Below are 144,179 nucleotides of genomic sequence, written 5' to 3' on the forward strand. Positions count from 1 at the left end.
ATACCTGAACCAGGGAAAGCAAAAACAGAGGGGGAAAAAGCCTATAGATCAATTTTCTTAATGAATGCAAACATTTTTAATAAAATACTAGCAAGGAGAGTATGGTGATATATCACAAAGATCATACACTATGAATAGGTAGGATTGATGGCAGGAATGGAAGGCTGACTCAAAATTAGGAAAACTGTCAATAACAAAAACAGTAAAAATCATATGATTATATCAAAGGATACAGAAAAAGCCTTTGACAAAATACCATACTCATTTCTATTTAAAAAAAAAATTCCTCTCCTAGAAAGGAGAGGAATCAATGGAGTTTTTCTTAAAATGATAAGTAGTGTCTATCTAAAGACAAAATGGTAGGGACTTTACAGAAGCAGAGATTAAGAAGAGGTGGCCAGAACATACAGAAGAACTATACAAGAAAGATCTTAACATTATTGCTAACCATGATGGTGTGGTTACTAACATTGAGCCATACATCCTTGAGCATGAGGTCAAGTGGGCCTTAGGTAGCATTACAAACAATAAAGATAGTTGAGGGGACAGATTTCCAACTAAACTATTTAAAATCCTAAAAGATGGTGCTATTAAAGTGTTGTACTCAATGTGCCAGTAAATTTGGAAAACTGAACAGTGGCCACTGGATTAGAAAGGGTCAGTTTATATCCCAATCTTAAAGAAATGCAATGCCAAAGAATGTTTAGACTACCAAATAATTATGTTCATTTCACTTACAGCAAGGTTGTGCTTAAGATTTTGCAAGCTAGGCTTCAGCAATATGTGAACTGAGAATTACCAAAGGTGTAGGCTGGTTTTCAAAGAGGCAGAGGAACTATAGCCCAAATTGCTAACATTCACTGGATTGTGGAGAAAGCAAGGGAGTTCCAGAAAAACATGTACTTTTGATTCTTTGACTATGTGGATAACAACAAATGGTGGCAAGTCCTCAAAAAGATGGGAGTACCAGATCATCTTACTTTTTTCCTGAGAAACCTGTATGTGGGTCAAGAAGCTACAGTAAAACCAGATATGGAACAACTGGTTGGTTTAAGATTGGGAAAGGAGTACAGTAAGGCTGTACATTGTCACTTTATTCATATTCTTGGGCTCAAAGATCACTGCAGATGGTGACTATAGCAATGAAATTAAAACACACTTCTTAAAGGCAAAGCTACAGCAAACTTGTATAGCATACTAAAAGCAAGTACATCACCTTGCCAACAAAAGTCTGTATATTCAAAGCTATAGTTTTTCTAATAGTAATGCATATTTGTGAGAGTTGAACTATGAGAAAAGCTGAGTGCTGCAGAATCAACACTTTCAAATTGTGATACTAAAGAAGACTTTTGAGAGTTTTTTGGATAGCAAAGAGATCAAATCAATCAATATTTAAAGAAATTAACTTTGATTATTCATTGGAACGACAAATACTGAAGCTTAAATTATTTGGCCATATGATGAGAAGACAGGACTCATTGAAAAAAAAAAAACAACTCTGATGCTGGGAAAGATTGAAGGCAAAAGGAGAAATGGACAGCAAAGGTGAGATGAATAGATAGTGTCATGGAAGTAAGGAATATGAGCTTGGACAGACTTCAGGAGATAGTGGAGGACAGAAGGGCTTTGCATGCTATGGTCCATGGGGTCACAAAGAGTTGGACACAACTAAACAACTAAACAACAACAATCTATCTAAAACCAGGAGCAAGCATTATCTGTAATAAATAAACTTGAAGACTTCCCAATAAGAAAAGGAATGAAGCAAGGATGTCCACTATCCCCACTATTATTCAATATTGTACTAGAAATACTAGCTATAGCCATAAGAGAAAAAAAAAGAAATCGAAGGAACAAAAATAGGCAATAAGGAAACAAAACAATCACTCCTTACTGATGATATGGTGGTATACTTAAGGAACCCTAGAGAATAAATTAAAAAACTAGTTGAAACAATCAACTTCAGCAAAGTTGCAGGATACAAAATAAACCTATATAAATGATCAGCATTTCCATATACTACCAACAAAGTTCAGCAGAAAGAGATAAGAGAAATTAAAATAACTGCAGACAATATAAAGTATTGGGAATCCACCTGCAAGACAAATCCAGCAATCGCATGAACACAACTATAAAATACTTTTCACACTAATAAAAACAAATCTAAATAATTGGGAAAATGGGTAAGCCAAGCCAATATAATAGAAATGACAATCCTACCTAAATTAATTTACTTACTCAGTACCATACCAATCAAACTACAAAAAAAAATCCTTTTATAGAGCTAGAAAAAAAATTAGTTAAAATTCATCTGGAAGAAGAAAAATTCAAGAATATCAAAGGAATCAATAAAAAATGTGTTAAGGATGGAGGACTAGCAGTTCTAGATTTCAAACTATATTACAAAGTAGTAATCATCAAAATAATCTGGTTCTGACTAAGAAATAGAATAGTGGATCAGTGGAATAGTAAATGACCATAGTAATCTAGTATTTGATAAATCCAAAGATCCAAGTTTTGGGGGTAAGAATTTGACAAAAATTGCTGGGAAAACTGGAAAGCAGTTTGGCAGTAACCAGGCATAGACCAACATCTTACATTAATACTAAGATAAGATCAAAATGAATAAATGATTTAGACATAAAGGGTGATATCACAAGTAAATTAGGGGAACATGGAAAAATGTACCTGTCAGATCTATAGCTAAGGGAAGAGTTTGTGACCAAAAAAAGATGGAAAGGATTATGGGAAGCAAAGTAGATAATTTTGGTTATGAAAAATTAAAAAGAGTTTGCACAAGCAAAACTAATGTAGCCAAAATGAGAAGGAAAACAGCAAATGGAAGGGGGGATTTACAGTAATTTTCTCTGATAAAGGCCTCATTTCTCAGATAAATAGGGAACTAAGCCAAATTTATCAAAAAGAAGAGTCATTCTCCAATAAATAAATGGTCAAATGTTGAGTTCTTACCCCAAAAGATTTGATCCAGATGAATTTTTAAAAGATTGTTCACAGAGAAGAAAGCAGGCATATGAATTGATCATCCATTTCTACCCCAGACTGCACTCAATAATTCTCTATCATGTCTCAGATATCCCTTCATTCAGGAAGAACTTTCTGGATCTGGAATTCACACTTCAGAAGTACATTGGACTCCTATAGTACTTTCTTTTAAATAGATGACTCATCTCATAATCTTCACTTAAGGAGGGAGCCCCAGATCATTCATCTTTTTTCTACCAGGCTGCAATCTGAGACTTCTCCATCATACTTCCTCCATGCCTTCCTCCTTTTCCAGGAAAGTCTTTCTTTTTGCTTGCATTGCTATTTTCAATGTTTAGCACAATGCCTAAAATAGGAGTGGGGAACCACACATGTGGTCTTCTAGGTCCTTAATTGCAGCCTTTTGACTGAATCCAAATTTTACAGAACAAATCCTTTTATTTTTATTAATAAATTTTGTTCATTTTTTATATTTATATTTTATTTTTAAAATGAACAAACTTTGGGAAGGAGGATCTAGTTCCATGGAGTTGAAAAACAGGCAGAGTACCAGATGTCAAGTGGAGTTTAAATCCTGAAACTTCATTGAAGTTGTTAATTGTTTCAATTATTTTGTAGTTCGGGATTTTTTAAGTAAATATTTATATCATTTGAAAAAAAAATGAAATGAACAAACTTAAAATACCAAAGAATAAAATACGTTTCAACAAAATAATCCTGGCAATTATGAATAATAATGTTTATGGGGGTCAAGTACACCAGTCTGTTAGCAGATTTTACCAGCGGTGCACTGTGTTCATTTGAAATGGAATTTGTGAATAGTTGCACAGCTTGACAGTTTTTTTTTTTAAATTCTATCTGCTTAACATCATGTCAAAGAAGACCAAGAGAACACTGAAGGAAGAAAAGAGATTTTTTTAATGAGGATTGGGAATTGCAATATTATCTTGTTTCTGCTAAAGATAAGATGGTTTGCTTGCTTTATGATACTGCAATATCAACATTAAAAAAATTCAATGCTCATCAGCATTATAACACTCATGAGGGCCACAAATATTTTAAATTAGAGGGAGAGGCGCAAAAGTTTATATTGCAGAAATTAAAAGATGAAAAGCAAAAACAAAGACAATTCTTTGAAGCAGCAATAAGACCTGGAAATAATGTAACTTACAAAATTGCTTATATATTTAGTGAAAAAGAAAGGTGTGGGGGGAGAGCTGTTCAGTGATGCAGAAATTGTAGAACAATGCATTGTCAAAGTTGTAGGATGCTTAGATACTGATAATGTTTCAAAGTACAAACAATTGCCTCTTTCAAGGAAAACCATAACTGATTGGCAGCATGAATTATTAGCCTTCAACTTAACAGAACAACTTCATGCAATACTTCAAAAAGAAAATATATATTATTCAATTGCTTTGGATGAATCAACTGATATTGCTGACTCGACACAGTTTTTATACTTCATTTGGGTCATGACAGATTTTCTTTGCTATGAAGAGTTACTCACTTTGGTCACCCTTATGAACAGAACATGAGGAATATATATCTTCAACAACTTTCAGGATAAATGTTGTGAAGTTGGACTGAATTTGATAAATTTAGTGAGTGTATGTACAGACAATGCACTGCCCATGACAGGAAAACACGAAAGTTTTATTGCATGGATAAAAAAAAGTATTAACAGATCCAGATTCTCTCGTTTCTTTTCATTGTATCTTGCATTAGCAAAATCTCTGTGCTAAAGCTACTATTTTAAGTGACACTTTACAACAAGTTATAAGTATTGTTAACTATATTCATGCAAATGCAACATGGCATCGTCAGTTTTGTAACATGCTAAAGTTGAATGATGATGTATTCAGTGTGAATTTGATGTATCATTCTAAAGAGTATTGGCTATCACAGGGACAGGTGTTAGTCAAAATTTTATCTCTGCGAGAATAAATGGTTACATTTTATGAAGAACAGAATCAGCAATGTGAATTATTGAAAGAAGATTTCTATAGAAATGCTGCATTTCTGTGTGATACCATGTCAAATCAAAACAACTTGAATATTTCTTTGCAACATAAAACCCAGTCTATTTATGATATTTGGCAAAAAAAATCCAAGCATTTCAAAAAAGCTATCTTTTTTCAAAATACTTTTTCAAAAGGAGATGAACATTTTCCCCAGTTAGCAAAGGTCATTGATGAGCAGGATAATATATGTGAATTATTTGAAGAATATACAGCTGTTATAGACCTATTAATTGGAGAATACAATGAAAGTTTCACTTATTTTGAGAATCATGACATCACACTCAAATTAGCATTTCAGCCTCACCTAGTTGATATCACCAAGGCACGTAAAGAACTACAGATGGAATTGATTGAGTTCTCAGTAGATGACATTTTAAAGTCATTGTTTGATGCTAAGAAAGATCCAGTTGAAATATAGAAAAATGCAGAATACCTATGCCTTCGGCAACATGCCCAAAAAATACTTTCTTGCTTTTTAACCACCTATTGCTGTGAATCTACTTTCTTCTACCTAATCCATGGTCACAAATGACTGATACCCATTTAAAGGATCAACTGAAACTGAAGATCTTCAAATACTCAAATGCTTTCCAACAAAAAGCAGACACAACAAAGTCATTAAAAGGACAGTTAACTTTAAAATTATCAAAAAGTTTCATTTATTGAAATTATGAAGTACAGAGTAGTTAGATTTTTACAAAACAATGTACATTTTTAAGCATATATAATTGAAGTTTCTTGAAAATCATATATAATTGAAGTTTCATGAAAAGGTTCCCCAGTAGGCATTTAATAAATGTTTGTTGACTGATTGACTATTAATATTCCCTCAACTGCTTTTGTTTTGGTAGTAATGACTTAGAATCATTGATTTTGAATTGGATTGGATCTCAGCAAGTCCAATCCCTTCATTTTATGGACTAAGGCCCAGAGAGGTGAAGTGATTTTCCCCCAGTCACACATCTAATAAGTGTCTGAGGTGGGATTTGAACCCAGGTCTTCATAACTCCCAAGTTCAGCACCATATCTGACAAACTAGTGGTGTCAAATTCAAATAGAAACTATATGACTTTAAAAAACCCCACCAATTACCAAAATCTATGTTTTATTACATTTTTATTTACTTGTTTAATATTTCCCAATTACATTGTAATCTACCCCAGTAGTGTTGCCACCAGCTCCCCACTATGTGTTTGATAACTCTGCCCTCAGCCAAATTTCTAATTGTTCACTGTTCTCTCCTCTTCCACATATCAAAGTTCTCTTCTCATACTGTGGAGGCGACCTTGGGTTTTGTAACATTACGTTTGCACAGTACAAGCCCTGGCAGGATCTAACATGCAGAAAAGGCTTTGGGTATAGAATACAAGCCAGAATGTTTCCTAACCAAGGACCAGCTTAGTTAAGTCTGAAGAGGGTTATCACAAGGAGACTGGTCACTAGGTAATGAATTCTTTCACCAGGACAACCCAGTGATATTAGCTATATGCAATATATATGTGTGTGTGTGTGTGTGTGTGTGTGTGTGTGTATGCATATAGACATACATATATGCAATTCATATATATATAATTGAACCTTATTAGTCATTAATTAACTAATAAATTATTCAGTCATGTTCATGGAGTATTAACATGCTTAGTTCACACATATTTATTAAATATTTGTTGCATTTTATAACAGAGAGAAGTTTTGCTATCTGGGAGAGTAGGTGCAATATAACGTATCCCACAATTATCCCTTGTATAGAGACCATCATCAAGCTACTCATCAAAATACACTTTTCAGGTGACATAATCTTACTTATTCATGTCCTCCCTTCCCCCTCATATGCCCATTTCTGGCAACTTTAAGGGGGAAAATAGCATAATAAAATATAAGTCAGTTTGAACATTTATGGGAAAAAAGCAAAGAATTTTGGGAGAGAGCCTCCTACCTTTTAAAACCCTGCCCTCCTCTCAAATGCATCTTGTTGGGAAAAAAATAGATAAGGTCACCATATTTCAAATCAATAGATGTGGGAGAGGGGGAAGGTGACAAGGTTAAAGAGAGTATCAGAGAAATTGGGGCAAAAGATGAAGGAGTACAATCACCACTTCTTTATTATGTGCCTGCAATAATTGTTGCAGCAGATACAAGAGGTCTCTATTCTTTTTTTTATTAGTTTATTTTGATTTATCAACAATCACTTCCATAAGCTTTTGAATTTAAAATTTTTCTCCCCCTCCCTGATATAGGCTGTACATATACATTCCTATTTAACATATTTTCACATTAGTGATGTTCTAAGGAAGAATTAGAACCAATAGGAGGAACCACCAGAAAGAAGAAACAAAACAAAACAGAAGGAAAAAAATAGTATGCTTCGATCTGCATTCAAACTCCATAGTTCTCTCTTTGGATGTGTATAGTATTTTCCATCATGATACCTTTGGAGATGTCTTAGATCCTTGCATTGCTGAGAAGGGCTAAGTCTATCAATGTTAGTCATTGAACAACATGGTTGTTACTGTATACAACGTTCTTCTGGTTCTGCTCACTTCACTCAGCATCAGTCCATACAAGTCTTTCCGGGTTTTCCTGAAGTCTGTCTGCACATCATTTCTTATAGCACAATAGTATTCTATTACATTCATATATCATAAATTGTTCAGCCATTCCCCAATTGATGGGCATTCCCTCAATTTCCAATTCTTTGCCACCACAAAAAGAGCTGCTATAAATATTTTTGTACACGTGGGTCCTTTTCCCATTTGTATGATCCCTTTGGGATACAGCCCTAGAAGTGCTATTGCTGGGTCAAAGGTTATGCACATTTTTATAGGCCTTTGCCCATTGTTCCAAATTGCTCTCCAAAATGGTTGGATCATTTCACAACTCCACCAACAATGCATTAGTGTTCCAATTTTCCCACATCTTCTCCAACATTTATCATTTTCCTATTTTGTCATGTTGGCCAATTATTTGACAAAAACTGCTGAGAAAACTGTAAAAGAGTATGGCAGAAACTAGGCGTAGACCAAGTCAAAATGAGTTCGTGATTTAGATATAAAGGCTGATACTATAAGCAAACTGGGAGAGCAAGGAATAGTTTACCTATCAGATTTATGGAGAACAGAAGAATTCATGACCAAACAGGAGACAGAGAACATTACAAAATGCAAAATAGATAATTTTGATTACATTAAATTGAAAAGTTTTTGCACAAACAAAGCCAATGCAACCAAGATTAGAAGGAAAGTAGAAAATTGGGAAAGAATTTTTACAACCAGTGTCTCTGATAAGGGCCTTATTTCTAAAATATATAGAGAATTAAGTCAAATTTATAAGATTACAAGTCATTTCCCGATTGATAAATGGTCAAAGGATATGAACAGGCAGTTCTCAGATGAAGAAATTAAAGCCATCTACAGTCATATAAAAAAATGCTCTAAATCACTATTGATTAGAGAAATGCAAATTAAAACAACTCTGAGGTACCAATCATCAAGAAGTCTCTATTCTTAAGATGCTCACTGGAGAGACATGATATGTACATCAAATAGCTAGAGAAGGATATAAGGCCAGAATATATCATAAGGTGCCATGTTGCATAGCGTTGACAATAAATGTTATTGGAATCCAGAGAAGAAGGTATTGTGGGTTGGACTTACTCATGAAAAAACTTTATGGAGAATTAGATCTTGAGTTAGGCCCTGAAAGAATAGGAACTTGCACAAAGCAGAGAGGAAGAACAGAAATGATAAGAGTAGACATTTTATATAGTACTTTGAGATTTATAAAGAACATTGAATGCATCATGTCATTTGACTTCACAACTAGATAGAGGCAGCTTAGTATAGGGGATGTAGTGCTGGACTCCAAGTCATGAAAACTTGGGTTCAAATCCTGCCACTTATTACCTGTGTTACCCTAGGCAAGTCACTTAACCTCTCTGGGTCTCAGCTTCCTCATCTGCAAAATAAGGCATTGGCCTTCCCTCACAGTTCTAATCCATTATCTTACACAGGTAAGTATGTGTTAGGTGCAATATTCAAAACCAGGTCTTTGTGATTCTAGATCCAGTACTGTATCAACTATATCAGATGTTCCCAAATTTATTTGGCCTACTGCCCCCTTTTCAAAAAAATATATTACTTAGCAACCCCCTGGAAATCTACTTTCTTTAACCCTTTAATGTTTTTTTAAATTTGTGTAATTTCAAAAAATATACAATTTTTTAAAAAAAAGACATCTTAAATTTAATAATTTATTATAAATTTGTGGGGTTTTTTCCTGCATTGAAATTTTGATGATGTAATATTGCATCATGTAACCATATAGTATTGTATTATAAACAAGTCATTACATGCACATATTCCTGCCAATGAATGCTGGGCTTCTTGACAATGTGCTACATGTTCATCTGTCAACACTTGCTTGTTAAGACCTCTCAGTGGACTTGACCACTGATAGGTTATAACTTTCATTTTGTGTGTTTATTTGGAAAATAATGTAATCACTGAGACTTTAACTCTGTTACACAACAGATGAAACAGGTACCAATGGTTCTGCAAAATTCTCTTCTCTTCTTTCTTTATGCTTCCACCACCCTCTTATTTTTATTCAATGCCCCCCAATTGCTCCCAAGGCTACTACAACCCCCTAGATCATTCTAGCATTCCCTCCCCCCCCCCAGGGAGTGGTATCACCCACTTTGGGAACCTATGAACTATACCATGCTGCCTCTCTCTAGATAGGGGCAACTGAATGAGCACGAGTGTGGAGGATGGGAAAAACTGTGCCCTGAGCAGGTAAGCAAGGAGACTAGAGTAGGGTATCCTGGCCAATACAGGGCCTGATCTTGAAGAGGTCAGATAACACCATACTGTGAGGGTCTCTAGGCTTTACCTGATAGGTAGGCAATAGATAAAACATTCCATGACATCACATAAGGGAATAGAATGATAGAATTTATGCTTTGGGGAAATTACATCTGGCATTGGTGTACAGAATAGCTTAAAGGTAGGCAGTAACCTTTGCCCTAGTTCAAGACAGCTTTCTGGGTCTATGAATCTGCTTTCTTAAAACAGGAGATGAAGAACCAATATGTCTGGGCCATGGCTGGTCATAGCAGCTTTCAGGTCCCTCCTTTGTGAGGCTATTTCTACATCCAGGGTCACCTGAAGGAGACATTCAACTTTATGATATTAGAATACTACTGAATCAAAGCATTTTTGGTTCTTTCCAGTCTGTCCTGAGCTATATAGTCCCCCGCTGTTCTGAGAGGGAGTAAAACTTCTTGTCCTGAAATGAATGGTGTCCTGTGAGGAGCCAGAAGTTCTGACTGAGGACTAAAAAAAAAAATAATGGAATAGCCTGGATTCTGATGAAGCTCACAGAAAAATGAAACTCAAGATTGTTTCAGAAAATACTGGACATCCAGTCACTTTAATTATTGATTATTAGCTCTTTGAAGTTTATCCTGACCTGCCACCCCCCTACCCCATGCCACCCCCTCCCCATTTGTTAATATTCTCTTTCTCCTCTAATTGTTTCTAAATTTATCTGTATACATATGCATCCTGAGTCCCTTTGATGGAATGTAGGTTCCTTAAGGACAGAGGCTTAAAAAAATGTTTAATTGAATTGAATTCCATGGACTAAGACCTTACTAAGCACAATCACATAAAAATTAAAGGATTTAATCACAATTCATAAATAAAATTTATAATAGTAGTACAAAGTAGAAACATTGTATAGTAAGTAGAATGAGCACTGAATTGCGAGTCAGAAAACCTGAGTTAATACTCTCTGCTCTACTACAAACCATGTCCTCAGACAAATGGCTCTAACAGAGGTGGGAACCTGAGGCCTCTAGGTCGTTCTTCTTCCTCCTCCTCCGCCCCAGCCCTCTCTAGGCTTCAGTTTGGTCAATTGTAAAATGAAGAGAGGGTTCAATTCTCTCTAAGGTTTCATCCAGCTCTAGAATTCTATAGTCCTTTGAATTGGTATGTAGGGAGTGAATGATGAAGTATCCATAGCTATAAAATTGTCTAAAAGTTATTCATTCATCATTCCATCCGTTTTGCAATCAACTGATGAGGGTAAAGGGAAGTTTTACTTAATGTTAACGTTATCAGACAACTTGTCCATTAAGATGAGTGACTAATCATTAATCCTTATAAAGACTCCTTCTTTATGTAATTTCTTACATGTGGCAGCCAGATGGTGCAGCAGATAGAGCACTGGGCCTGGAATCAGGAAGACTTGAGTTCAATTTTGGCCTCAGACACTTATTGCTGGGCAACTCTGGGGAAGACACTTAATCACTGTCTTTCTCAATCTCCTCAACGGTAAAATGTGAATAATAGCACTTCTCAACAAGGGTTGTTGTGAGGAGATCAAATGTGATAATGTTCATAAAGTTCCTAGTACATAACAGATTTTCAATAAATGCATGTTCCTTCCCATGTGCCAAATTTCATTGATTTTTTTTTAATGACAGAGAGACAAGAAAAATCAAAAACCTGTATTGGCTTCCATTTTCTTTCAAGATGATAGAATAAACCCCAAATAAATCTTACTTGGTACATGTTTTGATATATGCCTTTTTGTGGTACTTTAGATTGAGGTAACATCAGTCTTCTTTTGAAGTTATCTTAGAATCAAAAAAAAAAATACAAAATCCCAAGCGGTCCATTTGAAACAGAGATGTTGATTGCTTTGGTCAACATACACTCTCTTAAGTAAATTCCCCCTGGACAAATACCTGGATAAACAGCTTGTCTTTCTCTTTGTACCCATAAAATCAATAAGCCCAAATTACAAAGGACACTAAAGGAAGTGTTCTCCAGGGATTTCAATAGTCTATTCAATCCAACCAAAATAGAGCTTATTGGATTTTTAATATCATGATAATTGTTTCCCAATGAAGCACCATAGATGCAGAGCAGGGAAAGATTTTAGAGGGCTCACCTTTCAGGAGACTCTACAGCTCTTCCTTAAAGGTTCTTGTCAAAAATGACCAAATTCTGCTCAAGGTTTTGGTCATTTTTTTTGCTGTCAAGTCATGCAAGCAACATGACAACTTTATCATTTTCTCAGAGACTAACCCTGGCAATAGTTGTATTTTACCAACAGTCATAATTTTCTCATTTTCAGTATTCACATAAAAAAATATTTTTACATGGGACAATGGGATGAAGACTTAATTCGTAGTCATAGGGACCTGAGTTTGAATCCTATTTCTACCACTTATTACTTTTGTTATTTCTGTGATCTTGGACAAATGATTTGACCTATATGGGCTTCAGTTTCCTCATTTATAAAATCAGGGCATTGAACTAGATGACTTTTAATGACCCTACCACCTCTAAGTCTAGTTTCAGAGGCGTACTGAGAACTCATTATCATCTACAGATGTTATTGTTATTTTTATTTTTATTATATTTATATATTTATTTTTTAAAAGGCAAATGTCTTTCACATTAATAAGAAAGGCAAAGGGTTGCAACATTAGTGGAAATTACAGCAGCAAATCTCTTTATATATACCTCTTTACAGGAGTAAAGTCTTATTGCATTCATTCAATAAACATTTTAAGCACCTATAATGTCCCATGCACTGTACTAAGTGCCAGGGATACAAAAAGAGGCAAAAGATAGTCCTTGTCCTCGAGCAGTTTACAGTATAATGGAGAAGACAAAATGCAAACAAATTTACACAAAGCAAGCTATATGCAGGATAAATAGGAAATAATTAAAAAAGGATTAAATAATTAAAACTGGAAAAGCACTGGGTTAGGGAAGGCTTCCAGTAGAAGGTGAGATTTTACTTGGGACTTAAAGGAAGCCAGGGTGAAGAGGAGGGGGGTTTTGGGGTGCTCCTAAGTACATAGAGGCACCCCAAGATAGCGAGAGGTTTTGGGGTGCTGAACCCCAAATCATGGCATGGATCTGCCTGAATGAGTTCAACCCAGATCTTCTTCCAGCCAGAGAAAAACTTTATTAAAAATAAAGCATATAAGCCAGATTCTCAAGGAACCCAAACATCAGTGATCTAAATGGGGGTTAAGGTGGTCAGGTGACGCTTGTAAGGAAGAGCTGCGTGAGGCAGTCTCAGCGTCTTGGGCGTGAGGAAAGCTCAGCTTCTATATGGGGGCTGGGGGCTAAGGTGGTCAGGCCAGGTGACACCCATAAACACGGGCAGGTGGGAGTCTAAGCCTCTAGGGGCATGAGAAATTCCTAGCCTCTGAGTGGGGGCTGGGGTGGATAGGCCATGTGATGCTAGTTCAAGAGAAGGCGTGAAGGCCTCAGCCTCTAGTCTTGAGAACAGCTCACCATCAGAATTCAGAATGGGGCAAAGATAAGTCTTAAGTATAGAAAGACTGGGGTAGGGGTCTAGGAGTGGTCAAGCAGTTTGGAGTGACTGGAGGAGGGGTCTAAGGAGATCTGGATGGGAGTGGCTAGTAAGCTGGGGTGAACAGAACTCCTGGATCCTGGACCTAGTGGTGCCTTGCTAGGATTAAGGGTGGGAAATGGCCAGGAAGGCAAAACAATGGAAGGGAGATTGGGTGTAACCACATTGAGAGGCCAGCTAAAAGGGGGAGGTGATAAAGAAAAGGGTCCAGGTAAGAATTTCCATTTGGAATGTCTCAGAGATTTGAACAGACAATGAGAATAGATAATGAAGGGAACTGGAAGTGGGGAAGTCTGCTTTTCAAAGGGAAATAAGGCAGCTTAGGTTTAAGCCAGGTTCTTTTTGGAGCCAGGAAGGAAAGTACATTTGAATAAGATTAAAAGGTGAGGCCGAGGCTTTGGAAAAGGGCATAACAATAAAACTATTAGTGGCAAAGGTCTCAGATTCTGAAACCCTCTTCAAGGGGACAGCTAGGTGGTGTAAAGGAAGACTTCTCTTCATGGGTTCAAATCTGACCTCAGACACCATTAGCTATGTGACCCTGGGCAAGTCACTTAACCTTATTTGTCTCAGTTCCTCATCTGTAAAAGAGCTGGAGAAGGAAATCACAAACCACTCCATTATCTTTGCCAAGAAAACCCCAAATGTTAGACATAACTGGAATGACTTAACAACAAAAAGCAACCCAGGGAGATCAGAAGTTGGAGTAGATGAGGAAGAGCATCTCATGTATGTGGGACAGCCAGAGAAAATGCCCAGACATGAGGAAGCTGAGAGATGCCAGGAGGTCAGTTATCACTGGATCCAAGAGTATGTGTTGGGGAGTAAGGTATAAGAAGATTGTAAAGGTGGGAAGGAACTAGGTTATGAAGAGCTTTTTTCATAGCCAGAATTCATTATAACATGTATCTAACCAGAAACACTGTTTTAAAAAATCTAAGGATGATATAACTTATGATTATTTATTTGTTAATATTCATTCATTTGTATAATTTCCCTTGTGTCTCATGGAGAAAAAAAATCAAGAACTATCAGGGTGACCCAGAAAGCCCTAGAATGTAGAGTAGGAACCACTGAGAAAGGATGTTCCACCTATAGAGGAATAGAAGGATATCAGGATTGAGGGAAGGCAGAGGTGATATTACTTGAATATAACATGTTCAGTAACTAAGACCCTTTCCATTACCATTCCTCCTCCTCCTTCATTTCCAATTAAATTATGAAAGAAATAAACTCTTTCTCTCTTTTCTAAGTATGGTGGATCCTTCTCTTAAAGTGGTGACAGAACTATAACTAGTGAAGAAGCCTTTGGAAGAGAAGACCCTGGACTTGTTACTCTTCAATTTAGTTCAATAAGTACTTAAACACTTGCTCTATACTGGGCACTGTCCAAGGTGCTAGGAATATAAGTACAAAGAATGAAATGGTTCCTGCTTTCAAAAAGCTTATATTCTACAGAAGGAAACAACATGAATGTACATAAGTGTTTGTGAGATAATAATAACACTTACCTCTCAAGCCTATTGTGAGGATAACAAGACATAGTAATTTATAAAGTGCTTAGGAAACCTTTAAATGCTATGTTGTTCTTATTTGTCCTTCATTTTTAAGACATTGCAGGGGGATGTCTTGACTTGTGTGTAAACTGGATTTAAGTGAGGCAGAGTTGCACAAAGTTATCAGCTTTGCTCTCTCTTTCAGAGTCATCGTAGTCCAGTGGCAAGACAAAAGTCAAGATGACTGGTGATGGCCCAGGATATAATGGATGACATTGGTGTCTTCAATGCCTAACCAAGCTCCAAACATTTCATAGTGTCTGCTACAGCCACCTCCCTGGTTGTTGGAATAAATTGCCCATTCTACTAGAAGAAATCTTCACATGCTTGGGGTAGACATCCTTCTAACTCACTGACAGAGTTGAAGCCTGTTGGGTTACCCTCAACTTGGTTTAGCCCATCTGCTGAAATGGTTTTAGAGGAGTGTGGCCATTGCGCATGCTACAGTTTCTTGGAGCCACAGATCAGAGTAGTTCTTGTTGTTCATCCTTTGTTCTCAAAGGGGTAAGAGTTGGGTAGTAGGTGGACACCAAAGGAAATTCCTAAATGAAGAAACTCACTCAACCAATGCAGGCTGACACATTCTTTGCAATTTATAGTCTTGGAGGACTGTCTAGAGTGCTAAGAGATTAAGTGACTTGTATGGGGTCACATAGCCAATTTGTCAGAGGTGAGACTCAAACCCAGATCTTCCTTTTTCCAAGGCCATCTCTCTATCTACTAGGCCAGGCCTTCTTTGATCATGACATAAGGCTTACAATATTAATGCTGTTGCCCTATACCCCTCATTAATAGAGCATATGATTTTTTTTTCCCCAATGATGATTATGGATTTGGATTGAACCATCCATACTCTGTTTGACTAACATTGTGCATTTGTGCAACACATCAGGATGGGGTTAGGGGTATTGTCTATAGCCATGGAACAGAATCAAGTTAAATGGCACACAGAATCAAATCTAGGGATTTGTCCTTATTAGCACAAGGTTATAACTGGCTAAGTTAAATAGTTTTTGCTAAAAACTTAGCATTCACAGTGATACAGCTATTACTTAGGTCTAGTCTTCTAGGTCCTCTTATGCTCTCCAATCACCTTCTTTTCCCCTCCAAAGACCAGGAAGAGCTAAAAAAAATGCCATTCTGATATAGAATCAAAGCATCTTCCCCCCCCGAAAATGGGCATAACTTAATGGAGGGTGGGAGCACATGGCATCAGGACCTACAGCACAGCAATCTACCTCCCCTACCAGTGTACCTACTCTGACATGAATCCTCCCATACTCACTACAACTGTCAACCCCAGTCTTACTTCTGTAGTCCCAATACATCAATGCTTCATGGTGAATACTCTCTCTCTCTCTCTCTCTCTCATATATGAATTTATTCCTACTGAATGATTTTTTTTCATTCTGTACCCCATCATAAGAAAATTACTAGACCACAAATAGAGTTTTTCTACTTGACATACCAACAGACCCAAGACCTAGCTTCTATCACCATACCTTTCATGAACATGAGCAGCTAGAGGGCAACTCAATGTCTTAAGTCCAATCAATCAACAATCATTTATTAAGCACCTACTATATGCCAAGAATTGTTCTAAAGCAATGGGGATACAGAAACAAAAATGAAAGTCTCTGCTTTCAAAAAGCCTACATTCTTTCAAAGAAAACTACATACACACGTATGTATGTATATACATACAAATATAGACATATATACATACATGTACACAAATATATATGTTTATATACAAACCTATGTGCATATATATACATATATACACCAATTATGCACAAAGTAAAGGCAAAGTAATTATGGGGGAGGGGTGGGGAGTCACTAGCAACTGGGAAGATTACAAAAGACCTTATGTAGGAGGTAATACTTGGGCTTAGCTTTGAATTGAAAGGATTTTAAGAGGTAGAGGTGAGAAGGGAATGCATTGCAGATATGGTGGGAAACCCATACAAAAGCATAGAGATAAGAGATGGAAAGTCATTTGTGAGGGTCAGTAAGAAGGTCAGTTTGGATGGACCATAAAGTGTGTGAAGGGAGTAATGTATAATAAGTCTAGAAAGTAGATGAGAGCCAGGTTGGGCTTTTAAATGTTGAACAAAAGAGTTTATATTTGATCCTAGAGGCAGCAACCAAGAACCATTAAAGCTTATTGAATAGGGGAATAACATAGTCAGGTCTGTGTTTTAGGAATATCACTTTGCCAGCTGTGTGATTAGATTGAAAAAGGGAGCGGCTTAAGGTATGGAAACCAATTAGGAGACTAGCCAAGTCTAGCCAAGAAGAATGAGGCCCTGAACTCTGCAGGTGTCTAAATGGAGAGAAAAGGACGAATACAAGAGATTCTGTGTAGGTAGAGGTGACAAAGCTTGGCAGGTGAGAGACTATGTGGGATGAGAGAAACTATAGAGTCAAAAATGACTCTGAGTGTAATTGGCAGCAATGAGTGGTGATATGTTCTCAATGTCTCCTGAATAGAAATTCCTTTGATGGCACTCCCAGGCTCTATTAGCTACAAACAGGTGTGCCAATAAATCTTTTAAAGTCTATGGTGTATTGTCATGAAATCTACCCATAACCTAAAAGAAATCAGCAAGGAACTAAAGAAAAGTAGAGGACAGACCATATAACATTAAAATCAGATAGTTGGCAAGCCAAAATGTCTTCTTTGTTTCTGGGTAACTTTTTTTTAAAAAAAAATAGTTTTCCTAATTACACAACAAGACAATTTTTAGTATTCATTTTTACAAGTTTTTGAGTTTCAAAATTTTCTGCCTCCCTCCCCTCCCCTCTTCCAAACATGGTAGGCAATTTGATATAGGTTATACATGTGCTATCGTGTAAAATAAATTTCCATATTAGTCACAGTTGTGAAGGAAGAAACAGATCAAAAGGAAAAAAACACAAAAAATAAAGTGGCAAAAATGATCTGCATTCAGAGTCCATCAGTTTTTATCTGGATATGGATAGCATTTTCCTTCCTGAGTCCTTTGTACTTGTCTTGGATCATTGTGTTGCTGAGAAGTGCTGAATCATTCATAACTGATCATCACACAATGTTGCTGATGCTGTGTACAATGTTTTCTTGGTTCTGCTCATTTCATTTTGCATCAGTTCCTACAAGTCTTTCCAAGTTTTTCTGAAATCTTCTTGTTTATTCTTTCTTATTGCGCAATAGTGTAAGGGACAAGGTATCATGCTCCCACAATTTAAGATAACTTTTGACATCTTACAACATCAGCAAAGAAGTTACATTGTTTTAACAAGCTTGCAAAATCTTGCAACAACAGGAAAACAGAGGAAAAGAGCAGTCAATGAGAAAGACCCTAGTCTCTGAAAATAGACTCCAAAGTTCCTGCTTTTCAGTACAGAGGGCAGAACCAGTTTCAACCGACCCTAAGTAGGACAAAGGGCACAGGCTTCTTGAACTGCACTTCCTTAACTAGCTAATATAATATTATGAATCATGGGTTGTATGACAAGGCATGTCAAGGGGACATGGGATGAGTGGACATGTAAGATTGTAACTCGGAAAGGAATGGACCAATCTGGGCCTAGAAGGAAGGAGCTGCAGAGTTCTAACAGTATAAAGCTGCTTCTCACTTCTGTGTCTGGCGCACCATCTTCCAAGGGTTGTGCCCAGTTCTGAATAATAATAAATGATTCTTCACTCACTCTGAACTTAGTTTTGTTTTTGACTAGAAGGTTGAGGGTCTCTAAGGCCTCATTTCTAACAATAGTATCCCATTATATTCATATACCACAGCTTGTGCAACCATTCTCCAATTTTTGGGCATTCCTTCAATTTCCAATATTTTTCCACCACGAAAAGGGCTGCTACAAATATTTTTGCATATGTAGGTCCTTTTCCTTTTTTATGATTACTTTTAGATATAGACCAAGTAGTGGTATTGCTGGATCAAAAGGTATTCACAGGGGCAGCTAGGTGGCATAGTGGATAGAGTACCAGCCCTGAAGTCAGGAGGACCTGAGTTCAAATGTGGCCTCAGACCAAACACTTGACACTTATTAGCTGTGTGACCCTGGGCAAATCACTTAACCCCAATTGCCTAAAAAAAGAAAAAAAAGGTATGCATACTTTGGTTGCCCTTTGGGCATAGTTCCAAATTGCTCTACAGAATGACTGGATTAGTTCACAACTCCACCAATAGTTCATTAGTGTCCCAATTTTCTCACATCCTCTCCAACATTTATCATTTTCCTTTTTTTTTTTGTCATATTAGCCAATCTGATAGGTGTGAGGTGGTACCTCAGAGTTGTTTTAATTTGCATTTTCTCTAATCAAAAGTGATTTAGAGCACTTCTTCAGATATCTATAGATACTTTTGACTTCTTCATCTGAAAACTGCTTGTTCATATCCTTTGACCATTTATCAACTGGGGAATGGTTATATTCTTATAAATTTGGCTTAGTTCTCTATGTAGTTGAGAAATGAGGTCTTTATCAGAGACATATGCTATAAAAATTGTTTCCCAGCTTTCTGCCTTCCTTCTAATCTTGGTTGCATTAGTTTTGTTTGTACAAAAGCTTTTTAATATAATCAAAATTATCTATTTTACATTTTGTAATGCTTTTTATCACTTGTTTGGTAATGAATCCTTCTCTTCCCCATAGATCTGACAGGTAGACTGTCCCTTGCTCTTCTAATTTACTTACGGTGTCACACTTTATATTTAAATCATGCACCCATTTTGACCTTATCTTGGTACACAATGTGAGATGTTGGTCTATACCTACTTTGCCTCCTATTGTTTTGTTTTGTTTTTTCAGTTTTCCCAGCAGTTTTTGTCAAATAGTGAGTTCTTGTCCGAAAGGCTGGGGTCTTTGGGTTTATCAAACACTAGGTTACTATAGTCATTGACTATTGTGTCTTGTGTGCCTCATCTATTCCACTGATCCACCACTCTATTTCTCAGCCAGTACCAGATAGTTTTGATGATTACTGCTTTATAATATAGTTTGAGATCTGGTATAGCTAGTCTACCTTCCTTTGTATTTTTTTTTTCATTAATTCCCTTGATATTCTTGACCTTTTGTTCTTCTGGATAAAGTTTGTTGTAATTTTTTCTAGATCTGTCAAATAATTTTTTGGTAGTTTGATTGGTACGGTACTTATGAATAAATAAATTAGTTTAGGCAGAATTCTCATTTTTATTATATTGACTCAGCATGAGCAATTGATATTTTTCCAATTGTTTAGATATGACTTTGTGTGAAAAGTGTTTTGTAATTGTGTTCATATAGTTACTGGGTTTGTCTTGGCAGGTAGACTCCCAAGTATTTTATATAGTTCACAGTTACTTCAGCTGAAGAATAACAGAATCTGTTCTAGCCCCTTACCTTTACTCTGTGTGTCTCTCTGCTTCAAGTATATTTCTTGTAAACAACATATTATAGGATTCTTGTTTTTGATCCACTCTGTTATCCACTTCTGTTTTATGGGAGAGTTTATTCCATTCACATTCACAGTTATGATTACTGTGTATTCCCTCTATTTTATTTTTCCTCTCTCTCCTTTCACTCTTTCCCTCCTTACTAGTGTTTTGCTTCTGTCTACTGCCTCCCCCAATTTGCCCTCCCTTCTGTCAGTCCCCCCTTTACTTAATCTTCTCCCCTTCTACTTCCATTTTGGGTAAGATAGATTTCTATATTCAACTGATTGTGTATATTATTCCCTTTTCAAACCAATACTGATGAGAGTTTCGAGCGATGCCCACTGTCCACCCTTCCATCTTCCCCTTCACTGTAATAGGTCTTTCATGCATCCTCATGTGAAATAATTTATCCCATTTTACCTCTCCCTGCCTTCTGCACTCAGTGTATTGCTGTTTCTCACCTTTAATTTTTTTATGTTGTTCCCTCAAATTCACCTTATACTCATACCCTCTGTCTGGGTATATCCCTTCTAGCTGTACTACTAGTAATACAATTTTTAAGAATTACATCTTTCTATGTCAAGATATAAACAGTTTAACTCTATCGAATCCCTTGTGTTTTATTTTCCCTTTTTACTTGTTTATGCTTCTCTTGGATCTTGATATTAAAGATACATTTGTGGCTTAATACTGGTCTTCTTATGAAAACTTGAAATCCTTCTATTTCATTGAATGACCACCTTTTCCCTTCATGTATTATGCCTAATTGTGCCATAATTCTTGGTTGTAGTTGTAGCTCCTTGGCCTTGTTTTTGCTTGACAATACTAATTTATTATAAAGAAGGTTGTACTGGAGAGGGGTAAATCATTGGGGAAGTAACAAATAGATAAATAATAATAGAACATCTACAAAATTGAAAAGGCAGAAAAGAAAACAATGGGAAGTACTTGAAAGTTTTTGAATTGACAACAGACAGGATGAAGGGGTGCGTGGGGTGTTAAGGGAAGACTGCTACCTCTGGTGAGAGGGCTGCCAAGCTCTTTCTCAAGGCTGCTTTTACCTTTGATGTCCACTGGCTACTCAAGTCTCACCTGTGGCACCAAGAAGCTACAGCATATGCAGCAAGCACACCTTGGTAAAAACCATTTCAGCAGATGGGCTAAACCAGATTGAGGGTAACCAACTAGCCTTAAGTTCATCAGTGAGTTAGGGGGCATGTCTACCCCAAGCATGTGAAGACTTCCCTGACAGATAGGCAAATATGAACAACTTGTTTCAATGGACCATGAAGGCAGTGGAAACAGGTACTGTGGAATGCTTACAGCTTGGTCACACATCGAAGATGCCAACGTCAATAACTGTATCCTGAGCTACTGCCAGTCATCTTGACTTTTATCTTGACACTGGACTCTGATGATTCTGGAAGAGAGAGTGAGGCTGACAGCTTCGAGCAATTTTGGCTCACCTAAATCCAATTTATGCATGAGTCAAAAGACATCACCCATACCATTTTACCATTTTTACCTACCTTGAAGTCCATGACAATGGGCAAATGACAAAGCAGCAGGTACAGATACACTGGGAACTGTAGTCATAACCATACACACAGGCAGCCCAGGCCATAGGGTGATCTTCTTACTGGATTGAAGCAGCAGTGGGATTTGACAGACCCCTGGGTGTTTGAGCAGCCTTTTTTAAGGACCACACAGTTCACCTTCTACCATGAGGAAAGGGCTAGAAAAAGTGCCCTGAAAATTGTTTGCTTCACCTAACCTAATCTTAGCCTGCTTACTGCTTCAGGCAGGGATCCTTTTTTTTTTTTTTGCAGCCAAAAACAAGGCTTATTAAAGATTCGTCATATTAGCTAGACTCTTAAGGAATCTGAGCACCTATGGGCTATTGGCTAGATTCTAAGAATCAGAGCATCTTAATGGAGACAAGATGGACCTTATATACAGAAAGACTGTGGGAGGGATCTAGGAGAGGCCAAGTAGTCCATGAGGCAATAGAGTTACCAAGGGTGGTAAGTGGCCTGGGGCCATAGAGAGGCAAGACAACGGATGGGAGATTGGGTGTAACCACAATGAAATGCCAGTTGATGGGGTTATAGCCTCATGGGGAAGCCAGAGATTTGGCCATGTAGGAAAGTCCAGGGGCCCAGATCTCAACCCCATCATTCCCACCTCAAACAAATGGGACCCAAATTCTTTTGAAGTAAGGGGCGAAGGTCTTAGCTTCTGAAACTGCTTCCTGCTGGCAAGGGGCATAGAGCTGTCCCTGCCTCAAAGGGGTCCCTATTTGGAAGTGTATCTGTGAATTCCCTCAGTGCTAGGGAACTGGGGAAAACTGCAGTTGCTTTTTGGTTCCCTAAGGCTTACTTACTACCTTCCCTCTATGCCCCTGAATTCTGCTTCATGGAGGTTACTGGGAAAAGTTAGAACACCTGAAAATATCTTGGCACATTCTGGAGGTTTTGTGATTGATCATTAAGGAGTTTTGAAACACCTGTACAACCTGGTCACTCCTTTACCTTGAGTCAAGAGGGTATCTGTTAACCTCTCTCATAGGAGAAGAGAGTTTCACCCTTTACCCCTCACTTTTGATTTCACCCTCCCCCACCTGGGAAAGGAAGGAGTGGGGAGGGGCAGCAACTGCAGCATGGGCCCCCCTGGCAATGGCTTTGGGCTCTGGGGCAACCTTTACCTGGAAGCATCACCCAAGTTCAGTACATCCTGCTCAAGGTAAAGAAGCTGGCCTCTGAACTTGGATAAGCATGCTCTTTTAAATTTGTAGTTTTAACTGTTAATGATGAGATGTCGATTCTCTGTGTAAAGTAATTTGCAAGTGCATTTAACAAAACTGAAGTCACCTGGTTGGTAATGGGTTTGTTTCAAGTTTCAAATTGGTGAACTTTCTGCATCAGTTATGTCAAGCAACTTTTCATAATTTGGTTACTGCTGAAATAATTTAGCTTATTGTTGGTTATTGTTTTAATGTGTAAACTAGCCAAAAACCTTGTTTGGGTTTTATATAAAAATCTCTAATGATTGACTTTTTACACCAGGACAAATTTAAGTTTGAGATGTAAATCCTGGAAAAAGTTTTTCCTAAACTGTGATTAGTAAAAATTGCTGTTTGAGGTAAAAGCTCATGGGATTTTATTTTAAGTTGTCTGATGGGTCATAATCCATCCATAAGCAATAATCCACCATCTTGAGAGAAATGCCACAAGCTACTCAGAGAATGTGATACTGGTGGGAAGTCAGCATTGGGAAAAGCTGAGAGGACAAGTTGCTTGACATAACTGGTTGCCCCAGAGCCCAAAGCCATTGCCAGGGGGGCCCATGCTGCAGTTGCTGCCCCTCCCCACTCCTTCCTTTCCCAGGTGGGGGAGGGTGAAATCAAAAGTGAGGGGTAAAGGGTGAAACTCTCTTCTCCTATGAGAGAGGTTAACAGATACCCTCTTGACTCAAGGTAAAGGAGTGACCAGGTTGTACAGGTGTTTCAAAACTCCTTAATGATCAATCACAAAACCTCCAGAATGTGCCAAGATATTTTCAGGTGTTCTAACTTTTCCCAGTAACCTCCATGAAGCAGAATTCAGGGGCATAGAGGGAAGGTAGTAAGTAAGCCTTAGGGAACCAAAAAGCAACTGCAGTTTTCCCCAATTCCCTAGCACTGAGGGAATTCACAGATACACTTCCAAATAGGGTGTCGATCCTCATCCTCTATGCTGCAGAAGATGTACATAGGTCCATGGCCTTGAACTGAGCCAGTGGACTGATAGCCTGAGAGCCTCAGGCCGAGTGCAAGACAGCCTCGTAACTGTCTGCCTGAAAAGCACCTCCAAGCCTTGGTGCTTAGAGAGTGACCCCAACTGCAGAGCAAGAAAGGGAGGGAGAGGAGGCTTACATACCTTCCAGTCTTGGCTGGAGAAGAACTTGGGGTTAGGCAGTTTCCCCGTACGGGTCACCAAAATGATGCAGTTTCGGGGTTCAGGGGTGCTGGGACCCCAAAATCACAACACGCGGGTCCTACCCAAAAGAATTCGACTCAAGCCTTCTTTCAGCCAAAGACAAGGTTTATTAGAACATTGTCATATTGGGCAGACTCTTAAGGTGTCTGAACATGGGTAAGCAGTGGCTAGATTATAAGAATCTGACCAGTGGCTAGATTTCAGGAATCTGAGCAATGGCTAGATTATAAGAATCTAAGCCTTGGCTAGATTTTAAGAATCTAAGCAATGGCTAGATTTTAAGAATTACAGCCAGCAGGCAGGGATCCTACCCTGTCATCAAAGCACAAAAAAAAAAATGGACAAAACTTTTGTGAAGTTTATTCCACTCACCATTGGTACATGGAATGTCCCCACAATTACAGACAACAAGAAATTCAATAGATCTGAAAGACAAACAGCTCTTGTTGCTTGAGAACTCAGAAGGTATGCACCCTAAAGTGGCTCCTAAACAGTGCTTTGAAAGAATCTAGGGATTCTGGAAGACAGAACGGAGACATTCATCCATCTGTTCATCCATCCATCCATCTATCCATTCATCAGCAAGCTTTTATTAGTTATCTATTATTTTCAAGAATAGAAAGACAAAAGTGAGATAGTCCCTGCCTTCATGGAGCTTACATTCTATCCATCTCCTCTTTTCCATTCCCATAGTCACTACTGCAGTTCAAGCCATTGTGCCAGGAATTCAACCATAGTGTGGTACTTGGGCGTTTCCTGCTTACCAGGTATTTATACTTTCATATGCCTTATTACTATTTCTGTGGCTCCACTGGGGTGAAATTTCTACGTATGGCCCTACCTCATTACCTTTGCTTGTACTGTTCCAATAGCATATTAGTTGATCTCCCCATTTTTAATATCTTCTCCTATTCAGTCCATTCTACACACTACTACCAAAACAATCTCCCTAAATCACAAGCCGGATCATGCCTTTCCCCTGTTTCAAAACTGGGATGTTGTCTCATGAATCACAGGATAAAGCACAAACTTCTCACACAAGGATATACAAGGTTTTCCATGAGTTAATGCCAAGCTGCCTTTCTAGTTTTATTTCCCTCTGTGCAATGAAAAGATAACAATAATAGCTAACTTTTATACTGTACTTACTAGGTCTGCATTCAGAGAACCAGAGATCATATCCTGGCTCTGCCACTCACTGCCTTTAGGACCTTTCACCTCCTAGGGTCTCAGCTTCCTCATCTATAAAAGAAGGTGGTTGGCCTAAATGAGCTTCCTTCCATCTCTAAATCCACAATTCTCTGACCCTTTGATCTAGCTAAACTGGAATATTTGCTGTTTCCCAAACAAACCTAGTTATTAGTACACTTAATAATAATAATAATAATAACATGAATAATAATGAAAATTGCTGATATAGATAGCACCTACAATCAGCCAGACACTGTACAAAGCACTTTAATATTATCTCATTTGATCCTCATAACAATCCTGAGAGCAGGTACTATTTTTTTTCCCATTTTACACATAAAGAAACTGAGACAACCTGAGGTTAAGTGACTTGCCAGGCATAACATGGCTAGTAAGTGTCTGAACCTGGATTTGAATTCAAGTCTTTTGCCTCAACCTACTGCTCTATCCAATATCTAGCTGCCTCCAGTCATCTTATATTAATCTTGTATACATTATGTATATACTTTTATATATGCATGTTGTCTTTCTCAGACACTTTCTAGCTATGTGACCCTAGTCAAGTCTTTGGGAATCTGTTTGCCTCAGTTTCTTCAACTGTAAAATGGGGATAATAATAGCACCTACCTCATAGGGTTGTGGTAAGAATCAAATGAGATTTTTGTAAAGCACTTAGTACGGTGCCTGGCACGTGGAGATGTGGTTTAGATGCGGTCTAGAGGTTAGGGGTTCTGGAATCCCAAAATCACAACACCCGGGTCCTGCCCAAAAGAATTCGACCCAAGCCTTCTTGCAGCCAAAAACAAGGTTTATTGAAGATTTACCATATTAGCTAGACTCTTAAGGAATCTGAGCTTCTGTGGGCTCTTGGTTGATTCTAAGAACCAGAGCACCTTAATGGAGACAAGATGGACCTTATATACAGAAAGACTATGGGAGGGATCTAGGAGTGGCCAAGTAGTCTATGAGGTAATAGAATTCCAGGGACCTAGACCACATGGCCAAGGGAGAATGGAGAAATGACCTGGGGCCATAGGGAGGTCCACAATGAAAGGCCAGTTAATGGGATTATAGCCCCAAGGGAATGTCAGAGATTTGGCCACTGGGAAAGTCCAGGGTTTTTCCTTTCTGGGGCGGAGATCCCAACCCCATCAATGGTAGGTAAGGCATTTGTTCCCTTTCATCCTTTTCCCCTTCCTCTTCTACCCCTACTCCATTGAAGTAAGTTCTTTGAGAAAAGGGACTGTTTCATTTCTGTCTTTGTATCCCCAGGACTTTTCAGTGGATCCAATAGTAAGCATAGTAAGCATTAGATATGGGCAGCTAGGTGGTACAGTGGATAGAGTGCCAGGAAGACTCACCTTCCTGAGTTCAAATCTGACCTCAGACACTTACTAGGGGTGTGAACCTGGGCAAGTCACTTAATCCCGTTTGCCTCAGTTTCCTCATCTATAAAATGAGCTGGAGAAAGAAATGGCAAACCACTCAAGTATCTTTTCCAAGAAAACCCCAAAATTGGGTCAAGAAGGGTTGGAAACAACTGAAAAACAACTAAACAATACCTATTGTTTCATTGATTGATGTTTGACTACACTCTTTTTGTAAGGGAACAGCTTTACTATTCTTTTCAATTCCAAATTTTCTTTCTCCCTTTACCCCACCCCCACTTATGGAGGCCGCAAAACAAATTTCTACATTAGCCACGTTGTCGAAGGGAGCCAGAGAAAGCAATAAAAATAAAGTGAAAAAAGAAGTTTATAATTTCACTCTCAAGATGAATGGCATTTTTTCATCTTGAATCCTTTGGAATTGTCATGGTTCATTGTATTGATCAGAGTAGCTAAGTCTTTCATAGTTGATTATCTTTACAATGTTGTTAGTGTATACAATATTCTCCTGGTTCTGCTTACATCACTTTGTATCAGCTCATATGTCTTCCCAGGTTTTTTATGAAATCACCTTCTCCATTTCTTAAAGCACAGTAGTATTCCCTCACAATCATGACTTGTTCAGTCATTGTCCAATTAATGGGCATCCCTTCAGTTTCCCATTCTTTGCCACCACAAAAAAAGAGCTGCTATAGATATTTTTGTATATATGGGTCCTTTTCCTTTTCATTTGACCTCTTTGGGATACAGACCTAGTAGTGGTATTGCTGGGTCAAAGCACATGCAGAGTCTGGGGTTGGTTTGTTTGTTTGTTTGTTTTAGCCCTTTAGGCAAGGAACTCTTTACTTGAAATCTTGCTCATCCTTCAAGGTTAGACTCAATACCCACATCTTCCATGAAACTTGCCATGATTGCCATTAGCTAGAAGTAACCTTTCCCTCTATTTACTCCTATTGTCTCTTCATATTTCTCCTATTTCTGCATCTTATTATAGACATTTTCATATATATCAAACTTCCTTCATTCTTCTGTGGCCTTCCTTAGAAACTCTGTCAAATGTTATTGTTCGGTCTTTTTTTCAGTCATATCTGACTCTTCATGACCCCATTTGGCGTTTTCTTAGCAAAGATATTGGAGTGGTTTGCCATTTCTTTTTCTGGCTCATTTTACAGATGAAGAATTATGGCAAACAGGTTTAAGTGACTTGCCCAGGGTCACATAGCTAGGAAGTATCTGAGGCCAGATTTGAACTCAGGAAAATAAGTCTTCCTGACTTCAGGCCCAGCACTCAATCCACTGTGCAACCTAGCCACCCACTCTGTCAACTAACTATGCCTTTGTAATTCACCTTCTTCTTCTTCATCTAGTGCAGTGAATTTATATGTAAGTTTCCTATGTGTGTCAAATGAATGAATACATGTATAAATACAGAAATATAAGGTTAAGAGTTGAAAGATATCTAACTACTAACCTTTCAGTGATGAGTTAGCAAAGTAAAAAGGATTGTTAGGGGCAGCTAGGTGGTTTAGTGGGTAGAGCTCTGGCCTTGGAGTCAGGAGTACCTGAGTTCAAAAATGGCCTCAGACACTTTACACTATCTGTATGACCCTAGGCAAGTCACTTAACCTCAACCGCCTCACCAAAAAGCAAAAGAAAACAAACCAAAAAAAAAAAAAAAAAGATTACTATGGGCCAGTGGGGAAAGGCATCATGTATATGTAAACATCACCACCATTCCTTTCCTATCATGAGCTTGTGCTTTTTTTGTGATTGGTTTCAAAGTTTAGGTGATTTTGTTTAGGTGGATAGGATGATGAAAACAAGAAAGGAGGGAAAAAATAAGTATTTTTATAGCATCAGCTATGTGCCAAGCACTGTGCTAAGTGCTTTCGTTTTTTTTTTTTTTACAAATATTAGCTTACAAACAATAAGGTGAGGTAGGTGTTATTATTATACTCATTTTACAGTTGAAGAAACAGGCAAACAGAGGTTAAGTGACTTGCCCAGATTAATTCAGCTAATAAGCGTCTGAGGCCATATTTGAACTCAGGTCTTCCTGATTCCACGTCTAGTATCAAATGCCCTAGGCCATACTGGCTCACTAAATTATGATATACAGAACAGACTGTAGGAAGTATTTGTTGCACTAGATCATTATTCAGAAGACTTCCTTGGAAGCAGAGGAACAGTCCATTGTTTCTATGGACTATTCATGAATTTTCTCTCCTCCATTACTAGCATTTTTCTTCCTACTTGCCTACTTCCTTGGAAGGAAATGACTGATGACCTCCTGCAGAGTTAGGACAGGGCATGGAAGGGGGCCAGCAACTGCTGAGAGGGTTGAGAAGCCAATTTTAATACTAGGTCCCATGGTTTTAGAAAGCTTTTGATACAGCTCAGGTAGGAGTGGATTCTATTTCTTTAACTCCATATAAGTTTGGAAACAAAGTCTTTGGTACTTGACATGACAAGGAGTGAGTTCTAAATAATGGTCTGCCAGTTAATTTCGCTGTGTCCAACAAAGATAATTGGACTTCATTCTTAACAAACGGCTAACTTTTCTGAATTGTTAACAAGTAGACCACATTCATCCTTTGTTTCCTTCCCTGTATTTTTTTCACTTAAACATAATTCTTCAGGCTCAGTAAGCAGCTATCACTATAGAAATCTAGACTGTAACAATCTAGTCCCTTCTTATTGGGCCCAAATGCTGTTTTGTAAATGGAAAGGATGTCAGAAAAACTTATGTTTTTAACTGGAATATTCTTTCAAGAGAAAATTTAATGGATCTGACAATACCAAGAGATCTCAAGATATTGCCTACCTAACTTATCTCAGATATTTCTCTGGTATATCAGTTCCTGTGGGCTCACTACCTAAACTTGGGCAAGGTAAATCCTTCGAGATTTTGTGTTTGTTGTTTTTTTAATTTTATTTTTTTCCTCTCTGAGTTTCTCCATCTGTAAACTGGATTAGATGATCCTGGCCAATCTCAGTCAAGTTCATGAAAGTGATTGAATTAATGTTCGAAGAAGAGAAAAAAAAAAAAAAGAACCAAAAACTTATAGATGTTCAGATCCACATGTTTTTTCCAACGTATGTTGTCTAGGTTCAACCAAAAAGGAATGTTTTAGACATGTATACTTTGGATTTCATGATTCCAAGCCTCACCCCAGCCACTTACATCAGAACAGAAAAAATTGGAAAGGCAGTCATTGTGTAACATGTAAATCTCCTCTGGACTCAAGCCCGTAGGCGGTGGTTTGGCAAGACATCCAGCATAACATCTCTTCTCTCATCTCCTGGAAAAAAAAAAAAAAGACAGCAAAAAATTACCTTGAAAATAAAGGTAATGATTAATCCATCAGGCTCAAAAGGAATTAGTTTTGAGAACTGAGGTTCCAATTTGCGAATATAAACAAACAGCTGAAAATAGGGGATGAAAGCCTCACCAGATGAAGTATTAGGTCACACCGAGTTGCTGGGTCCATGTTTGTACAGTAGGAGAATTCTGTCGGCTGTCTCTGTGAATCTGTAAGCAGATGTCAAAATCTCCAGGTTCCATGTGTCAGTGAAGTCATAAAAGTCCAACTGCTACAAGGATCATCCATTCTAACCTTAACTGAGGAGTATTAACTGAACTGAAGAGTGTCACCGGAACTCTGACTGACAAGCATTACCTACTCTTTCCAGGATTTGTGTCTGCAAGATTTAGGATATGGACAGGATAAAGGCCAAAAAAACCTTCAAAGAGAAAATCATCCTGAAGAACTCGTTGGCCAAAGAAGCGATTGGAGAATTCCTGGGGACATTCACGTTGGTTGTAAGTGTAATCTGATTTGTCTTTATTTTCTAATTCAAGAATGCTTCTGATCTGTATGTTTCTTTTTTTCCTCCCCTCTGGCTAGAACATAGCTATAACGCAAGGGTCTCTTTCATATTGCTATAAGAAAACACCGTATTACAGCTATCCAATTATTATTTATTAACCTATGTTTTCAGTGCAAAGTACTATATTTTCTCAACACAGCCTGACAGGAAAGTTTTAGTGCCTTGTTAATAATGATAATAACAATAATCATTTCTACATCACTTCAATGTTTGCCCGGGGCTTTAAACATATTATTTCATTTGATCTCCACATGAATGATTTAACTAGGATGATCTAGACTGGTTTCTGTAGTAAAAAGCAGCCACTTGAAATAGTTCTGGATAATCAATAAACAGGTAATATCTTCCAATATCTGCAATATTCTATCATAGTTAAGCAAAGCCTTGGCAACAATTGTATTTGACAGATCAATGGCTAGATAATGAAGGCACAATGCAGTAAGTAGAAATAGAACAGGATACTAGATATTGTGTTCAGGTAACTATTTTCCTTTCAATCGCCAAAGTCTTTTTTTTCCTTCTTCTTTTTTTTGGACTTGGGCTCTCTTACCTAAGAATTATTACTTCAATGGTTCCCTGCATCCCATACCTGAGATTAATTTCTAAGAATCTTCAGTTTATTAATCTGAATAATTTCTTAACCTTAAGGGGCCTGAGTGAATATTGGAGGAATGTTCTGAAAATCCACCACCTTCTGAAAAAAATCACCTTAATGTAGGGTTTTTAACAGCAAGTACAAACAACCCCTAGTTCTTATTCAAAAGGAATTTATTTAACTTCTTTCAGGCTTTGAAAGAGCCTTCTGTGAGACCTGTATATTATCCTTTGATATCAACTCCATTTTATTTTATTTAAATTCCATTGAGTGCCTACTGTGTGTAGCATGCTGGAAACTTTTTTTTTAGTTAGTATGTCAGATAAACCAATCATGAATATATTGAAGTTAGGAAAAATAAATTGAACAAAGTAATAAGATCACAGATTTAGAGCTGGAATGAATCTTTAGAGATTATCTTGTCCAACCCCCTAGTTATAGAAAGTGAGTCTAGAGATGGGAAGTGATTTTTCTCAGGTGGGGAGACCTTTGGAGCTCCTTCTGGTTTCCAAAATAATCAGTTTTACTCTTTTTGCTAAAATGGCCCAAGGATGGAGCTTTGGTGCTCATTTCCTAGGTTATATCCAGAATGTCCTCCCCTGTAGCTACGAAAATCCATTCTCTCTAAATTTGAGGGGGGTGGGAAGAGAGGTCACTGGTAAGAGTCAGGGTAACCAATTATGCACATTCTTGGTAACACATTTATTTCCTGAAGTATGATACATTGTAAGGTGGGAATGGTTGTGCTGTTTTATTTTCTAAGTCTTTGGGCAACCAGAGCACAAAACTGCATTTTTAGAAGCTAGTTCAAAAATTGAAGGGCAGAAAATTGAAACAAAGTGGTTTAAGAGTATGGGGTGATCTGCAGAAAAGGAAAAAAAAGAAAGGGAAGTGAATAGGGAGAGCCAGAAGACAAGATGCCTCCATTTCTCAATGGAAATGTATTTCATAATCTTGACCCCTTTAGGGTTCACGAGTTGAAAGCTACTATAAATATGGATTTGCTCATCAAAGCTATTCAGTACACTGTTCTGCTCCTAACCACATGTAACAGGTGCTCAATACATGGCTGGCCTTTTGCTTATTTACTTGACAGTATGTGGTAACAAAATTTCAGGGTTAAAGGGAAGGTGGCAGAGAGAAGCAAAGTGGTTTATTTGGCCTCAGAGCTAGGAAGACTTGGATTCAGATCCTGCTTCCTTGACCCAATTGGCTTTCTGACCCTAGACAAGTCATTTAATTTCTCAGTGGTCCCTAGGCAATAGCCTAAGACTTTTAAGTTATAAAGATGTGGACCTGCATTGATTGAGCAAGTTCCCATCTAGAGGTTCTCCCATCCAAGAAATCACAGGTCTAATTCCTATACTTATTGTTAGAATTAAAAACCCCCTAGATGCCTTGATTTCTCCATATACTGTTCATTAGTTTCCCAAACAAGGCTCTGAGGATCTCTTAAAAGAAAGGCAGAGGTTTGGGAGTAAATTTAGAAATTTCTCCACTGACACCATCTTCTATGTTAAGAGATGCAAATCATGTCAATTTTTCACGGATGAGAACAAAAATTCTTGCATACAGTGATTTTTTTTTTAAAAGCTATTTGAACTCTAAACGGATAGGCATAGGGATTGGACCTATGATTTCACTGATATAGGAAATTCCTAGCTGAGTTGATTCCCTCTTTCAGTGCAGGTTGGCACCTTCTCAGAAAGCATTGAGAGGTGGAGGGAATCGGCTAGGGTCTCACACGTACACTATATATGAGACTTTAAAAAAGGAGGGGAAGCAGAACTGGCCATAAAGCAAAGCTGTGAAGTGGTTGTCACCCACTGGGATACCTATCCTCCTATTTCCCCTTTCTTTATAACCTGCCTCTGCCTGTTGGTGGTTTAGTTAGGTGCTGCTCCCACCAAAAAAAAATTGATAAAATTATTCACAATAAGGTATAAATGGCAGAGATTTAATGTGTTTTCTGAGACCCTAGTAGAGATTATTTTAACATGGAACAAAAAAGCCTCATCAAAGGAAATGATCCTCTAATTTTGGGATTTCAGACATCAAAGAACCCAGCAGAAGGAAAACTTTCGCATAGGGGTCATTCAAAATCATATCTCACAGGGCTTATTCTACTCCTGGGCAAGATCAATCCAGGAGGGGAGCTTCAGTTTCCTTAATGCATCCTCTTCTAGAGAGAAGAGAAGATATTTAGAATCATAGACTCTTAGGAAAGGATATTTGAACTTATCTAGTCCAATGGAAGGGGCAGGTAGGTGGTGCAGATAGGATAGAGTGCTGGGCCTGGAGTCAGGAAGACTCATCTTCCTAAATCCAAATCTGGCCTCAAACACTTACTAGCTGTGTGATCCTGGGCTAGTCACTTAACTGTTTGCCTCAGTTTCCTCATCTGGAAAATAAGCTAGAGAAGGAAATGGCAAATTACTCCAGTATCTTTGCCAAGAAAACACCAAATGGGGATTTTGACCAAACCAAATGGGTTTGACCAAATGGGGTCATGAAGAGTTGACTGAACAACAAGAAGTCCAACTTACTCTCCCAATATGAAAATCCTTTCCATACCATCTTTAACAGTCTGACCCAGCCTTTACATGAATATTTCCAATGATGGGGAGTTCATTACCTTGTGAGGCAGTACATTCTATTGTTGGACTCTAACTGTTATGAAGTACATCCATATGTATGACTCTACATCTGCCTCCCTGTGACTTCCATCCGTTGGTTCTGGTTTTGTTCTCTAGAGAAATACAGTTTACTCTTTCTTCTACATGACAAACTTTCAAATATTGAGAAAATCTGTCATGTCTCCTTTTTGTCCCCTTTATCCAGCTCTCAAATTTCTTCAATTATTTTTCAAATGAGATTATTTCCAGACCCTTCACCCTTCTGGTTTTCTACTATTTCTTCCACATTTACATTCTCAGTTTTCTCTCCCAGATGCAATGGTCTTAACTATAGTTATGCCCCCCATTATGTGAGAACTAGAAGAAAGATCACCACAAGCAGGATGGCATGCTGCCATAGCAAGCTTTACAAGTAGGTGATGGTCTATTGATAGATTTTGGGACTTTAATATTTCCCCATTAAAATCAAATACCCCTAGGATGGATACCACCTTAAGCCTGTATCAGCCACTGACATGTTGTGGAGGAGGCCTTTGGGATAGCTTTTTAACTAGGACATATTGTTCTCAGAGAGAACAGGCCCCTGAGGTAATGGGACAGGAATAGGGGTAAGTGGGAGGCCCACAGGAGAAGGGAAAAGGCACCTGCACTGCAAAGTGGGAGCGTGCCCAAGACAAATTGTACCCATAATAATTTTGCCTGAGGCTGGTTAGGCATCCCTCCACTGAGCTAGTCATCTCCCTTTGGTAGGGAGGAGAGTTGTTTGTCATGGGCTGGTCAGTTGTGTCTGGATTCAGAATATCATCAGATTTTTATGTTATTATCAGAATATATATTCAAACCCGGTTAGGGGTTGGGGGGCATATGGGGTAGGGGAGAAGAGGAATTCTGATCTAAGTCTAAGAACTTTGGAAATCAAATTATATATTGTCAGAATTGAGATTTAAATAGAAAAGACCCTTGTTATGGATTGGATTAATAAAAAAATTCATTTAATAGGAAATTATTTAGAACCACTTTTAGTCTAAGATCCTGATATGGAGCCCATATGTCCTGCAAGGTAGGAAAGCTACAAGTGTTAAGAGTCTTTGTTCTTTATAGAAAAACTGAAGTATTCAAAGGTATAATCATGTGCCTACTGAGTTAGCAGTAGAGCCCACTCCTCATTTCACAGACTAGGACACTGGGGACCTTGAGCTGTAAAAAGGTAGGCCCAAGTCACAGAGGTGGTAAATAAAACACATGGGATTATCTGACATTCTTCCTACTCATGAAAAGGTATTGCCTTCTAATTTTTACCCATAATTCTTGGTCTTTCTATTCCCTTTACCCCAAAGAAGCAGGTAGGTGATGTCACAGTGTACAGAGTTCTGGGCCTAGAGTCCAGAAAACCTTAGTTCAAGTGTGGCCTCAGAGACTTATTAGCTGTATGACCCTGGACAACTCTATTAACCTTTGTCTGCTTCAGTTTCCTCAACTGTAAAATGGAGACAATAATAGCACCTACCTCTCAGGAATGAACTGAGAATTGAATAAGAGCACAGTACCTGGCATAAATGCTGTTTCCTTCCTTCAAAGAGCTGAAAGTACTTGTAACTTCTATGATTTCATATATCTTCCTAGCAAGGGGCTAGAGGTCAAACAAAGTGATCAGTCCCGTTTTGCAGATGGAAAAACTGAATCGTAAAAAGATTTTTTTTTTCTGGCTTAGGTTGCATGGTAGTGCTAAAACTAAAAGTTAGTAAAACTCTTGAATATGCCTGTCCTTGAGCCATATAATGAGAATTAACTGCATTTACCTGAATATCACAAAAGCTCTTAACTTTAGAAGATTACATATCTCTCTATAAATGTATGTATACAATACATATGTGATATATATATATTATTTATCAGATATTTATTATGTATAAAATTATTATTATATAATTTTAGGTAGGAGATCTGCAAAAGGATAGTTCCAGCTCTATAAATGACAAGCCATTATAGCAAAGCAGTTTTGCAGGAGAGAATCAGGGAGGAAGAGAATCTTTTTTGACCTTCCCTCTCCTAGCCATCAGTATATAATTTGTTTTTATAAAGTTAAGTATGTATACCCTAAGCCCTAAAATATTAAAAGCTGATAGGATAAAAATATGCTTTTAGCTTAAATACCAGGTTATGTCCCACCCCCGGTGTTAGCCTTCCAAAGACCTTCATTTGTTTCTTCTGTGAGTCAGTCCCCATGATTTGTACTATTTTTTTTTCTGCTAATTCATTCTGTTCTTACAGTTTCTGCCCTCTCTTTGAAACTATGCACCCCAATTAGGAGAGAGTGTTTGATCTACTGGAAAAACTAGTTTCCTGTTCCCTAAAAAAAAAAAAAGAATTACAAGAAAAAAAAAAAAGATTGGGATATTGGAATTAACCCCTGCCCCACATATCCCCCTTTTCAGCCTGAAAGTCAACCCTTAGAGATCCCTTGCTTTGGATCTTGAAGGCACTTCACTCTGCAAGAGTAACAGCTTTATGCCTTTGACAACTATTATCACTGAATGTTAGCCTTTAGATGGCATCCTATCCAGCTTCCTTATTTTACAGAAGAGGGTACTGAAGCTCAGAGGAGGAGTGATTTGCCCATGGTCACATAGCCAGCTAGTGCTAGGACCAGAGCTTAAACAATGATCTGCTAACTCTAAGTACCATGCTCTCTTGCACTGCTTTCCCATGTACCAACCTTTTGAGAAAGGCAATTCGAAGATTATTACTCCTGTTTAATTTTTATTTTTTTTAACATGTATTTTTAAAACTTTGGGTTACAAATTTTCTCCCTTCCTCCGTCCCCACCCACCCTCATTGAAAAGGCAAGCATGTCGATATAGGTTATAGATGTGTAGTCATGCAAAACACTTCCATAGTAGCCCTGTTGTGAAAAACTAAGTATATTTCCCTTCATCCTATCCTACCCCCCATTTATTCTATTCTCTCTTTTGACCCTGTCCCTCCTTGGAAGTGTTTGCTTTGATTACCCCCTCCCCCAATCTGCCCTCCCCTCTATCAACCCCCTGCACTCTTGTCCCCTTCCCCCCTTATTTTCCTGTAGGCTAAGATAGATTTCCATACCCCATTGTGTATTTCCCCTGTTTAACAGATAAGGAAACTAAGAAACAAGGACACACAGCTATGGCCGAGTCTATACTTGAACCCAGGTTTTCTGATTTCTAGTCCAAATATTCTTTCCACAGTGACATGTTGCCTCCCTTAATATAACCCCCAAACCTCGGTAATTTTATAATTTTAGACTTTAAAGCATGATTAAACTGTTTCCAGAAAGGCAGACTGATGTAGTGGATAGGAGCCAACCTAGGAGTCAGGAGTCAAATCCTTCCTTGGTCTGATCCATGTTAGCTGGGTGATCACTCTTTAGTGCTCCCAGACGATTCTGTAAGAATGTAAGTGGCAAAGCAAATTTGATTCTGTTTTGGCAAAGGGAATTTCCTCACTATGAGCTCACTATGCCAATGAAATCACATCTGGTCCCAAAAAAACCCCAAACACTCTAAAATTATTTATACAAATACATATAGTTTACATTATTAAATATAATAACAACACATATTATCAAATATAGTAATATATTATGTGTTTATAAATTTATATTATTTATATATGTATATATATTAGTCCTTTTTAAAGTCATGAATATTCTTATTCAATTCAACAAACATATACAGTTATCCCTTCCACATTGCAACTTTCTCCATCACAGTTTTGATATATTGTGGCTTGGCATAAGAAATAAAATAAGAATGTTTGGGGAGTTTTGCACAAGCCTCAGATGACATGCAAAGGTCAACAGATGACACAAAAAAGTTTAGAAACTTAGAAATGCATAAAATATATGTATAGTATTGTATAATATCATCTTAGCTTTTAATATCATAACAAGTCAGACTTCTTCTCTGGTAGGAAGAGAGAGCCAACAAATTTTGCATGGATTTTCCAGATCATGGGGATGCTGCACCCCTAATACTAATGATAATTATAGTACCCAAAGCATTTTTATTAAGTGCTTATTATGTCCCTAGAACTGTGCTAATCCCTGGGGATAGAAACACACACACACACACACACACACACACACACACACACACACACACACACAAACAGAAAAACCAAGATGAGCCCTGCTTTCAATTCATTTTAATTGAGGAAGACCACATCTGGAGCAGTGGTGGCCTGGGAAGGGTATTTTGGTCTGGAACATCTAGGAGGGGATGGTATATGGAGGAATAGGGCAATTTATTGTCCTGACCTTTCCCAAAATGGTAGTATTGATTTGGATACTGCTACCAGAGGAAGAGGTATAAAGGGAAATAGAAGGTAGTATGATGACCAAAGTGCATAGCGGTGGTGGTTAGGAATGGCTAGTAATGTTGAACTGAGGAGCCCCAGGACAGAAGTTGGAGCTGAGGTTGTCATAGGCAGAGGAAGATTATGATGACATGTCATGAAGATGGTCATACAGCAAGAACATGGCAGGAAGGATCAAGGGTTTTGCAAATACCAGCTATGTTCAAGGCACTGTGTTAATAACCAGAGATGTTAAGATAAAATGAAAAATGGTTCCTGATCTCAGGGAGCTTGCTTACATTCTGCTGGGGATATACTATTTATTCACACAGAAAAGTAAAGATGATTTGAGAAGACAGAGAGCACACATCATCACTAAGAGATCAGGAAAGGCTTTCAATAGGAAGGGCCACCCGAGTAGAGATTTGAAGAGAGCTAGGTGCAGTTAGATGGCACAATGGATAGAGTGCCCAGCCTGAAGTCAGGAAGACTCAACTTCTGAGTTCAAATCTGGCCTCAAACACTTACTAGCGGTGTGACCCCAGGCAAGTCACTTAACCCTGTTTGCCTCAGTTTCCTCATCTGTAAAATGAGCTGGAAAAGGAACCAGCAAATCACTCCGATATCTTTGCCAAGAAAACCTCAAATGCAGTCATGAAGAGTCAGACATGACTGAAACAAATAAACAATAATAATAAAGGATTCCAAGAGACAGAGGGAATCCAGCCTGAGCAGGTGTATGGATCACAAAGCAGGAGATGGAATGCCAGATTTGAGGAACAGCAAGTTTGACTTGCATGTTAACAGCAGGAAAGAGAATAATGAGTTAAGTCTGGAAAAGTTCGCTGAAGTCAGGCTATGAAAGTCTTTAAATACTAAGATGTAGAGCTTGTATTTCATCCTAGAAGCAACAGTGGGCCACTACAAATTCTTTTTTTAATTCTGTTTTATTTTCTTTTGAGTTCCAAGTTCCCTCTCTCATGCCTTCCTTTCCTCCGTGCACTGAGACAAGAAAAATGAAACTGTTATGAATATGTATAGGCAAGCAGAACAAATTCCTACATTAACCATTTCTTTTTAAAAAAGGAAAAGAAAAGGTGCTTCAGTCTGTACTCTTGAATCCATCAATTTTCTCTCTGGAGGTGGATCACATGTATCATCATTAGTTCTTTGAAACTGTGGTTGATTATTGTGTTGATCAGAGTTCCCAAGTCTTTCAAAGTTGTTTCTCTTTATAATATTGTCTTTATTTATAAACTGTTCTCCTGGTTGTACTCATTTCCATTCATATTAGTTCATGCAAATCTTCTCAGGCTTTTCTAAAACCTTCAAAATTTCTAACAGCATGATAGCATTCTGTCACATTCATATACCATAACTTGTTCAGTCATTCCTCAATTGATAGGTACTCCATCAGTTTCCAATTCTTTGCCATCACAAAAAAGAGCTGCTATAACTATTTTTGCACACTGGTCTTTTTCCTCTTTCTTTGATCACTTTGGAAGTTTATTACAGGGTTGAAAGGTATGCACAATTCAGTAGTTTCTGTGTAGAGTTCCAAATTGCTTTCTAGAATGGAGTTCACAACTCCACCAGTTTGCCTTAAAAAAGAGGTGTCAATGTGGGGCCACTACCAAGTAAGGCCCAAACAAGATTAAAATATAAAACAAAACAAATAAACATACAAAAATATAATTGAGAAATATTTAACAAAATAAATAAATATACAAATGTTAATTTGTAGTTTTCTAAGCCAATGTGTGACTAGAGGCAATTTTTATGTACAGCTTAGAATTTGCCATCACTACATTAACGTACCTGTTTTTCCACAGCTGTTCCAGCGTTTTTTTATTTTCCTTTATGTCAGCTTTGCCAATCTGATGAGTATGAGGTGGTACCTAAAGAATTGTTTTAATTTGCATTTCTCTGATTATTAATGTTTTAGAACATTTTTTCCTATTGTTATTGGAAGCTTGGATTTCATACTCTGAAAACTGAACTGTTCATATCCTTTGAACATTTATCATTCGGGGAATGGGGAACAACCATAAATTCTTGAGGAAGGAAGTGGCATGAACTGAGCTGTGTTTTAAGGAAGGATCTTGGCTGCAGTGTAGAGGGTAGATTGAAGAGGAGAAAGTGACTAATCCATTATATCGCCTCCTATCATCCATATGAGAAATGATGAGTGTTTGACCTAGGGTGGTGGCTCTGTGAGTACAAACAATAATTTGTCTTTCTAAAGAACTTTTGTAAAATCTTTCCTCACTACAACAGTATGAAAATTGGTCAGTATAAAAATTCTTATTTCCCCTTCACAACCTTAGTTTCTTCTCACAGAGCTTAAGTTCTAATGGGAGATACAGAATGTAAATAAAAACAGATCTGTATCTGCACTGTAGCTTCAGAGTAGATGGAAGGTAAGCATAGAGGGTAAACTGCTAGTGGCAGGGAAGACCGTTCACATTTGACTTGAGTCTTAAAGAAAGCCAGAGATTCAGGGAGGGGGAAAGTCAGTACAAAAAAATCCAAAGAACACCAAGTAGGTTATTAAGCATGTGCAATGGACCTTTTACTCCTTCACTCACTGCTTATGGGTCTTATGAATATAAATGTTGCTATTTTGAACTTAAAGGCTTGTTCCTGCCTAAGAAAACCCCAAAAGCAAAACTTTAATTTACAAATCAATGAAGACTTAGATTTTTTTCCTCGTTTCTATTCTTCACAGGTAGTATGGTATAATGGACTGTGCCTCTGTTCCAATCACAGCACTGCCACTATTTGTAGCCAATTTTCTCATCTATTAAACAAGGCTAATGATAACTGCCCTCTTTACCTCATGGGTTGAAATGAGATAGCATGTATGGAAGGATGTGTAAATTGCAAAGTGCTATACAGAATGAGGCATTATTGTTGTTATTATTGAGTCGTTTCAGTTGTGTCTGACTCTTCATTTTTTTTGTCATGCTACTATTTTTTAATATGTAATATTATGTAGAATATTACACAAGTGAATAAAATAGCGGTTTTTAAATGTTGAATAAAAGTGTTGGTATATAAACTCATTTTCAGGAGGAATTTTAATTTCCATTTACAAGTAAAAGTAGTCAAATACATAAAAAAGAAAGCAATGATAATCAAAAAAGTAATTGTGAGTATAGCTTCTCTTAATTTTAAAGAAAATTGAAAAAAACAAACCGTATAACAATTTGATAAAAAAAGTAATTGATTGCTGATTATTTCCTGATTTCTCCATGAGCCCTTTTCTGTGTATTTAACCAGGTTTCCATTAATGTCATTTTTCTTCACATATTTTTAGCGGATATGTATATTGTTCTTTTGGTTGTACTATGTTTTATATTATTTCATGTAAGTCCATATTTCTTTGAATTCTTCATATTTATGATTTCTTCCACAAGATTCTGAGTTCCAAATTTTTTGAGTTCCAAATTTTCTCCCTATGTCATAGCCTTCCCCCCACCCCAAGATGGAGTGCATTCTGAATACTCGTTTCCCTAATCTGCCTTCCCTTCTATCTCCCCCCCCCGCTTCTCTTATCTCCTTCCCTTTCTATTTTCCTGTAGGTCAGGATAGATTTATATACCCCATTGCCTGTATATCTTATTTCCCAGTTGCATGTGAAAACAATTTTTAATATTTGTTTTTAAAACTTTGGGTTCCAAATTTTCTCCTTTCTTCTCTCCCCAACCACCCTCATTGAGAAGGCAAGCAACTTGAAACAGGTTATACATGTATAGTCATGCAAAACACTTCCATAGTAATCAAGTTGTGGAAAATTAACTATATTTCCCTTCATCCTACCCCACCCCCCCCGTTTACTCTATTCTCTTCTGAACCTGTTTCTCCTCAGAAGTGTTTGCTTCTGATTACCCCCTTTCCCAATCTGCCCTCCCCTCTATCATCCCCCTGCTCTTTTGTCCTCTTCTCCCCCTATTTTCTTGTAGGATAAAACATATTTCCATACCCAATTGAGTGTGTATATTATTCCTTCCTTAAGCCAAATCCAATGAGAATAAGATTCACTCATTCTCTCTCACCTTCTCCCCTTCCCTTCTACTGTAAAAGCCTTTTCTGGTCTTTTTTATGTGAGATAATTTACCCCGTTCTAACTCTCCCTTTCTCCTTCTCCCAGTATAATCTTCTCCTGCCCCTTAATTTTATTCTTCAGATATCACCCATTCATCTTCAACTCACCCTGTGCTCTCTATCTGTCTATCTACACATATAATTTTTTTCCCTCCAACTACCCTAATACTGACAAAGGTCTCATGACTTACAAATATCATCTTTCCATGTAGGAATGTAAATGGTTCAATCTTAATAAGTCCCTTACGATTTCTCTTTCCTGTTTACCTCTTCATGCTTCTCTTGAGTCTTGTATTTGAAAGTTAAATTTTCTATTCAGCTCTGGTCCTTTCATCAAGAATGCTTGAAAGTCCTCTATTTCACCAAATGTCGATTTTTCCCCCTGAAAGATTATACTTTTGGGTAGGTGATTCTTGGTTGTAATCCTATCTCCTTTGACCTCCAGAATATCATATTGTAAGCCTTGTGGTCCCTTAATGTGGAAGCTGCTAAATCTTGTGTTATCTTGATTGTGTTTCCACAATACTTGAATTGTTTCTTTCTGGATGCTTGCAATATTTTCTCCATGACCTGGGAACTCTGGAATTTGGCTACAATATTTCTAGAATTTTTCCTTTGGGGACCTCTTTCAGAAGGTGATTGGTGGATTCTTTCCATTTCTACTTTACCCTCTAGTTCTAGAATATCAGGGAGGTTTTCCTTGATAATTTCTTGAAACATGATGTCTAGGCTCTTTTTTTGACAGGTAGTCCAATAATTTTTAAATTCTCTCTCCTGGATCTATTTTCTAGGTCAGTTGTTTTTCCAATGAGATATTTCACATTGTCTTCTATTTTTTCATTCTTTTGGTTTTGTTTTACAATTTCTTGATTTCTCATAAAGTCACTAGCTTCCAATAGCTCCATTCTAATTTTTAAGGAAGTATTTTCTTCAGTGAGCTTTTGGACTTCCCTTTCCATTTGGCCAATTCTGCTTTTTAAGGCATTCTTCTCCTCATTGGCTTTTTGGACCTCTTTTGCCATTTTGGTTAGGCTATTTTTTAAGATGTTATTTTCTTCAGTATTTTTGGGGGTTTCCTTTAGCAAGCTATTGACTTGTTTTTCATGATTTTCTTACATCACTCTCATTTCTCTTCCCAGTTTTTCCTCTACTTCTCTTACTTGCTTCTCAAAATCCTTTTTGAGCTCTTCCATGGCCTGGGACTGATTCATATTTTTCATGGAGGTTTTGAATGTAGGAGCTTTGACTTTGTTGTCTTCTTCTGGTTGTATGTTTTGATCTTCTTTGTTACCAAAGAAAGATTCTGTGGTCTGACTTTTTTTGCACTGTTTGCTCATGATCCCAGCCAATTACTTAAGTTTTAAAAACTTTGTTAAGGTAGTGGTCTGCTTCCAGTGTGGAGAATGTACTGTCCCAAGCTTTGGGGGATTTTGTGCAGCTGTTTTTCAGAGATACTTCTAGGGATCTGTAAATTTTCAGTTCTTCCAAGGTGATATGATCAAGGGTGAGGTGTTTACTCCTTTGCTGGCCTATACTCTGGTCTATTAGTGACCACAAGCACTCTTTTCTGACTTGGGACTGCCACTATAAGCTCCACCATGTCAGCATTCCTTCTTGCCCCAGGACCACCACCCAGAATTCTGACCCAGATCCAGGCATGAGCAAAGCAAGAGAATCCTGCCTCAGAACCAGCAAAGAGATCCCTACAATCCCTTCATGATCAGCCACTCGATTCCCCCTCTATCTGTGGGCAGAGAGCTCTGGAAGCAACTGCCTCCCCAGGAGTATGCCAGGACTGGGGCTGGGACCTAGCTTCTCTCTCACCACTGTCAGACTTTTCCTACTGACCTTCTAAGTTGTCTTTGGCATTTGGTGGTTGAGAAGTCTTGAAATCACCACAGCTGCCCGTGACTCAGTCCTCGGAGGGCTGCTCCAGGTTCACTGAGGCCTGGTCTTTGCCTGTGAGCCCACACTGAATTCCATTCATCTCCCAGCCTGGCGCAATAGAACTTTCCAATCAACCATCCAGGTTGTCTTGGGCTGGAAATTTGTTTCACTCTGTCTTTTTGTGGGTTCTGCTGCTCTAGAATTTGTTTAGAGCCATTTTTTACAGGTATTTGGAGGTTTTGGGGAAGAGCTCAAGCAAGTCACTGCTTTCACTCCACCATCTTGGCTCCACCCCCATGTCTGACTCTTCATAACCCAATTTGGGGTTTTCTTGGCAAAGATACTAGAGTGGTTTGCCATTTCCTTCTCCAGCTCTTTTTACAGATGAGGAAACTAAGGCAAAGAGGGTTAAGTGATTTGCCCACGGTCACACAGCTGATAAGTGACTGAAGCCAGATTTGAACTCATGAAAATGAGTCTTCCTGACTCTTGGCTCAGCTCTCTATCTACTGTGCCACCCAGCTGTTATTATTATTATACAAATATCTTCTATATTCCATTCCTATATTCTATCCCTCAATCTCTATAAATATCTAACCTTGCAGTGGATCGTTCTATAGACCAACTAACCACAGATAGACTGAAGTGATTTATTTGCTCATGGGCTGCATTTCTTTTTCCTGGGTACTCCCAAGTGACCCCTACCCTCTTTGGCACTCTTATCAATGTTTTCATTCGAGCATTATAAATTTTACTTCCTTGCACTTACTTGCACTTCCTTCCAGAAATAAAAAATAAAACAACTTCTGACATGCAGTATCTGTACCTGGTTTGAGCTCATCTTGGCAGAGAAAGCCTTTTTAGACAAATCCCAGATAAACCTCCCCTCCAAGAAGTGTGGTTAGTTGGTGCAGGTCAACACATCACCATAAATTAAGGCCTGGAAGAAAGTACCTTAGAGATCATATAGAACAGTGGTTCTCATCTCCCCTTATCAACACCATAGTAAGTGGCACATTTGAACCCAGTTCCTCTGACTGAAAATTTAGTGTTGTTACCCCATGTAGCAACAGAAATTGCCAATTAATACTGGAAGAGTTGTGATTACTTAAGAGTTACAGTACTAAATTGTAATAGCATAAAAACCTTATACCACTGTTATATTATAAATTCTACAAGTTGAGGGAACCCTGTTTTACCTAAACTTTATATATTGGCTCCCACCCAGCACCCTGAATAATGCTTATTACAAAGAGATGTTTAATAAATGTTTGTTGAATCAAAGGAGTGACAAGGACTCTTGGTTAGCCAGTCAGTCATCCATCATTGAGTGCCTGCCAATTATCAGGCACTATGACATTTAATGTTACATTTGAAGAGTTTACAATTTCATGGCAATAAAGGTTTCTAAATGCTGAAACAAGTTTCTGACTAGAAGGATCTAATCCCTTTCTCTGAAGATCATTGGCAATAACACTAGCATTCATTGGTATGAGATGGCTTAAGTAAGGTCATGGATACAGAAAAAATGGACCGATGGATCTCTTAAATGCTATTATTATTATTATTTTTCCATTTGACAGATGAGGAAACTGAGGCTCAGTGAGATTAAATGATTCGCTAAAGGACACCTAGCTAGTGCTGTCAGAAATAAGATCCGAATCCAGGTCTTTCTCTTTCCAAGTCCATGATTCTTACCCTAAGAATCTGTTTGATTCAGGGTCACTTGACTTAACTAAAATTAGAATGTTCCCTGATCCTGTCCTGCTCTTTCCCACCTTTTTTTGCATTTAAACATGTCTACCTGTGCCTAGAATGGATTCCTGCTTTGTTCATAAAATTATAGTGATGACATCAGCTTCCAAACACAGTAAAAGGGCTTGGTTCAGTCATGTTGAAATTAAACTCTAGAAGAAACTGATTAATATACAAATACAGATAATTTGTTTAGAGGACAGTATGGAACCTATACCTCCTCCTGCTCCTCCTCCTCCTACTACCTAACATTTATATAGCACTACTATGTGCCAGGCACTGTACTAAGCACTTTAAAAATATTTTCATTTGATCCTCACAACAATGATGGGAGGTAGGTCATGTTATTATCCCCATTTTATAGATGAGGAAACCGAAGCAAAGAGTTAAGTGACTGGCCCAGGGTCACACAGCTAGTAAACGTCTGAGTCTAGATTTGAACTCAGATCTTTCTGACTCCAAGCCTAGGACTCTATTCCCTGGGCCACCTAACTGCCTATCAGCTGTATCGGACATTGATCAAGCTACGGGTCCCAATAAAAGTGACGCATTGAATCCAGTTTCCCTTAAGTGACTTTAACAAATTTTTTAATTCATTGTTTAGTTTAACTAGGTGACAGGAAGAGCTATCTATAAGATTACTGTTTTATATTGACCTTGGATTAGAAAGAAGTAAGATATCCAATTAAATGTGAATGGAGTTGGATCTTCCAGTTATTTCTGAAATTTATTAAGGAAAAGTTCTCAGAAACGTGAGCTAAAAGACTGAATGAATGTTTCCTTCAGGTGTTACATACCCAGGGGATGTGATTCTCCCAACAACTTTCAAATGGGGCTATAAACTCACCAGACACATACTCCACTGACTGGACAAGAAATAGGCCTTTTGTGCTTGACAAGTCACCACTGTGGTATCATGGCAGAGTTTCTTATTCTGATCAGAGAACTTTCTGCAAAATGACCATTCAATTTTCTGCCCACTCCTCAAAGTTACATGGGGGCAAGCATTGAGGAGTACACATGTGGTGCTGATCAGGGCAAGGGAGGGTAAAGGGCGGGGAAGGCGGAAACCCTTTTCTTTAGTTCAGCAGGGATAATGAGTGGGAAGTTTCATAGTGTGGATGGAGTTCAGGATTCTCCAGCAGCTCTCTTGCCAATAAGGGGCTACATTGAGTAGTCAAGGGGGGACCACTGCCAATTTTTTGTTTGTTTCTGTTTTAGCAAGGGCAAGACACGATAAAAATCTATTGCACTGATTACTTTGACAGTAGAATGAAGGATGGATTTTAGAACAGAAATAGGAGGTAGGAAGACCAGTTAGGAAGCTATTAGAATAGTCTAGTCTAAGCTCTTACAATAGTCTAACAAGGTCCTGAACTAGGGAAATGGAAGTAGGAATTCTGTACCGGAAGAGTTGGGTTCAAATTCAACCTTGGACATTTATTAGCATGTGTCCCCAGGCAAATTGCTTAACCCTTGGTCATTCGATCTGTTTTCTCATCTATAAAATGAGGAGTTGGACTCAGTAGCCTTGAAGGTCATTTTTAGCTCTAAATCTATGATTTTGTGATCTTAGATGTGGTATTTGACTGGGAATGGACATTTACCCACCTACCTGCTCTCCCTCCCTTGAAGTTGGTCTTTCCTGTCTCATTATAAATAAACCCCTTAATTCTTAATCTGGCCTCTTCTCAAGTTTAGCTTGATCTTCAAGGAGGCTATCACTTCTGGTCTTGGTATTCTCCCTGCCCACACAGACACCTCCTCATTTTTAACCAGACTCTCCAGATTTTTTTGGCCTTGGTCACTGTGATCACTTGTATTCTGATTGCTGTTTTTATTTGCCAGTTGGGGGATTAAAAGGTACTCTATGCCTGGAAAATCTGCCACCACTTGGCACACTGGGACCTTGTCTGACCCTGTTTGTTTCTCCTCCTCGGAGAAGTGAGGGTCTCTGGCACAAATCAGTGAAAACTCTGCCCCAAGTAGTGAGTCTCAGGTCTGTAACACCGTACACCGTCATGTCCTTCAAATCAGTATTAGTTCCACAAGATGCTTCAGAACATTCATTAGCCAAAATAACTTAGGTTGTCTCTACCACTAGGGACTTGTTCAGCCATCCTTCCTAGTTGTGGAACAGGCTGAATGAGGCAACAAAGTCGTGAACAATTTTGACTATATTAGAATTTACTATTTTTTAAACTGTGGGAAGTAAAGTGGCAACACAGAGAGGCATCTCATGCTCCTAAAAAAGGGAGTCTAAATGTTTCATCCCCTGCTATTAATTCATTCTAGTTATTTAGGGCATAAGATAAACGAAAAAGAGGGTCATGAAATAAGGCAGCAAAGGTAGGTTGGATCTAGATTGTGAAGAGTGCTGGATGCCAGCTAATGAAGGATTTCATCTGTATAGAGAACTCCCAGATAAGGAAATTCTTTCTGAATGAAAGGTAGCATTCTTTCTGCAACTTTTTGTCTTAGAGACAATATGGCAATTGTCTTAGAAAGTTGCCTAGAAAAAAAAAGTTGCTTAGAATGCTGAGGTTACAGGACCTGCCCAGGGTCACACAGCCAGTATGTGTTAGCCAAAGAGTTTGTATATGAATCTCCTTGTTGTGCAGTCAGGGAGGGAGCTTAAAACGAGCTCACAGTTAAGTCTAAAGCAATCTGTCTCACGTTCCCTTTTCACTTTCTCTACCTTGCATGGTCTACTCTTTTATAACACTCTCAAAATTCAACAAAAATCAGTTATCTTTATCTGGCCATAAAGATAGGATAGGAGATAGGAGATAGGAGATCACTTACAAAACTATAGTCAACAGATAAAAGCAGCAGGAAACTGTCCAGATGGTAGTGACGCCAGTTGACTCATCAGTGATGAGGCAAAGGAAAGTAGGGAGGGAATAATTTCACCATGTCCCACATTACTGGCAAGCAGGTACATCCAGACAAACAGCAAATTCCGTGTAGGGAACTAACTCCCTAAGTGGGTCGGTGAGCTCGACAAGGCTCCAACTTCTCATAATCAAATTCAGTTTCTGGTAGCAGCATCTTGCCTTGCCATTATCACACTGCAGTCACATCAGCCCTTGGCTTTTCCCTTCTCATTGCCAAGAGCAAAAGTTCCCACCTCCCAATCCCTCTTCTAGCCTGCTAAAACTACACTTCCCATCAGCCCCCTTGACAGTAAGGGCTACATTTAATAGGGCAGCTAGGTGGTATAGTGGATAGTACACAGGGACTGGAGTCAGGACAACCTGAGTTCAAATCCATCCTCAGATACTTACTAGCTATGTAACCCTGGGCAAGTCACTTAACCCTGTTTGCCTTAGTTTCCTTATCCATAAAATGAGCTGCAGAAGGAAATGGTAAACCGTTCCCACAATATCTTTGCCAAGAAAACTTCAAATGGGGTCACAAACAGTTGAATATGAATAGAAAACAACAGAAATTAGTATTAAAAGGAAAATCACTTCAAGTTTTCTCTTTGTTTCTCTTAGCAAAAGAATGACATGATAAAACCTTTAGCATTAAGAAGATTACCTTGATAGGAGAATGAAGAATGGATTTTAGAGGGGAAATGAAAGACAGGGTACCAGGTAGGAAGTTATTAGAATAGTAAGAAAGGCTGGATATAAAAGGCATTTCATGTATAGAAACAGAAAGATTTAGCAACTGATCAAAGGTGGGGGGATAGGGAGGGAGAGAAATTCAAGATCTCTAATGAAGGTGACTTGTGTCTTATTCACCCATCTCTCTGAGGACTGAACACAGTGTCTTGCACATAATGAGCTTAATTAAAATGTTTGCTGAATGAATTGATGGATGAATATTGAATTGGAGCTTTGAGTGATGAGGGGATAGGTATAAAAGTAGAGGATCTCTAAGTTGGTCAGATTGTTTTTTGACATGCCCTGGATAGCCTACTATTTGATCATAAAATAATGTACCAGGGCACTCTTTTTTTTTGTTTGTTTTTTGTGGTAAGGCAATTGGGGTTAAGTGACTTGCCCAAGGTCACACAGCTAGTACGTGTCAAGTGTTTGGTCTGAGGCCGGATTTGAACGCAGGTCCTCCTGACTTCAGGGCAGGTGCTCTATCTACTGCGCCACCTAGCTGCCCCGCAGGGCACTCTTTTTAACTAAGATTCCTTTTAACTAGCTTCTAATGTCCAAGAAAGTTATCCAGGTAAGATTGAAACCTAGCATGGCCGTTTAGTTTGTTGGGATGAGTTTCAAGACTCTTGGGGTTATAGAGTTCATTCAGAGATTCTGCATTTCTAAATGGAACTTGGCTAGAGTATTGTATTATTTGTCCTCTTAAAGAGTGAGCTAAATCCGTAAGGCAATTATAGGACATATCTTACAAATATTGGGAATAATCGCCCAAATAATTCTTCTTATCTTTGCTTTCAGGATAATTAAGGGGAAATTTTGAAATACTATATAGTAAACATCTTCAAGGAGTATTGGAGATTTGAAGCTGTTTCCAGGGGAACTGGGGAGAGCTCAGGCAATTTCCTGCCTTTTCTCTGCCATCTTGGCTCTGCCCAAGAGTATCATCTAAAGCCCTGCTTGACAGGATGTGGATACTAGAGGAAGACTAGTGCAAGTGGGATTCTATTACTGTAATCATAATCATAGTTCACAGTGGCAAAATACTTTACATGTGTTATGTCATTTTAGACTCATAACAACCCCTGAAAGGTAGATACTACTAATATCCCCACTTTACCAATGAGAAAACTGAGGCTTAGAGAGATTAAGTGACTTGCCCAGGGTCACAGAGCTAGTATGTGTTTGAGGCAGGAATCGAATCCAGGCCTTCCTGACTCTAACTCCAATACTATCTTTTACCCATATCCATACTTCCTCTCATTGCTAAGCTCTTAATGTGTCTTTGGAGTTTGCTAAAATAAGTCTTGTGAAAGATTTCATTCTAAACTTGGAATCGCAGAATCTTAAAGTTGGAAGGGATTTTAGAAGTCATTGGGGCAACCCCTATTGGGACTATTCATTAATCCCCTCAATGACAGAGGGGTAGCATGATATAGTAGAAATAGCTGTGTGTTTGGAATCAGTGTCTGGGTTGAAACCTGCCTCTGTTATTTACTTTTGTCATTGTGGGAAATCACTTCCCCTCTCTGGGCCTCAGTGTCCACATCTGTAAAATGAGTAGTTGAACTGGATACCCTCTAAATCCTACAATCCCCAAAAAGTCCTCATCTAACTTCCAATTGAATACCCCCAGTGATGGGAGTCTTATTAACTACTGATGTTGCTCTTCTTATTCTTGGACAATTCTAACCATTTGGAAAGTCTTATCAATTGAAACATGCCTTTCAGCAATTTCCACACATTGGTCCTAGTTCTCTGAGGAAAAACATAATGAATTCCATCCCTCTTTCATGTGATAGCCCTTCAAAAATTTGAAGACAAGTTGTTAGGTTGCTTGCTAAATCTTTAAAATGACTCCAGAAAAAAAATTCCCGGCTTCTTCATAAATAATGTCTCAGTGACGTAGGTTTGAGTTCCTTCACTAGCCTAACAGACTTCTTCCATGTGTATTCCAGATTATCAGCCTCTTATAAAAGAGATACCCAGAACTGGACAATATGTTTCAGATGTGCTCTGAGCAGAGAGTACAGAACAATGAGTACATTTGTTCTGGTCATTTTGTATCTGTTAAGGTGGCCTCAGGCCACTTATGATTCATATTGAGCTTAAGGGGCTCCAGACTCACTCCAGGCAGCTAGACAGTATAGTGGATTGAGTGCTGGACCTTGAATCAGGAAGACCTGAATTAAACCTGGCCTCAGATACTTAGTAGCTGTGTGACCCTGGGCCAGTCACTCAATTTCTGGTCTGCCTCAGTTTCACCATCTGTGAAATGGAGATAATAATAGCACCTACCTCCCAGAGTTATTGTGAGGATAAAATGAAATAATATTTGTAATGTGCTTTGCAAGCCTTAAAACGCAACAAAAATGCTAGCTATATAACCCCAGGGATTGTTTTTTGACATCAAGGGCTTTGTAGCCACATCTCCCACATACTGTACTTCCATTGTTGTCTGCCTCAGTGTCAAAGGAGGCCTGTGTCTTCTTGTTTATCTTTGGTACAACTATTAGGCAAACAAGGTGTATTCAAACCCTTGCATATATAGCAAAACAAACATTCACCTTTATGTTATCAAAACATTTTTACAGCTTTTTTATCAGGAGTAGAAGCAGTTGGATCTGTTGATTTGATGTTGACAAAAGGAATAGTTTAGTATTAATTCAGTCATTCAGTCATGTTCAACTCTCTGGGACCTCATTGGGGGTTTTCTTGGCAAAGTTACTGGAGTGGCTTGCCATTTCCTTCTCAAACTCATTTTACAGATGAAGAACCTGAAGCAGATAGGGTTAAGTAACTTGCCAGGGTTACAGAGCTAGTAAGTGTCTGAGACCAGATTTGAACTCATAAAGATAAGTCTTCCTGACTCCAGGCCCACACTCTATCCACTGTGCCACCTAGCTGCCCCACTATTAGCTTAATCTAAACAAAATTTGTTAAATCTCAGAGCTGGAAGGGACCTCAGAGGATCCCTAGGATAAACTATACCTTTATAAAAACCTCAGCCTACAATCTATCCAACAAATGGTTATGTGACCTTTGCTTGACGACCTCAAGAGTAAACACATTATGTCTTTTTCTTTTTAAATCTTTTATTGATGCCCTTTTTTATTTCACTGTTACTTCCTAATGATCCCTTCCTGCGCTCTTCACATCCTCCCCACCCCTACCACCCAGTTTCAAATCAAATCTGCTTTTATAAGGAATAAGTGTAGTCAGAATAGATCAACACATTGGCCATGTCTGGAAACGTATGCCTCATTCCACACCTATAGTTCACCACTTCTCTACCAAGAGGCAGGCAGCATGGTTCACTGTTAGTCCTCTGAAGTCATCACTGGTTATTCCTTTAATGAAAGCTTTTGGTGTTTTCTTTTACATCATTGATCATCATTTAATTGTTCTCCTGGTTCTGCTTTGCTCTGCATCAGTTTATACAAATCTTCACAAGTTTCTCTGAATTCTTCACTCTCTTTATTTCTTATGATATAGTAATATACCACAGTTTGTTTAGCCATTCCTCAGTCAATGAACAACCACTTTCTTTCTAGACCTTTGATACTTTAAAAGGTGCATATAAATATTTATATTTTTATGAAACCTTTCCCCTATCTTTGACCTCCTTTGGGTATGTGCCTAGCAGTTGGTATTGCTAGGTCAAAAGGTATGTACAGTTTAGCAATTTTTTTTTTTGCTATAATCCCTGTTTTCCAGATTGGTTGGACCATATTTCATCTCCAACTACATATTTATGTTCCTGCCTACCTAAAATCTCTCCATTATTTATGCTACCCATTTTTATTATCTTTGCCAATTTGTGTGTTATGTGAAGTCTCAGTTGTTTAAATTTACATTTCTCTTGCTATTAGTGATTTCGACAATATTGTCAAGCAGACATTTACGATTTGCAATTCTTTTGAAAACTGTTCATATTCTTTGACCATATCTATTGGAGAATGGCATTTAGTGTTATATATTTGTATTTGTTTCCTATGTGCTATGGATGTCAGATTTCTATTTGATGAACATATTTTTCCTCCTAAATAGTTACTCTTCTTATTCTAACTTCATTGATTTTGTTCCAGCATAATCACTTTAATTTTAAATAAAAATTGTCCAGTTGTAGGATCTTTTCTACCTTTTGTTTGGTTAAACATTCTTCCCCTAATCAGAGTTGTAAAAGATACTTCCTCCTGTTTACCCTACATTTAAAAAAATTACATGTTATTTAAGTATTTTTCCCATTTTAAGGGTATTGTGATATTCTCTGTAATATGTTGGTCCAAACTCAATTTCTGGTAAACATGAGCTAAACTTGAATTTCTGTGAATCTTGTTAAGGAGACCCTTAGTATTCTGGAATTTTATGCAATCAGCTTAATGAAATCTTCTCTCTACCCCCTTCTCCAGCATTTATAGTACCTCACTCTCTGTAAGGAATCTGTCTCCAACTGAATTTTGTGCAAGACATCTTTCATGACACAGGCAAACACTTTCAGTGAGCATATGTCTTCCTACTTTATGCCATTGATAAATGTCAATCATTTATTGCTGAATAAAGTTTTCTCTCTGGTTGCATCTATCAAGGAAAGTTGTACAGTATTAAGATACCTATGGAATGGAAAATATTATTGCAGGAGAATCTTAAAGTGTGCATTTTACTCTGCAGAGTCAAATGCTCTTTTGTGTGTGTGAGAATGAGACAGAGAGAGAGAGAGAGAGAGAGAGGTCTCAAGTCCTGACTTCTGGCACAGTAGACTGGATTCAATCTTGCAAATTTCACTGTAATAATCATCTAAATTAGGGGTGGGGAACCTGCAGCTTCAAGGCCAAATGTGGCCTTCTAGATGCTCAAGTGGAGCACTTTGACTAAATCCAAACTTTATAGAACAAATCCCCTTAATAAAAAAGATTTGTTCTGTAAAACTTGGACTCAGTCAAAAGGCCACATCCGAGGACCTAGAAGGTCACATGTGGCCTTGAGGCCACAGGTTCCCCACCACTGATCTAAATGGTTCACAACCACATCAATGACCTCCAAATCAATGGAATATTAGAATCTGACTTGTGTTTCTCAAAGCACTCTCAGCTCTCTTACAATGGTCTGACACAAAGATTATATTTTGGGGGCTTGTCCAAGACTCTTTTTGGTGGGGGAGGAGCCTTTGTTCCCTTGCACCAGAAGTTCAAAGTTCACAAATTGGATGGACTTGCAAGCATAAAGCCAGTCAACAAGCATTTTCAATTATTATGTGCTGGGTACGATTCTAAGCATTGAGATTTCAAAGAAAGGCAAAAACAGTCCCTGGCGCTGAAGAACTCACATTCTAAGGAGGGAAGAGAAAGCAACACATAAAGAACAACGTACATACAAGATATATACAGATTATAAGTGGGACGGGTAATCTGAGAGGGGAAGGTATTAACAGCTAGAGGGACCTACAGAAGATAAGATTTGAGCTGGGTCTCAAGACCCTTACTTGTACCTCTTAGCTTCCCTTGAAGGGAGAGGAGTATTCCAGGAGTAGGTTCAGCCAGTCAAGGCACCAAGTGAAAAGATGGAGTGTCATATTGGAGGAACAGCAAGGAGGCCAGTGTTGTTGGACCATATGGTACTTGGAGGGGAATAAAATATAAGACTAAAAAGGTAGGTAGGGGCCAAATTGTGAAGAGCTTTAAAGGCCAAAAAGAGAACTCAAAATTTGATTCTGACGTAACAGGAAATTGGAGTTTGTTGTTGGAGGATGGAAAGATGTGGCATGAAGCCAGGTACAAGCATAGAGAGAATATGGTATAATTATGTGTTGGGGCATTGATGGCTAGCCTGGTTGCCCAGTGGGGAGAGGGACTGGTACATAACAAAAAGTTTTGGACCCTCATCAAGGACTGTTGATTGGGCGAGTACTTATGGATTATGACAAGGATATCATTGAAAGGACTTTGTACACTTTTGAGGACTCTTCGGTAGGTCATACAATACAAGGAAAGCTCTTAAGGAAGAAACACCCAACAGCTGCTTCTTTAAACGAGCTGCCTGACACTATGGAGACATTCCACGTCCCCAGAGAAATACCCAGAAAAGAGGTACCTGGAAATTGGTTACTAAGCCCTCTCCTTCTGGCCACAACTTGCCCAACAAGATGAAGTCCCTCACAAAGCAGGAAGGATTTGCTATGGAATGAGTTAGAGCTTTACTGAAGAGTGATAGGCCTCTTTGGCCCAAGTCCAGCAATCATGAACTTGATCCATAGAATAGGATGTACAAGCCTGAGGTATAAACTTCTACCATCGGCAAAAGAGTTAGGCCCCTGTTGACCACATGTGGAAGTCATGGGTGTCAAAGTGGGCAATTTGCTGGGATTTATTAAGGACCTACTATGTGTCACCATGGAAACAGCATAGCCAGAGGGGATCCCCATAGGCAAGGACCATAACTTTCAGTGAAGCCTATCAATTTACCTGTAGAATAAGCCTCTGAGCCCTGGCTAGAACATGGCATAAATAGGCTACAGGAGTGACTAGAACCTGATAGAGAAACAGAGGTGATAACTTGAGAATGTCCAGACGTCTACCATGGACACCGTATGCACCTCCAAGATAGGATGCCCTAAGATTAGAGTGTACAAATGTTTGTGGGTGTTAGGTGGCCAGTTTAGAGACACTGACAGTGCAGAGGGTATGTATGTTAAGGCCCTAACTACCTCGAACAGAAGGGAGAAAAGGACTTCCAGTTTGTGCAAAGGTTGAAGACTACTACAGAGGGGAAGGAAGGAAAGGAAGAAGGAAGGAAGAGAAAAAAGAAGGAAAGAAAGAAAAAAAGAAAGAGAAAGAAGAGAGGGAAGAAAGAAAACAAGCATTTATTAAATGCCTACTATGTGCCAGGCACTGTGCCAAGCATTTTACAAATATTATCTCATTTAATCCTTACAACAACCCTAGGAGGTAGGTGTTATTTTTATTCCCATTTTACAACTGAGGAAATTGAGGAAGACACAGGTTAAGTGACTTACTCAGGATCACACAGCTAGTAAGTGTCTGAAGATGGATTTAAACTCAGGTCTTCCTGACCACAGGTCTAGCACTCTACCTATACAACCTAGTTCCTAGTGTCCACGGAGTACTCAGTACATGAACCACACTAGACTGACCCAGGTGATCTGGAAGACCATAGGTGGTGAACAGCTGCCTTGACATTGGGATGCCAATTTATAGTTATATTCCAATTTTCTATGATTAAAACCTGAGGTATAGAATTCCACAGACTATGTTGACTACACATGAAAGTCAGAGATGTCAGTAGGAAGGTATACACTGTGATCCTGGTATACCCAGCCTCAGCCAATCTTTCCATGTTTTCACCATTAACTAGAACTAACACAAGTGTCTTCATAATATCATAAGCAGCGAACTAGGGATTGGGCCCTATCTACTGTGTTGACAATCCATGCCTTCACCATAGGTTCTTCTCGAAAAATAAAGGATAGTGCTGGCAAAGAGCACTGAGGGTGAAATGAATGTTGCCAAGATAAATATCAGACTAAACAAGACTTCTGTCTCAACAGGGGTAGAGTTTAAATTCAGAAGTTGACCTTTTCCCCTCAAACTACTCCAAGAGAACAGAGGTTGCCTACAAAGTCCGACTCTTTAGGAACTAGAGACGACTTTATTCAGATGAGGCTACATCTAGGTCCAGAATTGGCCAGTAGGTCTAAGGATACCTTTTCTGCCACAGAGAATGAAGTGACTCAGGTCTCAGAACTAACAGTGGGTCAGAGCAGAAGTGAAAGAATTATCTGTCCAGTGACCAGATGATGTGTGATACTCCAGGGGGTGATGAATGAAGATGTCATTCTTGTAGGCCCGTGTTGCTTACGGGAATGATGACACCGAGATAACAGAGTGGACATAATGTCCCATTGTGTATAACTCATATGATATGTATAATTCCTACCTGCATAAGACCTACGTATTTGGCATATTTTTCATGTGACTTATGGATGTTGTATAATGGAAGCCTTTATGTATAATCCACACCTGCACACTATACATATATAGCTGATGCAATTTGCAGGGGCTGTGAGCTTTTTAACTTAATGGATGATAAATGTAGCAGATGTGCCCTGATAGGAGTTAAGTAATCTCTTTCCTCTTCTGCTGATAAATGGAAAGCCTAAGGGCACACACACAGGAAGTTGGGTTGGTAGAGCATTGGGAAGGAGAATATCAAGGAGTATATCACACACAAATTCTTGCTTCATGTTCTGCCTATTCCCCAATTTTCTATTTCCCAACATAATCCATTCTTCTTCCCAAAGAGTTATCTTTTATAACAAAGAATTGTTTTTAATGGAAAAAAATACTGAGTAAAACTAATGGACATATCAGCAAAGCTCAGTAATATATCCAATGTTCCCCACTCTCAGTCCCCCATCTCTGTAAGTGTGAAGAAAGGAGGGAAACACATTTGCATATTTTGTTTGGGACCGAGCTTAGTCATTCACATGTCAGAGCCTGCCATTTTGGTTTTGTTGTTATTATCATTTCATTTCCATTCCTGTTACTGTTGTGTAAGTGGTTTACGTGGTTCCGTTTCTTATTCTAGTCTTGCCTTGGTCTAACTTGTGACCTTAGCTATAGATTCTGATAAGAGTAATTTTCCATTTGCGAGTTTTTGAGGGCTTTATTCTTGATTTTATTACTTATGCATTTAAAAACATTATTCTGAGGAGGGGTCCATAGGCTTTAGCAGTTATGCTAAAGGAGTCCATGATGTAAGGTGTAGAACCTCTATACTGAAGTTTAAATAAGTTTTGTACATCCTCCTCTCCCCACATCTCCCCCAACACCATGCTCTATGACCCCCATTCTATGAACTTCTAGCAAGTCAGTGAGGCTTTGGAAAGTTGTAGTGGAAAGCATGCTGACCTTAAAATCAGAAGGCCTGGGCTTGAATCCCAGATCTTACACTTAAGCAGTCAAGTTAGTCACTTATCTGCTCTGAAACTCAGTTTCCTCAATTTTCAAAATGAGGCGGCAGCTAGGTGGCCCAGTGGATAGAGCACCGGTCCTGAAGTCAGGAGGATCTGAGTTCAAATCCAGCCTGAGACCAAACCCTTGACACTTACTAGCTGTGTGACCCTGGGCAAGTCACTTAACCCCAATTGCCTAAAAAAAAACAAACAAACAAACAAAAAAAAATTTTCAAAATGAGGATAATACTCAGATGATCTAGCCTGCAGGTTTTTGGGGAGGAAAGTGCTTAGCAAAGCTTAAAATGCTATAAAGTCATATAAATGTCAATTATTCTCCCAACACACAGCTTTAGGAATGGTACCTTCCCCCTACTCAAAATCTTCAGTGGCTCCCCACCGCATTCAGAATTAAATTCAAACTCTTCAGCCTGGCTTTTGGACCCCTTCCATGCTATGTCTCTTTCTAGCAACATCTCACAGCACTCCTATACATTTATCCTTGTTCCCCAAACACCACCCCTGACTTTGCCCACCTCCACATAATAATATAATAATACTTCATAATAATACCTCACTGCCTGTCTCTGCTTATTGTAACCCTGCCTAAACTTCGAGGCCAATTAATATTCTGCTTCCTTGAAACCTTTCTTGATTTCTCAACTGAATATAGTCTTTTCTCTTAAACATCCAGGGTACTTTGCATCTCTTACTGAACTTAGTACATTCTGCTAATTAGTGTAGTAGTTAATAGTGTAATAGTCTTATCTTCCCAACTGGGCTCTTCCTTAAGAAGACCTTGTCTTCTCCATCTGCATCTAGAACAATCCCTTTGATCAGTGTTTGCTGCTGCTGTGTGAAAATTTTAGAGCATGTTAGAGGACCATGGAAGGCCAGAAGCTAAGTGATGAGGAGTCACAAGTAAAACTTTCCCATTTAATTTGATCTGATTCTTGAGTGCTTGGTGACTCAGAATCAGTGAATTCAGTGTGCAATATATAAAGTACTACTTTCTATGCTGTTTATAAATTGATTAGTCAGTCAGTAAACATTTATTAAGCACATAATGTGCCAGGAACTGTGCTAAGCATGGGGATATAAAAAGAGACCAAAGACAGTCACTGTCCTGGAGGGATTCACAATTTAATGGAGATAACAAACAAATAGGTGCAAACAAGATATATGCAGGATAAATAGAAAATGAATAAAAGAGGTAAAACACTAGAATTAAGAGGGGTTGGGAAAAGGGTTCCTGTAGGAGATGCAATTTTCACTGGGACTTGAGGGGAACCAGGGAAGCCAGTAGGTAGAGATGAGGAAGGAGAACATTCCAGGCATGGAGGGTCAGCCAAAGAAAATGCATTCTGGGCTAGTATGTAGTTATAGACTCAGTTCTTAAAAATTTAAATATATTATTAATTCATAGCCTCATTGTCATTATTGCTGATAATAATAATATACTTACATGTAAGAGGGGATGCTGTATTCAGCCAAAGCTGAAGATGTGGAGGTGCTCAAAAAAAAAAAAGTCATTGAAATGTATATAAAATGGACATTCCTGACCCAGAAAAAGTATGAAACCAATTTCATATGAATAGGTCAAAGAAACTGTACTTGCCTCCAGGGCACAAAGTGAATTTTTTTTTTAATCTCTAGCCACTTATTTAAAAAAGGAGTAGGCAGGTGAAACTGAATGAGTTTAAACTGATTACCCTAATGTAAGGGGGAGTGCCTTACTGTGGGAAGGGGGTTTTAAATTCAGAAGGATTATGAAACTAGAGAGGTAGGATATCTTTCAACACATTACCTGGAGGTGACAACAATATCAGAGTGGAGGCTCTGAGGGAGTCAAAGGGAAGAAATTTCTACTGAGCCTAAGTTAAGTGCCCTGGCCCTATGTGAAAGTCAGGATAGTATCCTGCTGACGAGAGTGCAGTATCTCTTAGCTTCGAAAAAGACTACCGCATCCATTAAAGAACGAACCCATTGAGTCCTTTGGTTTGATCAGTCCAACAGACATGTCATGAACACACACATAAAAAAAGGAAAGCAGCTGAGCAACCTGCCTGGCCCAGCCTGGTAGCAGCAAACCAATAACCCAACAGCCTTCTTGCCCCAATCCAAAGCATTCAAGCTCCACAAGCACCCAGCACAATGACTTGAAGGAGTTGCTCAACTTGCTATTAGCAGATTGGTTTTCCAGTCATCCATTGGACACCAAACCCTATGAGGAGAAAGCAGCAGAGTGACTTGTCCGTCATCAACACCACAGCCCATAGTGAAATTCATGAAGACATTCCAGGGAAAGAAAGGATACAGAAACCTAGCAGTTTGAGAGTTGAGGGCTGCCTTATCCACCTATGGGTATTTCTCATATATGTGCCTTACAGCAATTGTACTGGAAATTTAGGTCAACCCTTCCCCACCAAAGACTCTGTATATTTGTGCTACTATAAGCTCATGGTATTGGAAGTAGAAGGAAAGGATGCTTTGTAACTACTGTTCGTGCTATGACATTTGAGAAAATACCTTTACTAATGAACTGAGTCTATTGTCTGATTGTTAAAGGCAAAGCACATTTGTGGGGGCTTGTGATTTAGAGTTAAGAGAGTAGTCACTCACAGGGTTACCCCAAAACCCTAAAAGTAGTTACAGATATCACTCTGGGGGTGAGTGAGCCCCAGTGGAGTTATTTACATATTTAACACTTTCCATTGCTTTACAGCTAGAAGGGGCCTTATGGGTCATCCAGTTCACCATAATTTTATAGATGAGGAAATGAAACACCAGAAAGATCATGACTTACTCAAGATTACAAAAGTAGTAGTAGCAAAGTCAGGATACAAACTTAGGTCTTCTTACACAAAATCCAACTCTCTCTTTACTACATCACTCTGCCTCTCACTTTACAGTCTTCAAAACACCTTTCCTCACCTTTCCTCCCCATTTCACAGATGAGAAAACTGAGATCCAGCAAGATTAAGCCTCTTACCCTTAGTCACTGCATTCATGAGTTGCAGAGCCAGGATTCCAACCCAGGTCTTTTGACTTCTACCCAAGCCCATTTCCACCACATCATGCTGATTCATGCAGCATTCTCAAATCTATTGCCAAGCCGTTCTTCCCAGACTTTATTAACAAGATGCCCTTAACTTCATCTGTAAAACATATCTAGTGATACCTGCAGCAAGGTATGGCAGATTAAGAGAGCCAGCCTGAGAGGAGGAAGGAATATTGTCTTTAAATTCTCCTGACATATACTTGCTGTCCAGCCTTGCTTCCAGGGATGAGGAACCTGTGGCCTTCTAGGTACCTTCTCGGTCCCTGGGTGCGGCCTTTTGACTGAGTCCAAGTTTTACAGAACAAATCCTTTTATTAACAGGATTTGTTCTGTGAAGTTTGGATTCAGTCAAAGGGCTGCATCTGAGGACCTAGAGGGCCATATGTGACCTCGAGGCTGCAGGTTCCCCACCCCTGGATCACCCAGTGCCCCAGGCAGCTCTCTGCCTATAAGTTGCAGATCATCTGTCAATTTGTGTTGGTGAAGTTCCGTACACTGATGAAATTGCAGATTCAGAACCTGTCCCACCTTTCTCCCCAAAATTCTTGCCCTTTAAATTTAATGAGTTGTTGTTCATCTCACCTGAGTTAATATGCTTTTAACCTACAGCATATTGTAAAATAAATGATTGTTATTCCTCACTGGAGCACGATCATTACCACATGCGTTTAAATTTCACATTTTTCTCTATGAACTGCTTATCATCTTAGTTCGGCTGCAAGTGGTAAATCCTCAATGTCTACATTGTTTTGAAGTTTCTTTTATCCATCTCAGTCGCCTCCCACTCATTACCTCCCACACATTCTGTGACTGATCTTTTCACTTAGGATGGCACTGTATATGTTTCTTTGACTTTCTAACTTAAAATACAGGATACAGAGGAGGATACAGAGGAGAACAAAACACACACACACAGAGTTCTTTGTAGTTGTCCTTGAGGAGCTTACAATCATTATAGTTGGGAAGAAAAAACAACCACCCACAAGGAAAGGTAATTAAGAAGATTCAATACTTCAATCATCTACAATGTCATTTCTCTTTACTAATGCAGATTACAAACCCTTGAAGACTTTCTGGATGGTGTAAGAGAATTATTCAGGTCAAAAAAATTCATTACCTTGTAGCCAGGTTGGCCTGAACTTTGGTCAGATGGCAGATAGACAGTTTATCATGGGGCCTGTATTCAAACCCTTTCCAGCTCAATAGAACCTACAAGAATCTGTGTTCCACTGGTATAGCCTTCAAGAACCCAGGATCACTTCCATGCGTCAGTGGAGCACTGGAGTAGCACCTTCATGGAGAACCACTAATAAAGTAGAGTATGATTACATGACAAAATGAGTAATATAGATAGTAAGTGACTTAGGAGGTCAAAGGAGGAAGAAGTGAGCAGGGAAGGCTTCATGAAAGAGATGATATTTGAACTGATCAGTAAAGAATAGATAGGATTTGGAAAGACAGAAAGGAAAGAAGAAGCAGGTACAATATCAATCATTCAATCAAGAAATATTTATTAAACATCTTAGAGATGAAATCTACTGTGCTAGGAGTTATGAATAAAATAAAAGTCCCTGCTCTCAAGGGGGGAGACAATTCTAGTAGGAGACGATATGCATGTACATAGGTATATAAAGACTTTATCCTCCAGGAAATAGGGAGCTATTAATTTTTTTTTTAGAAAGGGAATGGCATGATGAAAATTATATTTTAGGAAGATTAATCTGGAAGTGGTGTGCAGACTGGGGGAAAACTGAGATAAGGAGATTAGGAGGTGGATACAGTTAGCTCCAATGTGAAGGGCTGAGCACCTGGATTAGGATAGAAGTGGTGGGATTATGAAGGAAGGGATAGATGCAAAAAAAAAAAATTAGACAGGAAAAATCAAAGGACTTAGTAAATTATTAGATAAAGGAAGTAAGGGAGAAGAAAAAACTAAAGATGACTGACATGTCAAGTCTAGGTGTCTGAGGATGACTGAAAGCATATCTTTTACATCACTCCCATAATCATTCATACATTAAATCAGTTGGAACATATTCTGTCCTCATATTGCATTTTTCCTCTCTTCCCAGATTCCTTCCCACTGTCTCATTGCGTGTAATGTATGGTGTGTGGTGTGTGTGTGTATGTGTGTGTATATGCAGGGTGGAAGAGTATTCTTTCATCAACAGATCCTTACCACCCCCGACCCTCACCCCCACCAATGAACGTGGTCACAGAAAGTGAGGAGCAGGTAATGAAGTATAAAGATGTAGGAATAATCATAAAGATGCATCTTTTCTCTGTGTCCTCCTATGGAGAAGGAAAAAAGTTTCTCCTTGAGTGAATAGACTTGGTCAACTCCATTGACTGATAATGATTGACCTTAACCCCTTACTGTCCTTTAAAAGACTGAGCTCACCAGCTTGGTGGAGAGTGACCCTTCCCCCTGTTGCCTTGCTTATGCCAGGAGCAAAGCGGTGGGGGAAGGGCATTTGGAAGCAGGGCTATTCACCCTGTAGGAGACATTGCACCCAGCAGGGAGCTGAGACCTGCACTCTCCAGAGACTTGATACAAAGAGGAAGCAACTTCAAAGACCATAATCTCTGAAAGCAGAGAACAGAGCCAACCCCACGGATTCAAGAGAGAGTTAGCTCTGACAACTGAGAGCTGAGCTTGGAGAGAAGCAGGCCCTGAGATGAGAGCTAAGCTCAGCGACCCACTCAGCAAAGACTCTGTACCCGGTCAGGAGCATCACAATGACTCCTTGAAGAGACAGAGGACATCAAGGCCCCATAGTGCTAGAGGCACTGCCCCGGTGAGGTGTGCTCCCTACATGTGCGTCACTATCACTATTCTCTAAATTTGTGCCCTCTCTCTCACCTCTATCTGTGGGACAGTGTGCCCCAGGTTGATGGAAGGAATGCTTTATAGCTACTGTTTTTCCTGTGCCATCTTGGTAAATGGCATAGTAGACAGCTTTGATCTCATTGTGTCTGCTGGCTGAGTGTTAAAGGGAGAACTCACGATTGGGGATTTCATGAGCTTTAATTTGAGGAGTGCAGATCCACAGAATACTGTAGAATCTGTGGGAAGTGGTTGCCTTTTGGTGAAACGACCCAGAAGAGGTAGAACAGTGGTAAAAATGAAAAATTTAATCCATTTTAATAGATTTTCTTTACTGCCCAGAGAACTAAAAAGAAAAACTTCAAGAATATTTGACAATTATAAAGTACTTTAGGGGTCTTGACACCCTGGGGGCATGCTTCTTCTCCGTGGCAGTCTAGAGACCCCATGCCTGTGTCTCTTGGACCTCTGCTGCCTTATGCTGCTTGGCACACTTCCGTTCCTAGTAGTTCCACCACCATCCCCACCCTCTTTCCCTAACTCTTTTCACCTCATGTGAAAGAATTTCTAGTTAAAGATCTGTTGGTTGTATGGAAAGCATTTGCGGTCTGGTGGCAGAACTGTACTCAAAGCCTTTCCAACCTAGAAGTACCTGCCAGAGATTACTCTCCACTAGCGTATCGTTTGCAAACCCAGGGTTCCCTCCACATCATGGTGAGGCACTGGAATAAGACTTTTCTTAGACAAACAGCTCACCCCGCTCTGCATCTGCTGCTTTGACTGCTTTCAATTCCACAAAATAAGATACTCCCTGGTCTTCCCCCAACCTCTTTATGCCTCCTTTTGTGTGTCTCATCCCTCCCCGCCTCTTAGATTATATGTTCCTTGAGGGCAGGGACTGTCTTTTTATTGCCTTCCCTGGGTAGCACAATGCCTGGCTTGGTGTTCAGGGAGGACTAGCACCTCTGGTGGGAGGGCTTGCCAAGACTTTTTCAGGGCTGCTCATCTGCCTTTGGTGTCCACCTGTCACCAACTCTCTCACCTGTGGCTCCAAGAAGCTGTGGCATGTGCAAAGGCCACACCCCAGTAAAACTGCCTGGGCAGATGGGCTAAACCAGATTAAGGCTAACAGACAGGCCTCAAACTGTTGGTGAATTAGGGGGATGTCTACCCCAAGCATGAAAAGACATGCAGAAATCCAATTAAATCCAATTCACAAGCAAGTCAAGACATTACCTGGTGATGTCATTGGTCCTCTTCCAAAATGGAGAATTAACAACAATAAATATTGATTGGATTGAATTAGATTGGATTAGATTAGGCTGGGTTGGATTGGATTGGATGGGAGGCCCCTGAAATGCATGAAGGTACTGGTCCACAAATCTGCTTTTGTGCTACCCTTGAGCTGAGAATGTTTTTTACATTTTTAAATACAATAAAATTTGTTTAAAAATGTAAAAACATTCTTAGCTCAAAGGCTATACAAAGACATGTTGTAGGCTACATTTGGCCCACTAGCTATAGTTTGCTGACCTTGCATCAAGGGATTAATCTAAAGGATTTTTTTTTAATTTCAAAGAATTTTGTGGTACATTCCTTCATAAAGTAAAGAAACAACCTCTTATTTATCAAATCAAGCCAACACTATCAAGCACCTACTGTGAGAGAGCCGTGGTACTAAGTACAGGATGGATAAGCCATGTCCTTAAGGAGCTCATAAGTTCCAGGCAAGACAAAGCATCAATATCTGGAAAGTATTTTGCATCTACAAGATAAACAATCCAAAAGACACCAGGAGGCAATAGATGATTAACTGCCAAATGAGTATTATAGACTACCAGTGCTATTAGTTCAGAGAAGGCAAGATCCCTGTAGATTTGAATAGGCTGGTAAATCATAGAATAGAAGGCACTTGAGCTGGGCCTCTTCACATAGAAAGGGCATTAGATTTCTCCTTGGTTCCAAAGGACAGAATTAGAAGTAGTGAGAGGAAGATTTATATTCCATAGAAAGAAAAACAGTTAGAGCTAGCCAAAAGGGAAACTGGCTATCTCAGCAAGGAGGTTCTCCCTCTATAGCAGTATTAAAAAGAAGAGTGGATAACTCCTTGTTTGAGATGTTATAGAAAGAATTCCTTTACAGGGCAGGTTGGAGTCTATGGCCTCTGAGGTTACAGAATCTCAGGGCCATAATAACTTATAAAAATAATTTCTAGAGTACTTTTACAAATCACTCTCCTCCTCATGAGGTAGGTAGTAAAAATACGATTACCCCCATTTGACAGATAAAGAAACTAAATCTCAGAGAAGTAAAGTAGCTGGTTCAAGGTGACATGTAGCTTCTAGTTATGTGTTGAAACTGGGATTCTAACTTAAGTCTCTCCTGACTCCATGCTTAACAAAATATAGAGTACATCATCCTGCCTTCAATTATGCTAAATATTTGTTACTCACTCACTATGTGCCCAGAACTGTACTAGCTGGGCATTGTAAGCAATACCAAAGAAGTACATGATGTGGTAAGGAGTTTACAACCTAGCTGAAGCACAGCTGTCAAAGACCTTTGCCATCTAGGTGGCACAGGGATATAAAAACTGTTTGACATTTACTGAAAAACTTTCTTGCCAATCCAGAGGGTTTTTTTGTAGCATTCTGGCACTCCCTTTATATGACTTACCCACAGTCAATTTAAGGGAGCAGCCAGTACCTGAGGTACCATTCCAGGCTTAGAGAAGCCTTGGAGAAGTCTTCTGAGACATGATGGACCTACCTTTTTCCTTTTGGGTTGATTTGTTAATTCAGTTGGTTATGGAGGACAAACATCTGAAGGTAGGTAAAGTTCAAGCAAATAGACAAGTTCTACTCCCTGCTGTGAATCAGAAATGGGAAAATAATGACATACTGCTTACCCATCAATCAACCTCCTCAGCAATTTAGCTTGAAATAGTTCACATCCCCAAAATGACATCTCTTTGAAAGGAAAAATAAAACCAATTACAGGTTTTATTCAAGTTTTGTACAAATCAGACTTAGGGGAAACGTTGACACTATATTCAACCCACCGCAATACATCATTGGCAAGGGATTCTTACAAAGCAGCTTCTCCTATAACAGGAGTTCTTAATCCTTTTTTGTGTCAAGGAACCCTTTGGCAGTCTGGTGAAGCCCACAGACACCTCAGAATAATGTTTTGATATGCAAAAAAAAAATTGAAATATAGTTAACAATTATTTTTTTAAAAATTCACAAATCCCATATTAAAAAACCCTTTTGTAAAGTGTTTGCAAATCTTGAAGTGTATGCACCCACCCATCAGTTACCATTAGAACAACCTGTATCCAGATATATTTTTCCCCTTCACACTGAGCCATCAGGATGCCCTGAAGAGTTCTCAAATAATCAGAGTATAATCCCGCTTTTGGCCCTGACTGCAGAGGCACTGAATACAAAAGCATAATGGGGAAAGGGATAATGGAGGCATTGCAGCACAGCTCAGGCTTGTGGCTGGAGTCCTCCTTGGAAGTTCTTCCCACAAGCCTATTCAGCCTCAAGGTCAGGGAATTGGGTGAGGCTGGGGAAACCACCAGAGAGTTACTGCCCCTCCCCTATGGCTTAAGTGGGGTGAGAAGACAAATCATAACAGCACAAAATAAAATATGATAAGCACATGAAGGAAATATAAAGGGTTTAAAGGAAGAAGGAGACCTTTCTAAACAGGGAAACTTAGAAAAGCTACATAAAGGAGGTGGCATTTGAGTTGAGCATTGAATTGGATTTCAACAGATAAGGATGGGATATGGGGGTAGAGGAGGGAGGACTGTTGTAGGCCTGGGGAATGGCAAGAACAATAATAATAGCTCACACTTTGAGTTCTTTGTAAAGCTCTCAGTTAAAGACGTTTTGTTGTTGTTCAGTCCTGTCTGACTCTTCCCTGTCCCCATTTGGGTTTTCTTGGCAAAGATATTAGAATGGTTTGCCATTTCCTTCTCCAGCTCCTCTTACAGATGAGGAAACTGAGGCAAACAGGGTTAAGTGACTTGTCCAGGGTCACACAGCTAGTAAGCTTCTGAGGCCATATTTGAACTCAGGAAGACGAGTCTTCCTGACTCCAGGCCCAGCACTCTATCCACTGCACCATCTTGCTGCCCTAGTATTAATATAGTTAGGAAGGTAAAATTAATTTAGAAATAGAATAGTATGGGATGAGATAGAATGGGATGGAATACGATGAAATAGGGTGGAATGTTAGGGCTAAGAGGCAAATTAGAAGTCATTTAGTTCAATCCTCATCATTTTACATATGGAAAAACTGAGATTTGTATAATTGGAAAAATATTTTGGATAGAGTTCAAATCTGGTGTGAGATGCTCACTAGCTGTGTAACCCCACGCAAGTCCCTTAACCCTGTCTGCCTCAGTTTCCTCATCTATAAAATGAGCTGGAAAAGGGAATGACAAATCACTCCAGTATCTCTGCCAAGAAAACTCCAAATGGGGTCACAAAGGCTTGGCCACAAAAATGTCTAAACTGTTTGAAATAATCACTGTTAAGAAATTTTCACTTTTATTTAACTGTAATACCTCCTACTTCTGTTAGGCTCACTTCCTTTTGGTCAGACCTTGGCAGGGATGAGATAATAGCATGAAGTGCAAGAGGAGTTGAGAGAAGTGAGAGACCAATGAGGATCAGAATAGTCAGTGAAAGCTTGATGGTGGAAGAAGCCCTTCAACTGGGCTGTTATGGTACTTGAAGAGGTAAAGAGGCAGGGAAAGGGTATTCCATGCAAAGGTGGAGGTGGATGGATAGGGCACAGCATAAACCCCAGGGAACTTATGTTCTATATCCATTGGAGCATGGGGGCAGCCCCTTTTACATTTCCAAATAGGTAGAAGATCATGACCTACAGCTGAAAGGACATATGAGAAAACTGAGGCCTAGGGAAATTCAGGGTCACACAAGAAGTCAGTCAGTCATTAGCAGAGCTGGGATTTGAACTTGTGTCTTTTGACTTCAATACCAATACTTTTTTCACTGTACCAAACTGCCCCCTAAAGAGAAATTAGTAATAAGGAGTTCTAGTCAAGGTTTTGCCATCAAAACAATACAACACCAATGACAACAATGGACAATTATATGTGTTTTAAACTTTGTTAAAAAAAACAAAACCTTTCATGAATTATTTCATTTTCGCTCTCATAATAACCTTCTAAGGTGGATACTACTATTTTATTGATGAGCAAAGTGAGTCTCTGTCAATGTTGTTGGAACTGAGATTGAAATCCAGATCTCTTCTGACTCTAATCCCTCTAAGAGCCAATCCTATGCTCCTTTAGTTGAGCAAAAAGAGAGGGGAAATAGAGCTCTGAACACTCAAAGAAAGGCTACCACAGACAAAATCATCAGTTCCCCTAGCAAACAACATCCTCAATGACCATGTTCAAGGTCTGCCTTCCTGGTAAGAAGGATACACATGTGGGTGAGATGGGAGAGAATGAGATAAGGAAAGGATAGGCATACTCAACTTTTAGGAGAATAAAATTGTTTTCCGGACTGCAATCAAAAACTTAAAATTTAGTTGGGTTTTGGAAAATCTTGCCTGCAATATTCTACCCTGCACAGTGGTGATGTCTGATTAGGATAGAATTTAGCTCTCTTCTTGTTTCTTCTTAGCTGCTCACCATGTGGCTTACCCTTCCTAGTAAAGGACAAAAGGCATTTTAGCATCTAGAATTTCTGAGGGCAACATTAATCACAATGAAATTTGACTGAGCAAAGACGTTGTTCAACTAATAAAGTGATTTAAAGCTCTCTAGTGCATGTGCATTAGAAACTCTAAAAGCCAGAAAATGCTCCCCCAATGGGAGTTCTATGCTAACAACAGCATAGATCTTTTGTGTATAATCATTATTTAGTGACCCATTACTGGCTTTTCCAGGTCAGTGTTATCTTTAAAGGAATACGTTCTCTTCCTGGGCAGGGATTGTATCTGAAGTCAAAGGACATGTGTTCAAATCCCAACTGATGTGATCTTAGACAAATCACTTCTGTAAAATGAAGGGTAGGACCTGATGGTCTCTGAGGACCTTTCAAGTTCTATAATTCTCATTATAATACAATTCTTGACCCTGTTCTTCTGACCAATCATCTCTTTACATCTGCCCTTTCAGGGAAAAACTGCCAAATTGCCAATGAGTTTAGACCTTATGTCCTAAGGACTGAGCTAGATTTAACCACAAGCATGGTTTTAGTTTTGGGTTACTGTCATAGATAGGGGCCCTAGAAAAATAAGGACAAATCTTCCAGAAACTGAGAAGAGATGAAATGGTCCCAGGGGGCCACCTGAAAAGTGAAAATGGGAATCAATTTTATTTTCAGTTCATTAGAGAGTAGGCAGTTAAATCCGTGACTAAATTTGAAGCTAGCCACGTGAATATGATGGCTAACCAGTATGCCTGCTCCAGAGATAACTAGTCCTCCTAATTCTCTCTAAAAATAGTCTGAAAAGTCAATAGGTCTTAGGGTTGGAAGGGCCTTCACAGTCCATTCCTCTGGTATCAGGTAGTGCCCCCCAAACCATCCCACATGTATAAGAATCTGCACTAATGTTTGAAGATCTTCAGAGAGAAAGAGAAGCACCATGGTACATAGCATGAGATTTATTTGGAATCTGAGGACATGGATTTGACTCCCAGATCTGTTTTGTGACTTTGGGCAAGTCAGTTAAGTGACTTTCCCATGGTCACACAGCTAGTAAGTGTCTGAGCTGGGCTGTCTCTCTGGGCTGCCAAATGAGGGAGATGGATTAGATGATTCTTAGGTTCCTTCCTGCTCCAAATATAATGACTCTAAGATGTTTAAAGAAAGCTCTTCTACAATGTCCCTCACTGACCTGTATGCAATCACCACTGTCAGAAAATTCTTTTTGACCTCATCTCTCTCATTACAGTTTAAGCTTATTTATCGTGGTTGGTCCTTGAAAGAAATGGAGGATGACTTATGGCTATGAGTCCTTTACAGATACTTTTCCAAGTTTTGTTGATGTCTTTTGTTTTTATCTTGTAGTCATTTCTGGATACTCTCCACCCTGACTCCCTTCCCCCTAAAATTGAGGCTTCTCTGGTAGCAAACAAAAAACAAAACAGCAAAGCAAAACCAACTGACCCAGTGACTCTGTTAGTACATGTAACATTGCTTACACATAGCACCCCATTTCTCTACTGAAAAGAGTAAGGGACTCATCTCTGGGGCCAAGATTTATCAGGACAATTACTCAGTATTGGCTTCATTTTGGGATTCATTTTGTTTAGATTGCTGTAGTCATTACAGTGGCAGTGAGGAATGACATAATTTCTCGTTTCAGATCTTACATACTATGAGTCTAAGCTATTCTCTTTGATTTTGTATTTGTGTGATTAAATGCTCTAAAATTTATTTTTTAATGAGTGTTTTGGAAGTTTCTAATTTTCCCAATCTTTCTAGGTCATTTCCAATCTTGATTCTATCCTCCAAAATGCTCGTCAGCTTGATGTTACTGCACACTGATCCTTCTATTAGACATTCATTGAACAGATATCTATTAAGCTGTTGTGTCTGCAGAGCTTATAGATGTGTTGGGGGAGAAAATGTGTGTACATAGGAATAGCTACAGAGAAAAAGCACAGAATTTAGTACAAAGTGAGTGGAACAAACAGGAGTAGTTGTGGTGGCCATTGGACCCCTGGACATATAGGGATTCAAAGTCTCCTTAAATTCCCCATGCTGCAACGTTCATGGATGTGATGAGGTCATGCCAAGGAACAGGACAGAAGAATCATTACTACTGAATTTCTTAAATCCTAACTGAATATTCTCTGTCCCTGGCTCTCTCTCTCTCTCTCTCTCTCTCTCAGTGTCTGGGGGAACTCTAAAACCACAGGGAGCAGGTCTCCAGTGGTATAGAAAAATGTCCTCCCAAGGAGTTCTACAGTGGTAAAACCATATTTGGTCAAAAAAAAAAAGAAAAGAAAATGAGTGATTTTGTAGGGAGAATGGTCCTACTCCCTACAGTCCTTTAAATCAGGAAACCTCTCCAGCTCAAAATGAAAGACACTTCTAGGAGGAGTCCCTCCGTAAGAAGTGAATCACACATTACCAAAATAAACATTTTGGGTCTTTGTCAATGAGGAGGAAGTTGAGGGGCAGAGCTCCACCTCATTTCAAATCCCTGAACTAGGCTGTCTCCATACTTCCTCATCTCCCTAGCCTATGAGGACAGATAAACTCACACTCATTTCCATTATAGTATGGCTTCTAATGTGTCTCCCAAGCCAAACCTTCTATGTGGACTCTCCTCATTCTTCCTCACTCAACTGCTTCTCCTTGACCATCTAAATAGTTCTCAAAATCCACTTGCTGACATCAAGTTAATTTCTTCCTGATCCCATTTGTTGGACAATAACTCTTGTCAGCCTCCACCACTCAAAGATACACATGAATAGTTTTCTGTGCCCTTCTTTATACAATTGTATTGGTGTCTCTGTGTTGTTGTTTTCCTGTCAGACTGACCCCTGGATTACCTCCAATTTACCCTATATATGTTTTATATGTACATAGATGTTTGCCTGTTGTCTCTCCTATTAGACTGTGTTCTCCTTGAAGGAAAGGACAGGAAGTTTCTGCCTTTTTTATTCCTAGCACTTAGCACAGTGTCTGGCATACAGTAAGTGCTTAACAAATGCTTGTTGACTTGATTCGACTTATTTGGAGAGCATAGGCAGCTAGGTGGCATAGTGAATAGAGCACCAGGCCTGAAGTCAGGAATATTCACCTTCCTGAGTTCAAATCTGGTCTCATCGAAACTCACTAGCTGTGTGACCCTGGGAAAATCACATAACCCTGTTTGTTTCAGTTTCCTTATCTGTAAAATGAGCTGGAGAAAGAAATGGCAAACCATTCCAGCATCTTTGCCAAGAAAACTCCAAATAGGGTCACAAACAGTCAGACACAACTGAAACCACTGAACAACAATTTGGGGAGCACCTAGAGGGCAGTGCCTGAGTCTTTAAAAAAAATTATATCTTTTGTTTTTGTATCATCTTCATTTTCTTTTTTTAGAAATTTATTTTATTCTGAACTTAAGAAAAAAAGCATTTCCATAACATAGTAGAATAGAAAAAAAGATGATTGCACATGAAACTGCAAATCTATTATGTATAACTTGCTATTCCTTCTAAGTATATAATAAAGGTTTAATATAACATTTTTTTTTCCTTTTTTTCTTCCCTCCCTATGCCCCTGCCCTAGTGATGGCTACCATTAGACACACATATGTGTATATGTATACACATATGTGTATGTGTACATGTAAAACCATTCTATACATCTATTTATCAGTTCTTTCTCTTTCTTTTCTTCTATATTCCCCTCTATTCCCTTACCCAGTCATTTATTTTAACAAAGAATTATAAAAGCATAAAAAAGCAGTTTACCAAAACTAAGCAACATATCAGCCATGTTCAACAGTCTATGCCATATCTCATATGTAGAGTATCCCACTTCTGCAAAGAAGGGAGAGAGGTACATTCTCCTGTCTCCTCTTTGCAGGCAACTGGGTTCAGTTTTTATTTTGTTTTATGTTATTCTTTCCATTTACACTGTTAGAATTGTCATGTAGACTATTTTCCTGGTTCTGTTTACTTCAATTTGTATCAATTCATGCAAGTCTTCCCAAAGTTTTTCCTATTCTTCATTTCTCATAGCACAGTAATGTCCATTACATTCACTCACCAGAACTTGTTTATCTATTCCCCAATCAATTGGCATCATACTTTGTTTTGGGTACATTGTTACTACAATATATGCCACTATGAATATATATTTAGTGTACACTTCCTTTGCCTTTTATTCTGACACAAACAATCCAGTTTACCTGCTTTTTGTTCTTTTTCTCACCAGGTCCTTGGATGTGGTTCTGTGGCCCAAGCTGTCCTTAGCCGAGGGGCTGCGGGTGGAACTGTGACCACAAATATTGGTTTTTCTGCGGCTGTTGCAATGGCTGTTTATGTGACAGGAGGCATCTCTGGTAATTTTCCTTGTGTTTCTCCTCTCCAATCATTGCTTTCTTCCACTCCCCATGGACTACCATTGAGAATAAGGATGTTTTAGTATGAGAATAATAATAATAATAAATAATGATAATAATAATAATAATAGCTAACATTTATATAGCCCACGTGCTGGGCCCGGTGCTAAGTGCATTGCAATTATTATCTCATTTGATCTTCACAACAACCCTGTAAGATAGGTGCTTTTGTTGTTGAGTCATTTCAGTAGTGTCCAACTCTTTGTGAGCCCATTTGGGGTTTTCTTGGCAAAGATTTTGGAGTAGTTTGCCATTTTCTTCTCCAATTTATTTAACACAGCTAGTAAGTATCTGAGGCTGGATTTGAACTCAGGTCTTCCAGATTCCAGGCCCAGTGTTCTATCCACTGTATCACCTAGCTACCAAAATTTTAAAAAATCTGTTATCTAAAAAAAAATCATAAAAATAACTCCATGAATCCAGCTCACCATATGCAAGTGGCAGAGTCTTCACCTGCAATATCCCATTGAAGCCTAGATCTGGTTCAAGCCTTCTTCCCTGGAAGAGAGGATAAATCTGAACCAAAATGATGTTGATTCCATTAAGAACTATCCTGGGAGGTACAGTACAACCAGATGACCTTTAGATAATTAGGATAATTATGAGTTTTACTTTAAATGTTCTGATTAACTTAATAGAAAAGGGAGGAGCTCAGTTAGCCAGAGAATTGTTGACTTTCTTGATCCCTTCTCTTTCCAGAACTTCTGCCCTGCTAATCTTCAAATCTGTACAACCTCCATCATCCACCTTCTTTATTCCCTCCCTTGTGACAGTGAGTTTTGGTTTGTTTTTTTTTGACAAAGGCCATTGCTAATTAAGTGCATTTGAAATTTGGACTTTCTTAACTTCATCTGGGTCTATACTACTGTTGGATAATCCTCTTATTTAGACCTGCACAACCTGTGGCCATGAGCCCATAGGCACATCAAAGGATTTTGGGAGGCCCGCAAAAAATGTAGAGAATGTTTTCTTCTACGTTTTTTGTGGGCTGCTCAAAATCCTTTGGCATGCCACAAGCAGGCTGTGGGCCACAGGGTGTGCAGGCCTGCTTTTATTAATCTTTTATTGACTTCTTATCAAATCTGTTAGTAACCATTCCAAACCTCTTTAACTCAAATCCCCAAATCTTCCTTCTACCTTCCCTCCACTTTCTCATTAAATGACCTCATTTCCTACTTTACAGAAAAGATGGCATCTATCCAAAGTGAACTCCCTCAGCTTCTAACCTGCACACGAAAAATTTTGCCTTTTCCTTCCCTCAGAGGATGATGTGGCCTTCCTCCTCACCAAGACTAACCCTCCATCTGTGCCCTTAATGGCCATTCACTCTCATCCCCTCTGGTGCTTTGCTCTGTTAAACATTCCCACTCCCTCTTTTTCCTTCAAACTCTTTCTGTCTGTTGGCTTCTTCCTTTCAACTGGTACTCATATTTAGGCTTCTTCATCAAAAAAGAAAAAAATTCCATAAACTTTCTTTGACCCTCCTATCCTCTAAAACTATCTTCCTATTTTTCTATTCCTTTCTTCACTACCAAACTACACTGATTGTCTCCATTTTCTCTACCATTCCGTCACTTCTTAACCTCTTGAAATATGGCTTTCCCCCTCACCAGTCTACTAAATCTGATGTTTACAAGGTCACCAATGTTCATTTCTTTACCCTCAAATCCTTTTTTATGTCCTAATTTTCTTCTTTACTTTTCAGTAGGTTTCGACACTATTGGAACACCTGCTTACTTGAAATTCTCTCCTCCTTTCAATCCCATGACACCACCTGGCCCTGGTCATGTCTACCTCTTCTGACTCTCCTTTTCTGTCTCTCTTCAAGACTTCTCTTCCTCCTCCTCCCACTCCTATGTGTTCAGTCTCTAAGACTCTATTTTCTCTTCTTTTTTCACTACATTCTTCCACTTGGCAACCTTATCTACTCTAATAACTTCAATTATCACCTCTGCATGAGCTACTACAATATTTATGCCTTGACTACTTAGTTAAAATTCAGCTGAATATTAGATACTAATATCTAATGCCTAATATCTAGTAATCTGTATGATGACATACTGCAAACTCAATCTATCCAAAGCTGAACTAATCATCATCATCATCATCCCCAAATATTCCCTCCCCCTAAACGTTCCTATGTCTATTGATGGTGACATCACTTTTCCAGTCAACCAAGCTTGAAATCTGGAAGATATCTTTGATTCTTCCCTCCTTTTCATTCTCATATCCAAGAAGTTGACAAGACCTATGAATTATACTCCTACAATGTCTTTCCCCTCTGTTCCTTCTTTTCTATTTCTATAGGGTATAGTGAGAGAAACACTAGCCCTAGAATCAAGAGACCAGTTTTTGATTTCTGGCTTTGTCATTTTTTAGTTGTGTGTGACTTGGGTAAGTCACTTAAACACTCTGAGCCCCAGTTTACTTATTTGTAAAATGAGAGGATTGGAACAGCTTGTATCTAAGGTCCATTCCAGCTTAAACCTTTTAGGCCTAATTCAGGTCCTCTTTGCCTTTTGCAAAAACTACAGCAGTAGTCTACACTTTAGTCTCTCTTTTCTCCAAACCATCCTCCACACTGATACCAATACAATCTTCCTAATTTACGTGTGCCACCATTTAGGATAGCTGTTGCTGTTAGGACCACTGAGAGTTATAGTGGTGGGAGCTATCCAGTTGAGAGGGATTCAGAGGAAGCTAGAGAGCCAGAGGTCAGGACCTGCTTGGGTGAAAATAAAAGCACACACATGCTTGCAGAATGTTGAGCGTAGCAAACTGAGGGAAATCTTTGCTGTACTTGATTCTCTCTTAGCCACATTCCTAAAGCTTGACTCCAAACAATGCTTGTCACTAGCTCCGTCAGAGTTGACTGGTCTTGGATATGACAGTACTTCCAATATCACCTTCAGCTTCATGATTGGAATCTTAGCTACCAACCTTGACTTCATTGAATAAAACTTTTCAGCCTAGTGGCAGTTAGGTGGCACAGTGGATAGAGTGCTGGGCCTAAAGTCAGAAAGACCTGAGTTCAAATTTAGCCTCAGATGCTTAATTAGCTGTGTGAACCTGGGCAAGTCACTTGATCGCTATATGCCTCAGTTTCCTCAACTGTAAAATGGGGAGAATAACAGCACCTGTCTCAAAGAGTTGTTGTGAGGATCAAGTGAGATAATAATTGTAAAGCACTTAACCCTGTGCCTGGCACATAGTAGGTATCTAATAAGTACTTGCTTCCTTTCTTTCCTGATCTTTATTTGCAAGAGTATTGTTCCCTACTCCCTCAAATTGTGAAGACTTTAACCACTGCCACAGAACCTACTCACCTCACAAAAGGACAGCATCAGGAGAAGCAGTAAATATGGGGATGATCATAATACTCTCACTCTCAAAAACCCTCAGTAGCTCCTCCTGCTTAATGAATAAAATGCAAATACCTTTGTTTGTCTGTCATTCAAGGCCCTTTCCCAAGGTTAACAGATACTGCTCCCTACTGTGCTATACTGGATATCCTGTCCATTCCAGTCTCCCTATCTTTGACCACATTGTCTGCCATGCCTCAACGTTTCCACCAAAACCTTTCCTTTCTTCCAAGGTTCAGCTCAGGTGCTATCACTTCCATGAAGCCTTCTTAAATAATTATAAGTGATTTCTTCCTCTTCAAAACTCTCACATATTCTCTTTGAATTTCTATACAACTTTCATGTTACAGGTTGAATTACAGTCAATTATTGTATTTCAGATGATTATATCTCCCTATTAGATAGCATCCTCCTTGAGAACTGGGATTATATGTTGCTTCATCTTTATTTCCTCACCATCAAGCATAGTACACTGCACATAAGAGCTGTTTAATAAATAATTGTTGAGTTATATTGAATTCAATTGAATTCAAAGCCCATCAGAGTGAATTTGAACTTGATGTAGTCATTCAGAGGCCCTCCAGGACACCTAGGGCTATACTTAGTGCCTGGCACATAGTAAGCGCTTAATAAAGGCTTGTTGACTGACTAGATTCTTGACATGCTTCCAGGGTACCTGATTGCCAACCTGAACTAAACTGGCATACATAGCCAATCAGGCCATACTCCCAAAGCCCCGCAAACATGGAGCTGTATCACTATTAGAGGCTCCCTGGTATTCTAAACTGTTCTTCTCACTCTTCACTTCTCCAAGGAAGAAGGCCCTATTTCCTCTCTGTTGGGACTCAGAAAAAGTATGGCCTACCTTGGAAAGAAAGCAATGCAGGAAAGGTCATCTAACTTTGGCTCTGTTTCTGAGCTGTGTTGTTTTCTGTGGCGAGTGGCTGGTGTTGAATAAACTCTCCTTTGTGTAAGGCAAGATTCACTTGCCATAGAGGATCGCCATTAGTGCAGTCTTGTCTAGTAATGATTTTTCCTGTATGGATGCTAAAGAGGGATTGATTATAACTCCCTGAGGGTCTCTTCAGTCTGGGCAAGCTAGTAAAGAAATTCACTGGGCCTGGAACTAAATATCTCAGGTCCTTGGAGCTCTTTAATCCTGTGATTCTAGGAGTCCACGGTAAGTTTTCTGGGTTTGAGTTACACTGATTAATTCAGGGAGTATGTTCTATAGAATATGACCAGTATTTTAACTCACACATTACCTTGTTTCAAACACAATTCACAGGCATCAGGTACAGCAAGATGGTAATGATTTTATGGATAATTTTCAGTAGCCATCAATATTCTAGGCAAAACTGCAAAACAGGGAGAATTGGTGCCTTCTTATCTTCCTTTCTCCACCTTTCATGGCCTGGTTTTTCCTTTCCCTACCAGACTTTTGGTACTCTCATTCTGCTTTTTGATTTTTTAAAACTCCCTACCCTTCTTGGAAGTAGCTCCTGCTCCCAAATTACCTGTTTCTTCCTCCTCCTCCCCAAGAGACCTTTCTCATGCCCATTCCCCACCTCCATCCCATCTTCAGCAAAATTATTTTCTATAATTCGAATGTATTTTTAGACAATATGATTAAAGAAATTTGGCATTAAAGTGACCAAAAGGATTAACCCTGGCAAAGATGTTTGCATTTTAAAAGATACATTTTTTTTTTTACCCATATGAATTCCAATTAGTGGATGTTTTGGAGAGAGATTTTTGAACTGAAGAGAATTCTTAATGCCCTTTGCCCACTCTGGGCCTCTGGCCACCTGGGCCTTATTAAGAGCAGTAGTGAGGGGCAACCAGGGCGGCTGGGTGGTGCCATGGATTAGGTGTTGGACTTGAAATCAGGATGACCTGTGATTGAATCCTGACTTATAGACACCTACTAGCTGTGTGGCCATGAATGAATAAGTGCCTTAATTTCCAGCAGCCTCGGGTTCCTCATGAGTAAAATGAGGATAATGATAGCACCCACTTCACAGGGTTGTTGGTGAGGGTCAAATAAGATAATATATGCAAATTGCTTTGCAAACCTGAAAGTAGTGTGTAAATGTTAGCTGCTGTTCTCTACCGTTTTTGCTTAGTAGGGCAAAAGAGAACAATAAGAATGAAAAGTTGAGGGCCTTCTTGTCTTGGGAGTTTCCATCTCCTTTTCTACCTCCTGCCACCCTTATTCTCCATCCAAGGCACTTGCCTCATGATAAATGAAGTTCAATTGTATTTACAAGGTTTCAGAACCTGTGCTTGAGAATAATGTAGATTTAATTAATGCTCTTAGTGGACACAAAGTCTTAGAATTTTGAACTATTCAAGAATTCACCTGTGATTTCTTCTAGTAGCCCAAATGTAAATGGCCAACTCTCCAAGGTGGTTCTCCCTCCCAGTGCCTAATCTAATACAGGAAAAAAGAAGTCATTGTTCTTGGTGGCAACTTCCCTCTTCCTCTGGTCTTGGCTTAGGAAGAAATGATGGTCACTGCCATGATGCCCAAGTCCTTTGACCCTGTGGTTCTCTTGGCTCTTCTCCCAGACCTTCTGGGAAAGGAGAGATGGCAGCAACTCAAATGGAGATGAGCAACATTTTTTTCTGACTCCACTCTAATCCTTCCTCTATTCTTGATTGCTAAACATATCCAAAAATGGGAGAAATAAACCATGAGATATAACATGAACTTGGGGTGGGGAGGTAATAATCCTAGCAAAAGGAAGACAAGGATGTTTCCATTACCTGTTTTTCTGTTTCTGAGGTCCTCTAAGTGCTTGAGTACACAAGGTGATGATGTAATTCCAGTAAATATATAAATAGGACACAAAGTCCATTTCCAAATCCTTGGCAAGGAAAAACAGGTTGCTTTTGATCAGTGTTTTGTAGAAGAGTAGGATGTGTGTAATATTTTCTTGTCCCTTTACAATCCTTTAGGATGGTATCCCTTCCCCAAAGTAACTAGAGACATCCCTTTCACACTTAACTACTGTGCAGTCAACTTACCAATTCAAAGCATTTCTGAGTACTAGTTCTGAGATTAATAACATAACAAAATAAAAGTGACACTAGGTCAGACCCATAGTCTAAATAACTCAAAAATCAATTTCTGAAAGTGATACCAATGGACAGAAACATAAAGTCATAAAATCGTAGATTTTGAATTGGAAGGGAATTTTGAGTACACTTCCTTTCATTTTACAGATGGGAGCTAAGATATAGAAAGGTTACATAACTTACCCAGGATTACAGAGATAGTAAGTAGAAGAACTGGGACTTGAACCCAGGTCCTCTGACTTCAAATCCAATAGACTTTCCCACTGTACTGCACGGTTTCAGTCTGGTAATGCAAAAAGAACTGGATTTGGAGTCCAAGGAACCAGGTTTGAATCATGGCTTTATACTCACTACCTGTATGACTGTGGGTATGTCATTATCCTCTCCAAATTTCATCTTCTTCATCTGTAAAATGAAGAGGTTGGGTTAGATGATCTCAGAAGTTCTTTCATTCTCTAGATTTTAGTATCTAAGTATCAGAAGGGACCATAGATGTCATCTTCAAGAGACGAAGGATATGACTCAAAATAACCTTAGCTTCTGTGAATGCCCCATTATGAATTAGTCACTAATGAATTTATCTAAACTATTCTTCAACTTATTTAATGTTTCTGACTCTTGAAAGAATGCATTTGCTACTCTCTATTTAAAGTTGTACTTCCTTTTATTTGTTCCTCATTTAAATTTTACAGGATACCCTTTAGTTCTGGTTGTGAGATCTCCCATATATATGAAGTTATCCCATATTTTGTTAGCTTCTCCCACTTTCAACTATGTCCAGAGGCATAATGGATCATGTTTAAACCTAATCAAACACTTGCCAGTGACTCTTTTTGGCATACAGTTCCCCACTTTCTTGTCCTCCTAGGTTCTTAATTTTTTTTTCTTCCTACATTCTGAATGAATACTTAACAAATTCCCTAAACTGAAATCTCTTCTAAATATGGATTATGTTCCCCAGGGGAAAATATGTGTTCATTAGGGACATGAATGCCATAAGCTCAAAGATGATTCTTGCTATTTTTCTGTACAGTAAAAATGAGAATTCTTGTGATAAGAATAAAAAAGGGATGGAGCTGGTTACTGACTGTACAGATGCAAAGACATCCGGGAAAGTAAATGATAGACTCCACAGAGCAAAAACCATGCCTGAGGTCTTGACCAGACAGGAACACAGAAGACATGGAGAAATCTCTGTCTAGCCCAAGGTTACAAGAAAGTCCTAATAATTATTTTTAATATAAGGGAAACATGTTTAGGCAGAGTGGAGAACAACTTTTTCATATGCTACAGGAAACAAGCTGAATTTCAGTTTCCTGAACTATATAAAGGTGCGTTTTTCAGGAACAATTCACTTGGAAGTGTCCTCTCTTTACAATCTCAAAGTTGCTTTTATTATCTTCATAATGGAAGTGGGGAAGTTGCTGGACTTTGGTTTTAATCAAATACATACACTGGTCTTTTTTCCCCCTCCATCATGATAATTTCTGATGATCTAAAAGTGACATTTACTCACTTTGGGGTTTTTATTCTATAGACTGCCAGTAGATCTAACAGATTATTCATTTTGAGAAACAGAGTAGGAGAGTTTGAAGTTTGACACAATTTTTATTTCTACTACTTAGCTAGTTAGATTTTAGATAATTTTTTTTCTATCTCTATTCTGACCCTCCCTCTCATGACTCACGCTCCAACATTTGATATTCCATGCAGGTGGTCACGTTAACCCAGCAGTATCCTTTGCTATGTGTCTCTATGGACGGATGAAATGGTTCAAATTCCCTTTCTATGTAGGCGCCCAGTTCCTGGGGGCTTTTCTAGGGGCTGCAGCCCTCTTTGGAGTTTACCATGGTGAGTTGGCCACTTGGGTTGGGAGGATAAGGGAAAGGGACTAAATTTGAGTAAAAATTATTTTGAAGATTGTAGTGAGGATAAGGAGATAGTGGGAGAATTCACCAGATGTAATAATAAGATCTGGGAAAGGGAATAGTCCTCGGAAGACAGGAGTGTCCAAGAAAAAGGGAACACTATCATTATTAGGTCAAATTTATTAAGTCTCCAAAGGAACTTAATGTTATGTTAAAGACAGAGAATAATAATAATGATAATTTACATGTGTACAGTGCTCTAAGAGATCTAACATGTGAGGGGAAGAATGTCAATAAAGCAATGATATTTTTCAGGAGTTTCTATTTCCATTGTGTTTTCCCATTTGGTTGGGGGAGGGGAGGTGGGTCAGTGGAACCAGTTAATTTGAATGGCTTTGGGGAAGAAAACTTGGAAAAGAGAAGGTCAGCAAAACAAAGGTGGAATGGAAAGCTGTCCCCTTCTCTGGTACAGGTCCTCAGTTCTTTCTACAAGACTGTTAGTATTGCTGAGTAAAACTACTGATGAGAACACAGGATTGAAGGTCAACAAAACTTGGGATTGTAATTGGGACAGTCATTAACTCACTGTGTTAAGAAAACTATGGAATATCTCTAAGTTTCAGTTTCCTCGTCTCTAAATGAGGCTTATAGATGATAACCGCTAAAGTACCTTCAAGCACTAATATTTTGAGTCAATGAAATTGAATCCTAAAACATTCTTCTAATCTGGTCCAAAGTGAGAATCATTATATTTCAGCTTCTCCAAAGTATTTAAGGAGATGGCAGCCACTAGGAAATAGTTCATGGGATCAGTCAGTCAATTAATATTTATTAATATTACACTGTGCTAAGCCCTGGAGATACAAAGAAAAGTAAGAACAATCTCTCCTTTCAAGAAGTTTACAATCTAATGGAGAAGATAACATGCAAACAACTTTGTACAAACAAGCTATATACAGGATAAATTGGAGATAGTCAACAGAGGGAAGGCACTAGAATTAAGAGGGTGAGGGAGGTGTTTGGGAAAGGCTTCCTAGATCATAGATTTAGGGCTAGAAAATTCTGGCAAAATTATTCGACTGTGGTCACACACCTACTTAATGGCAGAGCTGGGATTTGAACTCAGGTCTTCTAAATTCAAACTCAGCATACATTTCCTGCTGCAAATGGTATTTGGGAAGGGGAAAATTCTGGAACTGAAAATTCAGGGTCTCACCACTCAGAGGTAAAGTCATCTTCAATAGGAGAATTGAAAAATAAGCCAGATCTGAAATGTGGGCTAGGCTCTGCCGCTAGCCAATCCCAGTCACGACTACCCAGATCCCCTTTCTCACTCTGTGATGAGATAACGTGATGGAATGGGAAAACAACAAGAACAATAACAACAACACTGGATTTGAAATCAGAGGAGACCTGACTTCTAGCTAGCATGCCACTAGCCAGTTGCATGATATTGGTTTATCTCTCCAGATTGCTTACATTTGAGAGGTACAAGGATGTACTGGTAAATTTTTAACAAACAGCTCTCCAAAAACACAAGACTTACGTTTAAATTTAATCTGTTATTAACATGTCCTCCATCACTTTCTCAAGTCTAGAGTCCGGTGGGGGGGTGGAGGGAGGTGTCTCTGTAAACTACAACCCAAGGGCCAAAAAGAAGACATTCTAAGCGGTAGGCGGTACAAAAACAATCAGCCAGCCAGATTGGGCCTTCAGGCCATTGTTTGCTGATCCTTGGTATCAATAATCAATAAAACAATAAATCAAGCCCTGTTTTGTAGCTTTGCCAGTTTCCCAAGTGTAAATGTTCACCCTGAAAATTTAACAATCAGTTTTTCCGAGCCAGTGGCAGCACTCCTCTAATGGAGAATGATAGGATTTAGAGTTTGAAGGGTTTCTAACAATTAGCTGGCCCAGTCCCTTCATTTTAGGATCATACCTGCAGGGTTAGAACCAATCCCCCATTTTGCAGGAAACGTGAGTCCAAAGAAGTTAAACAGCTAGTAAAGGGACAGGAGCAAGATTCACTTCCAGGTCCTCCAACTCCAGAACCAATTCACTTTCTACTGTACCATTCTTCCTCTCTACAAAAGAAGAAACTGAGGCTGGGAAAGGTGGCTTGCCCAAGATCATATGGGTGGTAAAAAGCTGAACTGGGATGTAAACTCAGGTTTCTCTGACTTTGGTTCCAGTGCTCTTTCTTCTATATGATGAAGCCTTCTGGTTAGACTAAAAGTTAGTTATTTACCTCCCTAAAACTTTTAGATTCTAAACTCTTTTATGTCAGGCATTTCTCATCCTATATCCATTCTGAAACTCCAGATGCACCCAACTATATTCTAAATCCTAAGGCAGCTGTAGGCACCATTGAAATCTCCATGGAGTTTTTGTTTGGGGCACACACAGTTCCATGGGGTCTATCTTGCTCACAGGACAATTCTGAAATTTCAGAGGAAAAGTGCGTAGATTCCAAGATCTCTCTAGACCAGTAAGTGACTCAGGCCTACAGTGGTCCAGCTGAAGTAAATGAGGGCTGTCTGTTCCCCTCCCTGATGCTAACCAAAATCTTGGAGATGATCCTGAAGAGTTGAGATTTGGCATTTTTGATGACCATCATCATCCAAAATTGGGAGAAAGTTAAGGTAGCAATAAGTCTTACCTAAATGTTTAAGCAATGTGTTGTTTTCTCTATGTCCTGTTTTTCTCCCCCTTTATGCTTCCCAAAAGAATACTAATAAACAAGGGCTTTGTTTTTTTTATAGATGCACTTAGGTCCTTTGCTGAGGGAAAACTGATCGTCACAGGAGAAAATGCAACAGCCCATATTTTTGCAACATATCCAGCTAAATACCTGACTGTAGCAAATGAATTTGCAGACCAAGTAAGTTCGTATGCAAGGTGAACTAGATGGGGGTGGATATGGTAGCAGAATGGTCATGAAACAGGATTAGTCAATCAGAAAATAAAAGCTGAGTCTTCCAAATGAGGGTGGATGAACATGGCCCAACCTATCCTGCTAAATGTACATATTAATTTTTAAAAAATTAGTTATTTACTACTAAACCTCTAAGAATGCTCATGGACTTCAACACACACACATACATACACAATTTCCAAGGTATCCAGACATTCAAACATTCAAACTATGCTCCAAAATTTATCGCATTTCCTTTCTTCACTAAAGGTGAGATAAGGTAGAAGGAGGGAGAGAATTTGGAACTAAAAATAAAGATTAAAAATAAAATAATAAAATATGTCCATTATATTATCACTTTAAATTGGTTGTCAGCATCTTAACCATGTAGGCAATTGAACAAAAAAGCATCACTATTCTACTATACTACTGGTCATTTTCTAGCAGTTTAAAGATCTACACTGACATCTCAAGGGATAATATTACATTTTTACTAGGGCCCAAGGAGCATTTTCTGAATTTTTTTTCATCTTGAAGAGAGGAATTATCCCCTATCTTGTCTCTGGGATAGCTACAGAGTGAGTTCACAATAGATGTTTAGAGAAAAGGTTCAAATGAGATAACATGTAAACCGCCTTGCAAACCTTAAAGAGATATATAAATGTTACCTATTAATGATAATTATTACAAATAATAAGTAACTGATAAAGATAAAAAGGGTAATGGAATTAGTTAAATAGTCAAAGCTGGGCTTCAAAGAGACCTCCAGTTGCCAGGGAAGAAAAGGTCTGGGATATAAGTAGAAACTGATCGAACTAGGAAGAAATTACTGATTTTTCTGTAGCTGAGGAGAAAACTATAGCCAGGAATATGACTTAGGTAGATTGACAGTGGTACTTGAAACCAACTAACATCAAAGATAAGAGTGTGGAACCTGCAGCCTCGAGGCCACATATGGCCCTCTAGGTCCTCAAGTGTGGCCCTTTTACTAAATCCAAATTTCACAGAACAAATACCCTTAATAAAAGGATTAGACTGTCTTAGATTCTAAGACTTCTCCAAAGCTAGACTCTATCATTCTATATGCTGTTAGTGGTCTGCCTATATGCAATTTATAGAAATCATCACATTTGAAGAACTCAGGGTGAAGAACAAGGAAAAATTTTTTTGGACATGGCCAATGCATAAATTTGTTTTGCTTGACTATGCATATTTGTTACAAATGTTTCATTTTTCTCCCCCCCCCAATGTTAAGGAGGGAAGTAAAAGGGAGAAAAAATAGATTTTCTTCGTTAATTAAAGAATAGAATTATGTTTTTTTAAAAAATCACCAAACTTAAAGTAGCTTGTGAAACTTAAGAAAAATTGGGGCTGCACTTGTCATGAAGAAATATAAAGGAATGTCTACATTCCTGAGGCCACAGCCACAGGAAGGAGCCCCAAGCAATTAGATGGAAACAAAAGAAGTTTTAAAAAAAATCCTTCCTCTAGGCTCTAGGCTTGTCCAGGAACCATTCAAGAAAGTTCAACGATTGCCCTACTTTAAAGATCTCCAGAGAAAGAGATTCTATAACTTCTATTCTGGTCTCCCATGATCCTCCTAGTCAAGAAAATTTCCCTTAAATTCCTCCTATTGTATTTTGTATCTGTTTCAAGGTGTAATTGAATTGATAGCCCCATTTATGCAGGGATAAGACAGCATTTTTCCAATAAAGTTGCTAGATGTTTTCCCCACAAGACCCATTAGAAACAAGAAACTCAGCCTGTCCATGTTTGCTAAGCTAAGACATGAATTCCATAACTATCCCTTTGGCAGAGCACGCCATAGTGGACAATTAGAAGTTACATCATAAAGAATTCACATGATACCTGTTCTTAAGGATTTCACAGACTACTGAAAGAGAACAAAACTAAGTGGCATGTGTTCAGCAAAAATATTTGCATATAAGTATAATACGTTATCAAAGTATATTGGAGGATAGAGTGGGGCAGGATGGCGGAGGCTCTCTGGGGAAAGCCAAAGAGGTGGATCTTAAGCTGTTATCTGAGGTAGGGAAAGGATGCTTCAAGGTGATTAGGAGAGCAATGATTTCATGTATTAAAAAGTAAAGACCCATTAACAGGAAGGAGGGACGTCATGAGAAGACGGAGAAGCTGAGGGTGCGTAATGGGAGATAAAATTATTGTTAGGGTGGGGCCAGCCAGTAGAAAACTTAGTCATTTTCAGCCAGAGGTACATGTGCCTACAGACCTGTATAAACTAACAGCTTTCTGTACAAGAAATGTTTTACTTCTCGGATTATAAGGAAAGGTTGCAGGCATTAAAGGCTTTAGGGGTTTCAATAGGAACATATATAGGTACTGGGGTGGGTGAAAGATACAATGATCCTTGGTGAATGGTTCTGTTTGCCAGTGAATTCCACCCCCCCCCCATTTCTTCACATGAAGGGTGTGGGGGATTTCTTACGAGGATTTTCCCTTTAGAAGAAATAGGAGACCTACTGGATCTGTTTCCATCTAAGGCAAAAGATGATAAGGCCTATTTATTTACTTTCACCAGTTGGACTTGCCCTGGCAAGGATATGATTTTTCTTTCTCAGGATTTGAGCCAAGAACTACCCACCAGAGCCACTGTAACACCATGAAAATGGGGGAAATCCATCAGTTTTTTAATCCTTCCCTGTGGTTCAGGATTATCTCCCGTCCTCAACAGAAAACACTACCCTCCAGGGATATGACTGACATCCAGGACCAGAACATGGTCCTTTCTTGTATTATAATCTCCCTCAGAGATGTCCATTCTTTGGTCTTTCCCAGTAACAAGAAGTGCTGAAGGCAACATTAAGGCTAACCCAGAGAGGGTTTGCACTTTGCCAAAAAAATCAAGAGAAGTTGCAGTCCTGGTCTTACGTGTGCACATTTCCCTTAACAGAATATAAACTCTCTGAGGTCAGGGATCATTTAATTTTTGTCTTTATATCCCTAGTGCCTAGAGTCAGGATCAGATAGCATTGATCACCAGTGCCTGACAGATAGAAGGTAAACTTAATAAGAATTTGTTGACTGACTAATTCATTCAAAGAGTTGCCTCTTTGACGGACACCCTCAATTTTTCTCTTCTGAAATCATTCAAGATTTCATTGATTCACAACCCCAAAGAAGGCCACCCAGAGGGCCTGGCATCCAGGGTATTTTCCTGACCTTCTGATCAAATTAAGTATAGTCCTGGTTAGCTGTTTTTAGTCACTCTAGTGAAATTCATCCAGAGCCCCAGTGTCCAGAAAAGTTCACACAAAGTACTTTCCTCTCATTCAGAAATTGGAATCTTCAAGGTCCAGTCTCAAGGGTCAATGATAATTGAAATGATTGCAAGAGGCAGTAGTTCGGGGGCTCGGGAGAGCAGTCATTGGAGATGCATGAAGAATCTCTGCCCAGGAGTGTTCTAAAATTAAAATCCCCAGTCTTGGCCAAATGAAACATCTGTTCTCCAAAACTACAGCATTAGATTTCTTCTCTTAGTAAGCCCCAATTTCTTAGCCCTAAGACCACTGGGGAGGCCACAGATCTAACTCACTGATGCATTCTTCTCCCTTTCCAGGTGATGTCTTCCGCATTCCTTCTCTTGGTTGTCTTTGCCGTTTTTGATGAGAAAAACTGGAGGGTCCCTAAGGGCCTAGAACCCGTTGTTCTTAGCCTACTGATCTTTGTCCTTACTTCCTCATTGGGAATGAATAGCGGTTGTGCCATGAATCCAGCTAGAGACCTGGGTCCCAGAATATTCACAGCTCTGGCAGGGTGGGGGCTTGAAGTCTTCACGTAAGTGACCTTAGATGGAATTGTTAAAGAACTCTTTATGCCCCATGGAGGGCTCTTGATTGGTGATAAGGGAACATTAAGGGGATAGCATTTAGGAGGAATTATACACATGTATCTTCTCACTGATGAAAGAGTACGGGTTTGTTTGTTTTTTTGTTTGTTTGTTTTGTTTTGTTTTAGTACTGGTACGGGGAAACTTCCAATGAAGAAACCTCCTGACAATGTAGCTAAGGAACTGCTCTGCTACTTGCAGTCTTAGTTGCCTGGTGCACTGAGAGGTTAAGTGATTTGCCCAGGATCATACAACCAGTATATCAGTGGCAGGATTTGAACCCAGGCCTTCCTGACTCTGAGGCCAGTTCTTTAACTACTATGCTACACTGCTTCTCAAAAGACTTTGATTTTTATGTTGAGGAAAAATCTGTTGCTGGGATATATGTAGAGAATGATTTGTCCCACACAGAGATAACTTGTACTAAGCTTGATAAATTTCTATGTTAAATGACCAAATTTTTTATTATTATTACTAATTAAAGCATTTAGTTCAGTGCCTGGAACATAGTAGACACTATATAAATGCTAGCTATTATGATATGATGATGATGATGATGATGATGATGTCTGGCACAGTGCCTGGTACAGAGTAGGTGCCATAAATGCTTGTTCCCCACCCATTCCCACCCCTAAATGATAGGATTCAGAGATTTGGGAACCTTCGCCCACAGTGAAGTGCTGGACCTCACCTCCCACCAGCTGTGTGGACACAGGCAAGTTGCTTCAACTCCCTAAGGCTTAGTTTCTCATCCATAAATTGGGGATAACAATACCATATCTGACATGAGTTGCTGTGACAACTGAAATGAGATAATCTACGTAGGAGTTCCTTGCAATCTTTAAAGAGCTACAGAAATGTTAGTCACAATTGTTGCTCTTTCTCCTTTTCTCAGGATGACCCAAGGGAATACTGGACTAACTATTGGCCAATATCCTACAGGCTCCCTCCCTCCCATAGGAATGTATGCCTCATCTACTTCCAAAGTTCCAAACCATCCCCCCCACCCCTCTCCTCAATCAGTCACAGCCAGTTTCAAGAGAGCGCCCTATCCTTCCAGGAGCAAACTCGTCCTAAGCCTAAGAGACGGTAAAAACACCAAAGCAAGTTCTGGCTTGTTGTTTTCTGCGGAGAGGATAGAACTTGAGTTCCTGAATTCTCACGTGGGCATACACACACATGCGCACACAGATACACACACATACACAACACACACAATTATTAGCTTTATCTTTCTAAGCAGGATGGGAGGCTGGGTTGGCCTTGATCTGAGGCAAAGAACCAAGGCTTTGCAACCAATTGATAAAAGTCTGTACACAGAACAAGAGTAGATCATAAGGCCTTCAACAAAACATTGAAAACTGTGGGCGACTACCCGTGTGACAAGAAGGGACGAGAGAATTAATAGGAACTGTGCATGAGACAGAGTGACCACTGATCATAGGGCAGAGTCTATCTTGTCCTGGTTCTATACTCCCTGCTTAGTGTGGTCAGACAAAGGTTGGCCATTGTGGACTGGTAGCTTGAGAGTGGTAGATTTCTCCAGGTGCCAGGTGCACTTAACCATAAATGTAGAGTTGAGTTTTCTAGTGAGCCTTTCCCCTCCTGTCATGGGATAACCTCACCCTTCTGCAGCACTAATTCGTTGGCAGTAGGCTTAGTAGAAGGCATAGATTTTCACAGGGTCATGAACTCGTGCCAGGGACCAGTTTAGATCCTTAGCCAGCCTGGCAGCTTCTACTCAGCCATGTGTTCTTGTTTCCTCAATTTGGAGCTGCTGCCAGGGTGGGGAACCTGCAGCCTCAAGGCCGTATGTGGCCCTCAGGGTCCTCAAGTGCCGCTCTTCGACTGAATCCAAACTTCACAGAACAAATCCCCTTAATAAAAGGATTTGTTCAGTAAAACTTAGCCTCAGTCAAAAGGCTGTACCCAATGACCCTGGGGCCTTGGGGCCAGAGGTTCCCTACCCCATGACCCTTGTGATATTCTTATTATTTCTTCATGTGCAGCTGTACCTTATTTCTTCAGTCCCAGAGTAAGCCACAGGCTTTGGGTCTACTAGGGACAGATAGAACAATGGCACTTTGTCACTTGCCTCAAAGAACCCAACAGAGTTGGAGAAAAAAAAATTTTAACTTTACTTTGCAATAATAGTGACATCTGGTGGCTGCTTGATCCAATATCAGGTTCCCTTTCAGAAAAAAAAAAGAAAAACAACCTTAAATATAGGACTTAACCATATTAGAATCAGACAGAATCTTGATCTAATCCAATCCTTTCATTTTAAACATGGACAATAAAGGCCCAGAGAGGTTAGAGAGTTTGCCCACAGAACCAAGACTGGGGAAAACAAGGTAGATAGGAGATCACGCAGAATACAACACAAAGGAGTTTGGTTTTTTTGCAAAAAATATCTGCAAACTAATACTTGCCATTAATGTCTGCACTATTAATTTTTGTTGATGTCAACAGTAACAACATGGTTGTTGATTGATGTATGATTCAATTCAACAAGCACTAAACACATTATGTATCAGACACTAAGATTAATGCTGAGTGTATCGAGATAAAAACAGAATAGACCATACTTGAGTTTATTATCTACTAATTATCTAGATTACATTGTAATAGAGTACACATTTTTAACAAAGAAAATTCCACTCTCTGCAGTATAGATTTATATGGTGCTAATTAGGTCTCCATGTGTTGTGGGCTCAAGCTTCCACTGGACAGAAATATCCAGGGGGCATGGTTTTCCAATGTAGTGGGTTAGGGAGCAATTTTTTAACTTTGCCCATGTAGAACACACAAAGATTCTACCCTGCTTACCCCAGATCATTTAGTTAGTTAGTAACAGTATTAGGTACTAGAATCTAGTTTGTCTTGACTTCCAATAATACAAAGCTCTTGCCCATCTTATTTTCCTTTTCAGTACCCTTTTATGTGTTGCCTTCCCTCATCAGAAAGTATCAACATCATCATCATTGTTATTATTATTATATTTTTATTTATATTCCTGATACCTAACACAGTACCTCACACATAGTAAGTGCTTAATAAATACTTCATCTAGCTTCCTAACTTTGGCCAGATAAACTACCCCCTCTCTAGAGAATATGGTGAGAAATCACTGCCAATTTCAGCTGCCATAATGTGGAATCAAGGATACTCTAACATCCCAAATTAATTTTTAAACACTTAGGTGTGAAAGATACGTGGAACAAATTCTATCAGAAAGCGTGTGTGACCTCAAAAATGAACAGTGGTTTACTATGTACTTTGTACCTAATGAATGCTTAATAATATTTTTATTTTATTATATATTTATTCCAAATATTTTATAATTTTTTTCAATCATTAATTTGATTTGCACACTCAAGTAAGTCCAGCAGACATTTCTGAAGTAGATTTAAGGAACCATGCTAGGCCCTTGAATAGAAAGACAAAATTTTAATAGCAGTCCAGGCCCTCAAAAAGCTTACACTTCACATATTTCTAATTTGATGTTAATATACTCAGGAATCAAAATCTTACGAAAGTGAATGTTGAAAACTAAAAATGTGTGTGTGTGTGTGTGTGTGTGTGTGTGTGTATACACACACACACACACATATATATATGGATTAGTTATCATATTATATATATACATATACATATATACATACATACATACGTACATATATATATATATGTAAAGATTAGTTAGTTTCCCCTGAATGAACTACCCAGGCTGCATCTAAGGCTCCTCAGCCTTAAGTACAGGTCCTATTGTTTGTTTGCTACTCACCCACATGTGGGTTAGTTTGATTGGAAATCAATTCAACAGGGCGCTGGTCCTGACAGCCTGGGAAATCCCTACCTCACTATTTCTTTAGGGCATATTCACTGCCCTCACCTATTCTCTTCCCCTAACTCTGGAAAAATGACAAAAGAAACTGAATGCATATACAGTAGTGGTCCATAGGTAGTCAGCTTTTGATGGGTAGAAAGGCAGAGAAAAATGAGTTATCCAAACTAAACATGAATTGTGATGTGAATTTCTTGTTTGCATTTCAGAGCTGGCAGTTACTTCTGGTGGATCCCAGTCGTGGGGCCTTTCGTTGGTGGCGCTTTGGGAGGCTTCATCTATATTTACGGCATTGAAATCCACCACACAGACCCAGACGCAGCGGAAAAGACAGAAGAAGCGGAGGAGAAAAATGAACTTAGTGTGATAATGTAATGATGTGCCCCACCCTGGGTTGTGCAGTGGATTACAGCCAAGGGTCTATAACTGTGTCTATTCACTAAAAGTACAAATTTGATAAAGTTGTAAGACTGAAAGCTAGGGGAAAATCCATTTACTTGTGCTGGGCCCAATGGGATACATAACTCCACTGAAAAGCAGTAGGACTAAGCAAGAAGTTGGGATGGAGCGGCTACCATTGGCTCTGCAGGTTGGGTGTTCCACTAGGAGAGCACTTGAGAGGGAATCTTCTAATGGAGCAGAATTTTTCCCCTTACCCTTGTGGTTTCATCCTTGTGATGTTGGTCCTTTGGTGTAGGATGCTTGATTACTGACACACTCACCTGGATTTATCCCAGCTGCATTATCTATAAAGAAATATTTCATTCAGTGCCATCATGCACCAGACCTTTTATCATGTGAGTCCCAAAGACTATTTTCTGAGTACCAAGGTATATATTCAAAGACTTACAGTTGACTCAGTTAACTTATCTCTGACTGGAAGCTTATAGAATTTAAGGTTCTAACTAGTTGTCAACTCTGCTGCTATAACACATTCACTGGTGAAATCATGCATCCTAGAAATGGTTTTGCAAAAAAAAACAAAAAACAAAAAACAAAACACAAGAAAACAAACAAACTGAAAATGTCTTTCAAAAGAAAATATAAAATATGCTCCAGGTCTTTTAAATCAGCCACAAAAAAAAAAATCGCTGGCCCATGTATCCATGTCTTTAATAAATCAGAGGAAGAATGAATAGGAATCAAGACTTTGATATGCTGCAAGAAATTACTATCTTCCACCTCTCTTTTCTATTCCCAATGTGTTGGTTTCCCATGATGCTCTATATCTGTTGAAGGTGCTCTCAGACACTATCAATCCAGAGCCACCAGATTTTTATAAGCCAATTGAGCAATCAATGGCTGTACCATGGTTCGGATTAAGTGCTTGTTTACTCCTGGTCTGCTTTTCAAGAAGGCTAAATACAATGGACTGACCTCTTTTCTGGTCAGCATTTTGTCTTATAAAGATTTGGTAGGCAGTTGTGTTTTGCACACCATCTAATATAGAAAAGAGTACCCGAGAAAGAAGATAATGCCACTGGATACTACTGTGGGGGTTGTATAAATTTTGGAGGCCCAAAAGGGATTTTTTTGAATATTTGAAATTGGGTTAATTTGAATATTTGAAAATTGGGTTAATCTCCTTTAGAGCGGTGGTATCAAACTCAAATAGAATATGGATCCCTGCAGACCACATAATGTCTTTTAAAAAACACAAATTAACATCATCTATGTTTTATTGTATTTTTATTTATTTTGTTGAACATTTCCCAATTACATTTTAAACTCATTCAGGCCGTACAGAGGAGTTTTGCAGCCCAATGCCCACTAGTCTGACGCCTCTTTAGATGGCAGGAATTCTTATACAATCTCCTAAAAATGTGACAGGACCTATTTCACTTTCTCTGAGTCCTTTAGTTCTAAAGTACTTGCCTACCATCAGTCAAGTACTACTTGGTATGTTGTAGTACTCCTGTGCTTTATCTATTACACTTTATATTCTAGATGGGCCAGACCACTGGGCTACTAATTCTAATGAGATTAAATTTAACAGTGATAAATATAAGTTCCTGCACTTTGATTAAAAAAAACTCAACTATGTAACTGCATGTGTCCAAGGGGGAAGTTGACTTCACAATCATTCATATGAAATGGCAGGTGAAAAAGCTACCAAGACCTAGACTGTATTAAGAGATGCACAGTCTCCAAACTATGGGAAGTGAGAGTCCCACTATGCTTTGTGGTAACCAGATTCTCTCTAAAGGATAGTTTTTAATTCTGGGTACTACATTTTGGGAAGAGCATGGACAACTAGAACACATCCCAAAGAGAATGGTGAGAGGACTGAAAACCATAAAACATGGAGGTTAGTTGAAGGACCTGGGGACATTTAGACTGGAGAAACGAAGACATGGGAGGGAGCAGTATTCAAGTATTAGAAAAATGTCCTAAGGAGATCTTCCCTTGCCAGGCTTCAGCAAACAGAATAAGGAATAATGGATGACATCTTCAGGAAGACAGATTTTGCTTTACATAGGGCCAACTTTAATAATCAGATGCTCAAAAGAGGAATAGGTTATTTTCACAAATAATGGGTTCCTCTTCACTAAAGGGGATTTCAACAAAGGCTGGATTTGTGGGAGATAGTACAGCAGGAATTCTCTAGGTGTTGGACTAGATGATCTCTAAGGTGATTCTGTGATCATAATTTTTCTTCCAATGTTCTCTCAATCCTGAGCTTGGGAGGCACCGAGAGAAATCATAAGATCATAGATGCAGATCTGAGGCCATGTAGTCTAACCCTCCCATTATACAGATAAGGAACTGAGGCTCGGAGTCATATAGTTAGTGTTTGAAGTGGAATTTGAATCCAAGTTTTCCCTAGCACTGTATCCACAATGCTATATTGGTTGCTCAGGCCACAATCCTGTCTCCTGTTATTCCTGTCTCCTTCAGCTATTCAAGGAAGATGAGAATCTGCCCTCTTTGAAAAGACTCCCAGAAAAGGAGATTGAACAACCTCTTCCAGCAACAGTTTGTAGCCCTAGTGATGTGATTTCACTACTTCCCAGTTAAGTTTAGATGTCATTCTCACCAAGGACAGGTGATAAAGTCCCCTCTAAACCCTTTGTAGTCCTCATTTCCCAGTATTCTCCTCTGGTGGGCTGGTCACCAGTGTCTCAGAAGAACCCCTCAAATATGTGAAGACCTGTTCTCGGGGCTCCTTTCAGTCTTCCAGCAAAATAATCCCAGCTCCCTAAACTTTTCTTTAACTTTATTTAAACAATGCAGCTTTGTAAAAGTTGATTTGAAAAAAAACCTGTTAGAGTATAACTGTACTCATGGTGTTAAGGGAGAAAGAATCTTAGATATTATCTAACTAAAGCTGCTTCTTTTTCACATAAGGACCAATTTGGGGAAATGACATACCCAAGGCATACAAGATTCCAGTGGATACATTTCATTGATTCTTATTCTCTTATCTGGCTGATTCATGGCTCGGCAGAGCACTGTCCCTGTGGCTCTACGTATATCATCTCATTCTAGCCTCACAACTACTCTTTGAGGTAATTTCTAAATGTATAGTATCTCCATTTTACAGATGAAGAAACTGAGTCTCAAAGAGATTAAGTGACTTGCCCAAGATCACACAACTAGTAAATGTAAAAGATAGGATTCAGATTCACCATTCTTACTAACTCCAAACCAGTAGTCTTTCCCTTTATACTACTCTACTCATTTGTACTCCAAGGAAATTTGAGGAAGAAGACATTGTTTTAAATGGTAGAGATTAGAGAAGAATTAATGGAGGAGGTGGAAGCTGAGCTGGGTCTGAAGGCAAAAGTATTTCAAAAGCTGGAGATTTAGAGACTCTTTTTCAGGCACCAAGGGCCTAGATAGATAGATGCATGAAGGCTAAAAGACAGGGGAAAAGATAGGGCAAATAGCTAATAGTCCAGTTTGACTAGAATATAGAACACATGAAGGGAAGTAATATGAAATAAATATTTAAATCAGTCAATAAGCATTTATTAAATACCAAATATGTGCCAAGACCTGTATTAGGTTAGAACAAGACTGTAAATAATTTTAAATTCTAGCCTAAGATATTTTCATATTATCCAATGGAAAGTCATTGAAGGTTGTTGAACAAAGGCAACATCATGGTCGGACCTGTGCACTAGATTATTGGTGTTTCTGTGAAAGATTCACTGGAGATGGGAGAAACTAGGAAGATCAGTTAGGGTACTGTGACCATAATGCAAATGAGAGTTATAAGGACCTTAACTAGCATTAACTGTGTGAGTGAACTAGGTTGTCAGATATCTGAGTGGAAAGAAGGGGAATGACATGAGAGATAATATGGAGGTGGAACTGAGGGAATTGGCAAAGGGTTGGGTAAAAAGGGTTAGAAAGGAGAAGAATCAGAGATGATTCCATAGGTTGGGGCCTAGATGATGTTAGGTAGGTTAGAAATAGGCAAGGTGTGCGGGGAGACAATTTTTTGGGGAGAAGATGAATTCAACATTAGTCATGTTGAGTTTGAAAGGCTGCAGGAATTCCAAGTGGAGATATCCAGCAGAGAACTGTAGATGCAGATGAGTTCAGAGGAGAAACTGGAGTTGGCTAGATATAGATTTAGGAGTTCTCAGTATAAAAATACTAACATAAACCTAGGAGGAGCAAATAATAACAGTAGGTTTGCAAAGCACTTCACCCACATTTATCTCACTTAATATTCACAATAATCCAGTGAGCTAAGTGTCATCATCATTATCATCAACATCATTATTGTTACCATTTTATAGATGGGGCAACTGAGACTCAGAGGTTACATAAATCAATAAGTATTTATTAGGGCCTGATAATGAAAAGATAGTCCAGATCCCCATACAAACACCATAGTAAGTTGCAGAAACATACCCATCTAAAAAGAAATAAGAAAAATCACATGTTGACTCCTCTACCCAGGGATCCCCAAAAGGCCCCTAGAACCCTAAAGAGACCTTGAGATAGACCATCCTGGGAAGGTGAAGAACAAAACACAAAGAGTGCCATGATCCCAGTGGTAGGAGAAAGGCCCAGGCAAAGAACAATCTGCATCCTCAAAGTCATGGCAGCAAGAACCCAGCAAGCAGGGTAACCATTGGGAGTTCTAGGTATTGACTTCTCTGGCAAGAGAAAACCGTATGCCAAAAGCATGAGGTGACTCTGGAGTATGTAGCAAGACTCTAACTCTGTTGGTGTAGCTGCTGAGCCCAGCAGCAGTGAAGAAGGGCCTCAGACAGAGCCTAACACAGACGGAAGGTCTCAGAGCCCTAGAGTAAGAGAGGGCCACCAAGCAGACCCCATACCATTTGGGTATAGAGTCTGATCCAAGCACAGACCCACTAACCTTGATACTGAGGCTGGTGAGATTAGCAAGCCAAGGAAAAATCTGAGCACCATTAGGAAATATCTTGGTTTAATAGAAACCCAGGGAATAAAATCTGAAGAAGATAATGAACCTACAACTCCAGGTAAAGCCTCAGAGAACAAAAGGGCCATGAGTATTATAAGAGTACATGAATAGAATAGCCAGAGAGGAAAGAATAACAAGGAGAATTAATAACTTAGAATGGATAGAAGGAATCCTCACCCCAAAATTAAATGCCCTGAAAATTAGAATGGGCCAGACAGAATATGACTCAATGAAACAAGAAATATTAAAACAAAATCAAAAGATTGAAAAAAAAGAAGAAAATCTAAGAACTATTTCTCAGAACAACTGACCTGGAAAATAGGTCAAGGAAGATCATCTAAGAAATATTTAATTTTCTGAAAATCATGACCCCTACCCCAAAAATCTCGCTATCATATTTCAAGAAGTTATAAATGAATACTTCCCAATATTCTTAGAACAAAGGGACAGGAACCAAGATGGCAGAATGAGGCAGGAACTTGCCTGAGCTCTCCCAAATTCCCCTCCAAACAACCTTGGAATAATGCCTCAAAACCAATTTTGAAGTAATGAAGCAATTTTCCAGCCCAGGACAGCTTAGAGGGTCATCAAGAAAGGTCTGTCTCACTGGAGTGAGAGGAAAGAGTGGTTTGGCATAGACAGTGTGTGAATAAGCTAGCAACAGGTCATACCCCAGAGGGCCAACAGCAAAGCCCTGTGCCCTGGAACAAGCCAGCAGCGAGGCCCTGCCCCTGGTACAGGCCAGCCACAAGATCCCACTCCCCCTACCCCAGCACAAGCCAACAGCAAGGACCCACCCCTAAGGCAGGCCAGCATTGAGATGCCACCCACAGTGCAAGCCAGCAGCTAGGTGCCAAGTCCTAGCACAAGAAATTAGGGCAGTGTCCTCTTCACTACAGAAGCAGAGCCCAATTTTAACGTAAAGTGAAAAGTCATAAAATAGGTTGGGAAAATGAGCAAAACCAATAAAATGTTACTATAGTGACAAGGAGGCTCAAGGCACAAACTTAGAAGAGGACAGCAATGTCAAAATGGCTACATGGAAAGCCTCAAAAAAAATGTGAATTGGTCTCAGATCCAAGAACTCTAGGAAGAGCTCAAAAATGATTTTAAAAATCAAATAAGAGAGGCAGAAGAAAAATCAGGGAAAGAAATGGGAGTAATGTATGAGAATCATGAAAAAAGAGTTAACAGCTTGGTAAAGGATGAAAAGAAAATGGAAAAAGATATACAAAAAAAAAATCACTGAAGAAAACAATTCCTTAGAAAGTAGAATTGGCCAAATGGAAAAGGAGACACAAAAGCTCACTAAAAAAAAAAAATAATAATTCCTTAGAAATTAGAATTGGGCAAGTAGAAGCTAATGACTTCATAACATATCAAGAAATGAAAAAACAAATCAAAAGAAAGAAAAAATGGAACAAAGTGTGAAATTTCTCATTAGGAAAACAACTGACCTGGAAAAGAGATCAAGGAGGGATAATTTAAGAACTATTGGGATACCTTAAAGTTATGATAAAAAAAATAGGGCCTGGATATTATGTTTGAAGACATTATCAAGGAAACTCTCCTGATATCCTAGAAACAGAGGGCAAAATAGAAAATGAAAGAATCCACTGATCACTTCTTGAAAGAGATCCCAAAAAGAAAAATCCTAGGATTATTATAGCCAAATTCCAGAGCTCTCAGGTCAAGAAGAAAATATTACAAGCAGCCAGAGAGAAACAATTAAAAAATCATGGAACCACAGTCAGGATTACATAGGACTTAGCAGCTTTCACATTAAAGGACTGGAGGGCTTAGAGTATGATATTCCATAAGGCAAAGGAGTCAGGATTAGAACCAAGAATCACCTACCCAGCAAAACTGAGTATAATCCTTGGGGGGGGGGGGGCAGGGTAGGGAACGGATATTTAATGAAATAGAAGACTTTCAAGCATTCCTAATCAAAAGATTAGAGCTGAACAAAAATTTTTTTTCAAATACAAGACTCAGGGAAACATAAAAAAGTAAACAAGAAAGAGAAAACAGAAGAGATTCAATAAAGTTAAACCATTTATATTCTTACATGGCAAGATGACATTTGTAACTCTTAAGAACTTTATCACTATAAAGGCAATTAGAAGGAGTTTATGTGGACAGAGGCTATGGGTGGTCAGAAGTAAAACACTTGTGAGGAAGGATAGGATGAAGGGTAAGAGAGAAAGAGGGAAAATAAGATGGAGGGAAATACACTATTTAAATAAAAAAAACATTGGTTAATTTGATTTTAAAAAAGGAAAAAAGAAAACCAAATTATCAGAATCAAAAATGAAGAGGGTGAATTCACCACCAATGAAGAGGGAATTAAAACAATTATTAGGAGCCGTTTTGCCCAATTATATGCCAATAAATCTGACAGTCTAAGCAAAATGGATGGATATTTACAAAAAGATAAATTGCCCAAATAACAGAAGAAATAGAATACTTAAATAATTCTATTTTAGAAAAAGAAATTGAACAAGCCATGAATGATCTCCCTAAGAAAAAATCCCCAGGGCCAGATGGATTCACAAGTGAATTCTATCCAACATTTTAAAAACTATTAATTCCAAAACTATATGAACTAGTTGGAAAAAACAGGTGAAAAAGGAGTCCTACCAAATTCCTTTTACAACATAAATATGGTGCTGATACCTAAATCAAAAAGAGCAAAAACAGAGAAAGAAAACTATAGACCAATTTATCTGATGAATATTGATGCAAAAATTGTAAATAAAATACTAGCAAGGAGATTACAGCAATATATCATGATACATTATGAATAGGTGGGAGTTATACCAGGAATGCATGGCTGGTTCAATATCAATATCAGCATAATTGACCATATCACTAACAAAACCAACAGAAATAATATGATTATCTCAATAGATGCAGAAAAAAGCCTTTGGCAAAATAAAGGAGATGACAAAATACAACACCCATTCCTATTAAAAACACTAGAGAGCATAAGAACGAATGAGGCTTTCTTCAAAATGATATGTAGTATCTATCTAAAACCATTAGCAAGCATTATCTATAACAGGGATAAGCTAGAAATGCTAGCTTTAGTAATAAAAGAAGAAAAAGAAATTGAAGGGATTAGAATGGAAAAAATATCACTATTTGCAGATGATAAGATGGCATACTTAGAGTAAACCCAGATAAACTGTCAGCATTTCTATATATTATCAACAAAGTCCAGCAGCAAGAAATAAAGAAATTCCATTTAAAATAACTGTAGACAATATAAAATACTTGGGAGGCTACCTGCCAATACAAATCCAGGAACTATATGAATACAATTACAAAACACTTTTCACACAAATAAAGTCAGATCTAAATAACTGGGAAAATATCAATTGTTTATGGGTAGGCTGAGCTAATATAATAAAAACGACAATCCTACCTAAATTAATCTATTTACTTAGTGCCATACCAATTAAACTACCAAAAATATTTTATAGGGTCTGAAAAAGTAATAACAAAATTCATCTGGAAGAACAAAAGGTCAAGAATATCAAGAGAATCAATGAAAAGAAATGTGAAGGAAGATGGCCTAGCCATACCAGATCTAAAACTATATTATAAAGCAGCAATCATCAAAACTATTTGATACTGGCTAAGAAATAGAGTGGTGGATCAGTGAAATAGATAAGGTACACAAGACACAGCAGTCAATGACTATAGTAATCTACTGTTTGATAAACCCAAAGACTCCAGCTTCTGGGATAAAAACTCACTATTTAACAAAAACTACTAGGAAAACTTGAAAACAGTATGGCAGAAATGAGGTATACACCAACATCTCACACCATATACCAATATAAGGTAAAAATGGGCACATGATTTAGATATAAAGGGTGACATCATAAGCAAATTAGGAGAGCAAGGAATAGTTTTCCTGTCAAATCTATGGAGAAGAGAAGAATTTATGACAGAACAAGAGATAGAGAACATTATGAAATGCAAAATGGATGATTTTGGTTACATTTAATTAAAAAGGGTTTGCGCAAACAAAAGCAATGCAACCAGGATTAGAAGGAAAACAGAAATCTGGCAAACAATTCTTATAACCAGTGTTTCTGATAAAGGCCTTATTTCTCAAATATATAGAAAACTAAGCCAGATTTGTAAGAATACAAGTCATTCCCCAATTGATAAATAGAGGATCTCAACAGGAAGTTTTCAGATGAAGAAATTAAAGTTATCTATAGTCATATGAAAAAGTGCTCCAAATCACCACTGGTTAGAGAAATGCAAATTAAAACAACTCTAAGGTACTACCTCACACTTATCAGATTGGCTAATACGACAGAAAAGGGAGGTGATAAATGTTGGAGAAAATGTGGGAAAATTGGAACACTAATGCATTGTTGGTGGAGTTTTGAACTGATCCAACCATTGTGGAGAGCAATTTGGAACTATGCCCAAAGGGCAACCAAACTGTGTATACTCTTTGATCCAGCAATACTATTGCTAGGTCTGTATCCCAAAGAGATCATTAAAAAAGGAAAACGACCTACATGTACAAAAATATTTATAGCAGCTCTTTTTATGGGGGCAAAGAATTAGAAATTGAGGAGATACCCAACATTTGGGGAATGGCTGAACAAGTTGTGGTATATCAATGCAATGGAATACTATTGTGCTATAAGAAATGATGAAAAGGCACATTTCAGATAAACCTGGACTTACATGAACTGATGCTGAGTGAAGTGAGCAGAACCAGAACATTGTACTCAGTAACAGCAACATTGTGCAATGATTAACTATGATTGACTTAGCTCTTTTGAGCACTGCAAGGATCTAAGACAATTCCAAAATACTCATGATGAAAAGTTCTATCCACATCCAGAGAAAGAATTATGAAGTCTGAATGCAGATTGAAGCATACTATTTTCACTTTTTTGTGGCTTTTCCCTTTTATTCTGTTTCTTCTTTCACCACACGCATTAGTCATGTATAACCTATATCAGATTGCTTGCTGTCTTGGGGAGCTGGGAGGAGAGGGAGGAAGAAAAACTTTGAAACTCAAAATCTTTTAAAAATGAATGTTGAAAACTATCTTTACATGTAATTGGGAAAAATACTATTTACAAAAAGAAAGACAGAAAGAATGAATGAAATAGACAGTTTAAGAGGAAAATAGGTAGACCTCTATGAAATGATGCAGAGTGAAGAGAGCAGAAGTAGGGCAGTAATTTATACGACTATCATTATAAAGAAAAACAATTTTAGAAGGATTAAGGATTTTGATCAATGCTATGATAAACCACAAGTCCAGAAAACAAGATGAAACAAGACACTCATCTCCTGCCAGAGAGGAGATGAAGTTAAAAGGCAGAGAGAGAGACATACATTTTGGGATATGGCCAATACATAAATTTGTTTTGTTGGATTATACATGCTTATGATCAGGGTTTTATTTTAAGAGTTTGTTGGTTGTTCTTGAATTGGGGAGAGCAGTGAGAGGGAAGGATTTTAAATGCATGTAAAATGAATTTTAAAAATTTTTAAAAGAAAAGTAAGTTTGTGGGCTATTATCAAGTCTAAACTTAGACAAATGAATTGTAGGTCAAAGATATGCTTAACATCAAATGTGATAAAAGTTTAGTTTCATGATGAATGGAGGACTATGTATCTTAGAAAAATAAGCATTTATTAAGCATCTACTTTAAGCCAAGCACTGTGTTAGGCACCAAGGATAGAAATACAAAAACAAATAGTCCCTGCTCTCAAACATCTTATTGTTCTAACTGGGGAGACAACATTTACATATATATATATATATGTTATGTTTATACTTATATGTATGTAAATATTTTTGTACAAAAGAAGTGTAATATAATTTGAGAAACGGGAAGACATTACTAGCCGGGAGATCAGGAAAGACTTCGTGTAGGAGGTGATGCTTGACTTAGTTTTGAAGGCCAATAGGGAATCTAAGTGTCAGAGATAAGGAGGGAGTGAATTCCAGACACATATAAAGGCATGGATATGAGAGATAAGATGGAGGATCATGTGCAAGGAACCGAAATAAGACCAATCTGACTGGACTGATAAGTAGGCCAAGAGGAGTAATACATAAGGCTGGAAAGGCAAATAGGAGACAAATTGTAAAGGGCTTTGGTGGACAGTTATGTGACATGTCCATCTATTCTACGGTCTCTCAATGTCTGACGTAGATTTTCCAACCTAGGTCACTCCAAAGTCCAGCACACCATCTACTCCACCATGCAGTATTAGTAAGGGGCAAAGTACAGGAAGGAAAGCAAAGAAGGTGATGACAGAAGGTTTTGAACAGGGAAGTGGCCAGACTTACAGAATAGGAAGTTTATTTTGGCACCTGCATGAAGGCCAGATGAGAGAAGTGAGAACTTGGTGGCAAAAGGAGTATATCTACTCAAAAGAATTCAATTTTCCTCAACTCAGTACATATTTCTTTTCATTTAAAAAAACCTGATAAAAAACTGACTGTCTATTTTTTAATAAGTTATAGATCAGAATATAGAAAAGATGCCATCATGGAAGTGGAATTAAAATTTCTAATTATATAGGGCCTGAGACAATATAATCACATAAATTTTTTTTTTAAAAAGTATTATAAATAGTTCAAAACAACCTTGGACTATACTAAGGGCCTAAGCTCATAAAGTTCCCAGAGTTTCTTCTGTAAATAATTTAGAAAGATTAAAGGAAATGAATGAAAACTCAATCCATCTAGAAGATGCCTTTAAGCATCAAAGAAATGTTTAATGTCAGTTCTCAAATGAGGATTTGTGTCTAAAGAAATAAATAACACTGTCAGTAGCAATATATGGAGATGAGAGACAATTGACTAGCTTAGCCTTCAAGTGTCTCTGCAAATACACAAAGAACTAAATCCTGACCACTCTCTGAAAGTGGAACTTCTAAAGGCATTTGAACACAAATAATTATTTGGAGCTTGGTAGAGGAAGAAGACTCTGTAGATGGGGAAAGGGAGAGAAAGGGAAAGGGAAAGGGGATGGGAAGAGGAAAGAGAAGGAGAAAGGAAAGGAGAAAGGGAAGGCGCAGGAGAAAGGGAAGGGACAAAATGAGACAAACAGAGGTTAAATACCTTGCCCAAGGTCATCAGCTAGTGAGGGAGGATTTTAACTCAGGTCTTCTCTCCAGGCCCTGAGTTCTATCCACTGTGCCACCTTTATGTTTCTTGCCTTTCATTATTATTTTTTTCAACATGGCTAATATGAAAATGTTTTGCATGACTTCACATGTATAACTGATAACGTACTGCTTTCCTTCTCATGGGTGGGGGAGGGGCAGGAGGGAAAGAGAGAGAATTTGGAATCCAAAATTTTTTAAAATGAATATTAACAATAAGATAGATAGATAGATAGATAGATAGATAGATAGATAGATAGATAGATAGATAGATAGATAGATAGATAGACAGACAGAATCCCTTCCAGGTTCAAATCTATGATCCTATCATTCTATCCTATGCCTAGTATGGCCAGCTGTTGTATCATTTGAGAAAAGCTTGCCATTACACCATTTGAGAAGGGTGAGGAGTCAAGGAATGGCCTTATCAAACAAGATGTAAGAGAGAAAAAAATAGATCTTAAGTTTAGATCTAGAAGGGATTTTAAAGACCATCAGATCCCAACCCTCTAATTTTATAGATAAGTGAATTTCCCATGGTCACACAGCTCTTCAAATCAGGATTTGAACCCATATCTTGACTGATTCCAAGTCTTGTATCCTATCCACCACACCAAGCAAAACAAAGAGTGTGCTTTGCTTCCCTGGATAGGAAGGAAGAGAAGCAGGGTAGAGAGAGTAATTTCTACTCTTGACCAGTCAGGTAGAAGGAAAGGGAGAGGAAGAGAGATGGAGAAAGGGTGGGGGCGGGGGGAGGAGACAGACAGACAGGCAGAGGAGAGGAGAGGAAAGAGAGAAAGAGAGAAAGAGAGAGCACTAAGGAACACAGGGTCAAGTCTGTTTTTTCCTACTTAACTGGAAAGAAAAAAGCAAAGACAAGAGAAAGATCACAGAAGATGAGTGTCTTAATGTCCCGCATAGTCAAGTCAGGTCATATGCTCCCTTCTCGGAAGTGTAATACTGGTTCTGTCCTGGGCTCTCTTCTGTTTTCCCTCTATGTTATTTCACTTGGTGATCTCATCAGCTCTTATGGTTTCAATTATCATCTCTCTGCAAATGACTCTCAAATGTACTCATTCAACTCTAACTTCTCTAGTCTCACATCTCCAACTGCCTATAAGATATCTCAAACTAGATGTCCCATGTCCTCAAACTAGATGTTAAACTCAACGTGTCCAAAATTTGAGGCATTAATTATTTTTTCTCTAAAACTCTTCCCTCTTCCTAACTTTCCTATTACTGTCAAGGGTACCACCATCTTTCCAGTCAACCAGGCTCACAAGCTAGGTATCATCCTTGACTCTTCACTCTCTCTCTTACCCTCTACATCCAATCAGCTGTCAAGTTGTCACATCACTTTTCTCCTTTGATACTGCCACCATCCTGGGATAGGCTCTCATCCTATCATGCTTGGACTATTGCAATAGCTTGCTGGTTGGTCCCATTGCCTTAAGTCTCTCCCCATTCCAATCTATCCTCCACTTAGCTGTAAAATTGATCTTCTTGAAGCACTGGTCTGACCATATCACCCCCCTATTCCATAAATTTCAGTGGCTCCCTATTGCCTCCAGGATCCAGGATGGCTTTCAAAGCTCATAATAGCCCTTTCCTACCATGTCCAGTCTTCTTATGCCTTTCTCCCCAGCACATATTCTGCAAACTCATGACACTGGCTTCTTTGTTGTTAGTCATACAAGACATTCCCTCTGTCTCCTAGTGTGATTCCTATGAATAATCAGACAGTGGCCTCAATCTGCTTTTAGGAAAGGTATTCATTAAGATGGTATAGTAAGAAAATTGGTAAAAAAAAAAAAAAACATTCTATTTTCCCCAAATATCTAAGGCACACTCTCCCACAAATATATGCAGGATGCATGGGGAGAGTAGGCAAAAATTTATAGTACAAAGGTAATGAATCACAAATGTAGAAAGTATAACTTCTGGCTCTTGGAAGTTCTTTTCACCCTTCATAGAGTCTTCATGAAGTATACCTTAAATGTAGCTCTCTACAGGGCTCTGAGAATCAGTATCTTTGTAGTCTATAGAGAGCAGTATTTTACTCCAACACATGGGGCATGTTCTCTGAAGCTCCCTTTCCTCAAATTACTAGAGTGCTAGAAGATTTTCAAATTGATTAAGGACTTATTCATACCTACTTTATACTTTTGACTGACTGATTCAATTGAGGTATCTGTGATAACATTAATTAAGAGGGGGTTTGTAATGAGCATCCATCTTAATGGTATATTGGAGTCATCTTGAACCAGTCTGATAGAGCTAACTGTTAAATTTTCTGTGTGAGCATTCACACCTCAGAAACTGGCAGATGGGGCAGCTAGGTGGTGCAGTAGATAGAGCACCGGCCATGGAGTCAGGAGGACCTGAGTTCAAATCCAGTCTCAGACTAGACACTTGACACTTACTAGCTGTGTGACCCTGAGCAAGTCACTTAACCCCATTGCCTAGCAAAAACTAACCAAAAAAAAAAAAAAAGAAGTTGGCAGATGCTTTAAATTAGTGTTTGATTTATTATTTTGTTGATTATTTAGACTTGAGAAAATGATGGAGAAAATAGTAATTCAGATTAAATTTATGTGTGTCATGCATAAGTTTTTCCCCAGAGAGCTAGTTGTTAAACATTTGCCAACATACCTCTGAGCCACCCCCACACCTTAATTCCTCCCCAGAAGAGAGTCATCATCTTGTCTTCTGTATTCAAGGTTCTATCACCTTTGAAGGTCAGTTAGAGCAATTTCTCTTTTTACAAGAAGGAATCCTTTTAGAGTTGAAGGGCCCTCCCTCATTAATAAAAAGAAAACTGCCCCCTCAATCTAGTCCATATGACCCATTGGGGCTCACAGTTTTAAATCAAGAGGGTCCTATTCTATTCATAATACGAAGCCACTTCTTCAATCTGTGACTCTTCAGGGATCACCTTTTGCTGGTGAAGACACCTGGCCTTGTATTTCAGAAAACTAGAAGGTAACAGTTTCTATTAACTTCTTTTTTCAGTTTTTGAAGTGGAAAGGGGAGAAAATAAATGTTTGCTGATTGAAAATAAAATTTTAAAAACAAAAACAGTCATTTGATTATAGTAAGATATAATTAATGGAGGGAATGGTACATAGAAGGCCTTTTTAAAAAAAAACTCATTCTGCATGATTAAGAATGCACACTTTATTGACAGATGTTAAAATCAAAATCACTCCATTTAACAGAGTTTATATCACAAACAAATCTTCTAATAAAAAATTTTGCCATTTCCCCAAAAATCTAAAATGAGAATTGTTAAGGTACATATCTTTGAGTAGGGAGCAATATAGGAAGTCACTTATTTCACCCTTTTTTTTCAGAGTACTTTAAGATAGATGGAATCAGGTGAATTTGGTAAGGATATTGCTTCTACAGCAGTGAACTCTGGGTGAACTGCACCCAGTACATAATTTCCCCTCTGGCAGCCTGTTAAGGCTATCGGCAACACTCATCCCCTTTTGAGTGGAGCATGTAAAAACTGAATTGAAGCTACTAACAGTGATTCACACATTAACCCTGAAGGGATTTATCATCAAGGTTATTTTCTTTATTGTCTGCTTCACATTTCTCTTGGTAAGGCATAATTTGACTCAAAACCAGGACTTTTATTTACATTTTTTTAGAACTTAGGAACAATGAAATGGATACTAGTTTTGAAATTAACCTTCAGGCAAGAAGGATTGAAGTAGCCCAAATTTCTCAAAACATAAAAATGTGATCATGACACACACACACACACGCACACACACACACACACACACACGCCTCCCCTTTCCTCAATATTTTCCATTTAGAAAGGGTTGGGGAGGAACCTGGCTTCTGTCTTGAGTGTACTTTCATTATTCTTTGAGATTCTTATTCTCATTTCATGAAGAATCATGTTTTAAGAAAAAAAAGCTGAGTCCTTAGCAAAGATCATTTTAATCTAAATCTCCAAAATGTAGCCTTCCTTTTAGCAGGCCTCTTTTTTCTTGAAAAGTATTGTGTAAAGCAAGACAACAATAATGCCCCATGGCCACATGTGTTCTCTGAGGGGAAAAGAAGGGATGGGGGCAGTAGTGGCTATGAGAAGTAGACTTAGGCAGCCACCCTTGGCATTGGCCTTCCTCTGCACACAGCTTCCCTTTGTGTGTACTCTTAAACAAAAACAGGGCCAGCCTTAGGCAAAATGGGAAAGTTTATCTTCCATATCTCTGGGCTTCCTTTCTTCACCATTTTTACCCACAGGTACAGACTGAGGCTCCAAGTGCCTTTAGGTTCTCAGGTGTTCTTCAACATGGAAGGAATCTTAAGAGAACAAACTCCCATTTTTCTACATTACCCCTGATAGGTCCTTCAGCCAAAGTTTCAATACTCACTTAACAAAGTGAGTTGTAGTTTGCCTCAGTTTCCTCATTTTTAAAATAGTGATAAGTTTATTGTAAAGATAATACATTTTAAAATTATTTACTTTATTTATAAAACACTTTGCAAACCTTAAAGTAGATATAAATGCTAGTTATTGTTTTTATTATTACTTTACAGATGAGGATGTAAGGTTCAGAGAGAATAGATTACTTGCCCGAGATCACATGGCTAGCACGTGAAAGAGGTAGCATTCAAATCTGAGTCTTATGCATTAACCATTGTACTGCACCACCTCTTCATTCAACCCCTACCCTTTTGAGATGGTTTCTAGATCCTGTTCTAAATGCCCACTCATTGGTCAATGAGCTTCTGAAAATGCCATGACAAGAACTGAATACAATACTCCAGACAGTGGAGGAGAGAGCATTGTAGAGCAGTGGTTCCCAACCTTCTTGGACCCATTTACACTCTTAAAAATTATTGAGGACCCCTTCCCAAAATTTTAATGTGGGTTATACCTATCAATACCTACCATATTCAGAATTAAAACTCCTTAGAATTATTATAAAAATAATTTTGGTGACCTGGGTCCCCTGAAAGGGTCTTGAGAACCCCTGGGAGTCCACACTTTGAGAGCTGTTGGTTTAAAGTATAATGGAAGTGTTGCCTTTCATGATCTGGACACTATGCATCTATTAAGGTGCAAGTGAAGAAAGCTCCAAGACAGCAATATTGGGTTGCAATACTTATTATTCACATCTCTTAGCTAAAGTCTCCAATGTTCCAGCAATAAAAGGCTAACTTTGAAATTTTAGGATACTTCTACAGCATTTTCTTCCCTTCTAAACCGACCCCTCCTCCAAACTTCCCTGTTTCTTTTAAGGGTACTGTTGAATGTCCATATAGATGCTAGGGGTGCCGAGACCCCAAAATCATGTCCTGCCCGAAATAATTCAACCCAAGCCTTCTTTTAGCCAAAGACAAGGTTTATTAAAGATGAACCATACAGGCCAGACTCTTTTTTTTTTTGGCGGGGGGGATTAGGCAATTGGGGTTAAATGACTTGCCCAGGGTCACACAGCTAGTAAGTGTCAAGTGTTTGGTCTGAGGTCAGATTTGAACTCAGGTCCTCCTGACTCCAAGGCTGGAGCTCTATTCACTGCACCACCTAGCTGCCCCTACAGGCCAGACTCTTAAGAAATCTGAACATTTGTGATGCTCATAACGATGAGTGGGCATGATGAAGTCTCAGCCCCTAAATGGCTGCCAGGATGGATCTTATATATAGAAAGACCATGGGAGGGAACTGGGAGTGGTCAAGTAGTTTTGGGGTGACTGGGGGGGCTGGGAGAAGGGGCATCTTGATGGGAGTGGCCAGTACTGGAGGAGGAGTTTAGGGAGGATCTTAAGCTGGGGTGACTGGGGTGGGGCCTGGGAGAATCCCGATGAGAGTGTCTGGGAGGTTGAATAGACAATGAAGGGCTAGGCTTTATCAGGGTAACAAAGAACTAGAAGATAGGGCTAGGCCTATAAGGGAGAGCCAGTTGATAGGAATAATAATCAGGAGACTGCTAGACTTCCTTGACCAGGTAAGTGAGTTCAAGGAAAGTTTGAGGGTTTTCTGGGGCCCATAGACAAATGGGACCCAAATTCTTTTAGGGGTGAGGGGCAAAGGTCTTGGCTTGGGCCCATACCCCATCAGCACTACCATCTTTTCAATCAGCCAGATTTATGACCTTAGAGTCATCCTCAACTCTCCCTTCTCTCTCAATGTGCTCCCTATCTAGTCAGTTGCCAAGTTTTGTTTCCATTGACCTTTTCAGCATCCCTCACACCTATTCCCTTCTCTTTAGTCACTTGTCCATCAGTCTGGTTTGAGTCTTCCCGTCCTCTCTCTCTATCTCTCTATTCATATTTTTCCCCTCTAACTACCCTAATACTGACAAAGGTCTCATGAGTTACAAATATCATCTTTTCATGTAGGCATGTAAACAGTTCAACTTTTAAAAGTCCCTTAAGATTTCTCTTCCCTGTTTACCTCTTCATGCTTCTCTTGAGTCTTGTATTTGAAGGTCAAATTTTCTATTCAGCTCTGGTCTTTTCATCAAGAATGCTTGAAAGTCCTCTATTTCACCAAATATCTATTTTTCCCCCTGAAGGATTATATTCCATTTTGCTGGGTAGGTGATTCTTGGCTGTAATCCTATCTCCTTTGCCTTCTTGAATATCATATTCCAAGCCCTGAGGTCCCTTAATGTAGAAGCTGCTAAATCCTGTGTTATCCTGATTGTGTTTCCACAATACTTGAATTGGTTCTTTCTGGTTGCTTGCAATATTTTCTCCTTGACCTGGGAACTCTGAAATTTGGCTATAATATTCCTATGAGTTTTCCTTTGGGTATCTCTTTCAGGAGGTGATCAGTGCATTCTTTCGATTTCTATTTTACCCTCTGGTTCTAGAATATCAGGGCAGTTTTCCTTGATAATTTCTTGAAAGATAATATGTAGGCTTTTTTTTTTTTTGATCATGGCTTTTAGGTAGTCCAATAATTTTTAAATTATCTCTCCTGGATCTGTTTTCCAGGTCAGTTGTTTTTCCAATATTTCACATTGTGTTCTATTTTTTCCATTCTTTTGATTTTGTTTTACAATTTCTTTATTTCTCATAAAGTCATTAGCTTCCATTTGCTCCATTCTAATTTTTAAGGACTTATTTTCTTCAGTGAGCTTTTCCACTTCTTTTCCATTTGGTCAATTCTGCTTTTTCAAGCATTCTTCTCCTTGTTGGCTTTTTGGACTTCTTTTGTTATTTGGGTTAGTCTATTTTTTAAGGTATTATTTTCTTCAGTATTTTTTTGGATCTCCTTTAGCAAGATATTGACTAGTTTTTCATGATTTTCTTGCATCACTCTCATTTCTCTTCCCAGTTTTTCCTCTGCTTTCCTTACTTGCTTCTCAAAATCCTTTTTGAGCTCTTCCACGGCCTGGGACCGATTCATATTTTTCTTGGAGGCTTTGGATGTAGGAGCTTTGACTTTGTTGTCTTCTTCTGGTTGTATGTTTTGATCTTTGTCACCAAAGTAAGATTTTGTGGTCTGACTTTTTTTTGCACTATTTGCTCATGGTCCCAGCCAATTATTTGACTTTTATATTCTTTGTTAAGGTAGGGGTCTGCATTCAGTGTGGAGAATGTACTGTCCCAAGCTTCGGGAGTTTTATGCAGCTGTTTTCAGAGATACTTCTAGGGACCTGTAACTTTTCAGTTCTTCCAAGGTGGTATGATCAGAGGCTGAGGTGTTTACTCCTTTCCTGGCCTGTGCTCTGTTCTATGAGTGACCACAAGCACTCTTTTCTGCCTTGGAACTGTGAGGAGGATTCCCTCTCCACTGCCACTCCAAGTTTCACCACACCAGTGCTTGTCCTCACCCTAGGATCACCACCCAGAACTGTGACCCAGATCCAAGCATGGGCAAAGCAAGAGAATCCTGACTCAGTGCCAGCAAAGAGATCCCTGCAATCCCCCTCTGATCAACCACTCGATTCCCCCTCTATCTGTGGCTGTGAGCTTCAGAAGCAGCTGCCTGGTATAACGGAGTTATACCAGGACTGGGGCCGGACCAAGCTCCTCTCTCACCGTAGTCCAACAGACCTTTCCGACCAACCTTCTAAGTTGTCTTTGCTGTTTGTGGGTTGAGAAGTCTAGAAACCACCACAACTGTCCGAGATTCAGTCCTCTGAGGCCTGCTCCAGGTTCCCTGAGGCCTGGTCTTTGCCTGCGGGGCCCGCACTGAACTGCTTCGCTCCGCTCCCAGCCTGGGGGCAACAGACTTTTCCTGCCAACTTTCCAGATTGTCTTGGGCTGGAAATTTGTTTCACTCTCTTTTTGTGAGTTCTGCTGCTCTAGAATTTGTTTAGAGAGATTTTTTACAGGTATTTGGAGGGGTTTGGAGGAGAACTCAAGCGAGTCACTGCTTTTACTCTGCCATCTTGGCTCTGCCCCACCCCGAGCCTTCATTACTTCTTACCTGGACTATTGAATAAGCTGCCTAATTGTTCTCCCTACTTCCAGGCTCCTTTCTTCAAGCCCTTCTTCTTCACACAGCTGGCAAATTTTATTAAATCTGCTCATGCTCAAGCACTCTAAGTGGCTCCCTATTGCTTCTATGATAAGATACAACCTCCTCATCTTATAATATTAAAACCCATCACAATCTGGCTCCAGACATTCACTTTCCATACTTAACTTCAAATTGCTCCCGCACGTTCCAACCAAACTGACTTAGCTATTCTCTGAACATAGTACTTTATTTCTTGCCTATGCCTTTGCACAGGTCTCCCTCTCCTCATCTCTGCCTCTTTACCTGATTTTTTAAACCTTTACCTGAATTTTCACTTTTTTTTTTTAGGCTCTTCTCATATCACTTCTTATGGGAAACCTTTCCTGATTTCCCTATTTGTTGGTGATCTATTACTCCTAAAATTATATTGCATTTACTTATATGTATAATTTTGTGTCTCCCCAATGAGTAGAATGTGGCCTCTAAGAGGGACCTGTTTTTGTGTTTTGCTTTATTTCTGGAGGCCTCCTACCTGGTACAATGCCTCAGGCATAGTATGTGAATAATAAAAGCTTGTTCAATCGAATTGAATCACATTTTTTGCAAACTTTGCTTAGAAGGGACATGATCTTTGATTTCAAATATTTGAGGGGCTGTTGGGTAGAAGAGCAAATGGTCCTGCCCACTCCCAGCAGGCAAACTATGAGCAATTGGCAGAAGTTATAGAGAAACAGACTTCAGCTTGATACAGGTCATGATTTTGTGCACTATGTCTATCTACTGCGTTACTATATCAGAAAATTATCTTTATAAGGATCTCTTTGAACCCATGATCTATTTCCCTTTATAACTGCTGAGTCTTTCCAACCCAAAATTCCATTTATTTGGTGCCCAATGGAAAATGAATGGGAAAATATTAGGCACTTGCAGTTTGCAAAGAGACTATTGCAGCCAAATTACATAAGGAAAAAGTTTGAAATAAGAGCTGTCCAAATATGGATTGGGTTGCCTTATGTGATATTTGGTTCCTTATCACTGGAAGTCTCCAAGTTAAGGTCACATGGTCCCTTGTGAGGTTGGACCATAGGATTTCTGAGATCCCTTCCAAGTCTAATAAGATTCTATGATTATATTTTTGAGATTATACATAAAATACCGTACAGCTCTGAAATCCTATGATTCTTTTATTTCTTGTTTTCTAAGAGCACAGGAAACCATTTGCACCTGTATCTCTATTTGTATGCAAATACAGTTTTCACTCTTTACATTTTCGTGGTGGAAACATTGACAAGTAAGACTAAATCAACTGCAGCTTAAGTCTCCTCATCAACTAATCAGGATTCCACCAGGCAACTTGTTTAGCCAAGAAATGTTCTCCCACTCCATGCCCAGCAGAGGGAGCACAAGGTAAAGATCAGATGTTTTTACCAGGTTCTTGAGTACCATATGTGAATAAGGCAGCTAGGGATGGTTCTGAGAAAGTTGCTAGTGAAGTTTATTTTTTATATTCTTTCCTAGAAGGCACAGAGAGACCTCTCTGTCCTCTTTTACCTCATCCTGGTGGCTATTGTGAAAGAACCCATAAACACTGTTCTAAGGGAGTCTTCAGTGCCCTGGGATAAGGATGGGGTATAAGAATTTTGGAGTTAAGTAGAGGGGGTGGCAAACACTGTATTAAAAAAAAAAAGTTTTACCTCCATGTAGACTGTCTCACAAGCATAATAAGCCCAGAATCACTACATTAGTCAGAATGAATGGAGGGGAGGAGACCAATGCCCACCTAATGTCAGCTTGAGGTCATGGGTGCACTCATGTCACTGAACAGCTCAAAGTGCTTCTTGGCTGTCCTGCCTGACATAACCTCAGATTGTCTTCCTACCTTATGAATCTTCATCCCCACCATGATTCAAGTCTGCCTCAGCCCTGTAGAGGGACACCATGAGCTACTCATTTGGAGACTTGCTGTTTTATTCATATGCCTACTTCTAACTTGGTGTTGCTCTTTAGTCATTTTTCAGTCATGTCTGACTCTTCATGACCCTTTTTGGGGTTTTCTCAGCAAAGATACTAGAGTGGTTTGCCATTTCCTTCTCTACTACTTTAATGATCCTCTCCTTATTATATGGGCACTGCCCCAGGGCTGGCCATTCAGATCATTTGAATAATTAGCATTTTGCAACAACCTAAAGTTGTTGAACCCTTTTGTTCAATTCCCTTTGCCTTAATCCCTTTAAATCTAATTTCAACCCTGAAGGATGCCTACTAACCTCTTCTCCCCACTGGTTCTCCCCTTAGTGCTTTCTCCATGTCAGATAGACTAGAATAAAGGTAACCAAGTCATATAAGTAAAGCTCTTAAATGATATTTATTATTATTATTACTAATAATAGCTAATACATTGTCATATATTTATATAATGTTACATAGTTTTATAACTATATAAAATGCAATTTATATCTAATTGTTGTTGTTCATCCTTCATTTTTGAAGAGGACCAGTGACATCATGGATTGATGTCTTGACTCCTGCATGAATTGGACTTAGGTGAGGCAAAGTTGCACAAAGTCTTCAGCCTCCCTCTCTCTTCCAATCAGCAAAATCAGTGGGAAAACAAGTCGAGATGACAAGCAATGGCCTAAGATGCATTGAATGACCTTTGTATCTTTGATGTCTGACCAAGCTCTAGGGGTTCTACAACACCTGCTTCAACCCCCTTCATGGCCTTGGAACAAACTATTCTCATCCACCCATCCCATGGGGAAAACTGGGACAATGAGAGATTAAGTGACTTGCCCAAGGTCACAAAAATAGTACCTGAGGGAAGATTTGTACTCAGGTCTTAGTGATTTCAAATCTAACACATTATCCACTGTTAGATAATTTAATTAAGAGTTTATCTTTTACCTAAGTTATTTAAATCACTGTGACTGCATAAATCAAACTTTTCATAAGATCAGAAGTTTATACCTGTAAGGGACCTTTCTGGGCCATCTAGTCCAACCCTCCCCATTTCATAGATGAGAAAAGGCCAGAGAAAGCAAACAAAGTTACCCAGGTAGAAAGTGATAGAGGTAGAATTTGAATCCAGGTCCTCAAACTCCAAATCCAGCACTCTTTTTTCCTCCTTTTTATTTGGCGACAATCAGGCTTAAATGACTTGCCCTGGGTCACACCACTAGTGTCTGAGGCCAGATTTGAACTCAGGTCCATCCTGACTCCAGGGCTGGTGCTCTATCCATTTTACCACCTAGCTACCCCTAAATCTAGCACTCTTTAGGTTACACCATACCAGAAAGATATTCAGAGTCTGGAAGGATGAATTCAGATGACAGAGTATTGTTCATGTTTTGGGAAAGATGTCCCAAACATTGTGAAGCCCCTACAGTCTAGCTTTTTACGTGGACCTTAATAAATATATTCTGTGTGCCCAGGCTTATTTAGTAATCTGTTTCTTATTCTCCTATCCCTTCTACAAATTATACATTCAGTCCCAATTTTTTATACGGTAGAAAATAATATTTCACAATTTTTATGTGGAACATTAACAGGTACCTTCATTAGATATTCATGGAAAAGAATTTCATTGTAATTTGAACTCAAAAAGAGAACAGGGGTTGAATTCCTAGAATTTCTTTTAATATAGAACCTCCAATGCGTCTTTAGAATAAAAAAAACAGCCTACACCATCTCATCAAAGAAGGAAAATAAATTATAGAAGCATCAAAGCAACAGAGAGGAAATACCTTGTTCAAAGAAAATGAAAAAGTGGCAGGAAATGAAATAGTGTATTTAATGTCCTATAGATCTATGACATGAGCTTATTTCTTGGCCAAATATCTGTCTTCTATGGTTCAGACCCAGTTATGTCCCTTTGCCCCTAAAGCATGAGTGAAAGAGACACAGAGAGGCAAAGAGACAGAGAGAGCCAGAGACAGTGACACACAGAGACAGACAGAGACAGGGAGAGTGAGAGACAGAGAGAACAGGAGACAGAGAAAGTGAAAGAGACAGCAACACAAAGAGGGGGAGAGAGAGAGAGAGATATAGAATAGCACGGTATAAGTATGGCATCTGCCATCACTTCATAGATTGAGGTTTTCAAGACTAATACTCATGAGATTGGTGATTTTCCCCTAGGTACCTGATACACATTTAATATCAAATGACACCAGGGAAACACACTCAGTGTTCTGTTTATGATCTTGGGGTTTGTCAGGATGCCAAGACCACTCCTCTCTTTTTATTCCTTTCTATTTACTCTTAGGAGACACCCTGTTTTCCAGAGCTAAGGCCCAGCTAGCAAGCTGTGCCCTGAGTCTGGCATAACAACAATCCTTTGCGCTCACCCTCTGGATGATCTCAGCCACTGCAAACTCCCAGAATTGTTTCACACCATCACCAGCTGGTCCCTGAGCTTGGACAAGCAGCTGCAGTACCCCTGTTCTGGTCATGAAGTCCTGCTATGAATCAAACTTGTCTAATTGTTGGTGTTATCCCTCATTGTCAAGGCTATAACTCACTGCATATACTAGGATAAATACTGAGATTTGCCCACTCTAAAACAGGTCTCCTACTAGAGGGGACCCCGGTATATGTATCTAGTTTCCCTCCTGTAATGGAATAAAAAAAGCTTTTTGCTTATGACCATTGTTATCTCTTGGTTTTATTTTGTTTTATTTTATTTTCAGAGTTAGCCCATGTCATACAGCTGATTGCTACCAAAGTCAAGATGAGATCCCCAGATCTCCTGACTCCCAATTTAATGTTCTTACTACACCACACTGTTTCTCAACTTGTTATTAATTACTTAATTCTTATAAATTGATTTAATTTAAGCCTGGTTCCCAACCTTACCTTTGAGGGGTTCATATCAGTTCACATTTATTAAGTATTTGCTACCTGGAATAGTGGAGAATGAGCCAGCCTGTGGAGTCAAAAAACCTGTGTTCAAGTGCTCCTTTGGACACATTCTGTCTATGACTGTGGGCAAATCACTTAATTTCTCAGTTCTCTAAGAACTCTCAAAGACTTTAAATGATGAAACAAGAACAAATCTGCATTGCTAACTAGAGTTTCCTCACCAAGAACTCTTAAAGCCAATGAAATGGGGCAGCTAAGTGGCACAGTAAAGAGTTGGGAAGACCTAACTTCAAATCCAGCCTCAGATAGTTACTAGCACATGTGACCCTAGGCAAATCATTTAACCTCCATTTGCCTCAGTCTCCTCATCTGTAAAATGGGGATAATGATAGCACCTCCTTTCCAGGATTGTTGTGAGGATTCAAGAGATAATTGTAAAGCTCTTAACACAGTGCCTCACATATAGAAAGAGCTAATGTAAATGTTAGCTATTATTATTATTATTATTATGAAATCACAGGTCCAGATGCACTCCCCCCCCCAAAAAAGTACTAGGTACTGGGGGGAAGTATAAATATTAAATCAGATACAACATCCTGGAGTTTATGATGAAGAACATTTTTTTTCAATTTATCTTGAATCTTTACATCTCTAGTTAAAAGTCCTTTTGGGGCATATATGTACTTGTAGCTCCAGAGCTTGGCATCAAAGACCTCTATAAACTTTCATTAAATATGCAGGTTTTAATTCTCCTAGCTGGAGAACTCTTCATTAACAACCTGCTTGAATTCTGTCAGAGAAAAAGCCCCTGTGCCACACCTGCCACTGATACCCTATTCTAGGGACAGGAAATTCTGAGTAAGTTCAGTTGGTACAATTCAAATAGGCAGCACTAAGCTGGACTTGATGCCAGCTTTCATCATCATTTAGTGTCCTAATTCTGATACATTCTGTGTGCGGGCTCGAAACCCTATTTCAGTTGCTCTTTATAGCAGTTGGACCATTCTGAGAGCTTTTCCATGGCACTACCTATGAATGCAGGATTGGAACCAGGGCAGGGAAACCAGGGCTTTGCCTCAAGCTGCTGAATTCAGAGGATACTGACAACACATGTAACTGTAATTCAACAATTTTGAAACAAAACAGTATGGTATTGATGTCATGTGTGTTTTTAAAAGAAAGAGAATAATATGATAATTAGTGTGTGAGTGTGTGTGTATGTATTTTTTAAGAAGCTACCAGATAGCAATTTCTGTGACAGCCTTTGCTGCACTACCCTCATCCTCTCCCTCATATGGCAGCAGTGTCCCCATTCTCAGCCTTTGTTCTCCAGCCCCATACTCCATTGAGGACAAGCTTTGTATCCCTTTACATGGGTACGAAAATTCCTTGTTAAAGTCACTGATCTAAACCTGAAAGAGAGCACAGAAGCATCTCTAGGGGTTCTTAACCTTTTCATGTCATGGACCACTTTGGCTGCCTGGATCCCTTCTCAGAATAGTGTTTTCAAATGCATAAAATAAAAATACCTAAGATTTCAGAGAAAACCAAGTATATTGAAAGACAATTATCTATTTTTTTAAAGTTTAGAAATCTCTGTATCTAGTCCTTCCTCATCATTTTACAGATGGGGAAACAATCCTAGGGAAGTTAAGTGACTCTGACTGGTAGTGACTGTCAGAAGCGGAACATAAACTAAGTTCCTCTGACCCCACAACCCGAGTCGCTTCCATGTTACAGCTGCCTCACTGCTGTCCCTGAGCACCTTTCCTTCTGTCAGTCCTGCAGTACCCCATTCTCCTGACTGTACTGACAAATGCCTTTTCCAGGTTCCCAGATTTCCCTTGCTGTTCCATTTCTAGGCTCTAGCCACAGCCATGGAAACTCTTACTTTCCTTGGGATTGGGTATCACCTAGATAATCTACAGTAGGACTTTTTGGGCTGTGAAATAATAATATGCAGATGGTTTCATTCTCAAATCTTTCTGATGCCACCATAGCACGAACTTCCCACCAGCCTCCACTCTAGCCTTTGCTCCCACCATTCCCCAGCCTAATGACATTTCCCAAACCCCATTACTCAGATACACGGCAGGCATGCCAAATCTCTGACTGCCTGGTCTGTGAGGAAGCTCCAGAGTGTCTTTCGAAGCTAATGAGGAGAAAATGTCCACTGGGCATCCAGTGATCATTAAAGGTCTCAGCAATGGTTGTATATGGAATTCATTCAAGGTGAAGATGAATATACTCACTAATGATCTGGGCTCCAGGTAAGTGAAATCAGCAGAGAGGAGAGGTGTAGAGGCCCTTATGTAAGAACTAGGTAGCAGGGAGCTTTTTACATGAACTAAATTTAAGCAGAAGAATATAACTTGATGATTACATAAATACCTGAGGTCTGTGACCCAGAATGGGTACTACCGGCAGTAAAATAGTTTCTAGACAAAAACATATCTGTTTATGCTGTGCTCATATAAGTATTAAATGCTTTTATATCTATCTATAGCTCTATATCTATCTCTATATGTGTGTATATGTGAGTGTATGTATATGTACACATCAGCTAGTCTGTGGGGTCAGGAAGACCTGTTCAACTATTCCCACTGACATGTACTGGCTATGACCATGGAAGAATCACTTAACCCCTCAGCTCTTTAGGAACTGTCAAAGACTGTAAATGATGAAACAGTAACAAATCTGCATTGACAGATATTACATATACACATAACATATACATATATACACACATGTGTATATGTACATGCATACACATGTGGGCGTGTTTACATATCAAAGTAGCAGTCAATTCAGGCCATTCATGGTTCCCACATTCTTCTTCCTCAAAAACAGTCAATCAATTTAATCTGTATAAAAGGTTTTAAGGACTTGGGCATAGGCTATGTGGGAAACCAATGCTCTCTTTAATGTCCTCCGGCTCATTTTTCTTACTAAATCTCTTCCTGGTTTCTAAGGCAATCAGGACACATGTTCTGATATTTCCACATGAATCAATAGAAATGCACAATCTTTTTCATTAATTAATCAGTAGCTCTGAGACTGCACCCAATTTATTAGATAAAATATTTATTAAGCTTCTGCTGTGCCTGAGTGCAGCCCAAATCAGATAAAAATGTTATTGGGAAATATCTGACAAAATAAACAAAAATATAATAGAACATGGGTAATGTGAATGCCCTCTTAAAGTAAAAGCACAGAGCAGTATCCAGGGGAGCAGTGTTGGGCAATGGATGTCAAGTCAATTCAATGCAGTAAGAAGAGTCTAGAGTTTGGCTCCTGGAAAAGGGATCCTGTTAGGAGATGACAGACCAGAGAACTGAGACTCCTGCTGGTCCTAGGATATGGTTTCTGAATCTTTCTGAAAAATCGTAGCAGTATCCCAGATCAGATTTTCAGCTGACCATGAAATGACACAGTGGAGACTATAATCAATCATTTATTTTATTTTTAATTTATGAAACAGAACAAGCATTCCATAACAAAGTACAATAAAAAAGAGATTGTATATGAAACCGCAAACCTACTGTGCACAACTTGCTATTCCTTTCAAATATACAACAAAATTACCATGTACATTTCTTTTTTTTCTTCCTCCCCCCCGAATCAGCTACCATTAGACACAAATAGGTGTGCATGCGTATGTGTATATGTGTGTATATGTATGTACACATACATGCATATGTGCATGTGTGTACACATGTATGTGTAAAATTCTTCTATTTATCAGTTATTTCTCTAGATGCAGATAGTGTCTTTCTTCATATGTCTTTTATAGTGAATTTGGGTTTATATAATAGCCAAAATAACTTATTTGCTCAAAGTCATCCTTAAAACAATACTGCTGTTACTGTATGTGATATTCTCTTGGTTCTGCTCATTTTGCTCTTCATTATTTCATGCAAGTCTTTCCATGTTTTTCTAAGATCATTGAGCTCATCATTTCTTATAGCACAGTAGTAATTCATCACAATTATATACCACAACTTGTTCAGTTACTCCCCACCTGATGGGGATCTCTGCAATTCCCAGTTCTTTGCCACCACAAAGAGAGCTGCTACAAACATTTTAGGACACATAGGTCCTTTTTCTTTGGAAATAGACCAAGCAGTGGTATTTCTGAATCAAAGGGTAGTTTAATAACTCTTTGGGCATAATTCCAGACTGCTTTCCAAAATGATTGGATCAGTTCACAATTCCACCAATAATGAATTAGTGTCCCAATTTTTCCACATCTTCTCCAACGTTTGTCACTGTCCTTTTCTGTCATTTTAGTCAATCTGGTAGGGATAAAATGATATTTCAAGGTTGTTTAAATCTACATTTCTCTAATCAATAATGATTTATAGCATTTTTACATGTCTATAAATTGTTTTGATTTCTTCACTGGAAAACTGCCTGTTCATATCCTTTGACTATATATGAATTGGAGAATGACTCATACTCTCATAGATTTGGCAAAGTTCTTTGTATATTTTAGATATGAGACCTTTATCTGATAAACTTCTATAAAATTTTCCCCCCAATTTTCTGCTTTCATTCTAATGTTGTCTATATTTGTTTTCTTTGTACAAAAGAATCAATCATTAGAACCATGTACCTAGACCAAGAGCAGAGACAGGGAGCCCAACAGAGCAACTCACCCAGTTAGAGATGTCCCTCCTTATGAGGATCTGTGAAATGAGATATCACAGGACTAAATCATAGAGGGCCTGGTAGTTCTGAAGGTATAAGTGGTTTTGCCCACATATGTTCCTTAAGTGTGTGTCTCTCTACTTCTGAACTCTATAAAAGTCTACTCTTCCTACTGACTCTGTGTATTTGTACACTACAAATTTATGGAGATGCTTTGTTGCTACTTTCCTTACTATGTCATTAAATATACACCACACACACACACATATACATATATATTATATATACATTCAGCAAAGATCTACTTTCTCTTACTATGTCATTTCAGTAAATACCTTTGCTTTAAACCAAATGTATCCTCTGACTGTCTATGTGAAGATGAACACATCAGTGGGGGCTTATATCATTTTAGTTTGTACCCACAGAGTACCTTGCACCTAGGGTAATTACCTCCCAAGGGAACTGACAAACATTCTTATGTGTGACTATAACCATATGATCTAATTTGACAAAAAGTTGAGCCCTTCTCTTCCTCTCATTCTCATCCCTTCTGGATGGTGACAAGAAAGCAGCTTCCTGGTACAGTTCCAACCTTTTCTTTTTTTTTGTTCTCCAAGGGAAAGGGAAACATCTCAGCCCTTCTGAGTCTTTGGTCAGAGATCCTGTCTTGGATCTCTCCTCTCTTTCTCTCTCCCTCTTTGTTCAAAGTTAGGAAATCTACATGGCCTTATATCCAGGTATGCCTAACTGGGTCTAGTTGAGGTAATTTACTTTCATCCTTTCCTGAGAAAAAACAGGGTGCCAGATGTTTTTAGCAACATTGTTAAGTGTTCCTTATATAAGGGTGTCATGCCTCCTCCTACCTCCTGAGAGAACAATGGCCCAGAATTCTCATGGATGTCATGGGTATTTTTTGTGATTCTAGAAGTCAACATTCCTCAGAATCATTTCTAAGGCAGACATGGCAATATATGGCACCAGAATTGACACCATAGTACCTCTAAGTTTCTTTCTCTTTCTCTTCTATCCTGTACACTACATACTTCACCCCTTCTTGTTTTTAGTCTTAAATGTTTTCCTGGGGACTTCTGGTGCCAAGATGGAGGCATAAGGAAGGAATTCCCTGGAGCCCTCTAAAATTCCCTCTAAACAACCTTGAAAAATGCCTCAGAACCAATTTAGAAGCAGGGAAGCAACCAGCACAGCAGGAAAAGTCTATCTTACTGGGGTAAAAGGGGAACTTGGTCAGTGAGAAGCAGTGGCAAGCAACACTCCAAGACAGCAAGGTTCCAAGCACCAGGGCAAGTCACCAGTAACAGCCCACCCCCATGCAAGCTTGCAGTCTTTGTAGCACAGAGAGGCCTACACCCAGTATAGACCATAAGAGAGGCCCTGACCTCATTGTTGATAAGTAGCAAGGTCTTGCCCCCTAGGGCTGGCCAGCAGGGAGGTCCCACCCCTGGGGCAGGCCAAAAGGGAGACCCCACCCCCAGAAGGGGGGCCCCCCTCCAGTGCAGGCCACCAGAGAGAACCTGCCCCCATTGCTGCTCAGTAGAAAAGCCCCATTCCCAGAGACAGGCAGCAGTGAGACCCTGCCCTGGGCCTGACCAGTAGTGAAACCCTACCCTTAGGGCTGGTGAACAGGGAGATTGTGCTCTCTGCAGTGAGCAGGGAGGCTCCTCCTCCAGTGCAAGGCAGCATAGAGGCCCTGAGGTCCAGTAAAAATCAGCAACAAGGTCCCAAGCCCCAGCACAAGAAGATTGAGACAGCACAGGAGCAGAGCCCAACTCTTACATAAAAGTACAGTCACAAAATAAGCAGCAAAAAAAAAAAAAGAACTTAACTATAGAAACTTATTATGGTGACAGGGAGAACCAAGACACAAACTTAAAGGACAGCAATGTCAAAACAGCTACATGTGAAGCCTCAAAGAAAAGTGTAAATTGGTCTCAGGTCCAAAAAAAAAACCCAACAACTCCTGGAAGAGCTTAAAAAGGATTTTAAAAAGCAAATAAGAGAAGTAGAAGAAACATTGGGGAAAGAAATGAGAGTAATGCAAGAGAATCATGAAAAAAGAATTAACAGTTTCATAAAAGAAGCACAAAATATTGAAAAATACATAGCAATTCACCAAAGGAAATAACTCCTGAAAAAATAGAATTGGCCAAATGGAAAAAGAGGTACAAAAGCTCACTGAAGAAAATAATTCCTTAAAAATTAAAATTAGACAAGTGGAAGCTAATGACTCCATGAGACATCAAGAAATGATAAAACAAAACCAAAAGAAGGAAAAAAAACCCCAGAAAATGTGACATTTCTCAGTGGAAAAACAACTGGCCTGGAAAACAGATACAAGAAAGATCATTTAAGAATTACTGGACTTCCTGAAAGGCATGATTTTAAAAAGAGCTTGGACATCATATTTCAAGAAATCATCAAGGAAAATTGCCATGATATCCTAGAACCAGAAGGCAAAATAGAAATGGAAAGAATCAACTAATCATTTCCTGAAAGAGATACCAAAACAAAACCTTCTAGGAATATGATAGTCAAATTCTAGAGCTTGCCGGTCAAGGAGAAAATACTGCTAGCAGCCAGAAAGAAATAATTCAAATATCATGAAGCCACAGTCAGGACTATAGAAGATTTAGCAGCTTCTACATTAAAGAGACAGAGGACTTGGAATACAATATTCCAGAAGGCAAAGTAATTAGGATTACAACCAAGAATTACCTACCCAGCCAAACTGAGCATAACTTTTCATGGGGTAAAATTGATATTTAATGAAATAGAAGACTTTCACACATTCCTAATTAAAAGACCAGATCTGATTAAAAAATTTTATCTTCAAATACAAGACTCAAGAGAAACATTAAAGGTAAAAAAGTACACAAGAAAGAGAAAATATAAGGGATTCAATAAGGTTAAACTGTTTATATTCCTACATGGCAAGATGATATTTGTAACTCTTCAGAACTTTGTTGACAATTAGGAGTATAAATAGAGAAAGCAGGTGTGAGATAATTATGATGGGATGATATAAAAAAATTAAAAAAGAAGGGGGTGAGGGGGAGATAGAATGGGGTAAATTATCTCACATAAAAGAGGCATGAAAGAGCTATTACACTGGAGAAGATAGGGAGGGGTGGTAGAGAGCCAAACTTGAACCTTCCTCTCATCAGAATTGGCTCAAAGAGGGAATAACATACACACTCAGTTGGATATAGAAATCTATCTTACTCTGTAGGGAAGTAAAAAGGGATGGGGATAAGGGAAGGGAGTGGGGAGATTCATAAAAGGGAGGGTGGATTGGGGGAAGCAGTGATCAGAAGTACAACACTTGTGAGAAGGGACAGGGTGAAAGTTGAGATAGAAAGATAAAGAAGGGGAAAATAGGATTGTGGGAAATACAGAGATATTTATAACAGTCAATGTGAATGGGATGAACTTACTCATAAAATGAAAGCAGACAGAATGGATTAAAAAACCAGAATCCGACAACATACTGTTTACAAGAAACACATTTGAAGGGGAAGCTAGGTGGCACAGTGGATAGAGCACCAGCCCTCGAGTCAGGAGGACCTAAGTTCAAATCCATTATCAGACCAGACACTTGACAATTACTAGCTGTGTGACCTTGGGCAAGTCACTTAACCCCAATTGCCTTGCCAAAAAAAAAAAAAAAAAAGCAAACACATTTGAAGCATAGAGATACACACAGAGTAAACATTAGGGGCTGGAGTAAAATCTATCATGCTTCAGCTGATATTAAAAAAAAAGCAGTGGTAGCAATCATGATCTCAGACAAAGCAAAAGTAAAAATAAATCTAATTAAAAGAGATAAGGAAGGAAACCATATCTTGCAGAAAAAGTACCATAGATAATGGAGTAATATCAATACTGAACACATATGCACCAAATGGTATGGTATCTAAATTTTTAAAAGAGAAGTTAAATGAGTTACAGGAGGAAACAGACGATAAAATGATACAAGGGGAACCTCAATGTTCCCCTCTCAGAGCTAGTTAAATCTAACCAAAAAGTAAACAAGAAAGAGAGAAGTTTAAAAAAGTAAACAGGGGCAGCTAGGTGGTGCAGTGGATAGAGCACCAGCCCTGGATTCAAGAGGACCTGAGTTCAAATCTGACCTCAGACACATAACACTTACTAGCTGTGTAACCTTAGGCAAGTCACTTAACCCCACTGCCTAGCCAAAAAAAAAAAGGTAAACAGAATTCTAAAAAAGTTAGATATGATAGATTTCTGGAGAAAATTGAATAGGAATAGAATACTACTTTTTCTCAGTAGTACATGGAACCTACACAAAAACTGACCATGTATTAGGGCATAAAAACCTCACAACCAAATGCAGAAAAGCAGAAATATCAAACACATTCTTTTCAGATCATGATGCAATAAAAATTACATTCAGTAAAAGGCAGTGGAAAGATAGATTAAAAATTAATTGGAAGCTTAATAATCTAATCCTAAAGAAAAAGTCATTCAAAGAATAAATCATAAAAATAATCAATAATTTCAATAAAGAGAATGACAATGAGACAACATAACAAAATTTAGGGGATGCAGCCAAAGCAGTACTTAGGGGAAATGTTATGTCTCTAAACATTTATATCAATAAAATAGAGAAAGAGCAGATCAATGAATTGGGCATGCAACTAAAAAAACTAGGAAAAGAACAAATTTAAAATACCCAATTAAACACCAAATTGGAAATCCTGAAAATCAAAGGAAGGATTAATATAATTAGAAGTAAGAGAACCATTAAACTAATAAATAAACTAGAAGCTGGTTTTAGGGGAAAAAACAATATAATAGATAAACCACCAGTTAATTTGATTTAAAAAAGAAGAAAACCAAATTACCAATATCAAAACTGAAAAGTGTGAATTCATCACTAATGAAGAGTAAACTAAAACAATTATTAAGAGCTATTTTGCCCAATTATGTGCCAATAAATCTGACAATCTAAATGAAATGGATTAATATTTACAAAAATATAAATTGCCCAGATTAATAGAAGAGAAAATAGAATACTTAAGTATTAGAAAAAGAAATTGAACAAGCCATTCCTAAGAAAAAATCCCCAGGGCCAGATGAATTCACAAGTGAATTGGACCAAACATTCAAAGAATAATTAACCCCAATACTATATAAACTATTAGGAAAAACAGATGAAGGAGTCCTACCAAATTCCTTTTATGACACAAATGTGGTGTTGATACCTAAACCAGGAAGAACAAAAACAGAGAAAGAAAATTATAGACCAATTTCTCTAATAAATATTGATGCAAAAAAATTTTTTAAATAAAACACTAGCAAGGAGATTACAGCAATACATTATAAGTATCCCACACTATAACCAGGTAGGATTTATACTGGAACATGGGGCTGGCTCAATATTAGGAAAACTATCAGCATAACTGACCATATCAATAACAAAACCAATTGAAATCATACGATTATCTCAATAGATGCAGAAAAAAGTCCTTGACAAAATACAACTCTCACTCCTATTAAAAACACTAAAGAGCACAGGAGTAAATGGAGTTTACTTTAAAATGATAAGTAATATTTATCTAAAACCATCAGCAAGCATTATCTATAATGGGGATAGCTAGAAGCCTTCCCAATAAAATCAGGGGTGAAGCAAAGATACCTATTATCACCACTGTTATTCAATACTGTACTTGAAGTACTAGCTATAGCAATAAGAGAATAAAAAGAAATTGAAGGAATTAGAATAGGCAATGAGGAAACTATCACTCTTTGCAGAAAATACAATGGTATACTTAGAAAATCCTAGAGAATCAACTAAAAAACTACTTGAAATAATTAACAACCTTAGCAAAGTTGCAGGAGACAAAATATACTCACATAAATCATCAGCATTTCTATATATTACCAACAAAGTCCAGCAGGAAGAGATAGAAAGAAAAATTGGGATGTGGGAAAATTGGGACACTAACGCACTGTTGGAGGCATTGTGAACTGATCCAACCATCTGGAGAGCAATTTAGAACTATGCCCAGAAGGCTATAAAACTGTTCATACCCCTTGATCCAGCAATACCACTGCTAGGTCTTTATAGCAGCTCTTTTTGTGGTAGCTATGAATTGGAAATTGAGGGAATGTACATCAATTGAGGAATGACTGAACAAGTTGTGGTATATGACTGTAATGGAATATTACTGTGCTATAAGGATGTCTTCAGAAAAAAACCTGGGGGAAAAAAGAATAGAAAAAAAACCTGGAAAGACTTACATGAACTGATGCAAAGTGACATGAGCAGAACCAGGAGAATATTGTACACAGTACTAGGAAAATATTGTATGATGAACTGTGAATGCTTAACTATTCTCAACAATACAATGGTCCAAGATAAACCTAAAGGACTCATGATGAGAATTGGTATCCGCCTCAAGAGAAAGAACTGAAGTAGTCTGAATACAGACTGAAGCATACCATTTTTCACTTTCTCTCTCTCCTTCTGTTCAAATCTTCTTGCACAAAATGACTAATAGGGAAATGTTTTACATGATTGCACATGTATAACCTATATCAGATTGCTTACCATCTCAGGATGAAGGTAAGGGAGGAAGAGAAATATAAAATTTGGAACTCAAAACGTTTTTAAAAAAATCTTAATGTTAAAAACTTTTATATGTAATTGGGGAAAATATTATTAAAATGTTTTCTTAAGCAACTAACTTTAAAAGACATGAAAACTAAATAAACATATACATATATAAGTATTTACACTTCAAAATGAATTCAATATGTCCATAACAGCTTGCTATTTACTCCATCTGTGTCTTTTTCCTTGCTATAGTTGTTCATTCCATATTTGTGTACATTTTTCCTTTTATATAGTGATACAACACACACTGTTCTGGTTCTGATTTTTTTTCATTAAGCACTACTTCATAGAAATGTGCTCAGATTTCTTTATATTCTTCATATTTTTCACTTTAGTGATATCATTTTAATTTATTAGAGTGATATATTAAATTGTTTGCTATCAAATATAATTTTATCAGATAATATGAGTATTACTTAAGATGCATTTATAAAGTGCTTATCATGTACAAAGCATTGTGCTAAGCACTGAGATTAAAATTAAACCTATAGTTACAAATATTCAATTTAAATGAAAATATCATTTAGTACTGTCTATTTCTTTGACACTACAAAAAAGATGCTATAATTTTTATTTTTATTTTTGTTGTACAAATGGATCCTTTTGCTCTTTCTTTGATCTCTTCGGGGTATAGGCCTAATAGTGGAATTTCTGAATCAAAGAGTATGTATACTTCAGTGACTTTAGGGGCACAGTTCCAAATTGCTGTACAGAATAGCTGTAACAGTTCACAGTTCCACCAACAATGCAGTGATGTGCCTGTTTTCCTGCAGCCCCCCTTCAACATTTATCTTTTTCCTCTTTTGTCAACTTTACCAGTCTGATAGGTATAAGGTAGAACTTCAAAGTTGTTTTAATTTTAATTTCTCTATTACGTATCTATAATATGTTTTCGTATGACTATAAATAGCATGAATTTCTTCCTTAGAAAGCTGTCTGTTCACAGTTTTCAGATGAAGAAATTAAAGTTATCTATAATCATATGAAAAAATGCTCAATAGTAATTTACTATTGATTAGAGAAATGCAAATTAAAACAACCATGAGGTACCATCTCACACCTATCAGATTAGCTAACATGACAGAAAAGGAAAATGATAAATGTTGGAGAAGATATGGGAAAATTGGAACACTAATGCATTGTTGGTGGAGTTGTGAACTGATCCAACCATTTTGGAGAGCAATTTCGAACTATGCCCAAAAGGCTATAAAAATGTACATACCCTTTGACCCAGCAACACCACTACTAGGTCCATATCCCAAAGAGATCATAAAAAATGGAAAAGGACTCACATGTACAAAAACATTTATAGTAGCTCTTTTTATGGCAGCAAAAAATTGGAAATTGAAGGGATGCCCATCAATTGAGGAATGGCTGAACAAGTTGTGTTATATGAATGTAGTGGAATACTATTGTGCTATAAGAAATGATGAGCAAGTGGACTTCAGAAAAACCTGGAAAGACTTACATGAACTGATGCTGAGTGAAGTGAACAGAACCAGGAGAACATTGTACACAGCAACAGCAACATTGTGTGATGATTAACTATGATAAACTTAGATTAACTATGATAGCTCTTCTCAGCTATCATATGCAATGAAACAAATACAATGATCCAAGACAATTCCAAAAGACTCGTGATGGAAAATACTAACCACATACAGAGAAAGAACCATAGAGTCTGAATGTAGATCGAAGCATACTATTTTCACTCTTCTGTTTTTTCTTTCTCATGGTTTTTCCCTTTTGTTCTGATTCTTCTTTCACAACATGACTAATGTGGAAATATGTTTAACATGATTGTACATGAATAGGCTATATCAGATTGCATGCTGTCTTGGGGGGGAGGAAGGGGAGGGAGAGAGAAAAATTTGGAACTCAAAATTTTACAAAAATGAATGTTGAAAACTATTTTTACATATAATTGGGGGAGAAATACTATTAAGGAGAAAAAAAAGAAAGCTGCCTGTTCAAATCCTTTGACCATTTTCCAGTGGAAGAATGGTTTTTATTCTTATAAATTTGAATCTGTTTCTTATATATCTTGGGAATGGAACCTTATCAGAGAGACTTGCTGCAAAGATTCCCCTCTCCCCACTTACTTGTTTCCCTTCTAATTTTAGCAATAATGGCTTGGCTTGTGCAAAAACTTTTATTTTTGTGTAATCAAAATTGTTCATTTTATCTTCACCTTATCTGGGCATGAATTCTTCTATCAATACATATTAGAAGTAATCTCTGCCTTGTTTCTCTAATTTGTTTATGTCTAAGTCACTTCTACTTTTGGAGCTTATTTTGGCATATGGTGTGAGATGTTGTTCTTGACCTAATTTTTGCTAAACTGCTTTCCAGTTTTCCTAGTAGTTTGTATTAAATAGTTGAATTCTTACCCCAGTAATCAGAATCATTAGTAAAAACAAATGCTAGGCTATTGTGCTCAATTTCTTATGTATATTATGTGCCTAATCCATTTCACTGATCAATCTCTCCATTTCATAACAAGTTTTGATGATTATTGCTTGATGCTATACTTTGAGATCTGGTACTGCTAGGCCTCTTTTCTTCCCACTTTTTTTTATTATTATTTCCTTTTGGAAGCTTAACATTTCATTCCTCCAGGTGAATATCATTATTTTTTCTCGTTCTAGAAAGTAATCCCTTATATTTGCTCACTTCTATTTACCTTTTTGTTTCTCTTGACTCCTATAGCTGTGTTTCTAAATTTCTATTCAGTTCTAGTCTTTTCATCAGAAATGGTTAGAAGCCCTCTATTTCATTAAATATCCATTTTCCCCATTAAGATTATATTCGGTTTTTTCTATTTTAAAATTCAGTTTTGATTTATTTTCAATTCTGCTTTATTTCCCTCCCAACTCATTCTACCTCCCCGTACCATTAAAAAAGTAAGGAGGAAACATCATAAACACATGCAGTCAAACAAATGGCAGCTAGGTGGCTAGTGGATAGAGCACTGGGCCTGGAGTCAGGAAGAACTGAGTTCAACTAGAGCCTCGAACACTTACTAGCTGTGTGGCTTTGGGCAAGTCACTTAACCTCGGTTTGCCTTAATCCACTGTAGAAAAAAAAATGGCAAACCACTCTAGAGTCTTTGCCAAAAAAAACCCCCACAGACTATGGTCCACAGGGTCATGAAGAGTTGGACATAACAACAATTGAACAAAATAGACAGACAAAACAAATTCCTGCACTAGCCATCCACCTTTCCCCCAACTTCCCAAAAAGCCTCAATCTATTCTCCAGGGCCATCATCTCTGTATTTGTAGGTGGATATCACGTTTCATCATGAGTCCTCTGGAACTCTGGTTGGTCATTATGTTAACCAGAGTGCCTAAGACTTTCAAAGTTTTTTGTCTTAACAATGTTGTTGTATAAATTGTTCTGGTTCTGCTCACTTTACTTTTTATCAGTTCATAAGCAATGATTATACCTCCAACTATTTATGTGTTCTTTATTTTTTTAATCTCACTTTGTAATTGATTCTATACAAATATTTTGTGTGCTTTTGTGATTCTGATTTCCAAATATTTTATACATTTTGTATATGTTTGGAATGGGATTTCCTTTTCTATGATTATCTCTTGGATTTTGTTATTATCGTATAGAAATGCTATTGATTTTTGAGGGTTTACTTCATAGCCTAAAACTTTGCTAAAGCTATTGTCTTAATTAATATCTTTGCTGATTCCCTATGGTTTTCAAAATAAACCATCATGTCATCAGCAAATAAAAATAATCTTATCTACCCTTTACTTATCTTTATGCCTTCAATTTCTTTCTCTTGTCTAAGTGCTACCAGCATTTCTAAAATAATAGTGGGGAAAGTGGGCATCATTGCTTTACTCTTATATTTATTCAGAAAGTGTCGAGTGTATCCCACTGAATGATTCTTGCTTTTGGTTTTAGATAGATACTTTTTTATGTTATGATTATATTTTGTAGGAGTTTTAGTATAAGTGGGTATTATGTTTTGCCAAAGGCTTTTTATGCATACATTTAGCATCTATTTTTGCAGCTTGTGGTTTTATATGCTTTTGGTTTCAATATGATTATGTTGCTTTTCCCCCCTAATACTGAACCATCCTTGCATCTTTGGTATAAATCCAACATGGCTGTGGATGAATGATTTCTTTCTTAAATCACTGTAGTCTGACAGGATTTGATTTTAAAATTTTGAATCAACATTCACTAATAGTCTATAGTTCTCCTCTGCCTTATCATTCCCTAGATGAGGTATTAGAACTGTATTTGTCTCATAAAAGGAGACTGGTAGGGTGCTTTCTTTCTCAATATTTGAGAATAATTTGTATAGCACTGGTATTAATTATTCTTTAAATTTTTGATAAAATTCTCCTGGGGGATCCATCAGGACCAGTTTTATTTTTTTTATTGTTCTTTAACAACTAGTTCTATTTCTTTTTCTGACACTGGATTATCTAAGATCTCTATTTCATCTTCTCCTAGTTTGAACATGCATTCTTGTTAGTTGAATGACAAATCTTTATCTAAGAAATGTTATACAAAGTTTTTTTTTAAGTTAAACATTTCCATTCTTATCCAAGATGCCTCAATTTTGTTTGTGCAAGAGCTTTTCAATTTCATGCAATGAAATGAAATGTTCATGTTATGAAAATTTACCTTTTGTCTTTGCCTCTTTCCCTCATTTGTTCAAGAATTCATTTCCTTTTTGCAGTTGTAAATAGTATATGATCTGATTCTTTATGGTATAATTTTTAATATTAAGGTCATGTATCCATTTTTAATTTATTATAGAATATTGTGTTAGCTATTGACCTGTGCCTAATTTCTGTCAGACTGCTCTCCAGTTTTCTCATCAGTTGTTATACTATAGGGAGTTCTTTCTTAAGTAATTTGTTTTCTTGTTTATTGAACACTGGGTTATTGAGTTCAATTATCTCTGATTATCCCTCATTTAATCTGTTCCATTGATTTACTTTAAATTTATGATTTTGATGACTGGTGTTTTATAACATAGTTTGAAGTCAGGACGTGCTATTTCCCCTTCATTTATAAATATTAAAAATATTTCCTTAAATATTAAGGAAAATTATTAAAAAAATTATGTCCTTCTATATCCTAGATCTTTTATTCTTCCAAAATAATTTTGTTATTATTTTAACTAGCTCTATGAAGTATCCCTTTGGTTGCTTGATTGGTATAATGTTAAAATTATAAATTAACTTTGATAGCATTGCTACTTTTATGATAAGGTATTGTCATGAATGTGAAATAATCCTCTAACTACTTAAGTTTTTTATTTCTTTCAGGAGCATTTTGTAATTAAATCTATGCAAATATTGAGTATACTTTGGTAGACTAATTCTCAAATATTTTGTGCATTCTGTAGTTATTCTGAATGAAATTTCCCTTTCTATTGCTAACTCTTGAATTTGTTGTTATTATACAGCAATGTTGATTTTGGGGGTTTTATTTTATAACCTGTAACTTTACAATAGCTATTCATTATCTCTATTAATTTCTTTGCAGATTCCCCAGGATTTTTTAAGTAAATAATCACATCATCAGCAGATTGGTGATTAACTAGAATAACTAGAAAAACACTAACACCATCCAACTAGTATAAAATCTGATTCATCAATGAGGTGGAGAAAGGTTCTGGAGATCTCCTGAGGCAGTTTTCTCTAAGGTTTGCCATTTTCTCAAATAGAAGGTTAACAAGTGGTCCAACCCAAAACATAGATTTGGTCCAGTTTTTCTTTATATTTACTGATAGTTTGTGTCTACTCAAATCTTTGGGAGTTTTTTTGTAGCTGGTTATACTTACTGATAGTTTGTGTCTACCCAAGTCACTGGGAGCTGGTTTTGTTTTTTGTTTTTTTGTTTTTTGTAGGGGGTTGGGTGGCTGGACACAAGATACTTAGGACTTTCAGGTTTGGTTAGATGTTAAGGAGATGATTTGGTGAATATGCAAAGGAATACTAAGTATTCAAGATCCCTGAATTCTGAAGGATTCTAAGAATCTCCACTTGAATTTCTTGTATCTGACCAGGAAAATTCCCTCACCCACAAGGATATCTCCTGTGATTTTGTCTGAAATATATGGGAAATCTCATCAGCCCAGAAGATCTGAGAGTAGTATTCTAAATGCCTTGTCCCAAAATTTCTATTTTCATTCCTTCCTTGACCCTGGGCCTAATGAAGCTTTAATAAATGGTTAGACATATAAAGCAAGTGGTACCACATTTTTCTATCTGAGAAGCCTACAGATGCTGCTGGTTCCAGTTCAGGTCCCAGTTCCTATTATCTCCTTAATCATCAAGGCTGAGATTTTTCTCTAGGGTAATGAGGTATGGTAGAGAGATCCAGGTTATTTCAGGAATCAAACAATCAATAAACATTTATTAAGCACCTACTATGTGCCCAGCAAGAACAAAAAAGCTCAAAATAATAGTTCCAAGGCTTGAGCTCTCTGGGGGTACATAGCCCCTCCCTGACTTTTTATTTGGAATTCCATTATTGCAATGTTTGAATTGACCCTAGGTCTTCAGAGCACATGCCATGACACTGATGAAATCCTAGACTCTTCAAGAGCTTCAGGGACCAAAAATGTACCTGCTGCCTCTGGCTGTCTGGGTTGAAAATTCATTGTAGAAGATTACACAGATCTGCCAACATGTGGGAAGTCTGACTGATTTGGTGATTCTTGGAGAAACCAGAGAAAAATTGAAATCATCCAACTGGTATAGAAGTTTATACAGCAATGGGAAGTGGGATAGGGTGCTAGGAACCTTATAGTGGACTTTGTCCAAGGGGATGGGAGGATGAAATGTCAACAAGAGTTCCTATCCAGAGTGTCAGGGGCAGAGCCAAGATGGAGGAGCAAAAGCAATGACTTGCTTGAGCTCTCTCCCAAACCCCTCCAAATACCTACAAAAAATGGCTCTAAACAAATTCTAAAGCAGCAGAACCCACAAAAAGACAGAGTGAAACAAATTTCCAGCCCAAGACAACCTGGACGGTTGATCAGAAAGGTATATCGCGCTGGGCTGAGAGAGGAGCGCAGTTCGGCGTGGGTGCGCAGGCCACAGTGAACCTGGAGCAGGCCTCAAAGGACTGAATCACAGGCAGCTGTGGCAGTTTCCAGACTTCTCAACCCATGAACACCAAAGACAACTTAGAAAGTCAGTGGGAAAAGTCTGTTTCTGCAGTGAGTGAGAAGCTAGCTCTCAGCCCCAGGTCCAGAACATGGCCCTGGGGTGGTGGCTGCCTCCTGAGCTTCAGGCCACAGACTGAGGGGGAATCAGGTGGCTGATCAGAGCAGGATTGCTGGGATATCTTTGCCAGTGTTGAGCAGGAATCTCTTGCTTTGTCCTTGCTTAGATCTATGTCATAGTTCTGAGGGGTGGTCCTGGGGCAAGGAGGAGCGCTGGTAGGGTGGAGCTTGCAGTGGCGGTGGAGGGGAAACACCTCGCCCCTTATCATACCACCTTGGAAGAAGTGAAAATTTACAGGTCCGTAGAAGTTTCTCTGAAAACTGCTGTATAAACCCCCAAAGCTTGGGACAGTACATTCTCCACATTGGAAGCAGACCTCTGCCGTAATAAAGAGTTTATAACTTAAGTAATTGGCTGAGATCATGAGCAAATCTCTCAAGAGGTGTCAGACCATAGAATTTTTTTTTGGTAACAAAGAAGATCAATACAACCAGAAGAAGACAACAAAGTCAAAGCTCCTACATCCAAAGTCTCCAATAAAAATATGAATCAGTCTCAGGCCTTGGAAGAGCTCAAAAGGGATTCTGAGAAGCAAGTAAGAGAAGTAGAGGAAAAACTGGGAAGAGAACTGAAAGTTATGCAAAAATCATCAAAAACAAGTCAACAGCTTGCTAAAGGAGACCCAAAAAAATACTGAAGAAAATAACACCTTAAAAATTAGCCTAACCCAAATGGCAAAAGAGATCCAAAAAGCCAAAGAAGAGAAGAATGCCCTAAAAAGCAAAATTGGCCAAATGGAAAAGGAAGTCCAAAAGCTCACTGAAGAAAATACTTCCTTAAAAATTAGAATAGAGCAATTGGAAGTTAGTGACTTTATGAGAAATCGAGACACTGTAAAACAAATCCAAAAGAATGAAAAATTAGAAAACAATGTGAAATATCTCACTGAAAAAACAACTGACCTGGAAAATAGATCCAGGAGAGAGAATTTTAAAATTATTGGACTATCTGAAAGCCATGATCAAAAAAAGAGCCTAGACATCAGCTTTCAAGAAATTATCAAGGAAAACTGCTCTGATATTTTAAAACCAGAAGACAAAATAGAAATTGAAAGAATCCACCAATCTCCTCCTGAAAGAGATCTCCAATATTGTAGCCAAATTCCAGAGTTCCCAGGTCAAGGAGGAAATATTGCAAGCAGCCAGAAAGAAATAATTCAAATATTGTGGAAACACAATCAGGATAACACAAGATTTAGCAGCTTCTACATTAAGGGACCACAGGGCATGGAATATAATATTCTGGATGGCAAAGGAGATAGGATTACAACCAAGAATCACCTACCCAGCAAAACTGAGTATAATCTTTCAGGGAGAAAAATGGTCATTCACTGAAAAAAGAGGACTTTCAAGCATTCTTAATGAAAAGACCAGAACTAAATAGAAAACTTGATTTTCAAATAGAAGACTCAAGTGGAACATGAAAAAGTAAACAGGAAAGAGGAATCATAAGAGACTTATTAAGGTTGAACTATTTATATTCCTGCATGGAAAGATGCTATTTATAACTCATGAGACCTTTGTCAGTATTAGGGTAGTTGGAGGGAAAAAATTATATGTATGTATATATAGATATAGATATAGATAGATATAGATATAGATATAGATATAGATATAGATATAGATATAGATATAGACAGATAGATACAGGGTACAGGATGAGTTGAAGATGAAGGGGTCATATCTGGAGAGTAAAATTAAGGGGTGAGAGAGGATTATACTAGGAGAAGGAGAAAGGGAGAGGTAGAATGGGGTAAATCATCTCACAAAAAAAACAGAAAAGAAAAGGCTGTTACAGTGGAGGGGAAATGGGGGAAGGTGAGAGGGAATGAGTGAATCTTATTCTCATAGGATTTGGCTTAAGGAGGGAATAACATACACACTCAATTGGGTATGGAAATCTATCTTATCCTACAGGAAAATGGAGGGAGAAGGGGACAAAAGAGCAGGGGAATGATAGAGAGGAGGGCAGATTGGGAAAGGGGGCAATCAGAAGCAAACATTTCTGAGGAGGGACAGGGTCAAAAGAAAGAATAGAGTAAATGGGGAGGGCTGGGATAAGATTAAGGGAAATAGAGTCAGTTTTTCACAACATGACTACTATGGAGGCGTTTTGCATAACTGTACATGTATAACCTACATTGAGTTGCTTGCCTTTTCAATGAGGGTGGGTAGGGAGGGATGAAGGGAGAAAATTTGGAACCCAAAGTTTTGAAAACACATGTTTTAAAAAAATGTTTTCACATGCAACTGGGGAAATAAGAAATACAGGAAATGGGGTACAGAAATCTATCCTGCTCTACAGAAAAATAGAAGGAGAAGGGAACAAGAGAAGGTGGGGAGATAGAAGGGAGAGCAGACTAGGGGAAAGGATATTCAGAATGCATGCCATCTTGGGGTAGGGGGAGGGGCGAGATGGGGTGAAAATTTGGAACTCAAAATCTTGTGGAAGTAAATGTTGAAAACTAAAAATAAAGAAAATAAAAAGAAAAAAAAAGAGTTCCTATCCAAAACACAGATTCTGTTTTTCCTTGACTTTAGCATTAATGAGTTTATTCAAGCCACTGGGGATTTTGCTTGCAGCATGTTGAGGGACTGAACAACTTAAAACTACTTATGGATATTAGGTTTGGTGACATGTTAAGGAGAGGACTATGTAATTATGTAGACACACACCAGGAACATCCTTCAATGCCTGTTGGGTGGTGAATATGAAGGTACTCCATTTAAATTCCTGGAACTGGGTAAGAGTTTTATTCCTAGACTTTGGATTTTATTTCTCTTCATTTGATCAGGCTAATTTTCATATCTACAGGGATATTTCTTGTAATGCTGATTGAAATCAGTGGGCAGTCTTTTGAATCCAGAAATCCTGGGAGTCATATTCTAATTGTTTTCTACTAGAATTCTCTTTTCACTCCAGTCTTGCTCTAAGTCCCAAGGGAGTTTTTGATGAATTTATGGTCATGAAAAGCCAATTGACCCAAGTTTCTTTCATCTCAATGCCCTGCAAATTCTATGGATGTCATTGTTCTAGTCTAGGCCCTGACTCCTATTCTCTTCACCCATCTCAGCTACTATTCTTCTCATGGGTTATAAGATACAGTAGATGCCAGCTTCAAATAAAGAAATTAGAAGAAAGATTTCTTGTCTAAGGTGTGGAATGGTAGGGTAGAAGGTGGATGGAAGGACAAACCCCTCCAGGTTATTTTAATCATACTCATTTCTAATGGCAAAAAAATGGAAAGCAGACATGCAAAAACAAAAGCAAAAAAATACAATCATTCCAAAGCTTAAGGTTTCCCCACCTAGCATTTGGGGATTCCACTGTTACTATATTTGAGTTTGTTTACTCTTGGCCCTCAGAAACTGTGCCTTGGCACTGATAAGGTCCTGAACACTGGGGCAATCCCTATGATCACAGCTCAGCTGTCGCCTCAGGATGTTGTGGCTTACATATCCATGGGAGTTGTGTGTGTCCAAGGAAGGAGGGGATGGAGGGAGAAGAGATTTGTTGATTTGTGGGAAATTTCACTGATCTGGAGATTACTGGAATTGTCAGAGAAAAAAAAAATTGACTATACTTAAATGACATAAATATGCATAAAAGGACTCTAGAGACCTTTTTAGTGGTCTTTCTCCTAGATTCACCATTATATCAGAAGGACAAAATGTCAACAAAAACCTTTAGAGGAGAGGCACTTAATTCAGTCTCCACCTCAGAAGCTTCAAGTGCCACATTTGAAAGTGGCCCTTCCTATGGATGTTTCCAATGGATCATTCCCCAAGACAAGAAAACAAATTTGTTGAGCAACCCCTTGTCTCATCAATATTGGTACAATCCTATTTCAATAGGAGTATATAACAAAATTATTCTTCTATTCTGTTCAAAAGCTCATTGTTATGCTTCTTTACAATTAATGACTTTGCTTTTCCTTGCACCGTCTTCACAAAGAAAATACCCAATTCTGTAGCATTTATATTTCAGTCCAAGACAATGAGAGAATTGAAACCTGGATTGAAATCCCACATCTAACACATTCTGGCTGTGACATTGGGCAAGATATTTAAATTCTCAGTGTTTTAGACAAATCTCTAAAAATCTAAGTTGCCAAAAATGTGCCAACCTGTATGGGCAGAGGGCATTGCCTCACCTTGAAGATCTCTATGTCAATGAAATTATAAGTCTAGTCCCTATCTCTGTCCCCACCTCTCCATTAGCATTTAAGTAATGATTGCCTTTCAGATCTCCTTACATCTCCAAAAAATTTCCAATCAGTCCTCAAACATTTCTCAATATGACATGCCTTCTTCTTCCACAATCCAGGAATTCCAAACTGCTCAATGCTATCCTCCCTCCATTCTTCCTATCCTAGATTCAGAATTCCCATACTAATTCAGTAAAGAGAGATTGGATTCAGTTGAGCTCTGTTCTATCTCCAGGTCTTATGAGCTAAGAATGAGTTTTTGGACCCCATGCCAAGAACCCTGAGGACCATGGCTACCTATGCTACCCTAGCTTCTCTAGTTTGATTCTGTCTGTTGACATGAGTAGGGTGAGCAAGTCTCTACCTCCAACTTATACCAGAGGCATCCAAAGACCCCTGAATTATCCTAGTAACTTTCCTACTACAATATGAGGCAGAGTCCAGGGAAATGGAGGCTTCCTCCTCAGGCTTTCTTCAAATTATATATAAGAATCCCTATGTCTTCTAACTGCAAAGGTTGCATAGCTAAAATGAGCTTGAAGTACTCGGGTCAATGCCTAGTAAATAACAGGAGAGTGACACCTGATCTTGATCCACTTTAGAAGTCTCAGGTCTAGAAGGCATAGCCATGAAGGGAAAATACTATCCATTGCCTCCTAGTTACCACCATCAGCATCCCACCATGCATTATGACATGGGCACACATTTTCCTGAGTAAGACCGTTATGTAGAGCCCAAAAAGGAGAAAATATGCCTTGAGATCTGCCCTAAAGAAAATGAAGAGTCAGGAAATTCGTTTTTAAAAGGACCAAATACCCAGGGCTGGCTTAGAAGGAAACAAGACCAATTTTGGACAAGTTTCAATAAGCAACAGATGATTACTTCAACCGCATTGTCTGCTGCTGTGTTTTCCTAATTCCAGAGGACCTGGTGGAAAACACTTGTGTCAGGTGAGGAGGATTTGAAGAATGTAAGTGGAATATGACACGCTACCAGGAAAAGGGTGGAAAGCCCAGAATCATCAAGTGCTGGCTGAAAGTTCAGCTCAGATCCAATACTGTAAGTTATAGCCTTACAGTCCTCAAGTTCAGGCTAGTCTTCAAGGCTAAGTCTGACACTGCTGATGGACATCTCAGCAGCCTAAACTAGGAGGCCTTTTATCAAATTCAAACCTAGAGCTTAAGAGAATACCAGGAATTTCACTGCCACGGTGCTGACTCTCGATTCCAAAGAACAAGCAGCAGCAGTGGGAGTCACAGCCAGGCACATAGGCTGCAATAATTCCCTTCAATGACAATGTCCACCCAGGCTTGTCAACTCCAGTCATCACCATATCCCAATCACCAGTTGTCTCCTTACCTGTTAAAGCAACACTGAGACAGGTGGCAGAGCAGAATGAAGAGTCTCCAAATTAATGTACTAGAGGTCAACAAGGGATGAGTAGCTTCTTCAGTCTGGAGGGAGTGAGGTGAACTATGAACCCAAAGTTCCAAGATAGCAAAAAGGAGAAGAAATAGAACCCATAGTTGTTAGAAATGAGAAGAGCTCAGGTGTCCCAGCCATTAAATAACTGGGTTACCCCAGATGTCCATACTTTTCTCTGGGCCCCAGAGGGTTTTAGGAAGAAAGAAGATTAAACCATCAGTACGTAGAGAACCATCAGCACCAAGAAATATCAACAACAATTTTGCCTCTCCCTCACTCCAGAATGGGAAGAGATGGAAGAGATGCAGGCTTCCTGTTCTGACTTCCTACTGCACAAAAAGTTACATGTCTTCTTCAGTGCAAAGGGCAGGTTGGGCCAGTGGACATAAATGAGTCAGATGTACATACTACATC

At 38.6% G+C, this 144,179-nt stretch overlaps 1 protein-coding gene across 1 annotated transcript; it reads left to right on the forward strand.

Annotated features, from left to right (window-relative positions):
- The first annotated feature begins 30,274 nt into the window (after positions 1–30,274).
- On the forward strand, positions 30,275–94,479 carry AQP9 (aquaporin 9). Its single transcript, XM_027840846.1, has 6 exons — positions 30,275–30,774; positions 74,560–74,686; positions 82,903–83,040; positions 85,820–85,938; positions 89,570–89,787; positions 93,896–94,479. The coding sequence occupies exons 1-6, from the start codon at positions 30,670–30,672 to the stop codon at positions 94,059–94,061; spliced, it is 873 nt and encodes a 290-aa protein (XP_027696647.1). The 5' UTR covers positions 30,275–30,669; the 3' UTR covers positions 94,062–94,479.
- Positions 94,480–144,179: the final 49,700 nt, after the last annotated feature.

The sequence above is a fragment of the Vombatus ursinus genome, unplaced genomic scaffold (genome assembly GCF_900497805.2).
Source record: "Vombatus ursinus unplaced genomic scaffold, bare-nosed wombat genome assembly UNPS02014848.1, whole genome shotgun sequence".
Lineage (NCBI taxonomy): Eukaryota > Metazoa > Chordata > Mammalia > Diprotodontia > Vombatidae > Vombatus > Vombatus ursinus.

Excerpts from the sequence above, each read along its gene's own strand:
- AQP9 (XM_027840846.1), top strand. The coding sequence starts at position 30,670 with ATGGACAGGATAAAGGCCAAAAAAACCTTCAAAGAGAAAATCATCCTG. Across the intron at positions 74,687-82,902 it reads TGTGACAGGAGGCATCTCTG|GTGGTCACGTTAACCCAGCA; the intron begins GTAATTTTCCTT and ends TATTCCATGCAG. Across the intron at positions 89,788-93,895 it reads TGGGGGCTTGAAGTCTTCAC|AGCTGGCAGTTACTTCTGGT; the intron begins GTAAGTGACCTT and ends TTTGCATTTCAG.